This window comes from Cetorhinus maximus, chromosome 8, assembly GCF_964194155.1.
Source record: "Cetorhinus maximus chromosome 8, sCetMax3.hap1.1, whole genome shotgun sequence".
NCBI lineage: Eukaryota > Metazoa > Chordata > Chondrichthyes > Lamniformes > Cetorhinidae > Cetorhinus > Cetorhinus maximus.
In genome coordinates this window covers 74,818,297-74,932,227 of record NC_135886.1, presented here as the reverse complement: position 1 = coordinate 74,932,227, position 113,931 = coordinate 74,818,297, and the positions used below count along the sequence as shown (strand labels likewise).

The 113,931-nt window shown below is 43.2% G+C and overlaps 1 protein-coding gene across 2 annotated transcripts; it reads right to left on the bottom strand.

Annotated features, from left to right (window-relative positions):
- Positions 1-16,246: 16,246 nt before the first annotated feature.
- sash3 (SAM and SH3 domain containing 3) lies at positions 16,247-102,211 on the bottom strand. Of its 2 annotated transcripts, none has more exons than XM_078547062.1 (8): positions 102,053-102,211; positions 49,198-49,296; positions 45,517-45,663; positions 38,967-39,108; positions 32,391-32,548; positions 29,907-30,113; positions 21,242-21,392; positions 16,247-17,341 (listed from the first exon to the last, which is right to left on the bottom strand). In XM_078547062.1, the coding sequence occupies exons 1-8, from the start codon at positions 102,107-102,109 to the stop codon at positions 17,169-17,171; spliced, it is 1,134 nt and encodes a 377-aa protein (XP_078403188.1). In that variant the 5' UTR covers positions 102,110-102,211; the 3' UTR covers positions 16,247-17,168. The 2 variants fall into 2 exon arrangements, with proteins under 2 accessions (XP_078403188.1, XP_078403187.1); XM_078547061.1 differs by having other exon boundaries at positions 16,247-17,344; positions 102,053-102,210.
- Positions 102,212-113,931: the final 11,720 nt, after the last annotated feature.

Below are 113,931 nucleotides of genomic sequence, written 5' to 3'. Positions count from 1 at the left end.
GAATAATGAAATTCATTAACCCTGCATATCTAACCAATTCAGGATATTTCATAGCCTGTTTCAACATTTTTGTGACCTAAACAAGTCCTAATCAACTGAAAATTGTCATGATTTGAATTAATGTCTTAAATGTAGCTTCCAACAGAAAAAACTCCCAGTCTGCAGTGTAATTTTACGGTTATCTTTAGCCATTTCTGAGGGTGCTTTTCTCAGTCAAGATCCTAACCTGATTATGACTCTACTATTTTCTGTGATACACTCTTCTGGCCAAACAATGGGGGAGCACTCTAGAAATGAAATTCCTTCCGTCAATTTTATATGTTGCTATCTTTGAAGTTTCACTTGAAGTTAGCCAAATAAACAAATTTATCTTGATAAGCTAGTTTCAGTGCAACAAAAATGTGTTTGAGAGGTTACAGTTTTTTTGGGATTTGAAATGTCGTGAGTCATTTGAAAAACTTTCAATATTCAATCTTTTTCCATCCTTTGATCTTGGTATTTGTTTAATCAGTGCATTAAAAAACTTCTTTATTCCACCTAAATGTTGATATGAATTAAAGAGAGAATGCATTATTAGAGGGTCAGTGTTTTAACTAAAGGGCTAGTGAACAAATAGGTGATCTGGATTCATCTTTCGTTCCTCCTAAGTCTGTAACTTTGATTTATGTGAAACCTTGCGGGGAGTCCTAATCAGAGATCAGACATTTTTAAGTTGAAATTTGAAGATCAAAAATGGCACAGTTGCAGGTACTTGAATTGAAGGTCTTGGCCCCATGTGCCCTGTAACATGGAAAATCTCTCTTCCCCAAAAAACATTCCATCCAGCTTAAGCTGTGTTTATTGGTATTGCACCTCTAATAAGGCAGTATGTTTAAAAAACACAATCTGCTTAAGTAAAGGTAAGGTTCTAGAGCTTTAAATTCTGAACTGTTAAGCTGTTATGCTCTTTTAATATTTAAGAATGTACTGACTGCTTTGACATTTTAAAACTCAAGTTAAATCTCAAGGCAAGCTAATATATATTCCACTGGAAAATGTTAATATTTGGTGTCTTTCTCAGTACTTTAAAGACTACATTACAACTTTTTTAATCATACAAAGAAAGGACATCTCAATTTTGAGAACTACTTTCACTTTGCCACTTGGGAATTAGTTTTCTTTGTTTCCAGCAGCAGATATTGTGTAATAGTGCAAAAAGTTTAAATTTTAATAAAAAGCCTAATGAGGAATTCAGAGTCATTGTAATTGAGCATAAGGCAACTAACTAAAATTGTACACCCTCCTTCCAGATGCTGCATCTGTAGTGAAATCTGGTTAACTTCAAACATTTGTGTTTACTGCTTCAATTTTAAGAATAATTTGGCATTTGTGTTTTTAGCCCAATCAGATTATCGTCTCCCTAAAAGCTGCCTCCAATCACCACTTCCCTCCCCGATCCATGCATCCCAAGGTAATTCCCTTTTCTTTTTTCCCCTCTTTCCTACCCTACCCTACCCCACCCACCCTCCCTCCATCAACTGCCTTCACAGTTCAGAGGTATACGAGCTCCTCCAAACCTTTTCCAAGTCCCCTCCGCACCCACCCGTTTCAGAGGTGTTCCTTTTCTGAGTTCGTGATGGCACTCCGAATTCGTCATCACTTGTACCCACTGCCTCTCCTTTCCAGACCATGCAGACACACTCTCTCCAGGAGTGGTGTTGACGAGGGAGAAACCTGGAGAGGTGCTCTTATTCATCCGTTAGAGAACTGAAAACTCTGACTCTGCCCAGGGGGGACGAAAATGCATATGTGGAAGTTTGCAACCAACTCTCGCTCCATCTTTAATTGGTTTAATTACAGTAAGCATGAAAATTGGAGCGTTTGTTGTGAAGTGGCTGATTCCATTTCATAATGTATTTGGTGGCAACTTTTTGGAATTGTGAATTGCTGTTTTTGAGGTTCATCTGAGTAAAGGAAAAACAAAGCTCTTTTTGGTCGCAGGATGGAATTGGAAGAGACACAAGCCCATACTTCAACCAACTTTGAGGTTGAACAGTATGCCAAGGCTTTAACGTGGCGCTCTATTTTCCTATTTTGCTTCACTTTTAGGTAAGCACAAATGAAAATCTTTGTCTTGTGACAATGTCAGTACTTTTTCTCAATGTAGTGAAGCTTGGTAGAAATAAATAATTGGTTTTGTCTCATCTTTAATGTTTCTGTGGTACTAAACTGTCCTTGAGGTTCCTTTTTTATGGATTTACTGTTTCCCTGGGAGATCTGGCAAAATGATTCGAGGGGGACACAATGGCTTTTTGAGTTTTCTCATGTTATTAATATTCTGCTAAATGTATTCAGACACCTGTTGGATAGTGTGTCAATTTAAAATATTTTATCCAGCTCTGATTGGAGCTGCTTTAACATCGGACCTAAAGATGAGGCTTACTATACTGAAAAGGACTCAGTTATCCAATTATTTTTAGTCATGAAGATTCTGTCCTATCTTGGGTACATTGAACCATTTCATGAGGAGCATTGTTTTTGTGTTTCGGTTAATTTTAAAATCTCATGTACTATATGCTAAAGCAGTTGGTGCTTTTAATCTATGAAAGAATATTTTTGAAATATACCTTATTATGAACATTGGGTTAATCTGATTATACGAATGGGACACTTTACAAAAGTTGGCCTCAATTGTCAAGAAATAAAGATGAAATTAAAAACTGAATGCTGGAAACCTGAAATTAAAATAGAAGATGCATAGCCTGTTAGTCAGTCAGTGTTTGAAAGGCTAAGTCAGCTTCATGTTTCAGATGGGATCTCTCCCCAGAACTCAAGACAGAGGAGAGTTCCATGGTGGAGGGCCCTACAGAAGACATTGACATTTTTCCCTCTGATATTCATTAGTATATGTGCTTATAAAGGAACAAACTTCAGATTTCAGACAGCAAATTTAGAGCCTACTCTTACTACACTGTTTTCATTTGGGGCAAGAGAGAATGAGGAGCAGAATCCCAGTCACGTGGTGAGACTGGGCCTATTCCTCCCAGCGCCAATCAGATTGTGCAGGTACTGAACAATTATAGGATTTACAATCAGCACAATGCCCTGCAATAAAACTCAACACTTGCCTCCCTTTGCTTTGCAAGAGATTATACAAACCAATGCAGATTTATTCATTAGCTGTTTTTTAAATAGTTGTCGACCTTCAGTATAGGAGATCTGAGTAATTAAATTAAATATGCAAATTGTATTTTATCACCTTCCTGGATGGCAGTCTGTCTATTAATGTTAATTAGTTTTCACAGCTATACATGTCTGGAAGTAGGGATCTTCTGCAGCATTTAATACTTTCAGCCTCCTTTTCAGATTACTCCTTGCAATTCACTACTGACTCTCCCAAGCTAATACCTTCAAATGCCTCAGAAATTCTATTCTTTTGTGTGCTGGGAGACAAGGGGAGGTTGGGGAAGTTTTAACAAACTGGATAAATGAGCATCAGATCTGACTGCATTTTAATTCTATTCTGGCCTATCCTTGTAACCCAATATCCTGAAGTTTTAATGTAATTTAAATGGTATTATAAAACATTATTGGTAGTGTTCCAGATGTATCCTGTAAATAACGTAAATCTTAAAGGGAAAAGTAGAGTTTATTTGAAATATAGCCAAGAACAGTGTTCAATCTTCAACAAAGGTGATTTTTAGATATCTTTTTTATATTAAGTTTATAACATACACTAATACTTTTAGTTTTATGCAGGGTACAGTCAAATTTATGATAACTTTCAATTTCAGTTCAGGGAGCCGTGGGTTGTTATAGTTTTTGATTTTTTTTTTCAAATTCCTTTCAAAATTAGGACTGCACTATAACTGCAGTTAGAATTGAAAACATTTGTGGCACAATACGTATTGTTCTAAGTAATACACAAAGACTTCTTGAGTCTATTTAATGTTTCCCTTTTGAAGTTCCAGATGTGTATTAATGGAGGAAAGAAAGGACCTGATTTTTGTAGCATCTTTTGTGTCAGCCGATGAAGTACTTGGAAATGTAGTCAGTTGTAATCGTTGTTGTATTAGCTAACAAACTATTAGTTGTTCTGCTAAGGTTGTGCATAATTGTTTCCACTGTGCATTAAACTAACATATAGCATAGCCTTAACACTTAACTTCAATGTACAGTTATTATGTAAAAATTACCATAGTTTTCCAACAAAACTCAAGGTGGAATTTAATGTGGTATATGAGGTGGGGATGGGGGATGGTGTGATGGGGCCATGTCTGTTCTCAAATGTTGGGATAAAAGGCCTGAATTATCCCAGTGGCGGGGAGGAAGAGGTACTGTAATATGACAGCATGTGGTGGGAAAGTAATTTCAATGGCTGAGTTTTATTACCACTCGTTAAATGTTGCCTTTGGAATTAGTGTGAAACTCATAGCGATCATGGGCTTTAGTTTCCTGGCCAGTTAAAGCTGGCAGTCAGCAGGCGAGTTGGCCTGTGAAGGGAAGGTGAGCCACTTGGAGCTGCCTGCCACAACTCAGCCATATTCTTCAAAGAGGGGTGAGGAGTCTGTGATTCATTGTGGGGAGGTCAAGGGTCACAGCAGGAAGGTCAAGGGTGATCCCAGGACAAGAGCAGATCTAACTGACTGCACGATCTTTGTGACTGTAAGAGGTGATTTGCACACAGGTGCCAGGTGTTTCTTGAAGGCCAGGGACCCAGTGGAGGATGCACCCTTACCAGTCGCTTTTGGAGCCCACATTGCCCATCCAGTATTCTTGGATAAAAGCAAAATAATGCGGATGCTGGAAATCTGAAATAGAAACAGAAAATGCTGCAAGAACTCAGCAGGCCTGACAGCATCTTTGGAGAGAGAGAGAGTTAACATTACGAGTCCATATGACTCTTGTTCACTGTTTTTATTTGCGTTCCTGGAGTCCTGGGTGGAGGAGGAGTGGTAGAGGGAGGCTGGAACTGGATCCAGTTACACAAATGGTAGAAAGCCATCAAGGAGCATAGCTTACAGCTGATCCAAACACTCAGGACGGTTAAGAGGTGCCAACCAGTGCCAGTCAGAAAAAGATCATTGCTGCATTCCAGAGTATACAGGTCTCCTCTCAACTTTCTCCAAATGTTAGAGACAGTGCCAGCAATGATTGCAGATGTCTCAGGAGACCATCACTGACCTATGTGCTCTGCTGCAGGATGACCTGTGGCCCCTGGGACCCAGTGCCAGTGGCTTTGAAAGTCATAGAGTCATAGAACCATAGAAAAGTTAGAGCACAGAAGGAGGCCATTCAGCCCATCTTGTCCATGCCAGCCTGAGGACACCCAGGTGCCCTTTGTAATCCCATCTTCCTGCACCCGACCCATAGCCCTGCAGCTTACAGCACTTAAGGTGCAGATCCAGGTACTTTTTAAGAGTTTAGAGTTTCTGCCTCTACCACCAACTTGGACAGCGAATTCCAGACACCCACTACCCTCTGCGTAAACAAGTTCTTCCTCATGTCCCCCCTACATGATGGCCTTGAACTTCAATACTGGTTCCTTAGGGCTCAACTGGGGACATGTGGCATCTCCCAGGCGGCCGTTCATTGCTGCCTCAAAGTAGTAGCAAAAGCCCTGTTTAAAAGGGTCGAAGAGTCCATGTGATACAGAACGTACCCGGAGAGCCAGGCTAAAAGATCTGTGGGCTTGGGGCTATTGCAGGCTTCCCACAAGTGCAGGGGGTTATTGATCGCACACATGGCGATCAGGGCTTCCTGGGAGCATCTGCGTCATTAATGAACAGAAAAAGATTCCAATCCATTAATATGCGATTAGTTTGAGACCACATGAAACCTTCCCTCCAGGTGCGTGTTTGGTTCCCTGGGAGCTCTAATGATTTTTGTCACTACCAGGTGCCACAGCTCTTTGAGGCTACTGCACGGATTGATCCTGGGTGATGGGGGCTATCTGCTCAAGACCTGGGCAATGACGATGTGAGGCACCCTCGAAGTTATAAATAACACCATTGATGATCAAAGGATGACAATTGAGCTGACAATCAGCTTGTTGAAAATGAAGTTCTGCCTGGACTGCTCTGGCAGAGCTCTCTGATCTGCACGGGGGTTACCGCCTGCTGTGCATCGCACAACCTCGTGCAGCAGTCCTTGCTGACTTCTTCTGATGTGGAGGAGCCACACTCCCCCACCTAACAAGGAGAATGGATCCGAGCAGGCAGGTCAGCAGGTTGAGACTCCTGCACCAGGTGCTAGGGTGATGGGGATAGGTTTGTGAGACCCTCATTCACACCAGATTCGAGCAGGCATGATGACTTTCTAGAGCTCTATGCTTTAGACCTTACACCCATGGCACCTTTGCATCTCCTCCTGAGAGAAATTTACCATTGTGTGTCGACAAGCCACTCCATGCTTGCCATCCCAATTGTGGAGAGGTCAGTACTTCGCCTTCACCATACAGACTTGTTAGCCAGACTACCTGAGTTTTTCCAGCATTTTGTTTTTATTTCAGATTTCCAGCATCCGCAGTATTTTGTTTTTGAGTGCAATGCTCTGATACCGAATATGACCTTGGCAGCTGTCCTCTGCTTTCCCAAGGCTTAGAAGGACCCAACATGCTGAGGGGCTCCTGCATGGGTGCAGGTGCACCCTCTTTGGCTGCAGCTACTGGAGTCACTGATAGAGGAGCTGATCACCCTCAGTTACCCAAGAGGAGTCCCCATAAGAGGCAGATTGGCATTCCTCCCCCTCGGCAGTTTCTTAGCTACCAGAGAAGGAAAGACCCCTGGAGGGATGTCCAGGCATCTAATACCTCTCATCTGGGCACTGCTATATATAGCCCATAGCCAAAGTGATGGCATGGAGGTCTGAGTGTATATCTGGTAGTCACTGAACATCTGCTCAACCTGGCTCTTCATGACAGTTGCCACTCTCTCAGTAGAGGAAGCCATGTGCTTTCTCATTTGGCACATGGTAGAATGTATGACCTGGATGGGCTCCTTCATCCAAGCATGGCTGCGCATAGCCTCTGGCAGCTCTGCCAGATGTTCCCCTGCCTGTTGCTGCATCTCCAGAAGGTTTTTGTGTGGTTGTGACCAGAAGCCTGTCGTCTGCAGCCTGGACTCGGCATAGGCCTGCTGTCCAACTGTCAGGTCCCTCAATTGTTCCAGCCTCCATCAGCTACTCTGGCATGTCTTGTGATGCACTAGATTGTGACCCTAATTCTAACCACGATTGTATACTCAGAGGTGACTATATCTGTGCTAGTGGAGTGAGAGCGAAAGACAATATATGACGATGCTCCTGCTGAGGCTTCGCCCTTCTCAGAGGTCGACTGCAGGGTTATTGATGATGGAGCAGGCTGTCCCTATGGAATGTGAAGATCTGCATTAGAGAATGCAAATAATTAATTTAACGTTATTCACAATCCCTCTCGTGTCAAAATACTCAGTGATTGGCACCAAATTTGAGGCTCCTTCACTCTCTGCTCTGCATTCCTTCACCATTCCTCCTGCTTCACCATCTGTGAGTGCCCAGCTGCTCCACCACCTCTGCAGTTGTTAGCATCTTATGTGCCATTTTCTCCTGCAGACAGAAGGGAAGGATGAGTCTCCGCATTTTGGACAGCTTGACCCCCTTATCAGAATGCATTTCTCTGACAGGAGGCCTCCCGGTTGTCCCATTGGAACTTCCACTCTCATGGCACTTGTACAATAACAGAAGTATGAACCTGTAACCCCTCGTCCACATGCCTCTAAGCCTCGTAATGCACCTGTTGGGGCTTATATTTCCATCGTCTGCCTGCTCTCTTCCCCCACTTAGGCACATTGCCCTCATGAGAACCATATTGTTCTAACAACACCACCATACTCACCTTGGTGATGTAGCGAAGGTTGTTGACCCTCTTACTACATTGTACCCAAATGGTGAACCCCACAGCTTCTAACTTCTGTTATAATGCCCATGCTTCCTGGGACAGGCGTGAGGGCCTCCTGAGGCTATTGGTGGGGAAGAGCACTTCCCACTGTTCCCAGAAAACCTGGAGGAGAACGTGAAGGGAGGCATCTCTCAGCTGTGGGGCTACCCTTTGTCTGCTCTGAGCTATGTGTCAGTTGGATGCTCCCTTCTTTATGCTGATCGCAGATCAGGACATTGACCGAGTCTGGTGGTCTGTCTGATGATCTTGTGATTCATTGGCAGAGAAGGTGGTTTGAGTCTGTTCAGGAGCTGGATTTCTATCAGCCACTGCCCATGAGATAAAGCAGTTCCTGAAGGTTTACTTCAGATTATACAAGAGGCCAAAAGCTCATATCCCTCAAATTTAAACCTTATTAATTAAAGGTGTTTTATTACTGTCACCTGGTACTGATATCAGTATTAGCAATACTGAGGGAGAACTGCACACTCTGAAGTGGTGGTGTTGAGATGAGATGTTTTCAAAGCCCCGTCTACCCAGTTGGATGGATGCATAAGATCTTATGGCACTATTTGAAAAGGAGCAGGGGAGATCTCCCCAGTGTCCTGGTCCACGTTTATCTCTCAACCAACCCATTATTATAGGCTATCTTGCCATCACAACATTGCTGGTTCTGAAATCTTACCCTGTGCAAATTTGCTGCAGTGTGTCCTACATTTACAACAATGACTACACTTAAAGTACTGTAAAGCATTTTGGAATCTCGTGGCTATGGATGGCGCTATATAAATCCAAGTTTTTTTCTTCAGATATATTAAAAGTGTTCCAAAATGGACAATATACTAAATATCTAGTGGTGTTAGGGTATTTTTCATAGTCAAGTGTTGACTGTCGGCAAGCACCACCGCTTAATATTTGGTTTTGCTAATTTGTATAGAACAGTGTTGGACCTGATTTCTGGAGCGATTTGAAATATGTTTAATTAACCCAAGTAGGGAATTTGATTTTAAATCTAAAAGGAACAAAATATGGACCAATCTAAGACGTAGAAAATATTTTTTCAAGCGTTGTTTTCGTAAGTATATGAAGGTAAAATATTGTAGATGGTCTACAAAGCATGTATGAGAAGTGATTAAATGTTAAACAGTTTTAAATTTTCCATTTTATTCCATTGTATCTTCTAAGGATGTTGATTCCCATTGAAGTACAGTTTTGGAAGTGCTGGCAGTCCTCCAATATCTTAACTGAATGGTCATTTTTCTTGTTAGTCTCAGTAGCGAGCTTTGACGGTTTATTTGAGGGAGGGTATCTCGGCTTAGTCTGATCTTCATGTCCCATGCTCAACAGGTTAATGAATAGGAAATGGGAGCAGAATCTCTGGCTGAGATTTCTTTTTCAAGTACAGCATTTTCATGCTGCGCAGAAGGAGCAAAACTCTTTCTGCCAAAGCCAAAAAGAGGGAACGGAACAAATTTCTGAAAGGAAAGAAATGTTGACCTTTCCCAGTTATATCTTTTCAGTGTATGTATTATGGACAAACAATCTTAACTGTCATACACCAAGCTTCTGGTTCCATGCCATAGAACCACTGTTGGACATTTATTGTTCTGTTACCCATGAATGAGCACTATTACCATAATGTATTTTGAACATTTTCTTTTTTTTAAAAAAAACGTTAATTATCTAAATGCAGGGATGGACTGAGTAATGTGCATTAGTTGGAAAGTAAAGAATTTTGTTTTATAAGAAAGTGTTTTTTTGAGGGAAGGAGATTATGCTGACATGAATGGTTGGTATTCTTAAGATTGTATAATTATAAAAACAAAAATAATTAGAAGGAAACTAGATGCAGGCCAGGATTTGTTGATAGCAAATATTTTACCTCCTGATGGGAATGACTTGTATAATAATTGGCAAATATCTTTTAACTTGCTTAGTTTTAAGGGGCAGTGCACCTTGGAAAATAAGGGGCAATATTTATTTTTTTGGGAATTTTCCCATTTTGTTTCCAATTATTCAATAGCTGGATGATTTAATATCAAAGTATTTATGTTTAGGCCTATGCAAGGTTTAATGGAGCAATGTTGTGTTGGAGTGACTGAGATGAAGTACAGTACAATCAACAGCTGCAGTTTCTTATGTTTTGGGCCCGTTATGATTTTGAGTTGAGGGGGTTTTGGCTTTGAGCCAATGTCAGATATAAACTTGATTGAAATTGCTGATGCTTCAAGTTTTATCAAGTGCTATGAGACCAGCTCAAGGCCTTTAAATGGTACTTGTAGTATACCTAAATCCTAATAATCCAATTGTGCGATAAATTTAAGCACCAGCCTTGCACTGCTGCCACTTGAGCTTAATTCCAGACCAGATACGAAGATAAAGATGCATTTCTGATCAGAGGCAAGTGTTAAATAGCCTGACTTTAAACCCAAGCCAGACAGATAACTACCATGTTTGTAAAAAATAATTCCGTTAAATATATAAATCTTAAGCCATGCAGTGTAGAATCTATGTATAGTACTTGTTACTAATTGATTAGTACCTGTGTAGGGTCTAATGGAGGTTGAAAAAGGAGGTGGGGGAGAAGGAGAAAGGCCAAGGGTATATCACACTTCTGCTATGTCGGATTGGTGTTTAAAGGGCCCTCATTCTTGGTGAGTGATGCTCAATATACCATTCAATTTGTGCCATGACTGACCTATAGTCACCTCATGATATCATACTGAATAAAGCAGAATCTTGACCATTAGTTAATCATCCTCCTGTTATTACCATGTGTCAGTGGTCACTGTTTCAAAAATGATATACTTTAGCACAGTCACTAAACTATCGCTTACAAATGCCATTCACATTCCATTGCAGTCAGTGGGAGCATCTGTGAATCTGCTTAGAGGTAGTGTCAGGGAATCAAAACTCACCTAATGCAGAGCAATGAACAGATTTGCTCATCTAGATGTCAAAAGGCACCTATCCCAAAAGTTTAGTTCATGTATTTGTTGTGTGCTGCAAACACTAAAGGGAAGTTTACCCACTCCCCTTATCATTTCTTGTGACTTCAAAAGCCTTTTACCTCAGGTTTACCTTTTTGGTTCTGTTAATAAAATTATGTCCTCCTGTCTGAATAAATTGTGAAACTAAATGCAAAAAATTTTTGTATTCATTGTTTATAATGAAATTTACTGTTTTAGGAAATTGTTCTGCACCTTTTCAATATTCTGACTGTTAATTTATGATTCCTTTATTTCATTTGTCATGTATTCTTAACTGTAAATAACAATGTATATGAATACAGTTCTTGTACTTACCTGTAATTTATTTCACATGTGTTTCCATTGTCTTGCAGTAGTTCCTTCTTTTGTGTAAGATGGCTATTGTCCATGGGCTTCATAAACTTCACACTTGAGCACCCTCTGACACTGCCATTTGTAATAGATTATCATTTTACTATCTGTATACATGATTCATGATGGTTAAAAACTTCATTGCATTGAGTGTCTGATGAAATTGATTTTAAAGTACTATGAAATGTTTTCATCCTTATTCTATTGAGATGGTTTGTATCAATATTGAACTGCTCAATTCTTGTCGTAGGCTGAGGCCAGAGTGCATCTGTCCCAGTAACTCGTGTTTAAACCTTGAGTTTTAATTTACTTGGAAAAAAACATTTTGGATATTTACGCATAGCCACATTAAATAGAAAGAGGACAGAGTCTTTCTCATCCTGACTGACTTCCTAACCAATGGCTTTCCTTGATATTTGTAGCGAGTCAAAGCAGGGAGGAACAGCTATCTGTTTTAGGTACCTCTAACTAATCAAAAGAATTTATGCTGAAGTTGGCAACCTTTTAATTTTCTCTCCTAGTAACAGGCAAGGTCCCTTTTCATCTCTTAATGGACTGGCTGAGATTGGGGCCACAGCAGGCCCTTAAAATAATCCTAGTGACTGTCATTCCTGCCTCTAATGTTATTAGTTGCTGAGTGCCTTTGACATGGCTAGTTGGGCGCTAGGACAAACCAATTTCACATACTGATCCGACAGTAAGGGTAGGGTCATCTTAATGAGGCATATTAATATTTCCCACATGCACTTTGGATGCCAATGGAGGACTAAAATCCAACATGGCTGGTGACACTTCCTGTGCAAAATGGGCATGTGTACACTCCTGCAATGTTGAATCCTTATGTTTCTGTTCATGTGTGAATCATAACCATAGTGTGATTGTTAATCATGAGACTCTGTGTCCCAGAAATTCAGTGTGGCTGCTTAGGCAGCCAACAGGAGAGTTCACATTTTGCTGGCACAAAACTACCATCATTGCTCAATATGGGGGATTTTCAAGCTGTCACAAGTATTTACAACTCGTGGAGACCCCAGCTCTGCTGCGTTTAGACCTTCTAAGGAATTTCCCAATTATTCATTAAAGTGGGGGATTAAAGGAAGAATTCTAATAAAGTGCATTATAATGGCTCCTCCTCATGGCTTGTCTGCCTTGCTTCGACTAGTTGGGCTGAATGACCTATTCCTGTGTTGTAAATTCTCTTTTTTCCAAAATGTCACCATCCTAAGCAGTGTTTGACTTCAAAAGGTTGATAGTCATTTTAAATGAATAGCACGTTGCAATGAAAAACCACATTTTTACACGTGAAACACTTCATGGGGGCTGTCCTATGAAGAGAATTGCTAGATACTGTTGTAGACGGTTCATGTGAGATTTTGTCATCCAAGAATGCATTCAAGTGAAGGAGCAGGTCTTTGGAGGGAGGTGTAGAAAACTCTCAAGTGAAATGCAGTAACGGAAAAAAAAGATCTTCACCTGGGAGGAAAACTGAGAAAATGTCTTGTCCCAAGTTGATAGGGACAGCTGTAATGACAACTACCATCTCTCCCTCATCTCAACTACATATCAGTGGGGATAAATGGTTTACCAGGCGCTTCATTCTACATTATGATTCCAGCTGTCCCATATTTGCCATCTGCTAAAAGGCATTACTTGATTCAGAACCTTAAATCCCTCTCTCTGTTTAACATGCTATTTGCTGTCTTAAGCCATTTGAGAAGCACACTTTAAGAGCTAGCCTTAATTTACTCCATCTTTTCACAGGAGAAATTTGTGCACCTTTTCTATGGAAAGGCAGAAGGCCTAACTATATACCAGGCAGAGGATAGATGAATATTCCCCTGATCAGATTTTCTCCACTTAGCCACCTTATGCATTATACTAGATGCTTTCGTTAGAAAATGGATGGCATAAGTGAGAACCTGGCAGCAGATAATCCACAGGCCATGAGTAAGCCGGAGAAGAATGGATGAGGATGTGTAGCTTTTCAGTGGAGACTGGAGAAAATTTCCCTTGGCTATGTGTCATGGGACTTGGATTTAAAAAGAAAGCTGTATGAGGATAGCAGCTGTGTAGGTGTTATGAACTAGCAGTTCATGTACCCCAAGGATGGGTGACTACTATTTGTGACTTGAATCTCCAGCCTTCATTTGCATTAACATCAGAGAAGCCCATTGTTCTCCTTGCACACATCAGTGGAGCACCTGGCAACTTCATTGGAATCTGACATTCCTTCTCCACAAACGCAGACTGCAGACTAGGTGACTGTGCTGGACAAATCATTGCTACACAGTGGTTTTCAGATGACTTTGGTTTGGGAGACATTCTGGAAACTCAAGGTTTTCACATATGATAACTGACAAATCAAATAATCTGCTGATTACGAGACAGGGATCTAGGATCTGCACTTCTTAGCTAGTACTACTCGGCAGTTAGGGATGAATGTTGCTTTGCCAGCAACACCCATGTCCCATGAATGACTCTTTTTAAATGGTGGCTGCAAATCATCTGCACAAGTCTTGCTGCTTAAGTCAGCAGTATATGCCAGCCACCAATGCAAGTGGCACATGGAATACACACATGGGCAAAAACTCAAGAAATACAATCTGCATCGTGAGCCCCAGCTACTATGAGAAGACTGTTAACTCAGTCCCATGAGACTTGCACTGCAAGAGTTGTCAATTTAGTGATGCTGGCTGTTGGGCTGCACTTAGGGGCAGCCTTGGAATAGGTGAAAGAAAGCATTTAGACCCCCAGAGGAACTGACATCCATAAATTTAAGGTGATCCAAAAGTCTGCTGCCCGTGTCTTTACTTGCACAAAGTCCTGTTTTTTCCCCACCCCCTCCCCCCACCCCCTTATTGTCGCTGTGCTTGCTGACCTAATTTGGCTCCTGGTCAAGCAAAGTCTTGATTTTCAAGTTCTCTAGTTTTCAGATCCCTCCATGGCATAATCTCGCCCTGTACCTCTAAAACATCACCAGGTTTCAACCAAGCCAATTCAATTCACTCCACATATATTTTTTAAAAAAACAGCTGAAGATGCTGGATGCAGCAAATGCTATGGGCTCTGAAGACTTGTGCTGCAAAACTAGTCATGCCCCTAGCCAAGCTGTTCCAATACGGCTAAAACATTATCTACCTCACCAATTTGGAAAATGGCCCAAATATGTCCTATCCACAAAAATCAGGACCAATTCAATCCAGCTAATTACCATTTCATCAGTCTATTGCCTGTTGCTCTTGTCTTTCTAGGTGGTAGAGGTCGTAGGTTTGGAAGATGCTGTTGAAGGATACTTGGCAAGTTGTTGCAGTGCATCTTGCATTTGGTAAAAACTGCTGCCCCTGTGCACTGGCAATGGGTTAGGTTCCAATCAAACAGGCAGCTTTGTCTTGTGTCAAGCTTCTTGAGTGTTGTTGGAGATGCATTCATCCACGGAAGTTGGGAATATTCCATTACAGGCCTGGCATGTACCTTGTTGATAGTGGAAAGGCTCTGGGGAATCAGGAGGTGAATACCCAACCTCTGACCTGCTGTTATAGCCATGGCATTTATGGCTGGTCTAGTTTCTGGTCAAAGCGAAGCCCCAGGATGATGATGGGGGATTAAGCAATGGTCATGGTGTTGAATGTTAAGGTGAGATGATTAGATTCTCTCTTATTGGAGGTGGTCATTGCTTGGTGGTCATTGCCTGACACCTGTGTGACACCATTGTTACTTGGCACTTAACAACGTAAGCCTGAATGTTGTCCAGATCTTGCATGGATTGCTTTATTATCTGAGAAGTTGTGAATGGAACCGAACACTGCAATCATCAGTGAATATCCCCACCTCTGGCTGTATGGAGGGTAGGTGATTGAAGCAACTGAAGGTAGGATGGTATCTTAGATCCAACTAAGGAACTCCTGCAAGTGATGTCCTGGGGCTGAAGTCATTGGCTTCCAAAAACCACAATTAACTTCTTTGGTGCTAGGTATGATGCCAGCTATGGGAGAATTTTGCCCTTCTATTCCAATTGACTTCAATTTTACTAGGGTTACTTGATGCCTCACATGATCAAATTGGTATCAAGGGCAATCGCTGTCATCTCAGCTCCGGAATTCGGCTCTTTTGTCCATGTATAAACGAAAGTCGTAATGACGTCAGATGAGTGGACTGGTGGACCCCAAACTGACCATTGGTGGATAGGTGCTGCTTCATACCACTGTCAATAACCCATTCATAATTGAGAGTAGACTGTTGGAATGGTAATTGGCTGGATTTGATTTATCCTGCTTTTTGTGATTGTAGGGGGTGGTTGGAGGAGATTAAAGATGGGGAGTGATGTGGTCATGATGAAATTTAAATGCAAGGAGGAGAAATTTAAATTTTGTTAATTTGGGCACATGGAGGAATGTTGCTCAAAAAGGATAGGGGTGATGGGTAAATTGGACCTGACAGGGAAATGGCAGAATTTTGAAGGAGCTGAAGATCTTAGAGGTTGGAGAATGGAAGGCAGTTCAAAGAAAAATAAATCTGGAGGTGATAAGCATGTATACTAGAGTTAATGCAATGATTCCTCTCAGCTGAGTGGGTGCACGACGGACAGCGATTAGAAATGCGCTATGGAGGGAACAAACAGGCTGTACGCAAGCAACGTTTCTTTTAATGCGTGCATGCATGGCTGCCCAGTGAACAAGCTGGCTGCACACAGCAAACAGAGGTTAGTGAGAACATTGGTTGTATGGAACAGCTTGGGGTAAGAAAGAGACACGACGTTTCAAAGGTGGAAACACAAATTGGCAGTGACAGGCCGGGTTATCGAAGCATGACATTTCTATTTCCACACTTGTCATGTTTATAGGGGTAACGTTATTAAGTTAAGTCAATTACAGCTGGATTTTGCATTTTGTACAATAGATTCTTATTGCTAGCTGCCAGATTAAAAAATGCTGAAAAGGAATTAATTGTGTAGTGTAGCTAGGCCTGATAGAAGAAGGAAACGTAAATGTAAAATTATAAAGGAATTTGATGATTTATGCAAAGGAACTCTTTATTTAACCTGAAGTACACAGCTTATAAAATGAGAAAAAATATAAAGATAAAATGCAGATGAAATTTCTTTAAAATCCATTGATTTCAAAGTCAGGTGTTCACCAGTACAAAATCTTTGAGCAAAATATAATTGGATTTCAAAAAGACGTGAAACCCATTCCTGAAATATATATAAGCTCTAAAAAAAAATGCAGCACATCATCTTGGGCGTATAATTGCATCCACCACCAAGCAGACCTTTTCCATAATTAGATCCATATGTTCATCATGCAACTCCAGCCTTTGAGGGATGGAGATAGAAAAAACCAAAATAGCTGGCAGTATACAGTTACAGCCTTCATCCACTAGCCATTGGCATCAGAACATTGTGGGGAATTTGCCCATAATTTCCTGATTTATATGGGCAGTGAATAGGGCTCCCCACTTAGCATGTACATTTGTAAAATTGACCCTTATATCTGCTATTCTATGCTCACAATATGCATTGATGAAATATCACCAAAAGTTACAATAAATGGACAAATATTTGCACGCACAGCTTCTTCTGGCGAGGAAGGCACACAGCTGTCAGTTCTGTAATCCAATGCAATGGAGTTCTATTTGGATCCTTGAACTTGCACATGATTTCTATGGCACAAAGTTCCACAAAATGTTCCTTTCTGTAAATTGCTAAAACTGAATAGCGTATGGAAGAATTTAGGATAAACATCAAACACACACACACAGTTCTGAATTCACAGCATTCTTTGAATACTTTACAAATTCTCCTCATGTTATATGTTGCAGCTTGGTGCAAAAGAAGCTTTCGCAGTTTCCAAGCCACATTGTTTTGTATTCTTTAAGCCACTAGATGTCAGCATTAGAGACCATTAAACAGCGAATATAACGATCCACCTCAGTCTTCAGTAGGAGGGCTCTGTTTGCTCCTCAGTGGTGCTTAATTCAGAATGTTCCTGTACGTTCTCCAAATTCTCTGAACTTTCATAGCAGCCTGAATCCCGTGGAATATCACACAGAGGAGCTGAGCTTGACAGTTGTGCATCAGTATTATCTCCTTGCTCTTCTGTCTCGCTTCCTGCTGTAAAACAAACACACCCATATAATATGGACATGGACTGAGTGGTTGTGCTACAATATTAGTAAAGGGGATTCAGGACATGTAATTTCAAACCAGTGCAAATGTATTCTTAAAATAGTATCAGACGTGTTGGTGAAGAACATTTCCCAGAGGTTTTCTCCATTGCCTTTAGTAGTTTTCCTTTGAGAGCCCCATATAAAAGTAAATTGTTGTTTTTCCAATCTCTGCTATCTTTAGCTTATTATTCACATCCTTGATCAAACTGCTGGTGTTAGTTATAAAACATGATGTGAATCAATACAGTATTAAAGTGTCAATTACAAAAAGTGGATTAAATCAAAGCACACTGCATGGTGTTAGACACAAATGGAATGGATCAATACAGGGATTAATAGAAATTATTAATAAAACATCACACCATTACTTTTGAGAGTTTATACTTCGTGCCAACTTACTGTTATGTGGGTTAAGATTTCATTAAGGAAAATTTTTGGAAATAGCTCTAGGATGTTGAATGTTAGACTCCACTTTTTTTGTGATCTAAAGATATTTAAATATAAGTGTTTGTCCCTTTGGTTTATCCATACATTATCGAGGGTTATTTGGGGTAAGTGTAGTATAGTGGGACTAATTTTTTTAATGCATTCACAGGATGTGGGCTTCACTGGCTGGGCCAGCATTTATTGCCCATCCCTAGTTGCCCTGAGAAGGTGGTGGTGAGCTGCTTTCTTGAACCGTTACAGCCCATGTAGTGTAGGTACACCCTCAGTGCTGTTAGGGAGGGAGTTCCAGGATTTTAACCCAACGGCAGTGAAGGAACGGTGATATATTTCCAAGTCAAGATGGTGAGTGACTTGGAAGGGAACTTCCAGGTGGTGGTGTTTCCACCTATCTGCTGCCCTTGTCCTTCTAGATGGTCTTGGTCATGAGTTTGGAAGGTGCTGTTTAAGGAGTCTTGGTGAATTCCTGCAGTACATCTTGCAGATGGTACCCGCTGCTACTGTGCATCGGTGGTGTAAGGAGTAAATGTTTGTGGATGTGGTGCCAATCGTGCAGGCTGCTTTGTCCTGGATGGTGTCAAGTTTCTTGAGTGTTGTGGGAGCTGCACTCATCCAGGCAAGTGGGGAGTATTCCATTACACTCCTGACTTGTGCCTTGTAGATGGTGGACAGGCTTTGGGGAGTCAGGAGGTGAATTACTGTTTGCAGGGTTCCTAGCCTCTGACCTGCTCTTGTAGCCACATTATTTATATGGCTAGTCCTGTTCAGTTTCTGGTCAATGGTAACCCCCAGGATGTTGATGGTGGGGGATTCAGTGATGTTCAATGGCATTACCATTTAGGGGCGATGGTTAGATTCTCTCTTGTTGGAGATGGCTATTGCCCGACACTTGAGTGGCGCGAATGTTATTTGCCACTTGTCAGCCCAAGCCTGGATATTGTCTAGGTCTTGCTGCATTTGGGCATGGACTGCTTCCATGAGCAATTGGATTACTCTTTCCAAAAGCAAACATAATAGGCAAAATGTCTTCCTTCTGTCCTATATGATTCTGTTCTTGGACCTGGTCAATGCATGGGAAGCGTTGAGTATAATAGTTCAAATGTGATTGAACGGTTGAATCCAGAAGGAAATATGAATTGGTACTTGAATTGTTTGTGAATGGAATCTGTTCACTTCAAAATTCATCTTGCTTTTGTGCTGCATTCACTTCAGAAGCAAACTCGTTTCGATTTAACTCAGGAACAGAATGAGATACTGCACCAGGTTTACTTAAATTAAATGTACGTTTGTGCCAGATTGAGGTTGGATTGAAAATGAATTTGGGGAATAATATGTTATAATGTTAAGTTAGCATCAACTTGGTTAAATTATTGAGACACTTGCTCTGAGTCAGAAGATTATGGATTTAAACTTCACTTTAGGATCTAAATACAGAATCTACATAAACTCCAGTGTAGTACGAAAAGTGCAGAAAATAAAGTGTCGGAAATACTGTGGCAGCATCTGTGGAGAGAGAGACCGAGTTAATGTTTTGGGTCAAATATGACTCTTCGGAGTTGAAGTTAGATAGTAATGTGATGGGTTTTGTGCTGTCAATAGGGAGGAGGGGGAGGAAGAACAAAATGGAAGGTCTGGGATAGGAGACCAAGCTGTGAGCAGGGAGTACAGTACACTAAATTGAAAGTGTAATTAAATCGCTGCTTCACTTGGAAGGAGGGTGTGGAGCCTTGGATGTTGAGGAGAGAGAAGGTAAAAGGACCAGTGTTACCTCCTGCGATTGCATGGAAAGGGGCAACGTGTTGGCTGTGATTGAGAGTAGACCAGGGTTTTGCAGAAGGAAAGGCCCCTTCGAAATTCTGACAGGGGAGGGAAGGTGTGGTGTAATGGGTTAATAGAATAGATATACTAATGAGTGATGTAGACTATGATGTATCTGTGACATCAGTAGCCATGTGCTAGAGATTCTGCACAGCAGACAGGCAGCATCCCGATGTGCTTACTCAGTAACCCACCTTGTATATATTGTACATAGTTAGCGCAAATAAACTAATTTTAAGTAACTGAGTCGGGCTACAATCCCTCTTAAGATCCTCGTCCATCAAACAGGTGGAGATGGTATTTGGTGGTGGGACATCATGCTGGAAATGGCGAAGGATGATCCTTTGAATATGGGGGCAGGGAGTGGAATCCTCAGTTGAGGAAAAAGAAAGACCTGTCTTTCAAAGCCATAAACCCATCACATTTCTACCTTTTTTCAGTTCTGAAAAACTCATATTTGACTCGACCTTAGCTCAGTTTCTCACTCTTAAGATGGTGCCAGACTGCTGAGTATTTCCAGCATTTTGTTTTTATTTCAGATTTTCAGCATCTGCAGTATTTTGCTTTTATACTAAGGAAGTGCCTTTTTGGTGGTGGTGTTCTTCTATATTAAACGCTAAACTAGGGCCATGTTGGGTAATTTAACATTGGCAATATTTAGGAAAGATCAGGGAATGCTGTTCTGGCCAACATTCTTTTCTCAACCAAAAACCTCAAAACTAATGAATTTGTCTTTATTTCATTTGCTTTGTAAAACTCTACAGTGTATGTACTTGGCTATTGTGTTTGTCTGCATAACAATAACGAACGGTTTAATGAATGTGAGGCATTTTAGAAAATCTAAGTCCCAGATTTGAACTGCAGGTTGTGCTGAATTAGCCAATCTAGGCGAGGCAATAATGGAAGCACTACAATTAAACTAGGTGGGTAGAAGTTTCAACTTCAACAGGGGCATAAAACAAACAGTATTTCATCAGCTGCCCATCACACACCCCTATTTTTCCTCACCATTGACTTCATAGAAGTTATCTCTACTCCCATTACCCACAGTCTTGGTTATCTACTTGCTTATTATTCATAATCTGCTCAATTTTTGTGAGAGTCAAAGGCTTCATTTTACGTGTTTTGATTATTTATAGCTCTTGGGTTCTTTATTCAGACGAGCATATCATTGTTATGTGGACATCTGGTCAAATTTACTATCTGATATTTAACCTTGGGTAAAAGAACCAGCACGAGTCAGGTCTTTGGGTTTGCCATTCTAGCACTGATTGATCCACCAGTGTTATTTCCAGGAAAATCTCTTTTGTAAAATGAAAAATATTGACCTTATTAGCAGCTGCTGGTAACTTGACTTTTTTAATGTGCATATAGAGCAAGCAGAAGCTAAAACCTTGGTGTAAAATGAAATATAAATGGTTCAGGATTTTCTGCCCATTCCCATTGTGGAAAATAATTGAAGTTTCAAGGCACCATATATATGCTGCCTGGCATTGGTACCTCTGTTCTGTGGGTTCCAGTTTAATGGCTCATTTTCAGCCCTTTTCTTTTGGCTGCAGATACAATGTAATCCACTTACTGTCATAGTCCATGAGGAGTTCAGCAGCTGTGAGTAATTTGGCTCTCTGCTCAGGGTCTAGGATATTGAGTTCATTCAGATGTGTCTCTTTCAGCTCTTTGAAGTCATCCAGGGTCTGGTAACCATTAAGCAACAAAGTGGAGGTATGCTCCTGTTCCAGAGGCAAACCAACACCCAGCATTTTAACACCAGTTAATATGAACTGAACTGATTAAAAGTAAGTCACCATATAAAAGCATTTAAGCAACACCTTGTCTTTAAATAACATGCCTTAGAAAAATGAAGTAAAAATTTTTGTATGCAAACCAACAAAATAGTGATAAAGTAGAAATAGGATGTTATCAACAAATTTCTTTCAGTAATTTCATGTGCACATAACCTACTTGCCATTAAAAGGTACTTTCTCACAATGAAACACAGAAACCATCTTAGCATTAACACGAGTTACCTTTGCAGTGTAGTTATGTAAAAAAAGCAACATCTGCATCAGAAACATCTCAAAAACAGTAATGATACGTGTTCTTGTGTTGGTTTGGGAAGGAATGTTGGTTGACAGATCGGGCATTGTTTCTTTTAAATTTCTTACCTGAATAACTGCATTTATAACAGTGTAGCATTCCCTCATTTGTAATAGAGTGTCAGCACTCCTGTATGTTCAAAGGACATAGACTTTGGTTCCATGGACAAATGGCTTAATCAATCACTGCCAGAAATCAATCACTGCCAGATAAGGTTGCATCACAAAAGCCATTATCAGGTTCTGCTCTCCCCTGTCAACACTGCTCACTGTTCCAGGATCATCCTAGAAGGCAGAGGTAAACCTAGCTTCTCTTCATTATATCTTGTTAAACTACAGTCTCTTGCCACCTCCACCCTTGCCTCCAGCAAATGCAAAAAGCTTATGGGCTTCAGTGTCACAAAGTTTGAGACCATCTGTTCAGCTACCTCTGCTTCCTCCACCCCAAACCCATTGGATCAAACTTGCCCAAGGGTTTTCCCCCACCCTAGTCCGAAGCTAGCATCTTTCTTTCCTTTCTCCCCTCAGGCCTAGGGGCACAGCTAGTTCTGGAGCACAAATCTTTAGTAAATTGTCGAGATATTGTCAGGGCCCATAGCCTTTGCAGTATTGTGACTTCAGCTGTTTCTGTATTTCTCTTGTAGCCTCGGTATTTATATGACTACTCCATTCAGCTTCTGGTCAAAGGTAACTCCTAGGATGTTGGTAGTGGGGGAGTCAGCAATGATAATGTCATTGAATGACAAGGGGTGATGGTTAGATTCTCTTGTTTGAGAGGGCAGCAGATAGATGGGAACACCACCTAGAAGTTCTCCTCCAAGTCACTCACCATCCTGACTTGGAAATATATCACTGTTCCTTCACTGTCGCTGGGTCAAAATCCTGGAACTCTCTAACAGCACTGCGGGTGTACCCACACCACATGGACCGCAGCAGTTCAAGAAGGCAGCTCACCACCACCTTCTCAAGGTCAAATAGGAATGGGCAGTAAATGCTGGCCCAGCCAGCGAAGCACTTATCCCATGAATGAATTTTAAAGGGGCAGGCAGATTGTTGAGAATGAGGTCAAGTATGTTGTTCCCTCTTGTTTGTTACCTCACCACCTGCCGCAAACCAGTCTAGCTGCTATGTGCTTAGGTCTCAGTCAGCTTGGTCAGTAGTGGTGTTACAGAGCCACTCTTGGTGATAGACATTGAAGTCTCCCACCCAGGTTAGATATTGAACCTTCAGTGTTTCCTCCAAGTGGTGTTCAACATGGAGGAGCACTGATTCAATGGAGAGGGGGTGGCGCAGTGGTATTGTCACTGGACTGGTATTCTAGAGACCCAGGGTAATGCTTTGGGGACCAAGGTTTGAAGCCCACCACAGCAGATGGTGAAATTTGAATTCAATAAATAATCTAGAATTGAAAGTCTGAGGATGGCCACAAAACCATTGCTGATTGTCGTAAAAGCCCATTTGGTTCACTAATGTCCTTAGGGGAAGGAAATCTATCCTTGCCTGGCCTACATGTGACTTCAAACCCACAGCCATGTGGTTGGCTCTTAAAATGCCCTCTGAATAATTAGGAATGGGCATCCCATGAACGAAAGAAAAATTAATTCATCAGCTGAGGGAGGGCGGTACATGGTAATCAGCAGGAGGCTACCTTGCCTATGTTTGACCTGATGCCATGAGACTTCATGGGGCCGGAGTCAATGTTGAGGACTCCCAGGGCAACGGCCTCCTGACTGTATACCACTGTGCCACCACCTCTGCTGGGTCTATCCTGCTGAAGGAACAACACATACCCAGGGATGTATGGTAATGATGGTGTCTTGGACATTGTCTGCAAGATATGTTTCTGTGAGTATGACTATGTCAGGCTGTTTGACTAGTCACTAGGCCCCAGATGTTCATAAGGAGGACTCTGCAGGTTCGACAGACTGAGTTTGTTGTTGTCATTTCCGGTGCCTAGGTTGATGCCAGGTGATCTGTCCAGTTCCATTCCTTTTTGACTTTTTAGTGGTTGATACAACTGAGTAGCTTGCTAGGCCATTTCAGAGGGCAATTAAGAGTCAACCACATTGCTGTGCATCTGGAGTCACATGTAGGCCAGACCAGGTAAGGATGACAGATTTCCTTCCCTAAAGGACATTAGTGAACCTGATGGGTTTTCACAGCAATCAACAATGGTTTCATGGTCGTTGTTGGACTTTGAATTCAATAAAAATCTGGAATTAAATTTCACCATCTGTCATGGGTGGAATTTGAATCCACATCCCAGAGCATTGCCCTGGGTCTCTGGATTAACAGTCCAGCGGCAATACCGCATATCACGGATATCTTGATATCACATGGAGTGTATTGAATTGGTTGAAGATTGCCATCTGTGATGCTGGGACTTCAGTCGGAAGTTGAGATGGATTATCCACTTGGCACTTCTGGCTTAAGATGGTTGCAAATACTTCAGCCTTTATATTTTGCGCTGATGTGCTTGGCTCCCCTATCATTGAGAATGGGGTATTTGTGGAACTTCTCCTCCAGTGAGTTGTTCAATTGTCCACCACCATTCACAACTGGATATGGTAGGACTGCAGAGCTTTGATCTGATCCATTGATTGTGGGATCGCTTAGTTCTGTCTATCGCATGCTGCTTCCACTGTTTGACATGCAAGTAGTCCTGTGTTGAACTTCACCATGTTGACACCTCCTCTTTAGGCTTGCCTAGTGCTGCTCCTGAGCATTCTCCTGCACTCTTCATTGAACAGGACTTAGTCCTTATGAAGACAATGTGCTGGTCTGGCAGATGCATCCTTTCGGACTCGGCCAGCTCGGTCCGTAGCGGTGCCACCGAGCCACTCTTGGTGTTGGACAGTGAAGTTCCCCACCAAGAGTACATTCCGTGTCCTTGCCCCCTTCATTGCTGCTTCCAAGTGATGTTCAACATGGAGCATTGATTCGTCAGCTGAGGGAGTACCGTGGGTGATGATCAGTAGGAGATTTCCTTGCCCACATTTGACCTGATGCCATGAGACTTCATGCGGTCTGGAGTCAAGTTTGAGGACTCCCACTGAAACTCCATCCCGCCTGTATGCTGCTGCGCTGCCACCCCTGGGCCTGCCCTGCCATTGGACAGGACACAATTGGTGATGGAGGAAGTCTGGGACATTGTAAGATATGATTCCCTGAGTATGACTGTCAGGTTGTTGCTTGACTAGTTTGTGGGACAGCTCTTCCAATTTTGGCACAAGCCCCTAGATGTTAGTAAGGAGGACTTTGCAAGGGCAACAGGGCTGGATGTCCCATTATCTAAGTCGATGTTGAGCGGTGCGTCAATTTTATTTCTTTTTGACTTTTCTGTAGTGGTTTTGTGCAATGGTTTACTAGGCAGCTAAGAGTCATGCACATTGTTGGAGTCACATGTAAGCCAGACCAGGTAAGTGAACCAGATGGGTTTCATGACACCATTACTGACACTAGCTTTCAGTTCTTGATTTCATTTTAATTAAATGAATTAACTAATTAATTGAATTCAATTTTCAATAGCTGTGCCATATTAGCCTCTGGATTACTAGTCCAGTGGCATTACCACTACACCACCATCTCCTCTGCTGTCCAGCTGGGTAGGAGTGCTCTCACCTGGTTCCATTTTTTCCAGAGAATCATCTGCAATGGCTTCTCTTCTCATTCATGCACAGTTACTTTTGAATTGCCCTAAGGATCTATCTTTGGGCCCTCTTATTTCTCATCTGCACATTGCTCCTTGGTGATGTCTGAAAACAAAACATCTGTTTCCACATGTGCACTGACATGGGCTCCATCTCACCACCTCTCTCGACATCTCCATTCTCTCTATTTGCTCTGCTTGTACAATATCCAGTAGTGGATGAACAGAAATGTCTTCAAATTAGTTATTGATAAGACCGGAACCGTCATTAAATAATGAACATGCTACCATTAACCATATCAATGTGTTGTAATACTTGACTCAAATAAAACAATTCCCCTGCATCTTAATCCAATGCAGGCTTTGCTGGGGTCATTTCATTTCACAGCCTCTTATTTGCATTTGAGAAGACAATGTCAAAGCTAACTTATTAGCTTCTTAATGACCTGTTGTTTCAGCACCCTTTTTTTGACTTGTGGGAATACACTATGGTGGAATTGTCCTGGATTTGCTCTAAATACAGTAGCGGGCATGAAAAATGACATTTTATCCACTGGCTGCAATGGCGGGTTTTCACACTCTATCGTCCACTTCCCACCTCATTGATTATGCAGCCACAGGAAACACACCGTCTCGCTGGCGGGTGGCCTCTGAATCGTCCGCTATTCTGTTACATCACCGTTTCATCACTCCAGGTGCCATATTTAAACTGGAGCCACGTGCACAGTTCAATGCTTGCAGCCCAGGACTGTTCCAGTGAAGATGTGGCCCTGAAAGCCAAGAAGAGTTCAGTGACCCATCACTGGGATGCCTTTTGGAGGCCCACCGTGATATCCCCTACCCCTGCTCTGGCCATCAGAGATCCAGCAACCTCACCATTCTGGCTCAGGAGGTGGTGGCAGTGGCGGTCAGTGCTAACGTTGCACAGAAGAGGTTAGCTATCCAGTGATGAATGATCTCATCTGTGCTGCCAGGGTGAGGCAACCATCACATTACTCTAAACTCTCTCATTCATAAGCCCATCACACATTCACTGGCATCTTACTCTCTGCCAGCTCAAGGGACTCTCTCGCTCTCTCATCTCCATCCGGCCTGATCTCCTCTGGAGACTGTCTCCTCAGCCCTCGCCCTTTTGAAGCCACTTGCACAGATCAACATGTGCCTCCAGACACCCTCTGGGATACCTCCTTCCCCAGTACAGCCCTCCCCCTGCAGCTTCTTCCCTTGCCTGCAGCCACTTCTCTCCCTTCCCCAGGCAAACCATAGCTCTGCAGCCATTGAAAAGCCACCCTGCCTTACAACTGGTCCGGTAGGTGATGTATTGCTGCCTGAAAGGCCTGGCGCTGATGATAGTGTCCTGCCCGGAGCAAGGTAGGCAAACGAACCTCGAAGTCCTGGGTGAAGTGCAGCTCGCCAGGTGCATGTTGCTTATGTACAGCTGTGAAACGTGGGCATGCAATCACTCCAACGTGTCTGGATGATCTATTGTGAGGGGATGATTCTGGTGAGCAGGGCTTACAATGAGATGCTAAAGTATTGATATTAGGTTTCTGACATCAGCTGGAAACATGGCCTGCCATTGACTGGTGGAGTGGACAATTGCAAACTGGTTTCGTGACGGTGTAAAACTGATTTTTGACCTTCTCGCCATATTGTCTGCTCAATGCCTGCTGTGAAACTCGCCACCAATGGGCCCGGATAATTCCACCCTATGTTTTGAAACTGCCATTAAGGCAACTTTTTATTCTTCCAAATCCTTTCAGTGGGAAAAACACCCCTTTAAATATAACATAGGTGTCCTGTTTCACAGGAAACATTGCAGTTTGACATTAAAAGAAAACCAGTAGTAGTATCACAACCTGGAAGATAAGCTTCTTGCATCATAATAAACAGCTATGCAGTTCCAGGATAAGTTTGCACTCTATTTTCAGGCTCAATATCATAGAATGCATTTATGGGCAATCTTAAGAGGCAGTTTTATGATTCAACAACTCTGATTTATTCCAAATGTTTTTCCCTAAGTATCGCTTTGGTTGTTTTTTATGGATTCAAACCACACTCAGGTGTTCACATAATTTTGACCTGACACTTCAATGCCATACTGAGGGAGCACTGTGTTATTCAAGACTCTCCCTCAGATGACATGATGAACCTGTTAGTTCCAGTGTTTGAGGTAGATGTTGAAAATTCCATGGCAGTATTCAAAGAAGAGCAGTAATTTTTCCTGGTTTCCTGGCCTAAATTCCCTTCTCAATCAGTGTTTTTTTCCCCCATATATTGTTTGAATTATTGCCATAGTACAAGAGACTTATTACATGTGATGGTTCTAATTTTTCAACTCGTTATCTACTGTAGCCCCTTAACCCTGCCCTTGCTTCATATCCTTAGTTTTGCCTTCTCAAATACTTAGCCAATTATCTCTTAAATGAGTTAAGCTTTCTGCCCCAGCAGCCATTGTGGTAAAGCAATTCCTGTTCTAATAATTTAGTGTGAACAATTCTTATTTCCCCATAATAGTGATAATCCTGAGTCTATGTCCATTTTTTAATCATTGGACATGCAGAAATCAGTTAGCTTGTTGTGACCTTTGAAACCTATATCAGACATTCTTGCAGGAAGTATACAGTTTTTAGTTTGTGAAGATGGTAACGTCAGCCCTGAGAGGAGTCCTGCTGAGCTGAACTGATTTTTTTTGTTTAATTTAAGGAAAAGCAAATAACTTTCAGTCCACACACTTTTTCTTTTGTCATATTCCACTTGTATTTAGAGATATTATATGTGAAATTAGAATCCAAATTGGAATGGACTGCATCTCCAGCAATGGACAAATTGGTACAAGTACTACCTGGTAAATTGCACAAGGTCATACAAATCAGAAGGTTCCAGGTTCAATTTCTGATTTGTACTGAATTGGATGGAGCAATAGTTGGGGTAATACAATTAAACCGCAGTGTTATTCAGGAATGGAAGAAAAGTCAACCAAAACTCAGCTGCCTCCTCCCAATGGCAGAGTCTGCCCCTGTACTGGTGCAGGTGGAGCAGTCTTTGGTGGGGTCCCCCCTCAGTCTCCAACACCCAGACAACATCAGTCAAGAGGATCTGAGCAGTCAAAGCAAAGAAACGATATGCCTGCTACTAGCTTGGCTGAAGCCACAAAGGAGGTAGAAAATTGAAGAGAAAACCTTGGTAGTTTCAAAAGGCCATCTATGCACTTGGGTGTTTGAAAAAATGCAATGTTGTGAAATTTCCTTCCATAAGCACAATCTCTCAGTTTGTTACTTTGCTTCACTTTCCCATGTTGCCAATTCTTGGTTGCTGAGTGGCAACTCACCTTTTCAGTTACTTGTGCAGGAATGGAAAGATGTGAATTGACAGGGACCAATGAGGGGATGTGCAATGGGTGAATCGTTGGCTACAGGACTGTTCTGCATTAATTGTATTTGTGGCCATTGGATATAATGGTTACATTGGTCCAGTGGCAGTTTGCAAATATTCCTGTTTGATTTGTGGATGTGTGCAGTCAATGCCCTGCACCTATGGGAAACCAGCTAGAGATGCAGACCTAAATGCCCACTCATTCTATGTAGCATCATCATAGGCGATGCTGCTGGCCCTGGTAAATGATCCATTGACCTGCCTTATGCATTTATGTGCATCTGATTTGGGAGACCCTGAATATATCTCTGGTGGTGAGGCCGGTCATCTCTCTTACAGCCACTGGTAATGCATGGCTACCAGGTCTAGAAGGTAGTAGCAGAGGCAGATGACTACTATCACCTGGTGTGACATATTGAGCCTGTGGAAAACCGCCTAGAGATCAAACTGACTGTTTGCCTGTACACCTTGATATACAGGTAGTGTCCCCTGCAAGCTTGACCTGCCTGCTTCTTTCTCCTCCACCCCCCACCCCCCACTATTATTCCGTGTCTCCGAACGCTCTTTGCTCTGCTGACCATCTGCAGGCCTCTCCACGGTAAGTTTTTGTTGCTGCCAATGATCACCTTGCCCCAATTTTGAAGTCCAATCTAAGGTAGCTATGGCACCACCAATTCTAACCTTGAGACTCAAAAGTGCACAAATTGGCCTCTCAACAAACCCTTTCTCAGTTGGAGGTAAGGGGAGTACTGAGTATTTGTTTATGTCTTTTGCCTGTCTTTTTGAATCCCATGGATTGCCTTTGATTCTTTTTGCCTTGGTTTCAATGACACCATTTCAGGAGACCCAGGAAACTAGTGTGTGTGCTGTTAAATTTAAATGCCATTTAAAATATTGTTGGAATATGTTCACTTAAATGTTCAAATCACTAACCTGCCATTCTGGGCAGAGTTACACGGAAAAGTGAAGGTGTCTGAGGTAAACCCAGAAGGCAACATGTTAAAGCTGACTTCCGGATGTGTCGATATTTTTTAATCAATTTAACTCCACCTGCATACGCCCTTCATTGTTAAAATGTACCCTTTAGTGTTTACTCTTGCACGTGAATATGTAATGTGTCTCACCTGTAGATTAATCCGGTCCAATAACTCTTGCAGGGTCTTGGGTTTGGGCCGTTTGCTCTTGGTGAACAACCTTGATCTCCTTGGTTGTTCTACTTCATTTGGTAGAATATCGACATAGATAAATTTAAAGGATCCTACTTTGTTTTTTAGCATGCCAGTCCATGTACCTACTGGTGGCTTCTCAATGATGTCTATGATATCTCCTTTCTGTTAGTAAGGAGAAAATAGGTTAAAGTTTTGAAACAAGGTTAAAGATACATAACATTTCGGAATCTTGAACAAGAGCAATTGGCCCCTGTCATTTCCTTAGCATCTATACACGAATGCATGTTTAGACTGCAATATTTCCAACCATCTTTTTATATCTTCATGCAATACCGAACTATACTATCAAAATGGTTGAGTACAATTCTGAGGTTTTTATGTTGAAGTGTTCTATTCCTTATACTTCTGTGCTCTGTCATAAAGACACTACAGCAGTAAACGAACCTTGGAGGTAGTGCAGAGAAGGACTACATGATTGCTCCACAGTATCAATAGACTAAGTTTATCAAGAAAAGCAAAGAAATATAGTCAGATTCTGACAGGTGAAATGAAAGGCACATGGCTAATAAGGGAATTAATGGATGCATGCAGCAAAATACATATTCTATGTACTCATTCCAAATTCTGCCCCACCTCTCCTCTCTGTCCATTGGTATGGCAGAAAGTTCCAGAGATACTTGCCTGAATTCTCTTTTGAACTGTTAGATTAATATTGTGTATTCTTAATTTTAGAACAGTTATTTTTATTAATTTCTGCCAGTGCCAGCTGTAGGCACACTCTCCTTTACAGCTGTAATCCTTGTTCCCAATCCCTGCTCCTTACCCCCAATGCTTTTCTCACTGCTCGTCACTGTTTCAGTTTCAATTCATACTTGCACTGCTACTTCACTGCAGTGGACCCTGTGCTGGGGAAATGCTTGATGCAGTGTGGAATACCTTAATCAAGAATTCTAGCCCATGACACACAGCACGGGGTCTTTTCTCAGATAAAACACCAGCATCAAGTACGAGCTGAAGCTCAGACTGGCAGTGAGATAAACGTCAATGCGCAGAGGGGCATGAAACTAACCATTGTAATGTGAGCTCATGCTGTATTTACTGATTTGCTATTCACATTTGCTATGAACAGTTTTCATTGCACCCTACCCCACCTCGCCCCATCCTGCTCACCACCACCCAGGCCCCCAAGACAGGTGGGAGTCATTGTCCTGTCATCAGTGAGCCTTCTGTCGCTGGTGATCAGTTTTTGTTGTAAAGACTTCCAGTAGTTGCTTAAAGCCTCCTCCAAGGATCCTTTGTAATTTTTCCATTTCTATCTTAGTTTTTCCCTTTATAAAGCCTGTTATCCACCATACTGCTAATGCTGTTCTTGAGCCAGCAATTAATAGGTGGGTGAGACTGATATGGGATAATTCATCCTCTATTTAGCATTTCCCACTGATGGTACAGTATAAACCAGCATCCTCCTAGTTAGGAGAACATTAGGGTAGGAATCAGTGCATTGCACTAATATATTGTTCTGAAGATAATGGGCAGTTTTGCAAATTGCAATGTGAATGCCAGGATGTTCCCACCTGTAGCTGCCATTACTGACCCTGCCAAAGTTTGTGGGCACGGATGGCAAGGCAATGGATAACAGGCTTTTGTTGACAGGGTTGTACATCTGGGGAATGCCCAATCATAAGAGGCCAGAGTGCTGCATAAGTGTCTGGTTGGGGAAGGGTGGAGGGATATTGGGCTTGCCAAAGCTTTCTGTACAAAGAAAATGACAGCCCCTCCCAGTACCTTTTTGTATGGGGGGTCACTCACTTAAGAATAAAAAAAAGCCTCATCTTCATGGGTTCAGGCTCCAGTCCTGGACTGGATCTCCTTTCCAGGGCCATAGGTGCCTATAATCCTCTACTATCCTTGGCCTATTACAGCAGATGCACAGGAACTCCCAACAGTTGGTACCCAGGTAAGAGGCAGATGGAGGTTCTGCTCCTTACTGAACCCACAAACTCCTGTCCAAGACTGGAACTCAGTATATTCAGTATAAGCAGAATTTGCTGCTCTTCTGCTGTAGCAATAGCAGGAATCCATTGGAAAGGCTGCACCATTTTGGCACCCAAATTATGAGCTAAAAAGCACATGGATTATAATCAAGTGCATTAAAAAGAGAGTTTGGACACCAACCAGTTCCCTTTTCATAACATTGGTTGTGGAAAAATTGAACTTTCTGAAATTATTTTTGGTGTCATCTGTTATAATCAGTAATATTTCTGTTTAAATAAAATGAAGTAAAACATTGATTCCCTGCCAACATGACTGCTCAGCTGTGCATGGTTAAAATCTTTCCATCATCTACATTGTCCAGATACATTGATGTATTTTCCTGTATTATGATTTCAATAAGTATTATGCTCCTAAACACTGAACTATAGGGAGCAGCAGACTTACCTTGAGTTTTAAAGACTCTATATCATAAGGACTTGGGGTGAAATCTGTGTGGACCCTGGCACGGCCACAGAATGGTCCAAGGTAAGGAGGAGGAAGGTTGTCCATCTGCAAGCTGTCCCTATTGCTGAATTCTGAATCTGGGGTGCAAGGATCTCCACCTGTTTAAGAATGCTATACTTTAATCTCGTGTCAGCACAGTGCAAGTCGATGAGAAAACAAACATGTTACATTAGGCACTTCATGAAAGTCTCTGCAAATGCATGTATTGGGTTTTAATTCAAATGTTTTGAGGAAGCTCGCATTGGTTGATGCCTGCCTGTAGCACAAGCCTGTCCATAATTCAATCCTTCATTTGCAACTTAACTCCAAAACCAATAAGTTGGATGGGGTGAGAAATTAAATGTCAAACTATGATGCTATTGGTCTTTTGAGGGTAAGAAAATTATCACAAAACACACTGGCGAACTGTCAACGTGTGCCATCATTACCCCTCTAAAACTGACTGCAACTTAAGGATTTAGTGCAAGTACAGACTAACAGGGAAGTTCTGAAGTTGCAGTCTGTCACTCATTGTACTGGCATAGACTTGCTTGAGCCCAACCTCTTCCACCATAGAGCTAGTAATCATTGAAATCAGTTAATGTGATGAGAAGCTCCACTCTCCTACTCTCATCACTTTTAGAAACTCCATAAACAGTTAAATCTTGTTCAGTGAGGTGTACCTGGAATTTTAATGATGATCTGAGTGATAACTTTTCCTGAACAACAGATCAGATGACTCAAAAAATGATTTTATATTTGTAGTGTTTTTAAATTTTGCCATTAAAATTAATTACTAGATTTTTAAACATTTTAAGATTTTAAAAAATGTCTTTTAACAATATTTCAGCTACCTTCACCCTATGAGTATGTCCCAGTATTTCTTTTGCTGCATTTTAAATTTTTGAAAAGTGACTTGATTTTTGTGGTTTTCATTTCTTGGTTGGCACTCTCTGAGAATTCTTTAATAAAGTTGGCTGTTTTTGCAACTTGATGACATCACTGCAGCTCTACGCTGGGAATCCCCATTAAAGAATGCTACAATCTTCTGCATAGTAGCAATGGTAACTTTTTCAAGTGTGTCAAGTGGAAGAAGGTGCCTGCTGTCCCACTCTCTCAACTGCTTTCACATGATCACAGATGCAAGGAGGATTTAAGATGTCTGTGGAGCTTGGCAGCTGCAGTAGATGGCCAGTGAAGGATGTTTCTTTGCTGTCTACCAAAGGGTTGCTGATCATGGTTTATGCCATGATTTCATTTATGGGGCAAGGAGTGAGGTAGGCCCCAAGAACTACCTTGGCTAGTACGGAGATTGAACCCATGCTATTGACGATATTCAGCACCACGCACTTAGCCAGTTGAGCTAGCTGGTCCACATGTGGTGATCTGCATGACGAGAGAAAGTAAAGTTCTTGCCATAGAGATAGTTAAATCTCTGAGCAGCTTCCTTCAAGGCCCAGTGGGAAGCACCCTTTCTTTGCCACAGATCACAAGCCATTAGGGTAATGTGGGTGCATTAGGAGAAATATATAGCATCAGACTTGTAAGCTAAGTCAAATATGACAAACCAATGATCATAGAATGGTTATAGCACAATGGGAGGCCATTTGGCCTGACATGTTTGTGCTGTTTCTCTGAGGGAATTTACCTAGTGTCACTCCCCTGCCTTTTCCATGTCGCCCTGCAAATCTTCTCCCTTCAGATAAATATCTAATTCTCTTTTGAAAGCCACGATTGGATCTGCTTCCACCACACTTTCAAGCAGTGCATTCCAGATCCTAACTTGTCGCTATGTTAAAAAAGAAAATTTTTCCTCATGTTGCTTCTTTAGCCAATCACCTAAAGTTGATGTCCTCTGGTTCTGAACCCTTCCACTAGCGGGAACAGTCACAGAATCACAGTGCAGAAGAGGCCCTTCGGCCCATCGAGTGAAAGTGTTTCTCTATCGACTCTGTCCAGGCCCCTCAATTTTGAAAACCTCCATCCAATCTCTTCTCAACCTCCTTTTCTCCAAAACAGACCCAGCATTCTTTAATTGGAAAATAAAAATGGTTCATGGGATATGGCATCACTGACTAGGCCTGCATCTGTTGCCCATTCCAAATTGTCCTTGAGAAGGTGCTGGTGTGCCATCTTGGACTGCTGCAGTCTATGTGGTGTAGGTGCACCCACAGTGCTATTGGGGAGGGAGTTCCAGGATTTTTACTCACAGTGAAGGAACAGTGATATATTTCCAAGTCACGATGGTGTGTGGTTTGGAGGGGAACTTCAAGGTGGTGCTGTTCCCATGTGTCTGCTGCTCGTGTCCTTCTAGATGGTAGCAGTCGTGGGTTTGGAAGGTACTGCTTAAGGAACCTTGGTAAGTTCCTGCAGTGCATCTTGCAGATGGTACACACTGAAACTGTGCACCTGTGGTGGAGGGAGTGAATGTTTATGGGTGGGGTGCCAATCAAGTGGGCTACTTTATCCTGGAAAGTGTCGAGCTTTGAGTATTGTTGGAGCAGCACTCATCTAGGCAATTGGAGAGTATTCCATCACACTCCTGACTTGTGCCTTGTAGATGGCGGACAGGCTTCGGGGAGTCAGAAGGTGGGTTACTCATTGCGGGATTCCTAGCCTCTGACCTGCCCTTGTAGCCATAATATTTACATGGTTAGTTCAGTTTAGTTTTTGGCCAATGGTAACCATCAGGATGTTAGCGAAGGATTCAGCAATGGTAATGTCATTGAATGTCAAGGGATGATGGTTAAATTCTCTCTTGTTGAAGATGGTCATTGCCTGGCACTTGTGTGCTTCTGCATCTGAGTCGCAAATGGTGCTGAATATTGTACAATCATCAGCAAACATCGCATTTCTGACCTTATGATGGAAGGAAGGTCATCGATAAAGCAGCTGAAGATGATTGGGCCTAGGATACTACCTTGAGGAATTCCTGCAATTAAGTCCTGATGCAATGATGACTGACCTCCAACAATTGCAACCATCTTCCTTTGTGCTAGGTATCACTCCAAGGTAGTGGCATAGTGGTCTTGTCACTAGACTAGCATTCCAGAGACCCAGGGTAATGCTCTGGGGACCAGGGTTCGAATCCCACCACAGCAGATGGCGAAATTTGAATTCAATAAAATTCTGGAATCATTGCCGATTGTCATTTTAAAGAAAATAAAACAACCCATCTGGTTCACTAATGTCCTTTTTAGGGAAGGAAATCTGCTGTTCTTACCCGGTCTGGCCTACATGTGACTCCAGATCCACAGCAATGCGGTTGACTCTTAAATGCCCTGTGAACAAGGGCAATTGGGGATGGGCAATAAATGCTGGCCTAGCCAGCGATGCCCACATCCCATGAATGAATATTTTTTAAAAAGCAGAGTTTTCCCCTTAATTCTCATTGACTCCAGTTTTGCTAGGGCTCCTTGATGTCACATTCGGTCAAGTCATCATCGCAAATGATTCAGCCTTATCTTTTGTGCTGATGTGCTGGGCTCCTCCATCATTGAGTATGGGGTGATTTGTGGAGCTGCCTCCTCCAGTGAGCTGTTTAATTATCCACCACCATTCGTTATTGGATGTGGCAGGACTGGAGAGCTTAGATCTGATCTGTTGGTTGTGGGATTGTTTAGTTCTGTCTATCACTTGTGCTTATGCTGCTAGACCTGTGTTATAGCTTCACCAGGTTGAGACCTCATTTTTAGGTATGCTTGGTGTTGCTCCTGGCATGCCCTCCTGCACTCTTCAATGAACCAGAGTTGATCCCATGGCTTGGGGGTGGGGGTGGGGGTTATGCCAAACCATGAGATTACAGATTGTTGTTGAATACAATTCTGCTGCTGTTGATGGTCCACATTGCCTTATGAATGCCCAGTCTTGAGTTGTTAGATCTGTTCTAAATCTATCCCATTTAGCACGGTGGTCATGCCACACAACACGATGGAGGGTATCCTCAATGTGAAGACCAGACTTCGTCTCCGCAGCAATGCTGTCATGGACAGATGCATCTGCAGCAGGCAGATTGGTGGGAATGAGGTCAAGTATGTTTTTCCCTCTTGTTCGTTCCTTCACCACCTGTCGCAGACCTAGTCCAGCAACTATGCCCTTTAGGACTTGGCCAGCTCGGTGAGTAGTGGTGCTACAGAGCCACTCTTGGTGATGGATGTTGAAGTCTCCCACCCAGAGTACATTTTGCACCCTTGCACCTCAGTGTTTCCCCCAAGTAGTGTTCAACATGGAGTACTGATTCATCAGCTGAGGAGGGTGGGGGGGGTGATACTCGAGATGTTTCCTTGCCCATGTTTGACCTGATGCCATGAGACTTTATGGGGTCTGGAGTTAATGCTGAGGACTCCCAGGGCAACTCCCTCCCGACCTGTATACAACTATGCCAGCACCTCTGCTGTGTCTGTCCTGCTGGAGGGACTGGACATACCCAGGAATGGTGGTGGTGGTGGTTGGGAGATTATCTGTAAGGTATGATTCGGTGAGTATGATTTATGTCAGCCTGTTGCTTGACTAGTCTGTGAGACAGGTCTCCCAATTTTGGCACTAGCCCCCAGATGTTTGGAAGGAGGACTTTGGAGGGTTGACAGGGCTGAGTTTGCCGTTGTCATTTCCAGTGCCTTAGTCAATGCTGAGTGGTCCATCTGGTTTCATTCCTTATTGACTTCATTGCAGTTTGATACAGCTAAGTGGCTTGCTAGGCCATTTCAGAAGGCATTTAAATGTCAACCACGTTGCTTTAGGTCTGGAGTCACATGTAGGCCAGACCAGGTAAGGATGACAGATTTCCTTCCCTAATGGGCATTAGTGAACCAGACAATTGACAGTGGTTTCATGGTCATCATGAGACTTTTAATTCCAGACTTTTATTGAATTCAAGTTCCACCCTCTGCCGTGGTGGAATTCAAATCTGGGTCCCCAGAGCATTACCCTGGGTCTCTGGATTACTAGTCCAGTGACAATACCCTTACACCGCTGCCTTACCCTATGCCGCTGCCGCCTCCATGCTACAGGCCCAATCCTCAACAGCACCAACAGGAGAGGTGGTCGCTGCTGAGGAATGCAGGAAACCTGGGGTCTACATCAGGTAAGTGGGGAAAAAAACTGTTTTCGGGCCAAAGGTCAGAAGGGAAAGGAAGTAATTGAGGCAATGGGTGATGCCTTTCCTGCCCCTGGCCCCTTCTTTGACCCACGAGGCTTCCCCACCAGTCCCATTCCCTCCTCCCCCCACCCCCCCAGCCCCCGGGTTGCTGCTGGGAGACTCCTTCATTTCGATGGCGTCTTCCCCATATCGTGGGAAGTCACTCCACCTTCAGAAAAATGGCAATATAAAATGACCCTCAATAGGGCCTTTCATATGTAAATTGGTTGACTGCTCCCTTGGATTGGGGAACCTGTCTGCTTCCAGTCCCATTGCTGGTAAAATGCCCCAATGGTGGGACTACATCAGGGAGCTCATCCGACTTGGTTCCTTGCCATTTTACTGGCCCCTGAGCATCCCAGTCCATCAAATGGAGCCCAGTAAAATTCAGTACAATGTCTCCAGCAGTAGACATACAGAGAAAAAAAACACATTCTTTTTTTTCAATCCTTGAATAAAACATAACTCTCATCAATTCTTTCAACCGCAACTGTCTCTACAAATTGCTAGGGGAATCTAAAGACCTTTATCGGACCCATCTCTTGCCCACTATCCTTTAATGCTATTGTGAACCCAACAATGAGGCAGTTCCTCCAAAACACCATGTGCCAGCTTGTTCACCATTCTGGCCTATTGTCCCACTTCTTATCTATGTGCAACAAATATAGGAGACATGAATATCAAGTTCAGATCACCAATCTCCAGCATATTCATACCCTATGCTTTTGAATCTTTAGGTATTGAGCACTACTGGCACATGTTGAAATTAAGATGTCCAGGCTACTTACAGGAGTGTTATTTTGTAACTGCTGCAGCACAACTGGTTATCAATTCAAAACTTCAATGCCATCAATTTACAATTTCCTAAATTGCTCTTTGTAAATGTTTGTAGTGGATTCATACAGTAGGCAAGGATGCCTCTTTTATGTATGTTTTGGGTAATATGATGAACACATCTTGTTGAGACAATTTGCCTGACATAAATGCAATTGAATCTCAAAGGAATTTATCATGTGTTGCAAGATATATTGAATAGAAATGAGAGCATAGACCTCTCTCAATCTCAAAATTATTTTAAATCTGTAATGCAAATGCAAAGGATGAATTAAGATGGGGATTGCAATCATAATTTGATTCTGAACCTTAATCATAAATGTATAAACATTTGCTTGCCTCAATTTTAAATTTTTACATTGCAAAATAAAGATGAAAATTTCCAAAGACTTAATTACAATAATTGTATTATTTTTGCTGAGATTTACTAAAGTTAGTTCGGAGAGTTTTCAGTGTGACACCCATTTCTAAACAACAATCCAAAATGATTTGGAAGGAACATTCAAAGGTTCCTTTTGGACATTTTTGTCTGTTTGTGGTCAGTACTGTTTACTGTTATTACTTACAGCTTGAAGCCTGTCTACTGAGTGGACTGTTGAGATTCTCTTCTGATTCACTGGGTGAGTATGAGGCACTGTCCCCTAGTCGCAAGTACATAAGGTCATCAGGTGTCATTGGAGACATGGGGCTCTCTTCCCCACTTTCGCTCTGAGGAAGAAAATATGGAAACAAGTCAACATATGAAGCATATCTTTGATTTGACTTTAAAGGAGATGCTGATCTGTATTCTCTCATGATCAGACTTGCAGTCCCTTCCCCCATTGTTGCTCAGCTGTAATTCTTTCTTAATTTACCTGACTACCACTCCTGACCTGACTGGACTACCCCTGACCTACCTCACTCACTCACTCACTCACTCACTCACTCACTCACTCACTCACACTCTCACTCTCACTCTCACTCACACTCTCACTCACTCACACTCACTCACTCACTCACTCACCTAACCTATTCACCTCACCCACCCTGCATATACCTACCCATTCACTCATCCATTCACTAATTTTTGAAGACTAGACATTTAAACTTGCTATACAGCAGCTAGGTGCCGTAAAAAGGAGGCTTGTCATGTCTATTCTTAACCTGAATCCACTCTGACGGAGTTCCCTGAGGGATGCTGTGCTGTGCATTTCTATGAAAGCTGGGCTCGGAAAATCCCGGAAGAAACACGCAGCAGCATCGAGTTGGAGGAATTTACGAGCTCAACAGCAATCGGACCATTGCTACTGCTCAGAAGATCTGGGACAATGAATTTGGTTTTAAAATGTTTTAATTGTGGTTAAAGGTATCTTTGCAGAATTAATTAATTCAATAAAATGTGTCACATTGATTTAAATTGAATTACAGGTTTTATGTTTTTTCTCTCATTTCAAAATGGTGACCACCTACAAAACCGGCGGTTCACATTTTATACTCGGCGTATAAGTCGACCTCATTTTTGGAAGGCGTTGAGTGGTGGCCGAGTTGGTATTATTGATAGAGTTGATCAGCAGACACTTCTTAGGTGGAAACTTTTAGTCTATTTACAAAGGTACTCAGCAACTAAACATGTGCTTTCACTTCAAACTTTTATCTCTACTCTACTGACTACAAATACAGAGGTAGCCCATGCTCCTCTCCTATTGGGTATTAAAGGTCATGTGATCTTCCTTAAATATTCACCTTAAAGCTATATTACACATTAGGTAAAACCATAATGACCATATCCTGCTCCTTTACTCAAATATACATTTTACATTTTCGTGCAATTTTCTCAAGACAGCAAAAGATTTACACTGGTAAGTAATTTACAAACTCAGTCTTTCTGGGGGTTTACTTTGGCGAGTAGAGCATCTCAGCTGCACAACTTCAGATTCTTTGTCAGGAACCTCCTTTTCCGGAGTTGACTGAACGTCAGGTGCTTCGGTGGGCACTTGCAGTTCTGTATCCTCAACTCTTACAGGAACATCAGACATATCTGTACTAGGTTGAATACCCTCAACAGGAAATGCTGACCCAGTCATGAACACCGGTGGAATCAGTTCTTCGTGATTTGTTTCTCTCTTCCTTTGATGATCCACATGTCTCCATGTGACTCAGCCTTCCACTTCCACGTGGTAAGATAGAGGCCCAGACACTGCACATTTCACCTGGTAACAACTTGGTCCTTCCCTAAATTTCCTCTCGTGACTATGCCAGTCGTGGCTAGTTTTCTGGCTTCCCTGACTCCTTTCCACCTTGCCCCCTAAATTCAGCATTATTAAGCTCAATCTTATCCTGAGACGGAGTTTCATCAATAACTCCGCAGGTGTGACACCTGTTGTGTGAGAGGGGCCCTATAATGGAAAAGAAAGTGTGCTAGCTTAGTTGCTAAGGAATTTCCAGTTAGTTTTTTTATGCCTGCCTTGAATGTTTGAACCACCCTTTTGGCAAGTCCATTTGAGGAAGAGTGGTATGGTGAAGTATTTACATGTGACACCATTGAGGCTGATAAACCGTTTAAACTCAGCACTTGTAAATGCTGTGCCGTTATCAGAAATGACTACTTCTAGTAGTCCATTAATGGCAAAACTTTGACGTTGTTTCTCAATTGTAGCAGAAGACGGTGACTTCACCTCATATATGTCCATCCATTTTGAGTAGGCATCGACAATGAACAGAAGCATTATTCCCATCAAAGCTCCCATATAGTCAATGTGTAACCGCACCCATAGTCTTCCTGGTCACTCCCAAGGATGTAATGGAGCTGTTGAAGGCAACTTTTGCAGTTTGCTGACATTGCACACAATTCTTCACTAAACTCTCTCTTTCACCATCAATCCCAGGCCACCATAGGTAACTGCGAGCTATGGTCTTCATTTGTAATATTTCTGGATGTGCGCAGTTAAATTAGAAGTGGCTCCCTTCCCTTTGGAGGAATTATCACTCATGCGCCTCTCAATAAGATGCCATCTGGCTGGTTATTTCATGTCTTCTGTTGAAGTACGGTTTCATTTCGTCAGATATGGGCTCTTATGACCAAACATGAAGCACTTGTTCTCGCACTTGACATAGGACTGGGTCTTGACTTGTCCAGTCTCTGATCTGTCGAGGAATCGAAGAAACTTAACAGTAAAACAAGTTCCTGTGGAACTGGGATGTCGTCCTCATTTTCTTGTAAAGGCAAACGACTAAGTGCACCTGTATTCGTGATTTGATTGCCAGACCTATGAGCGAAAGTATACTGTATGCTGCCAGGATTAAAGTCCACCATTGTGTTCTTGCTAAGGCTATGGGTGGTATAGACTTGTCCTTGCCAAACAATCCTAGCAATGCCTTGTGGTCTGAAACGATTGTAAAATGGTGGCCGTGTACATACTGGTGTAATTTCTTGACACCAAAGATGATTGACTGGCCTCCTTTTCTATCTGTAAGTATCCCTTTTCCACTGTGGTGAGCGTCCTTGATACGTAACCTATAGGTCATTCCGTGCCATTGTCCATCTGAAGGGAGAGCACTGCTCCCACTCCATAGGGGGATGCATCACATGTCAACAATTCTTTCCTCTGGTCATAATGTACTAATAGGTTGGACAAGTGCCACAATTGTTTCACCTTTATGAAAGCTTCTTTCTGGGGCACCTCCCAAGGCCAACGTTGGTTCTTTTTGAGTAGAGAATCTGGGGGGCCAGCACTGTAGACAAATTGGGTAAGAACCGCCCATAATAGTTGATTACTCCTAGGAATGATTTGAGCTCTGAGGCGTTCTTTGGCACAGGTGCCTCTCTTATGGCTCTCATTTTCTCCTCAACTGGGTGACCCAAGTAGATTACCTCCCGCACTTGGAACGTGCACTTTTCCTTTTTTAAACGCCCTCCAGCCTGGAAGAAATGTTTTAAGGCTTCTTCTAAGTTTGTCATATGCTCTTTTTCAGTGAATCCTGTCACCAAAACATAGTCTAAATAGGCTACAACCTGGGGCAGTCCCTGCAGTAAACTTTCCATTGTTCTCTGGAAGATGGCACAAGCTAAGGAGATGCTGAAAGGCAATTAAGAGTATATTGGTACAAACCTTTGTGGGTATTAATTGTGACACATTCCCGGGAGGCCTTCTCTAACTCTTGATAAGTATGACTCATATCAAGCTTCGTGTAGGTGGTTCCACCTGCAAGCTTGGCATATAAGTCTTTGAATTTTGGTATGGGGTGTTTGTCTAGCTTAGCTACCTTGTTAACTATCAATTTGTAGTCTCCACAAATTTGGATGCTTTGGTTGGGTTTAAGGACAGGGACTATGGGCGCTGTCCATTCTGAGAACTGCACAGGTCTAGTTTTTCTAGTCTGTCCAGTTCGGTGTCGACTTTTTCTCGCAGTGCGTAAGGTACTGGCCTTGCCTTCAAGAATTGGGGGGGTTGCCTCTGGAACCACATGAATTTTTGCCTGCAGCCTCTGGATCTTCCCAAGTTTGTCCTTGAAGACTGTGGCGTACATTCAAAGTAGCTCTGATAACCCACTTGCTCGCAACTGGAAAATTTCAGCCCATTCTAACGTAATCTCCTTTAGTCAGTTTCATCCCAGGATGCTTGGCCCCTCACCTTGCTACCACCATTAAGGGTGGCTTTGCCGATTGGCTTCCATAATGGACAGTTGCTCTGCTAATACCTTTGACTTGGATGTCTTCACCTGTGTATATTTTTAATTGGGCAGTTGTTTCTTAATTCATGTTCCCCATTATTCAGATATCTGAAGGTATGTTCCCCCAATTACTGTAGCGGAAGTTCTGGTGTCCACTTCCATTCTAACAGGTCTACTATTCACTTTCGCTGTTACATATATTGGTTCTATCTTTCCAACCTTCAAATTAAACAATGAGTAAATATCTTGTTGTTTCAGGCTCTTCTACATTGTCGATCTCACTAGGTTTTTTCTTTTGTTTAAAAGCCTGCTTGAATCTTTTCTTGCACTGTCTCATTATATGTCCATTTTTGTGACAATAATAACATTCAATTTTTTTAAACTGCCAATTGTTAAAAGACCGCTTGTTTCCATCTCTATTGAAATTATTCTTTGTTTTTGCTGCTAAGTCATTGTTTCTCATTTTCCAGCTAGCGGAGGCTGTTTCCTATTTCTCGGCAGAGCCTGGCACTTTGCACCCTTTTTTTGCTGCGGTTTCCTGCCCGATGTGGAGGACGGCACCATTTTGCACACCCTGTATGGCTTTTGAATCTCTTGCTGCGCTTTCCATGGCCATATCTCTACCACCTTCTTGAAATCCAAATTCACTTTGGACAATAATCTCTTCTGAATCATGTCCTCATTCACACCACACACTAAACGATCTCTGAGCATGTCATTTAGAAATGGACCAAATTCTCAATGTTCTGTTAACTGCATCAAACTTGCCACATCACATGCAACTGTCTCCCTTGGGGCTCTATTCCTCGAGTTAAGCTTGAACCTCTGCATCGAGACTGAGGGCTTTGCTTGAAAATGACCCTTCACGAGGTCTACCAATTCATCAAAATTTTTCAAATCTGGGGCACTGAGTGCCGTCAACCTTTGAATCGAGCCATAGGTTTTAATCCCACAAGTACTTAAGAGGATCGCCCGCCTCTCTCTTCCCCTGTAATCCTGTTCGTTTGGAAAATGAACATGAGACGTTCAATGTAATGAGACCAATTGCCCGTTGCTGGATCGAGAGGATCAATTCTTCCAAATTGTGGCATTCTGAGAGAGAATTACTTCATCGATTCGAATGAGCTTTTACTTCCAATTACTGTGCAAGGTACAGTGCTGATTTTGTTTCACTTGACTTCTTCTGTGAGACTTGTTTTATCCTCGTCACCAGTTTGTGGTGAGTGGCGGCCGAGTTGGTACTATTGATAGAGTTGATCAGCAGACTCTTCTTAGGTGGAAATTTTTAGTTTATTTACAGAGGTACTCAGCAGCAACTAAACATCTGCTTTCACTTCAAAATCTATCTCTACACTGCTAGCTACTGACTGCTAACTACAGAAATAGCCTGCGCTACACTCCTATTGGGTATTAACGGCAGTGTGATCTTCCTTAACAAACATTCTTAAAGGTATATTACACAATAGATAAAATTATAATTATCACAGAAGGATTTTTGAGGCTTCAAAAGTCGATTTATATGCCGCGATCTACGGTACCTCCACTGCATGTCATAAGACTCTGATTTGTTTATTGAAGGGCCAATCAGCTAAACCATGTGGCTGCTTTGATCGCACAGAGATAGGCAATTGATGTTGACATAATACTGGCCACACTGTCAGCAGGAACGAGATGGGAAGTCATGCCCACCCTTTTGAAGCACCACCTCCTCACTTGCACTTTTTGGTGACTTAAAAATCATCCCCGTTATCTTTCTGTTAATCAATTATCGGGAAGACTCAGTTATCAGATATGGCTATGAGTAATCCAATTTAAAACTTCTTTGAGAGTCAGTCAAATTGGCTGCTATGGTATACCTGATTCTGTACAAATCCTTGCAACATTCTCTAAAATTACAATGTTTGTTCAAGGCAAATATGGTGTCGTGCACCGCCAATGATATCAGTGCACATTCATCTATACCTTTGTCTTAAAATTTGTCTCTGAAAATTAGTGCGCACAAATATTATCACTTGTTTGAAATTGTGTTGTCGACTACCTTAAGTAACTTACTCATTTGTTTAAAATAAATTTGTTGATACTTCTGTTAAAGTAGCGGCATGAGAACTTTATATAAAAAAACTTAATTTCAAGGCAATAAGATCTTGTTGGACACAAACTATTTCAGAAATGGACAATGTTTTCTTTTTAAAGAAAAGAAACCAAGTCATGAATTCTTTCCTACCCAGAATGTTTAGCAATTTCCTTCATTTTAATGGAAATCTTTACAGTGTTGGTCTAGGAGTATGATGTTTCTTTAGAGAGTTTCACTGACTGAGATACGAGATGAGCTTGGTTGCCTTTTTGACATGTGTGGACGTGATGGGCTGAATGGCCTCCTTCTATATCATAAATTTTCTATGAAAATAATCACAACCCAGAAGCTGGAGTGGTGCTGACAATGTGGAACCCTGAAATGGTTCTTACCCTGTCTTCTGCCAAAGCTTTCACCATCATTCGACCTGTCTTCCTATTCATAGTACGTGAAATAACAGCTCGCCATTTCTTTCCGAGTCTGTTTCCAGATTTGGTGGGCTCTTCTATGCTAGCCTCCTTAGCATCAGTCATCCCCTCCTGAAAGTAAAATCAATGTCTGGTCACAGGTACTCTTACATTATGAGTAAATATATCACTGCTTTTTTTTCTTTGTTTCTTTCCCATGCCTAGTGGCACATGGGGCAGACGAAGCACCTACTTATGTCTCTTTCCATGGCTTATTTTTCCTGGAACAGGCCACCAGCCTGTCACCAGAGATTATAGCTTGAGGGGTACCACTCCACATCAAGCATGGCTGACCAGGAGGTGCTCCCACTCTCACAACTCGCCTTAGGAGTGTTGGAAGGAGTTACAAGCTGATAATCGACCTGTTTCACCATGTTATGAAGGTGTCCTCCACAGCCATCAAGTCTTGGAGTGGGACTCAACCCCAAAGCTTCTGGCTCAGAGGCAGAGACACTACCCACTGTGCCACAAGACCTCCATATGTTACTGCGGTTGTATGAATTTATTTTGTCTACATTTCTAACGAGGCATTAACCTCATCATTATTAAATTGGTAATCATTTTTTAAGAGTGGATATAAATGTTTTAACTTGTTCATGACTAATATCACACTACAATTTGCATCCACAATATGTTCAATAGTAACCATATTTAGTATTATATGGTGGTTCACATCTGTAACATCACAGAAACTCACTTTAATATTTTCCCAGTTACAAAATGTTATCAAAACAATGCATTCAACCAGTATATTGCTACTCAACTAACATTAGGTTCTGAGCGGACTTGACAGGGTAGATGCTGAGATAATGTTTCCTCTCGCGGGAGAATCTAGAATAGTTTTAAATGTAAGGAGTCTCCCATTTAAGATGGAGAGGAGGAGGAATTTCTTCTCTCAAAGGGTTGTCAGTCTTTGGAATTCTCTTCCATGGTGAGCAATGGTTCATTGAATTGTTGCGAATATCCAGTTCAGAGTACATGTTAATATTTTAATCAGTTCTGGGAAGATTGTTGTTGTGAAGGTAAGGTAACTAAAATGCTGGGCTTTGGAGGTTGTCATTTTCTTTTAGGTGTTTTGGCAATGTGGAAGGTGACCCATATTTAATTGAGTCAGAATAGATGGAACCACAAAACAGCAGGCGGGCTTACTTAGCTGGAGAACTGGAGATGTGATATCTGTACTGCTTGCAAAGGAGTATAGTCCAGAGAGATGTTTTGTTTTTGGGAGTTGGAGCTGAATTAGTTCAAAAGCATCGAATGAGCCCTGAAAGGCTGCATCGTCATGGAGATGCGTGAAGCTTAAGAAGATTCTCTGGTTTCAATGGATCTGTGTTGTGCAGAAGGGGAAGAGGCTATGCTGAAAGGGTGCTGCTGTTAGCAGCCTCCCAACAGGCTTCAAGTTGGGACTTGAAGAAGCACTGGGGTTGTTTGGTGCAGCTGTTGGGTGGCAGTTTGGACCTCACGTGTTTTGCAATTCACAGAAAAACCCTGGGAGCCTTTCAGTGCAGCTAGGGCTCGAAGCTCTAAGGATCTGAGAAGGTGGGGGAAGGTTGCTTGTTCCATGCTGTTGACCGTTAGGGCTCAGAGAAGCCCTGGGAGGCATTTATAGCTTGGTGCAGCTAGGAGACTGGAGTTCAGAGAAACTCTGCGGCAATGCCAGCCTAGTGAAGCTAATGGCCTGTGGAAGAATTGAAAGTGTGCTGGTAACTAGAGGTGGGAATTCAACTTTGTGAATCTTGTGGAACACATCCTCAGGATGAGAGATTGAACCATCAGGAGGTGAGCAATTGTTGAGACAGTCTGAGTCAAAAAGGCTTTTGAGAGAATTAATAGACTAGATCTTCAAAAGTGAAGAAGTTGCCTCCCTCATGAGGGGTTTTGAGTTTTAACAAGATGGTGGATTGCTAAGAAATCAACGGGATCTGTCTTGGTTGCATCTGCCATTTAATATGCACTGTGGTGTGTTTGACTATGGTTTGCCTGGTAATTCATATTTACCTCATTAATTCCAAATGTTAGGGTATAGGATAGATATTGTAATTTGGTTTTTTTTTTGACTTTGTATAGTAAAGTTTATTTTGCTTGTTTAAAACCCCGGAATCTTGTGGCTTTATTCTCCAAATGGGTAACTGGGATTTCAAATTTTGTCTAATTTAAACTGGCCTCTAACCATAACAGAATATATTCAAGGCTGAGTTAGACAGATTTTTGATTGACAAGGCAGTCAAGGATTATGGGGGACAGCCAAGAAAGTGCTGTTATGGCCACAATCAGATCCACCATGATCCTATTGAATGGTGGAGCAGATCCATGGACTGAATGGTCTACTCCTGCTCCTATTTCTTATGGACTTACAATATATGTATGCACAATAAGATCATATCTAGATTTCACCTTCCATCCTCTTAGCTTCTGTAGCTAAGCTGTCCAGAGTAGGAATTCTAACTCACTATGTCATTAGGACCGCAATTTAAATTGTACACTGAGTTCTGTTCTGTGAGACTTGGCAGACACCTAGCAGAGACCTATGGCTGGTATTTTTAATTGGAAAATTTGGTCAGATTTGGGTTAAATGGAGACATTGCTCCCTGCCTAACTGAAGGCTCAGCTGTCAATCAAGCTGGGTCTCTAAGCAGGAACAAATCACTGATGTCACTAACATGTTGCGGAATCAGAATAATGGCTTTTCCCAGACTTTCTGATTGACCTGTTCCCTGCAGTTCAGGTCATTGAAAATTCTGTCCTCCTGTCAGACTAAGAAAAGTAGAGACATCCCTCTGGCTATCATGAAGAAAGTTAGGGCTGCAGCCACCCCAAGCTCACTCTGACCCTGCCGCCCTTTCTAATTAATGAAACCCACATTACCCTGCTGCCAGACTGGCATCCTGTGGGCTATCTGATCTTTGCAGGCCTAAAGTCAGTGAGCTGTTTCAAGTGAGCACCTGACTGGCAGAATATTATTGAAGAACAAATATTAAAATAAACAATGGCTTCCACTTCAACTTTCAAGCATGTGGCCCACATGGCTCCCTGGTTTCCTGCCTGGGAGTTAACTTCCCCTAAAATCTCTGATGTTCAGTAATCTCCCTTAAACTTGAGACTTGTCTTACCTGTTTGTTATCCCATTTATTTATATTTCAATCTCACAAGCTCAACTAATTGAGCACCAAGCCAATTGCTCCTTAACTGATATCTTTACCCCACCACCTCTGCCCCCAACAGTTTTTGGGTGGGATTAGTGATTTGTTCAGATCCTTCAAAAGGCTTTCTGGTAGAATATGTGACATCCTAGATCACATGCTGTGAGCGCTTGTTGTTAACTGGTCTAGAGGCCAAGCAGGTGATCTCGTGCCAGCATTTCTACCAGTATCACGAAAGCTAGCTGCTAGGAGATTGCAAGAATGACACACTGGTCTTATGACCTAAAGTGTAACTTATCTTCCCTTTGGAGGGTTTCTACGTGAGAGAAAATATATGAAGACGAACAAGATTAAAAAATGAGGTAAAAGAAAGACAGGTCCTCAAGAAGAACCTTCCTTCCGTTTTGTCAAAATCAGATTACTTATTCAGTGAAAATCTTGTAACAGAATTATGCATCAGACTTACATTTTCATTAAAATTGAGTTCTTGGTCAGTAACCAACGGCGATGATGGAGGCTTTGAGCGTTCAAAGTGCTTGAAGCTGCTTGATCTTTGCAAAGAGAGCTGGTAAGAAAAATTATAAACTTTTAGAGAAAGTGACATTTTTGCCTTAATTTGTTGATTATATGTTTGCTTAATTTTCCACAGCCAAAGTCATTGTAAGTACGGATGCACATTTAAATGTTTTGATGGAATTAAGGCTTAGATTTTCCTCCCCTTTGAGTTTAATGCTAAAATTGCTCCAGCACTACACTTCTGACAGCCAGTTTATCCTCATTCCCTCACCTTACTTGAACCCCAACCCCCACACCTGCCCATTTTCCTGTCCTTAGCCCATAGGAGAGGTGATCTAATTCCTTACCATTGATATCCCTCCCTCACCCCACCCATTGATGAGCATAGAAAAGCAAATATTTTGAAACCATCAACCCAAAAGAGTAAACCATGGGTAATAGCCATGAGAAGAGTTCATTGGAGTTCCCTGTCTGCTATTTCAGCGGAGAGGCAACCAATTTATTTAAATAAACTAACATCCCTGCTAAAGTAGAAGAAAGAGATTTCAGATGAACACATTAAACTGTCATATACCAGTATTCTACTGTGAAGCTTCAGGGGGCCATGGTCTTTGATTATTTGGGCAGAAATAATTAATCACTGAATAATCATTGAAATAGATCAGTAACGATGTTATTCTTAATTGTTCAATGTTGATAACTGTAGGGTATCATGTGATTGATTTTAGATGGAAGTCTAAAAATTGCCCAGTGATTTTTGATCACATCATCATTCCATAAGTACGCTTTGGTGTCAGCCTTGATTTGATGATAATACTCTTCGTCAAAAGGTTGTGGGTTAAAGCCTCACTCCAGAGATGGCAACCTTGTTTATATAGAACCTTTAACATAAGAAAGTACTCCAAGTGCTTTACAGGGGCATTATCAAACAAAGTTTGATACTGAACCACATAAGGGCCTGTAACTTCCAAGCTCCCCGGCGTTGGATTCGGGGGTACCCCAATGATGCACTGGGGAATCCCTCTGGGAAGTTCCCAGATAAGGGTTTGCCTGGCAATTGCCCAGAAGTGCACACTTCCTCTGAACAAATGTGGTTTAAATCACAAACTTCGGATGGTTCCACCAAGGTTATACCAAAGTTATTCAGAAAAAGTTAGAAGAATTAAAACCTCATCTAACTTCTGAGTAACTATTGTTAGACTGACCCAGCGGGACTCTCTGCCCCCGGCCTCTGACACCCCCCACCATTGCTCCCCATGGACTTCAAACCTTCCCCACCCCCTGCACTCCGCCCCCTCCCCCCCACCCAATCCCCTGTCACCCCCATCCCCCTGGACCTACGATTGGACTCTGCCCTGACCTCGGACCCCCACCCCACGGACTTCCAGCCCCCTCCAGATCTCTGAACCCCAACCACTCTCTCTCCCACCCCCCCACCCCACCCCTAGACCTCTGACCTCCGACTGCCCCGGACCTCCCACCTCCAACCCCCCATGTAACTTCTGACCCGCCCCACCTCCACAGGACTTCCAACTGACAACTCTGACCCTCCCCCACTCCCATTGTTCCCACCCCCCGTGGACCTCCGACCAACTGATCCCTCCCACTCCCATGCCCCCGCACTCCTGATCCACCTCCCTGGATTGCCGTGAGATAGAATTAAAGAGTGCAGATATCTCGGAGGTTGCAGGGCTGGAGGAGATTAGGGATCAAGACGGGTGAGGCCATGGAGGGATTTGAAAAGAAGGTGGAGAATTTTAAAATTGAGGTGTTACCTAACCTAAGCCAATGTAAGTCGGTGAGCACAGGAATAATGGATGAATGTGACTTGGTGGTGAGTTAGGTCATGGGCAGCAGAGTTTGAATAACCTCAAGTTTGCTGAGGGTAAAGCATGGAGGGCTGGCCAGGAGTACATTCGAATAGTCAAGACTGGAAGTAACAAAGTCATGGATGAGAGTTTCAGCAACAGATAAGCTGAGGCAGGGGCAGAGTCGGGCAATGTTACAAGGTGGAAATAGTGGCCTTAGTGATGAGGCAGATACATGGTCATCTCGTGGTCAAATATGCAGGCAGTCTGGATCAGGCTCAGACATTTTCCAGGAAGAAGAATGGAGCTGATGGCAAGGACTGAAGCCACTGGTTTCAATCTTCTGTTTATTTAGGTGGAGGAATTTCTACTCATCAGTACTGGATGTCAGACAAGTTGTGTGACAGTTTAGAGACTGTGGAGGGGTCAAGAGAGGTGATGGTGAGGTGGAGCTGGCTGCCAGAGCATACATGTGAAACTGACTATATTTTCCAATGAAGTCGCTGAGGGGCAGCATGTAGATGAGAAATAGAAGTGGGACTATGGGATCAATCTTTGTACACCAGAGGTAATGGCCCGCAAGTGGGAATCTATTGTAAGTCATACTCTGGCGATGATTAGATTCATAAGAATGGAACCAGGCAAGTGCAGTCCCACCCAGCGGTACAACACTGGAGAGGTGTTGGAAGAGGCTGGTGTGGCCAACCATGTCAAAGGCTGCAGATAGATCAAGAAGGATGAGGAGGGATAGTTTTCCTCCGTCACAGTCCATAAGATGTCATTAGTGATTTTGATAAGAGCCATTTTAGTGCGTTAGCAGGGACAGAAACCTGATTGGAAGGATTCAAAATTGGAGTTCCAGGAAAGATGGGCAGCAATTTGGAAGATGACAGCATGTTTAATCACCTTGAAAGGGAAGCTGGAGAATGATTGGCAGTTTGCAAGGACTGAAAGAACAGGAGGGAGTTGCGAGAGAAGCGAGAAGAACATGCATGTCTGAGCTAGGACAGGAAGGAAACCTCAAGTTTGGCCTGGTGAGCTAAGTGAATGGAGGGAAGTATCAGAGGCGGTTTGGGTGTTCTTGGTCTTGGTGATAAATAGGCCCAAGGCCAGGATTTTATGGCCCCTACTGCCCAGCGGGACATTACGGTCCCGCTGAACTGAATGAAGATTTAAATGCTTGTCACATCCACTGTGGGGGGAGACGGGCTGCAGCGGGCCTGTAAAACCCTGGCACATGAGTTCCTTTCTCCCATCGTTGGAGGTGAGGGTTGAGGAGACAGAATAGAGCAGTTTAAGGAGTTGGTTTACAGGAAAAAAGCCTAGGCTTATCTTTTCATTTCAGGATGATTTTTAAAAATTCATTCACGGGATGTTGGCTTCTCTTATTGTCCATGCCTAGTTGCCCTTGAGAAAGTGGACGTGAGCTGCCTTGAACCATTGCAGTCCATGTGGTGTAGGTACACCCACAGTGCTGGTAGGAAGGGGGTTCCAGGATTCTGATCCGGCAACAGTGAAGGAACGGCAATATATTTCTAAATCAGGATGATGAGTGACGAGGAGGGGTCTTCCAGTGGTGGTGTTCCCATCTATCTGCAGCCCTCGTCCTTTAGATGGTAGTGGTCATAGGTTTGGAAGGTGCTGTTGAAGTGAGTTGCTGCAGTGCATCTTGTAGATGGTATACACTGCTGCCATTATGATGGAGAAAATGAATATTTATGGGTGGGGTGCCAATCAAGTGGGCTGCTTTGTCCTGAATGGCGTCAACCTTCTTGAATGTTGTGGGAGCTGCACTTATCCAGGCACGTGGGGAGTATTTGATCACATTCCTGACTTGTGCCTTGTAGATGGTGGACAGGCTTTGGGGAGTCAGGAGGTGAGTTACCCATCACAGGATTCCTAGCCCCTGACCTGCTCTAGTAGCCACAAGTCCTGAACTAGTCCAGTTCAGGTTCTAGTCAATGGTAACCCCCAGGATGTTGATAGTGGGGGATTCAGTGATGGCAATGGCACTTGTGTGGCGCGAATGTTAATTGTCACTTGTCAGCCCGAGCCTGGATATTGTCCAGGTCCTGCTGCATTTGGACATGGACTGCTTCAGTACCTAAGGAGCCGTGAATGGTGCTGAACATTGTGCAATCATCAGCAAACATCCCCACTTCTGACCATATGATGGAGGGAAGGTCATTGATGAAGCAGCTGAAGAAACTTGGGCCTAGGACACTACCCTGAGGAACTCCTGCAGTAATGTCCTGGAGCTGAGAATATTGACCTCCAACAACCACAACCATTTTCCTTTGTGCTAGGTATGACTCCAACCAGCAGAGAGTTTTCCCCCTGATTCCCATTGATTCCAATTTTGCCAGGGCTCCTTGATGCCACACTCAGTCAAATGCAACCTTGATGTCAAGGGCAGCCACTCTCACCTCACTCTCACCTCACCTCATGAGCAGTTTTAGCAGATGAGAGCAGGACCCAGTAGTGCTTTGAGGTAGGAAAGATCTGACAAGTGGATGGCTAAACCAGTTTTTTCCATATTGGTAGCAAAGTGTTATAGAGTTGATTTTCCAGGCAACTTTTCTTGGTGGAAACATTGAACTTTATTTACAAGGCAGCAGCAGCAGATACTTTTGTACATCAAGCTCTATAACTAAGGAAGAACTCCCTCCTTGAAGTCCCTGCACTACAAGCTGTTTTACACAGATCATGTGATCTTACAATAGAATTATTCTTGAAGCTACAGTCCTACATTTATCAAAAGAATAATTACTACGTTCCTCCCCCTTTAACTTTTTTGCACTAATGTGCTGGGCTCCCCCATCATTGAGGATGGGGATATTTGTGGAGCCTCCTCCAGTGAGATATTTAATTGTCCACCACCATTCACGACTGGATGTGACAGGACTGCAGAACTTAGATTTGATCCGTTGGTTGTGGAATCGCTTAGCTCTGTCTATTGCTTATGCTGTTTGGCATGCAAGTAGTCCTGTGTTGTAGCTTCACCAATAAGGTTGATACCTTATTTTTAGGTATGCCTGGTGCTCCTCCTGGCATGCCCTCTTGCACTCTTCACTGAACGAGGGTTGGTCCCCTGGCTTGATGGTAGAGTGGGGGATATGCCAGGCCATGAGCTTACAGCGCCTCATGGTTGCCCAGACTTGAGTTCTGTTGGAAATCTATACCATTTAGCACGGTGCTAGTGCCAAACAACAGGATGGAGAGTATCCTCAATGTGAAGACAGGACTGTACGATGGTCACTCCTACCAATATTGCCATGGACAGATGAATCTGCAGCAGGCAGGTTGGTGAGGATGAGGTCAAGTATGGCTTTCCCTTTTGTTTCACCACCTGTTGCGGACCTAGTCTGGCACTTATGTCATTTAGGACTCAGCCAGCTCAGTTAGTACTGGTGTTACCAAGCCACGCTTAGTGGTGGACATTGAAGTCCCCCACCAGAGTATGTTCTATACCCTTGCCACCCTCAGTGCTTCCTCCAAGTGGTGTTCAACATGGAGGAGTACAGATTCATCAACTAAGTGGGGGGGCAGTGTGTGATAATCAGGAGGTTTTCTTGCCCATGTTTGACCTGATGCCATGAGATATCATGGAGTTGATGTTGAAGACTCCCAGGGTAAATCCCTCCTGACTGTACACCACTGTGCAGCCATCTCTGCTGGGTGTGTCCTCAGGTGGTGGGACTTGAACCCGGGTCCCTGGATTACTAGCCCAGTGACAATACCACTATGCCACTGCCTCCCCTACAGCTTTTGCTTTGTCTTCTCTATTTAATTTATTACATCTTTCCAATCTTGATCCCTTGACCCCACTATTTAGTTTAAAGCCCTCCCTACCAGCCTAGCTATGCGCCTCACCAGAAAACTGGCCCCAGCATGGTTCAGGTGAAGACCATCCCAATGGTACAGCTCCTATTTTCTCCAGTATTGGTGCCAGTGCCCAATGAATTGAAACCCATTTCTCCCACACCAGTCTTCCAGCCACACATTTAATTCCCTAATCTGATTTACCCTGCCCCAATTTGCTTGTGGCTGAGATAATAATCCTTTGAAGTTCTGCTTTTGAATTTAGCCCTTAGCTGTTTATGCTCCCTGAGCAGAACTTTCCTGAAAAGAAACCTTCCTAGCTCTACCTATGTCATTGGTACCTATGTGAACCACAACCATTGGATCGTCACCCTTCTGCAAGTTCTTCTCCAGCCCAGAGCAGATGTCCTGAACCCTGGCACCGGGCAGGCAGTATAGCCATCTGGCTCTTGCTCTCGGCTGCAGAGAACTGTGTCTATTCCCCTGATTATACTGTCCTCAGTTACCACTACATTCCTATTAACTTCCCCACTTGAATGGCTTCCTGTACCATGGTGCCATAGTCAGTTTGCTCATCTACCCTGCAGCCACTACTTTCATCCAGACAGGTTGCAAGAATCTTGAACCTGTCGGACAATTGCACAGGTTGCGGCTTCTCCACTTCTACCTTCTGGGTCCCCATACCTGCCTCACTCACAGTCACACCCTCCTGTCCCTGACTACTGACCAAATCAGAAGACCCTATCCTAAGGGGTGTGACTGCCTCTTGGCACAAAGCATTCAGGTAACTTTCCCTCTCCCTGATGCAGTTCAGTGTCTGCAGCTCGGCTCCAGCTCAATGACTCTGAGCTGAAGTTCCTCAAACCGCAGACATTTACTACAGATGTGTTTGCTCTGGATCACCCCAGTGTCCAGGAATGTATGTGTATTGATGTCAGCACAAATAAAGTATTCTCCTTCTGTTCTGTTGCCTGGTTGCTCATCCTTGATTTTCCATAAACTTCAGTTCACCAAAATCTTTGCTGTTCCTTTCCTAAGCAACAACAAGACCCACTCACATATATCCTGCCTGTGCTTGCTGATCTACATTGGTTCCTCATCCCCCAATGCCTCAAATTTTAAATTCTCATTCTTGTGTTCAAATTCCCACATGGCCTTAGCCCTCCCTAACTCTAATCTTCCCCAAACCCAATACCACTTGAGAACCCTGCACTTTTTCAACTCTGCCCTCTTGCCGTCACCTACTCTTTCTGATGCACGATTGGAAGCTTTGCCTTCAGCTATCAAGGCTCTAAGATCTGGAATTTACTTTCTAAATCTCCTTGCTTATCCATCCCCACCTCTCTCCTTCCTTAAGACCCTGCCTAAAATCCACTTCTTAGACCAAGCTGTTAGCTACCTATCCTAATATCGCCACCTTTCACTCAGTGTAGATTTTTGTCTGATTACACCTCTGAGTATCTTGGGGCATTTTTTTCAACATTAAAGGTGCATTGCAAATGCAAGTTACAATCATGTACATGGACATGTTTATAAAATGAAATTGCTTAAAATTATTTGTGTATTAATTAATGTTGAGTTTTTCTCTACAGGTGTGATACTTCTGTGGAGGTGTAGTGATATTCAACACAGTACAATGATCTGGTCTGATGCACAATGTTTCAATGAGGCATTGCTTCGTGGCTTCTCCAAACACAATATTGTTTTGTAAGAAAAACTCAAACATAAATTTCTGAGTCTTGCTTTAAGCATCTATATATGACCAGTATTTGTGCAGTGTGATGTTTGTTATTATTAAAGATTTGGAAACACAGGAATTTCCCCTGAGTACCATCTTGCATCTTATCATATATTCAGATTCTTTTTTTAATAATTTACAAATGATTTCAGCTTGTTTCCTTTTTCTTTACTAATAATCTACCCTGTTGAAATCATTGACACTTGCAGAGGTACAGTTCCACAAGTATCAGCATCCTGTGGTCCCTAGATCAAGTGGACATTCTTCATATGTGGGCTTCAACAATCAGTGTTGGTTGCTATTCAATTACAGGAATCATCACATTCGAGTTTGATCCTGTTGACAACCAATATCTACACTTGGTACTTTCCAGCAGAAGTGACTGGGTAAAGATCATGACCTGGAGCCTTGGACGATATCCCTAGCCTAAGGCACTGGAGATCCCCAATTGTTCCCCAGTTGAGAGCAGCCAACTCGGTTCAGATTGCCAATTAACTCTGGATTTTCTGGGTTTGTGCAGTTAAATTCATATTATGCAATGCAATTACCCAACAATGTAATATCAAATTAATAAAGAATGGTCTGCTCAAGCAGTGTTCCAACAGAACAACTGTTAGTAAATGAAGAAAATGTTGCAACATCTGTATTTCTAAATGTGTCCCAACGTCCTCTGAGCCAGCAGGTTTGTACATTATATTTAAAGTATATATGAAAAACAAAATGAACCAATTCAATTTTGCGCAGTTTAACAATAGGCACCTGTATTCGGAGATGCATATTGTTAGATAGTGTTGAAAGTGGAATTTGTTAAGGGAGTGGGAGTGGGGTTGGGTTACTGGGTCTCTCTCCACCTTTCAGAACCTTCGACCCTAGTCATTGTCAGATGTTTTCATGGAAGTAAAGATTCTTGCCCTGTAGCAGCCAATACTAGTGTGAAGGAATTTTAAAATATAAGAATGCCTATAGGGGGTGAAATTGGATATTGCTGGCCTGCAGCAAAGGTCAGGGTTTGGAGAGAGGGAATGCAGTGAGGGTTGTGGGATGGGTGGGAGAGAGCAGCGGGAGCCGGGGCCCAAAAGAGAGAGAGAGAGAGAGAGAAATAGGAGCAAAGACTTGGGCAGCAGAAAGTGTGTGTAATGGCAAGTGGTACAAGGGTAAAAGAGAGAGAGAGCAAGAGAAACTGAGACTCCACTTAGGACAAGAGAGAGTGAAAGAGAAATATAGGACCTGGGTATCAAGCTTGGAATGGAGTAGCAGGAGTTGTTACAGAAGCATGGAGAATAGACCTTGCTTCTTCTCAAGAGCCAGATGCTATACCATTGTGTCCTGGCTCACTTTAACTACTTGATAAATAATATGCATATTGAACTATTTTAATTTTAGACATGTGGCTGCCAGTAGATTGACAAAATAGTAACCAAAGTCGTCATGAATTCCCAGTATAAAAACAGAAAATGCTGGAAAAACTCAGCAGGTCTGGCAGCATCTGTGGAGTGAGAAACAGAGTTAACCGAGCTCTGAAGAAGAGTCATATAGACTCAATATTAACTCTGTTTCTTTCTCCACAGATGCTGTCAGACATGCTGAGTTTTTTCAACATTTCCTGTTTTTATTTCAGATTTCCAGCATCCGCCGTATTTTGCTTTTATTATTGAATTTCCAGTTGCAATTTTACAAGATGTGTGATGTTAGGACTATCCATATGCTATGGAGAGGTTTCAAGTGTACCCAGGCCAGGAAACAATGATATTGACAAGCCAGGCGGTAACATCAAATTAGTGCTATGGTGATCATATGTTAATCAATTTCAAAATATAAAATATTTTGAATAAAAAGGAAGTGGAGTCTGTGGTCATAAAGTGAGGAATTATGTATTGAGCAAAACAACGAAGGATTCTATTTGCTACATCCCTGTTCTCTAGTTCAAAGCAATTTCAAAAATGAAAGCTGACTGAAAATAATTCACTATTTTTACAGAAAAATGCACTGGTCTTGAAGTTCTATTTGAGTCAGACTTCCACTTAAATCTTAATTTGTAACAAAGTCCAGCTGAGAGCAGCCAAATGAAAAGATCAACAAGGACATTTCTTAACAGCATTGCGGCAGGGCATTTGTGGCATGAGGTGGATGGAGTTGGCACTTTTTCTCAAGTGTTAAACTAGGCAGAGTAGTGCAAGTGCAGAGGTCACACAGTAAAATGTGTTCCTCATTGCAGCCACTACTGCGATGCCAAGACTTGAAATGTGGCTGACCCCATATTGGGTCAGGTGATTTTTTTTTCAGGTGTTCGGCCTTTTCCAGAGATTCCTCCCAGCTCCAGAGCACCCCAAACAGTTGCTGACAGCCTGTGATTGTCCCTTTTTCATTATTGTTATTCCAACCAATAGCTCTAAGGGACTTAATGGAGGGCGACAGCAGCAAACTAGGCAGCATGAAGTTGATGCTTTGAGTGAGACAGTCACCTCTGGAGCCATGATAGGTGCAGCACCTCATCAAAGTATTCAAATCAAACCTGTGGCCTACTTTAGGATGAGCCTCAGGTGTCTTAGATTTGATGTGTGATGTCTGCCTGCTGTTGATTGCATAACAAAGGACAGGACTGTGAGTGGGTACTCTCCATCATTGGAATTAGATTATACTTTAATTTGTGTTTTTGCTGGTACACCATAAGGTTTGTGGTTACATTCACCTCCAAGAACCTCCCATGACACAAAAACACCATTCTATCAATTGTACATACCAACACCTCTGCCCTTCTCACCATCCCTTTCATTTAGGTGAAGCCCCTCTGGTGAGTAAAGACTTCTACTATTCCAAAAAATGTCCCATTATTTGAGGATATGAAACATTGCATACATCAAAGCCTTAACCACATGATGATGTGCCTAATTATCCTGTGCCCCTCTTCACCAGGTGGCACAGATAATATCTCGGAAAATGCTCCCCTGAGTTCCTTCTGTTTGGATTCCTTCCTAATGCCTAAAATTTAGCATGTAGGACTCTTGTCTCTTTCTATCCATGTTATTATTGTCACTGGGGCTGCTGCTATAGTGGTAATGTTACTGACCTGTAATCCAGGAGCCTAGGCTAATATTCTGGGGGCACAGGTTCAAATCCTATGTGGTAGCTGGTGGAATTTAAATTTAATTAATAAGTCTAAAATTAAAAGGAGCCCTCAATAATGTCAACGAAACTACCTGATTGCTGTAAAACCCCATTGGGAAGGAAATCTCAACTGGCTTACATGTCACTCCAGGCCCACACAGTGTAGTTGACTTTTAACTGCTAGAAATGACCTCGCAAACCATTCAGTTGTATCAAACCAAAAAGGAAAAAAATGGACCAACCACCTAATGTTAATCAAGGCACTAGAAATGGCATCAGCAAATCAGCCCAGTTGACTCTGCAAAGTCCTCCTTACTAACTGACAATTCAGATGCCATTCTTCAGTCAATTTGATTCACTCCACATGATATCAAGAAACGGCTGAAGGAACTGGATACAGCAAAGACTGCAGGCCCTGACAACAATCTGGCAGTAGTATTGAAAACCAGTTCTCCAGAACTAGCCACACCCCTAGCCAAGCTGTTCTAGCTATGATGCGGGCATCAACCTGACGATGTGGAATTGCCCAGGTGTATTGTGTCCACTCATCAGGAGGAGGCCAAGATGGATCATCCACTCGGCACTTCCGGCTGAAGGAATGCTTCAGCCTTGTCTTTTGCATTGATATGCTGGGCTCCCCCATTATTGAGGATTGGGATGTTTGTGGGGTTTCATCCTCCATTAGTTGCTTAATTGTCCATGACCATGTGCAACTGGATATGGCAGGACTGCAGAACTTTGATCCGATCCATCGGGATCACTTAGCTCTGTCTATTGCATGCTGCTTTCACTGTTTGGCATGTATGTAGTCCTGTGTTGTAATTTCACCAGGTTAGCACCTCGTATTTAGGTTTGCCTGGTACTGTTGGTTAGAAGGAATATGTTAGAAGAAACTAGAGTGAAGAATGAAGTGGATGGTGTTACACTGGGACAAGTAGATAAGTTTGTACAGTTAAGACAAATGATAACAGAAGATGGAAGATGTGGTGCAGAAGTTGGAAGGATGGAGGTAGCCAGAAGTAATTTAGTGAAGATGAAGGATGTGTTAATGACAAGAAAACTCAAGCATGTAACAAGGCAAAAAACTACATTTTATCCACTTTCCTGTCTGCTTCAGAAACCTGGACAATAAGTAAAGATCTGTGGAAGATAATTGAGGCCTTTGAAATGTGGAAGCTAAGACATAGCCTGTACGTGGAATTTTAAGCATATGAGACAAGCGTTAGAGGTGCTTGAAATAGCAAGAGCGAAAAGAACTCTAAAAAGTGACATTTAGAAAAGAAAATGTCAGTATTTCAACCATTTGATCAGAGCTAAAAAAGCTACAGTGATCTCTTTGAAAGAGAAAAGTGGAGGGCAACAGAAAGAGGGCCCACCTTGGCATTGTTGGATGACGGATGTAACAGAGTGGTTCCAGATGAGCTACAGTGGATGTGTGAGGAATGGTGCAAGATGGGCACGCATGGCATACAGACCTCCTGGCAGGAGTAGATACAAGCAGCAGCTTTGCTGCTCCTGGCATGCCTTCATACACACCACAGTCAACCAGGATTGATCCCCTGGCTTGTTCTTAATGATAGAGTTGAAGGATATGCTGGTCATGAAGTTACAGATTGTGGTGGAGTACAATTTGGCTGCTGCTAATGGCCCACAGCTCCTCGTGGATGCTGAGTTTTGAACAGCTTTGTTCTGAATTTATTGTATTTAGCACGGTGATTGTGCCGCACAGCACAATGGATGGTAGACTCAGTGTTAAGACAAGACTTTGGCCTGAATTTTTCTTTCATCGGGCACGTGCAAGCAGCAGGCCTGGGATTGGCCAGGGAATGGGCACCTGACCGTGTTCGGCCCCTGACCACCATTTCACGCTGGCTGGCCAATTAACGGTCAGCCAGCGTGAAACGAGTACTGAAAAGTTCAGCGCTGCTGGGGTAGGGATGGTGGCGGGTGACAACATCACCATGGGCACGGGTGAGCGCTGCGAGAGAGAGCTCCCTGAAGGCAGACAGCTGTCTCAGGGAGCTGCAGACTTGCAAATGAAATAAAGTGGCAAAAAAATGTCCATGCATCACAATCGAGCACCTGAAAGCATACCTCATAAAAATGCTGTCCCCAGATATTTATTTTAATTTCATTTCCTAACGCAAATTTAATCCCGCCCTTGGATGAGGCTTGATGAAAAAATGGAAAGGTTGCCTGGCCGATTCGCCCGTCCGCCAACTGTAAGGTTGGACGGGCCATGAAAAGTTGCAGGCAATTGCGCAGTTAATGGGCTTAATTGGCCACTTAATTGTTGGCAGGCGCGCTTTCAACTTTTTGCACACGTCAAAGCGAAATATTGCGTGAGTACGCGATGACGTCAGGACGCTCGCCCGACGTCATCTCGTGCAATTTTACGCCTGATAGGGTCGGGCACGGCCCACCTATGGGATGTAAAATTCTGCCCTTTGTCTCCATTAGGGCTGTGTGGTGGTCATTCCTACAAATACAATCATGGACAGATATACCTACAACAGGTAGATTGGTAAGGACGATGTCAAATAGGTTTTTCCCTTTTGTTAGTTCTCTCACCAGCTGCTGCAAGCCCAGCCTGGCAAATATGTTCTCAGGAGTCAGCCAGCTCTGTCAGGAGGATGTTACCAAGCCACTCTTGGTGGTGGACATTGATGACCCCAACCCAGAGCACATGTACATGTGTGCCCTTGCTACCCTCAGTGCTTCTTCAAGGCAGTGTTCAACATGTAGGAGTACTGATTCAGCAGCTGTGGGAGGGTGATATGTGGTAATTAGCAGGGGCTTCCTTGCCCAGGTTTGACTTGATGCCATGAGACTTCATGGGGTCAGAAGTCAATATTGAGGACTCCCTTAGCCAATCCCTCCTGACTATATATCACTTTGTCTCCACCTCTGGTGGGTCTGTCCTGCTGGTGGGGCAGGACATACACTGGGATGGTGATGAAAGAGTCTGGGACATTATCTGAAAGATATGATTCGCTGAGTATAACTTGTCAGGTTGTTGGGAGAGCTGTCCCACAGACTTCAAGCAAGTCCTCAGCTGCTGCTGAGGAGGACATTGCAGTGCGACTGGGCAAGTTGCGCCTTTGTTGTTGTTTGTGCCTAGATTGATGCTGGGTGGTTCATCTGGTCTTATTCAACTTTTCCGTCACAGTTTGATATAACTGCATGTCTTGCTAGGCTATTTCAGCGGGCAGTTAGAGTCAACCACATTTCTGTGGGTCTGTATGGGCCAGACTAGGAAAGGAAGGCAGATTTCCTCCTTCAAAGGATATTAGCAAACCAGATTTTCTAGAATATCTCCAAGATTGTCTCCCTGCTGCTTCATTTCCAGGTTAAAAAAGGCATCTTATACCTCAATCGCTTTATACTTAGTCTTGTGGTTTTTCCCTGTAATGTCTCTCGTGTTGTGGTACCAGAACTAGGCATTGTACTTAGTGTGAATTGGTCAGAGCACTGTACAGAGTAATCATGACAGCCTTCAAATTCTACTCTGTTGTTAAACAGGCTTTAGCAATAGAAAGGAAGTTGACAAATTCCAGCGTTTTTTTTTCTTAATTTTGTTGAGGTGAATGTCTGAAAACACCTAAGATTGGGAACTCTCTCATTGGTGAGCATGAAACCTGGCACTGCTGCAGGATTTAAAGATCTTCTTTGTGATAACTTAAATGGGCTAGTATTACAATTTCTTGGTTTTGAAAGTACCACCCTTCTTTGCTTAAAGAACGCCTGGAAGTCATTGAAATTCTACTGGAGAAAAAGGAAAAGAGCTCCTCTTCAGCAGTATCACAGGACCTCCAAATGAACAGAAGAGGGAAACACTATGCAAACAACTTGGAGGCATGGCCCAAAGAAGCTTAATGACCTTACTGGATCTGCTAAGGCAGCAGAACCCATCATAATGATCCATAGATCCTTTGATGTAGTGTACTCAGTATGTATGATAATTGGCTAACACTCACCATCTTAAAAAAATACTTCAGTTGTATTATCAATGCCCATTATAACACTTTGCACTCCCAACCTTCTCCAGAAACCTTTCTTCAACATATTTTGACATGTATTTAGCTCAAAATAATATTTCTATCTAATATAGCCACACAATCATGTATGTGTCATTACTTTTACTGTGGACAGTATGCTGAAACATAGTATCATTGTTTGTCATAGTGAAAGGCTCCAATTTTCATAATTATACTCCAGTTGCGGAACATATAAGGAAGGTAACTCATGCAGAAGGAAGGGGACCAAACATTCATACTCTAACCTAATATGGAGAAGCCCTACAAATACATAAGAATATAAGAAATAGAAGCAGGGATAGACCATAAAGCCAACTGAGATTGATCCACCATTCACTACAATCATGGCTGACCTTTTGCTTCAACTACACGTCCCCACCTGCTCCCCATATCCTTTGATTCCCTGAAAGACCAAAAACCTGTCCATCTCAGCCTTAAATATATTCAACAATAGAGCATCCACAACCCTCTGGGGTAGAGAATTTCAAAGACTCTCAATTCCTCGAGTGAAAAAAATTTCTTCTCATCTCAGTCCTAATTGATCAGCCCCTTGTCCTGAGACTGTCCCCTGGTGTTCGACATGGTGTTCAATCACTCTCACTGTCTACTCTGTCAAACCCCTTCAGAATCTTTTATGTTTCAGAGAGATCACTTTTGATTCTTCTAAACTCCAGGAAATACGGACCCAATTTACTCAGCCTCTCTTCATAGATCAACCCTGTCATCCAAGGGACCAATCTAGTGAGGTTTTGCTATATCGCCTCCAACACAAGTATCTCCTTCCTTAGATGTAGAGACCAAAACGGTGCACAGTACTCAAGGTGTGGTCTCATCTGTACAATTTTATCTAGACTTTCTTATTCTTGTACTCCAATCCCCTTAAAATAAAGGCCAACATGCCATTTGCCTTCCTAATTTCTTGCTGTACCTGCATGTTAACTTTGTGTTCCTTGTACAAGTACACCTAAATCCCTCTGAACATTAACGTTTTCAAGTTTCACAGCTTTTTAAAAATATCCTGCTTTTCTATCCTTACAACTAAGGTGAAAAGCATCACACTTACCCAAATTATATTCCATCTGCCACCTTGTTGCCCACTTGCTTCACCTGTCTATATCTCTTTGCAGCCTCTTTGTGTAAATACTGAGAAAAGATAATGTAGATCTATCCCCAGCTCAAAGTTCATTCAAGCCTTCACCTTCTAACCAACCTTTTTCCACTCACTAGTAACAAAGGGCATGTTGAAGCTCTTTACCACATTATTATTTCAACTAAAGCAATGTCTGATGGTTTTTTTTAGCTAGGACATAATTGTAAACTCTTGAGCTCTTCTCTTTCTTTAGATCTGAAAGAGGAAGTTGAGCCCTATGGCCGTGCATTACCAAATTTCACAATACTTGTTTTCACTTGCTTTATGAGCTTGATTTACTAAAGCCATCCTGCCCAAAATTGGACAGTAAGGCTTACTGCTGGGGCCACTGAATATAAATGTCAGCGGGGAGGTGGAGCCTGGGTTCTCAGCAAATTATCTTATCATTGTCCTATTCCTGCTGCTTCCTAGGACTGGTAGGAGCAGTCTTGCTGTAATCCTGGAGTAAGGACTAGAAGGCCAGAAACTTGATGATGGAAGGAAAGGGACTAGAAATGGACATACTCCTTCCAATTTTTCCCCTTACCTTTGTTGGTCAAGGCTTATAAACACTGCAGCGATTTTTGGGATTCTCACATCCCCTTATAAGTATTGAATTGGATATCTTCTGATGTTGTTGTGACACCCACAATCACAACAGTACCAACTCATTTCCCTTTGTAGCGGTGAGCTCTCTCTTGGTGGCAGTAATTCTGCTTGGAGCCAAGCCTACAAGCTTAATTAACCTCAATTCAAAAAAAAGCTTGGGGCTATGGAAGAGTTGAAAGAGTATGCAAAATATCTGGAACCTCCTGCAGTGCCTTCTCATGCCTGCACATGCACCAGAAAGACTTGGGGTCAGATTTTCCTCTTAATTTGTGAGATGGATCATGTAGGTGGTGCATCTCAGAACTTATACTCAAAAGGGTCTTATGGACACGCTTCTATATCACTTGCTCATTCCACTGAGGCAGGACCTAGATGAAGCATGAGAGCAAGTATAAATGGATGCTGTCACTGTCTCTAAGGGGAAGCCACCATAGAAGTAAACAGCAGACAATCACATGTTGGGGTATTAAAAAGTTTATTGCACTAATGTAGTAAGTCCAGAAAGTGTTCTTGTTAAGGTTTTGTAGAAGGTTTTGGAAATACCTGGAATTTGGGATTTAAGTGAAATTTTAGGTGGAGACATTATTTGTGAAATCTAGTTACAAATGTGCATTTGTATAAGATTGTTGTGTTTGGGATTGTGTCTTTAATTTAGGGTAAATTGGAGGAATGAAGGGGTTATGTGACCTGCTCTGAATTCTGCGGACAGCAAGCCTGACTGCCTTGGTTGTTAAGGGTTAAAGAGGGGCCCCAGGTTATTTTACTGAGAAGAAGGTGCAAGATATTCAATGCCTGTAAACAATGAACAGGGCAGCTGTGTAAATGGTGGATAGACTGTTACTTTCCAAGTCCCAGGGAAACATTAGGAATGTCAGGTTTTATAAATGGTTATACCTTAAACTGTTTATTTAATTTTAAGATAGAATGGAGTTACGGGTCTAAAGGATGGCTAATTAGCATTTCTACCTGGATACAAGACACATATGATTCACATTGCTATGGAGATGGGCTTTGAGAGGGGAAGAGTCCATAGGAAGCAGAGAGTGCGATAGGAGGACTCTGGGTCAGGCAGCCAGCAGCACCTAGAGGATCTAGTCTATCTAGAGGATCCAGCATCTAGTCTATCCTCAAGTAGGAGTAAGGGTAAAATAAAAGTAAGGGTCCATATTCTATTTAGTTAAGATATGTCTGGGGAGCTCAGTCTTGTAATTTGCACATCCTGCGCTATGTGGGAAATCCTTGACGCTCCTGGCAGTCTGGATGACTGTGTGTGCTGGAGGTGCCTCTGACTGGAACAACTGGAGCTCCAGGTTTTGAGGAGCAGCTGGGGGCACTACAGTGCAGTCACGAGGCTGAGAGGTTCGTGGATAGCATGTTTCAGAACGTGGTCACCTGCAGCTTAATCAAGTACAAGCAGAGAGGGAATGGGTGACCGCCAAACAGAAGAAGGGGACCAGGCAAGTAGTAAGGGAATCCCTCGAGTGCATCTTGCTTGCAAACTGTTTTTTGGCCTTGGAAAATAGTGAGAGTGATGGTTCCTCTGTGGAGGCCAACCAGAGTCAAGGCCATGCGGAGGAAGAAGTGTGGAAGGGTAATAGTGGTAGGGGATTTGTTAGTGAGGAGAGTAGACAGGTGCTTCTGCAGCCATAGACGTGACTCCAGGATGGTATATTGCCTCCCAGGTGCCAGGGTCAAGGATGTTATGAAATGGCTATAAGGCATTCTGAAGGGAGAGAGTGGACAGCCAGAGGTCATGGTCCATGTTGGGACCGATGGCATAGGAAGAAAGAGAAATGACGTCCTGCAAGCAGACTTCAGGGAGTTAAGTAGGAAATTGAAAAGCAGGACTTCAAAATTGTAATCTCCGGATTATTCCCAGTGGCACGCAGTAGTGAGTATAGGAACAGAAGGATATAACAGCTGAATGCGTGGCTGGAGAGATGGTGCAGGAGGGAGAGCTTTGGATTCCTGGGGCATTGGGGGATGTGGGACCTGTACAAGTTGGAAGGGTTACATCTGAACAGGAACGGGACCAACATCCTCGCGGGAAGGTTTGCTAATGCTGTTGGCGTGGATTTAAACTAAATTGGCAGGGGATGGGATCCTGAAAAGTTGTTCAGAAGGAGAGAAGCTGAGATGGAATTAGAAGCTAAAAGGCTAGTAAGTGAGTCTAGGAGGCAGAGTAAATATAGGCTAGATAAGAAAGAAGTGAGTTTAGCAAGGCTAAATGGAATATATTTTAATGCAAGGAGCCTGAGGAATAAGACAAATGAGCTGAGGGCACAGATAGGCATGTGGGAGCATGATATCATAGCTATGACTGAGACTTGCCTAAAAGAAGGGTAGGATTAGCAGCTCAACATTCCTGGTTATAGGGTATTCAGATGAGATAGAGAGGGGGAGAGAAGAGGTGGGGGTGGTCGCAATATTGATCAAAGAATCATTTATAGCAGTGAGGAGGGATGATATCTTGGAAGGATCATCAAATGAGGCCATATGAGTAGAAGTCAAAAACACAAAAGGGGCAAGCACATTGTTGGGTGTACTATAGGCCCCAAACAGTCAGGGAGAGATAGAGGATCAAATATGTAATCAAATTTCAGAAAAGTATAAGAATAATAAGACAGTAATAGTAGGGGATTTTAACTACCCAAATGTTAACTGGGATAGTTTTAGTATGCAAGGTAGGGACATCCAGGAGAATTTTTTTAGCCAGTACTTAGAAAGCCCAACAAGGGAGGGGCAGTTCTGGACCAAATATTCGGAAATGAGCCCAGGCGGGTGGAAGGCGTATCAGTAGGGGAGCATTTTGGAGATAGTGGCTATAACTCAGTTAGATTTAGGATAGTTATGGAAAAGGATAAGGTTGGGTCGGGAATAAAAGTTCTAAACTGGGGAAAGGCTAATTTTACTAAGATGAGATACGATTTGGCCCAAGTTGACTGGGAGCAGCTACTTGCAGATAAAACTGTGTCAGAGAAATGGGAGGCATTCAAGGAGGAAATAGCCAGAGTACAGGGCAAATATGTTCCCATAAAGACAAAGTGGGGGACCAAGTCCGGAGAACCCTGGATGTCAAGGGACTGAAAGGTTAGGATTAAGAAAAAAAGAGAAGCTTATGGCAAATACTGAGGGCTCAATATGGCAGAGTCTCTAGAAGAGTATAAAAAGTGCACGGGGGATCTTAAAGAGGAAAATAAGAAAGCTAAGAGAGTGCATGAGAAAGCATTGGTGGGTAGAATAAATGAAAACCCAAAGGGTTTTAAAAAAAATATATTTAAAGAGCAAGAGAATAACTAGGGAAAGAGTTGGGCCAATTAGGGACCATAGAGTTAATCTGTGTGTGGACCCGAAAGACATGGGTACAGTCCTCAATGAATACTTTGCGTCGGTCTTCACAATGGAAAAAGATGATGCAGGTATGGGCATCAGGGTGGAGTACTGTGAAATATTAGAGGAAATTAACACAGAGATAAAGGAGGAAGTAGTGGATTTAGCGGTCTTAAAATAGATAAATCCGCAGGCCCAGATGAGATGTATCCCAGGCTACTGAGAGAGACAAGGGAAGAGACATCAGGGGATGTCTGGCAATAATTTTCAAATCCTCTCTGGCCAAAGGTGAGGTGCCAGAAGACTGGAGGACTGCTAAAGTTGTCCCATTATTAAAAAAGGGAGGAAGGGATAGACCAGGAAATTACAGGTCAGTCAGTCTAACCTCAGTGGTGGGGAAGTTACTTGAAAGAATTCTGAGGGACAGAATATATCTGCACGGATTAATCAGGGTTAGTCAGCATGGATTTGTTAAGGGAAGGTCGTGTTTGACAAATTTGATTGAATTTTTTGAGGTGGTAACCAGGAGTGTTGATGAGGGTAATGCATTTGATGTGGTCTACATGGACTTTAGTAAGGCTTTTGATCAGGTCCCTCATGGCAGACTGGTCAAGAAAGTAAGAGCCCATGGGATCCAAGGCAAAGTGCTACATTGGATCCAAAATTGGCTGAGAGGCAGGAAGCAGAGGGTGGTGGTAGAGGGCTGTTTCCGTGACTGAAAGTGTTTCCAATGAGGTTCCGCAGGGCTCGGTGCTGGGGCCCTTTGTTTGTGGTGTACATAAATGATTATATAGATGACTATGTGGGGGGTAGGATTAGTAAGTTTGCGAATGACACAAAGATTGGCCGGGTAGTTAATAGTGAGGTTGAGTGTCTTGGGCTACAGGAAGATATAGACAGGATGGTCAAATGGGCAGATAAGTGGCAGATGGAATTTAACCCTGAAAAGTGAGAGGTGATACACTTTGGAAGGAGTAATTTGACAAGGAAGTATTTAATGAACAGCATGACACTAGGAAGTTCTAAGAAACATAGGGACCTTGGTGTGTGTGTCCATAGATCTCTGAAGGCAGGGGGGCATATTTGTGGGGTGGTGAAAAAGGCATATGGGACACTTGCCTTTATCAATCGAGGCATAGATTACAAAAGTAAGGAGGTCATGTTTGAGTTGTACAGGTGAGGCCACAGCTGGAGTACTGTGTGCAGTTCTGATCGCCACATTATAGGAAGGATGTGATTGCATTGGAGGGGGTGCAGCGGAGATTCACCAGGATGTTGCCTGGGATGAAACATTTAAGTTATGAAGAGAGGTTGGATAGACTTGGGTTGTTTTCGTTGGAGCAGAGGAGATTGAGGGGAGGCCTGATCGAGGTGTACAAGATTATGAGGGGCATGGACAGGATGGATAGGGAGCAGCTGTTCCCTTTAGTTGAAGGGTCAGTCACAAGGGGGCATAAGTTCAAGGTGAGGGGCAGGAGGTTTAGGCGGATGTGAGGAAAAACATTTTTACCTAGAGGGTGGTGACGGTTTGGAATGCACTGCCTGGGAGGGTGGTGGAGGCGGGTTGCCTCACATCCTTTAAAAAGTACCTGGATGAGCACTTGGCCCGTCATAACATTCAAGGCTATAGGCCAAGTGCTGGTAAATGGGATTAGGTAGGTAGCTAGGTCAGGTATTTCTCACGTATCGGTACAGTCTCAATGGGCCGAATGGCCTCTTCTGCACTGTGTGATTTTGTGATTCTGTGATTTGCACTTAAATGTAGGGGGCATGATCAAGATGTTCGTGGATGACACAAAAATTGGTAGGATGGTAAACAGTGAGGAGGATAGTCGTAAACTGCAGGAGGACTGGTCAGGTGGGCAGAACAGTGGCACATGGAATTCAACCCAGAAAAGTGTGAGGTAATGCACTTGGGGAGGGCTAACAAGGCAAGGGATTACACTATGAATGGTAGGACCCTGGAAAGTACTGAAGATCAGAGAGACTTTGGTGTGAATATCCACAGGTCCCTGAAGGTAGCAGGGCAGGTAGATAAGGTGGCTAAGAAGGCATTTGGGATACTTGCCTTTATTAGCCAAGGCGTAGAATATAAGAGCCGGGAGGTTATGCTGGAACTGTATAAAATGCTGGTTAGGCCACAACTGGAGTACTGCGTGCAGTTCTGGTCACCACATTATAGGAAGGATGTGATTGCACTGGAGAGGGTGCAGAGGAGATTTACCTGGATGCAGCCTGGGCTGGAGGGTCTGAGCTGTGATGAAAGATTGGATAGGCTGGGGTTGTTTTCCTTGGAGCAAAAAAGCTTGAGAGGTGATCTGATAGAGTTGTATAAGATTATGAGGGGCATAGATATGGTGGATAGGAAGGCACTTTTTCCATTAGTAGAGGGGTCAATAACCAGGGGGCATGGATTTAAGGTAAGAGGTAGAAGGCTAAGAGGGGAGTTGATAGTTTTTTTTTCACCCAGAGAGTGGTGGGCGTCTGGCACTCACTGCCTGAAAGGGTGGTTAAGTCAGAAACTCTCGTGACATTTAAGATGTATTTAGATATTCACTTGCATTGCCATAGCCTCCAGGGCTATGGGCCAAGCGCTGGGAAATTGGATTAGTGTAGTTAGATCTTTGTTGACCAGATCTGACACGATGGGCTGAATGGCCTCCTTCTGTGGTGTAAACGCCTGAGTTTATAAGCCATTGTAGGATCAGGTTACAGGTTTTCCTAAATATATCACTAAACCTCACAGCCAGGGTAAGTCTGTAAGAATCTGACAGAAAGAGAGAGAGAAAAAGAGCAAGTCATCATGTAAAATGTGGATGGGAGCTTGTTCTTGGATTGACAAGACCAAAGCTGTGAAGGTTTAAATGATGTTGGAAGCTTTGGCTAGAGGAAGGGATTTCCAGGGTAACCCACAATGTGGAAATCAGTTTGGAGATTAGAAGTCATCCACTGGAAAAGGAAAAAAGAAGCTAAGAATCACTTTGGACTGGCAACGAGAGAATAGAGAATAAAGTATAACCGTGAAGGGAGATTTTGTCATTTTAAATGTTAAAGCGGGGATATTTTCTGTAGTTTACAATACAAGTTGCCTACTGAAATAATGTTTAGTCAATGTTACTTTTAGTTTATTTGCTACAGTAAAAGTTTAAAGGCCAGAAATCTTGTTGAGTGATCCTTTTAGCCATTCACTGAAAGTTTGAATTTCTTTTAAAAAGTTATCGTTTGCTATGGGGATTGTAACAATCTATGGAGGGAGATGTAGACAAGCTGTTAATGCATTAGACACATTATCAAGTTAGGAGAAGCACTTCTTTGAGAACTCAGTGAATATTTTTCTGAGGTCAGCAATGGGCTCTCTTGTTCCGCCCCATTTAATCTATGCTATGCCATTTTTGGTAGATCAATTGCTAAGGCTTTGGGTCTTTCTCTTTTGGACCCTTTGTAGGGTAAGGTTGCTCAGCAGACTACTGTGATGCTCAATATGTTAGCTGGGCTGTGTCGCAGGAAGATCCAAGGCCTGCCGAGGTATCGGAAGCACTGATTCAAAATGTTAATGGTTTCCCCTAGGATTACTCAGATGGAAGCATGCACCTAATTCTACTCATTTTCAGCTAGTGTTCTTCAAGGCTGTAGGATTTTGGGAACACATCATTCAGCCCCTTGAGCCCCTGCTTTGGGAGACAATTGGCTGAGGGCCATCTTGGCACAGTTCTTGAAAATCAATGACTCCATAAGTACTGCTCCAAGGAAATTTTAGATAAGAGGGATACACTAGTCGTTAAGTTTGTTTTCTTTTGTGTGATTGGGCATGGGAGAGAAACTTGGCCCTGTGCAATTAGCAACTGATGCCTTTTGTATGTCCCATTCCATCCATCTATCTGTAATTAGCCATATCTGTGAGGGACCATAGGCATCTCTCTCTCTATCAAACATAGCTGACCAGGAATCTCTCCCACTCTTACCACCTACCATGGGCATGTTGGAAGGATTTGCAGGTTGATTATCAACCTGTTTGTCAGCATCATGAATGGTCTTTCTGTGGCTAACAATTTCTGGAGTGGAATTTGAACCTTGAGCTTTCCACTCTAACCCAAACAAGTTCCTTGAAAATGTCAGTGATTTGAAACATTAACAGATTGTGGTGTTGATTTTCCTGACACTCCATTTCCCAGAGGCAATAATAAGTGACTAGGGAAAAGTTTGGAGACCTATTGCTCTGAATCTCTGCCCCTTTGGTATTGATGTGTAATATGAAGAGCTTCCCTGGTGGTGTGGAGCTGAACCTGCACCTGCAGTAGGTACAGGCCTTTTGCAGAGATGGGCATAGGGTGGGAGGCTGTGTTCAAAGTCTTACTTTCTTTCACATTGGCCTGTTGGGTGCTCAGGCAGAGTGCTGTCCAAGAAGGCAAGTGTTAGGGTTGGGCTGGTGCTGAGACCATTGTGGACTTCAGAGGCTGCTGTGGTCCTTCTTGAATCACCATCCCATGATTATCTTTGAAACCAGCAGCAGTCGTAAGGAATTTAAGGCCAGTGACTTACAGGCAACGTGAAGAAAAGTGAAGTTGAATGCTATTCCTGTTTTAGTTTCATCCCTATGGTAGTGAGCAGCACTCACATTATCTCCTCCTTTTGCCAGTGCTATGCCCTGCCAGGGGTGGATCTGTGCAGGGGTGGGGGCCACTCCAAGCCACTTTAATGGTCTGGGACAGAAAAGAAGAGCCTTGGTTGGAGATTGTTCAAAATGTCAGTATCTACAGGATTGCAAAGAATAGGACTGTAAACTCAATGCGATTTATGCTGTGATGCTTCTCCAGCTAAATCCTGGTGCATAACAAGCCCAGGCAAACTTCTTGACCCCATAAAGGCATAGTTACTGGCCGAAGCCTTTCTGACCTAGGAATCTTGTATTGTGTAATTTTGCCAGAAGGGACTCGGTGTAATTGGAATTCCAAGTGTGTTGCAATTTTGACTGTTCTGTTGGTTAAATTAGCAACATTCAGCATCTCCAAACATGTTGGGCTCTTAGAGTCCTGGTACCTGCACTTCATCTTCTTCCTGCCTGCCTGGTTTGCCCACATTACAATTATTCCCTGCTGTTCCTGAATTAGAGCTGTCAATCTTGCATCAGGGCTAGGCCACAGGTCTGTGGTTAAGATCATGTGATTTCGCTATTTTAACCAATTCCAAGCTTTGTATAGAGAAGGAAACACCTTGCACTTTGCTGTCACGTATCCTCATTGCTTATTTTTTGAGGGGTTATGCAAATTTACCCCATCTCACAAATAATAATGCATTGAAAGATATTTATGAATATCATTGCTACAAAAGAAATTTTAGTAATACTGTATTACACGTCATACAGAAACAAGCTTTTCTGTTTTTTAAAACACATTTATTTCACATTGTATTTAAAATTATATAGGTCACATGTTGGGAGTTTATCCAAATTTCAACCAGGTCTCTCGACATTCATCTTAGGATTGTACTTCACAATATTTATTGAACAAAACTTGTACGAAGTAAAGTGTAATGTTTTATTTTAAGAAGACAAGAAATTTTTCTGCCAAATATTAACTGATATTTATTTAATTAGAACATTTGTTGCACTTTCTAATCTGTATGATGAGTTGCTGTACTCTTATATGTAAACTGTCCGAAAGATGATCAAAAAGGATATCGAAATTCCGAGATCCAGTTACACAAAAGGTTTGATTATTGTCTTCCTACAATTGTTTTGAAATTTGCCATTTGTACTAATTTTTCAATTGTAACAGAGTTCCATTTGGATCAAACTTTGTGAACAGAATCCATGTGCCGTTTTAGCAAAATCTCCCAACCATATTAAAATGTATGATAGGTAAAGTGCCTCACTGCAGTGTGTTATTTTAATTATGAAATGAGTTTCAGGAACAGAGGAATGATTAGCTACTGATGCAACATTTTGCATGTATCAATGGATTGTCAGTGACAATCCTTACTAATCTGCAGTTTGGAGAACAGTTGCTAAGGTGGAGTTGTGTTTATTTTGGGCTGTCCTTCTTGAGCCATTGCTGAAATCTGTGTTGTGGAAAGTTTCTAAATCGTTGAGTCTTTGTAATATAGCTGCATGCAAATTCCCAATGGCATTTGGAGAGTAATTGTATCTGATAGTAAATTTGTTGCTCTAGGTCAAAAGAAGCCAGCATTAAACAACTGACTGTGTCTGTTTCATTTTACCTTGACTTGATTTGTAAAATAGTGAGGCAACTGGAAATGCCATGTCAGGAGTGCCCTGAGCCTCTCCATCATGGTGAAAATGGTGGAAGTGCCCTAAAATTAGAGGTTCCATGGGCGAGAATAGGGGCAGTTCACATTTCTCGCATGCGCAGTTCATGGAGGCAGCTGGCCATTTAAATGATCAGCTGCCTCCACTGAAGTGGGATTTTGGTAGACCAGGAGTGTGAAACCCGAAGTGTGTAGGTTAGACCAGGTAAGAGCAGGTCTGAACTTTGTGCATTTCTTTGGATATCCAGGGTATCCTTTTGGAGAGGTAGGGTACCCCTTAGGGTATGGTCCCAGGACAGCTTTGGGGGAGATAAGGTGCCCTTTGGAATTGTTAAAATTAGGCATGAATGTGCATAAAAAGTGCCTAAACTCATTAACTGTCAAGCTCATTAACCGTCAACAGCCCTATCAATGTCAACACCAACTGTCCAAAGTGTCAAGAGGATCTGTCAAATGTATCCAGAGGTCCTGGCAAGAGGAACTTCAAAATTGTCAAGAGGTCCTGTGAAAAGCAACTGTCAAATGGAATCCAACCATCGCCCCTATGACATTCAATGGCATTACCATCACTGAATCCCCCACTATCAACATCATGGGGGTTACCATTGACTAGAAACTGAACTAGACGAACCATATAAATACTGTGGCTACAAGAGCAGGTCAGCGGCTAGGAATCGTATGACGAGTAGCTCACCACCTGACTCCCCAAAGCCTGTCCTCCATCTACAAGGCACAAGTCAGGAGTGTGATGGAATACTCCCCACTTCCCTGGATAAGTGCAGCTCCCACAACACTCAAGAAGCTTGACGCTGTCCAGGACAAAGCAGCCCGCTTGATTGGCACCACATCCACAAACATTCACTCCCTCCACTACCGACGCACAGTAGCAGCAGTGTGTACCATCGACAAGATGCACTGCAGGCTCCTCCGCGAGCAGCTTCCAAAACGACAACCCTTACCATCCAGAAGGACAGAGGCAGCTGATGGATGGGAACATCACCACTTGGAAGTTCCCCTCTAAATCACTCATCATCCTGACTTGGAAATATATCGCCGTTCCTTCACTGTCGCTGGGTCAAAATCCTGGAACTCCCTTCCTAACAACACATGGACTGCAGCGGTTCAAGAAGGCAGCTCACCACCACCTTCTCACGGGCAACCAGGGATGGGCAATAAATGCTGGCCCAGCTAGTGAAGCCCACATCCCGTGAATGAATTTAAAAAATGGATCTCTTGAGCTGCCAAGGCATTTAAAAGAGCTGCCCTTTAAATGTTTGAAAAAAATGCCTGGAGTGTTTTAAAAAAAAAATGCTTGCTATTTTAATCTGTCTAATGACATAAGCCTGAAGGCTTTCAATACTAAATTGGTGCTACAGGACTGATTTCACAACCATCTATTAGTACAGTAGGGTGTCTGTCATTTCACAGTTTGACTGAAAGCTCTAAGGGGTTACGGACTCTTTGAAGTGGGACTATGAATTCCAATTCTTCTTGTATAGATCATTATGTAGTTGAAGGAATGTAAATGTTGTAAATGGGTTTTTATGAATGAGAGCGTATTTTCAGCATGGTGGTCTGCAATAGACACTTAGGACTTTATTTTGTAGAGCTTTATTTTATCTCATCTCTGTGTGTGTCTTGAAGGCTGAGCATGGTGGGTTTTGGATGAATTGGTGTTGAAGGTGTAAGGACAAAAGAGTTGTGGGTAGTGGCATGGGTTGACATGAGTTGGCACTGAGTTGACATAGGGACAATAGCGGGCCATGGGGAGTGACTACAGGGGCATAGGTTGGCATTGAGGAAATAAGGGAACATGGGGTTGGGTACTGGGGCATGGATGGTATGGGGGTTATGGGGCAAGCACAAGCCATGAAGTGGCATGAATGGGGTATGGGATGTGGGTGGGGGTGGTGAGGGGCGAGGGCTATAGAGATGTTTCATGTTTTGTTATTTTTTAAAACTTTGGATACAGTGCCAAAGCCCCAAGGGCAGGTCTTCCACCCAACCCACCTCTGCCCTTGGCATTCTCCTCACTACTTCCGGGGCAGAATTTCCCGGTTGGCATGCGGGTTTGGGACCCGACGTCACCCCGCATCATTTAGATTTTCAGTTCGGTGGGCGCATAGTCGATCCAGCTGTGCACCTGCTGAACTGTCAAAGCCCTATTAAGGCCTGTTAATTACCTAATTGAGGTCATTGTTAGGGCTGCCCGTCCAACCTTACAGTTGGCGGGCAGGCCGGGAGCCCAGGTGGGCTTCTGAGAAAACATGAAACCTCATCCACTGGCGGATGAGGTTTCATGAGGGTTTTTAAAATGTTTATTAAATTTTAACATTCAAGTAATTGACATGTCCCAGCTCATGTGACAGTGTCACAAGAGGGGACATGCCAATAATTCTTTTTTTTCTCCGTTCAGCACAGTTTTTAAAGTTGAAGCGATCTCCCTGAGGCAGCACTTTGCCTCAGTGAGATCTGTGGGCTCTTTCGCGCATGTGTGAAAGAGCGCAGACCTGTTCAGGGAATCTCCCCACCGCCCGCCCGCACAGGGAGCGCACAGCACTTCAGGGCGGACGTCATGCTGGGCGGGCCTTAATTGGCCTGCCCACGTAAAATGGCAGCATGCCCCCAAATGGGGGCACCGATCAGGAACCCGCCTGTCCAAACGCGCCCGCACAATCACCCCGACAGGCAGAAAATTCTGCCCCCGGAATTGTCGTCTCGACTTCTAATCCAGCCCACCCCCACACTGAAATTCTGACATCGGGCAGCCATTTTTAAAAGTTGGGTTCAGGGAGCCGAGAATTCTTCTGACTCTGCTGCCTACTCACTGATGAAAATCAGGGCTTATAAGTCAGAAATAATCTGGAGTTTCAAGCGTATTTCTTTCAGCTCTCCATATGGCTGATAGACTGATAAATTGTTACTTAGCAGTGCAACAGTGAATGTGGCACCCTGGAATATATATTCACATAATTCCTAGGTTTTACGAATAATGTAACAATATAACAGGTATCCACTCAAAACTACATAAGTTGCCTTTTCTCTTTACAAAGGGAACAGAACTAACAGCACTTCCAACATTTTTAATTTTTATTTTAGCATTTAATTTTTTTTGAAGAATTTTATCTCAAAAAGCTTTTAAAATTTATCTCCAGTTTCCACTGTTTGGAAAAATAAATGCATAGATACTGTTACAATTTGAGGAGAAAGAAATTTCAAGTTTTACATTGCAAAATAATATAAATCTTTTTATGTACAAAAATTTCTCAGTATGAACAAAGTAAGTTCCAGGTGCCTTAATAATCATCTTTGTCTCTGTCCACCTATTTCAGCAGGCTCTACCTCACTAGGTTCTACAAATAATGATCCAGTTTGTTTTGGAATAATAAAACACATGAATATTGTTTTAATCTAAGGAATATAAAACTTTTAATTGCTATGAGAGAGCGATACAGATGCATTCTGGAAGATTGTCCACCATGCACATGCTCAGACTGCTGCTTCCTGAGAAGTAAAGGCACAGATTTACTTGTTAACTCTCTTACAGCTGACAGAATGCTAACTTTGGAAAGGTGATCAACTACGACCACAGCATTTTGAGTGAGGCCTCTGAGTAAATGTAACAATGAATACACTCAAAGGTGCAAACTATAATATTACATTAGGTTTATTTTTACTGTGAAATAAGATTTTTGTGCTTTTATTGTGTGAGAAACCATTTTGAACCCTGGATTGGAAACAGAAATGGCCGGTTTTTGAAAAATAAACATTTTGAACAACTTAAGGTTTAGTTTTTACTGTTTCAAATTTCTCTACAAAATTAAACCTTTAAGAAATATCAAATTTGACAGTAATTAATGAATCCAGGAAGTCTGATTTCATGAAAATTATGGTCATGTTTTGTGGGACTGTTTTGGACTTGTGTAAATTGTTGTTCTGCAAACACTTTGGGAGGTTAATTTAAAGTGCAGCTGCAAAGAAATATACAGATAAGTGGGGGTGCCAACAGCAAGCAGCCCAGCCATGTACATCCTGCCCCTGAATTTGCTACTTCCTCTTTTGTCTCATGTGTGCAAAATAGCTCCTGGTTGAATGTGTAGATAACAACAACTTGTATTTGTATGGTACCTTTAACATAGAAAAATGTCACTAAGTGCTTCATAGGTGTAATGTTCAAATTACACGGAGTTGAAGGACGGGATTTCAGGAGGGATGGATGAATGTCTGGACAAAGAGGGTGGAGGTGGGGGCTCCATGTTATCAATGAGATTCTTAAAGAAGAGAGAGGTGAAGGTGCAGATATATTTAAGGAGGGAGTTCCAGAGCATAGGGCCTAGGCGACTGAAAATATAGATCTAATTGTAGGGTAAAAGGAGGAGAAGATAAACAAGCAGCAAATGAGAGAAAAGACAATTTCAGGAGTGGGGGAGCAGTGCAGTTGAAGGGATGGAAGAGGTTATTGAGATAAAAAGGACAACTCGAAAAAGGGATTTAATTATGAGGATGTTAGTATTAAATTTGAGAATTTGGTACACTGGGAGCAATTCATGGTCAGCAAGGACAAGGGTAGTCAGTGAATGGGATTTGTTTTGGGATATGGGCAGCAGAGTTTTGAAATTTATAGAAGGTACAGATGAGAAAACAGCCAGGAGAGCATCAGAATAGTTTTGTCTGATGAAGAAGTCATAGATAACTGTTTCAGCAGCAGATTGGTTGTGGAGGTGGGCAGTATTATGACGGTGAAAATATAACAAATATATTTTAATGCAAACTATTTTACAAGCTGGCATCGGTAAATACATGAACACTAAAATGCTTTAAGAGTTGAGAACATGCCTGCCTACTTGTGCCTGTTTGCTGTCTTCCTAATCCTGAGTGATCATTATACTTTCTAGAGATGAAATCCTTGTCAGCAAATAAAAGAACTCATGAAATAATACATTGTTCAAAAACCATGATTTTGCTTTGTTAATGTCTTAATGGTTTCCGTTCCATTGCCATTCTATTTTCAGATTTCCCCCACAGACCAGAGAGTATCTGTAACAAAGCAGGCAGTAGAAACCAGAACTGGATGTTGATCTGGTGCCCGGAGCTGAGGAACATCAGTAATGGTTTATCACTGCTACGTGCTCATCTCTGGGCATTTCTGGATCAGCACTAAACCAGTTCTAAATGCAGATATTCAACACAGAGATAAAAAACAAAAAACTACTGCGGATGCTGGAAATCCAAAACAAAAACAGAATTACCTGGAAAAACTCAGCAGGTCTGGCAGCATTGGTGGAGAAGAAAAGAGTCGACGTTTCGAGTCCACATGACCCTTCAACAGAACTGAGTATAGTTAGGAGAGAGGTGAAATATAAGCTGGTTTAAGGTGGGGGGGGTGGGGGGAGAGAAGTTGAGGGTGGGGTGGTTGTAGGGACAAGCAAGCAGTGATAGGAGCAGATAATCAAAAGATGTCACAGACAAAAGGATCAAAGAGGTGTTGAAGGTGGTGATATTATCTAAGAAAAGTGCTAATTAAGAATGGATGGCAGGACACTCAAGGTACAGCTCTAGTGGGGGTGGGGTGGAAAGACTGACAAGGTATTAGTTGTAGATTTAAAAATAATGGAAATAGGTGGGAAAAGAAAAATCTATATAAATTATTGAAAAAAACAAAAGGGAGGGGAAAGAAACGGGGTGGGGATGGGGGGAGGGAGTTTAAGATCTAAAGTTGTTGAATTCAATATTCAGCCCAGAAGGCTGTAAAGTGCCTAGTCGGAAGATGAGGTGCTGTTCCTCCAGTTTGCGTTGGGCTTCACTGGAACAATGCAGCAAGCCAAGGACAGACATGTGGGCAAGAGAGCAGAGTGTTAAAATGGCAAGCGACAGGGACGTTTGGGTCTTTCTTGCGGACAGACCGCAGGTGTTCTGCAAAGTGGTCGCCCAGTTTGCGTTTGGTCTCTCCAATGTAGAGGAGACCGCATTGGGAGCAACGAATGCAGTAGACTAAGTTAGGGGAAATGCAAGTGAAATGCTGCTTCACTTGAAAGGAGTGTTTGGGCCCTTGGACGGTGAGGAGAGAGGAAGTGAAGGGGCAGGTGTTGCATCTTCTGCGTGGGCATGGGGAGGTGCCATAGGTGGGGGTTGAGGAGTAGGGGGTGATGGAGGAGTGGACCAGGGTGTCCCGGAGGGAACGATCCCTACGGAATGCTGCCGCGGGGGTGAAGGGAAGATGTGTTTGGTGGTGGCATCATGCTGGAGTTGGCGGAAATGGCGGAGGATGATCCTTTGAATGCGGAGGCTGGTGGGGTGATAAGTGAGGACAAGGGGGACCCTATCATGTTTCTGGGAGGGAGGAGAAGGCGTGAGGGCGGATGCGCGGGAGATGGGCCGGACATGGTTGAGGGCCCTGTCAACGACCGTGGGTGGAAAACCTCGGTTAAGGTCACATGTCAGAGGAGTATTTTTGAAGGTAGCGTCATCAGAACAGATGCGATGGAGGCGAAGGAACTGAGAGAATGGGATGGAGTCCTTACAGGAAGCGGGGTGTGAGGAGCTGTAGTCGAGGTAGCTGTGGGAGTCGGTAGGCTTGTAATGGATATTGGTGGACAGTCTATCATGTGGCTATGGGTACCGGCATGGGCCCCAGCTATGCCTGTCTCTTTACGGGGTATGTGGAACATTCCTTGTTCCAGTCCTACTCCGGCCCCCTCCCACAACTCTATCTCCGGTACATCGATAATTACTTCGGTGCTGCTTCATGCTCTTGTTGGGACCTGGTAAAATTTATTAATTTTGCTTCCAATCTCCACCCCTCCATCATTTTCACATGGTCCATCTCTGACACTTCCCTTCCCTTCCTTGACCTCTCTGTCTCAATTTCTGATGATAGACTGTCCACCAATATCCATTACAAGCCTACCTGGGGTGGTAGGGGGATGGGGATGGTGAGGGGGGTGGTGGGGGATGGGGATGGAGGGGATGGGGATGGTGAGGGTGGTGGGGGCATGGGGATGGTGATGGGGGGATGGAAGGATTGGAGGGAGGGCGGGGGTGAGGTGGGTGGGTGTCTCTGCAAGAAAGAACATTTTTTATTAATATTTTTCACAAATAAGAATATTTTCCCTTCATTTCTTGAAATGATATACATGTCAGCTGTGGCTCAGTCAGAAGTACTGCTGCTTCTGCATCAGAAGGTTGTGGGTTCAAATCCCACTTCAGATCTTGAGTACAAAATCAAGGCTCACAGTAAAATACTGAGGGAGTGCTGCACTGTCAGAGGTGTCATCTATTGGATGAGACATTAAACCAAGCTCCGGCCTGCCCTTTCCAGTGGACAAAGATCCCCTGACACTATTTCAAAGAAGAGCAGGGGAATTATCCCTGACCAATATTTATCCCTCAATCAACGTTACAAAACACAGATAACTGGTCATCACCACATTGCTGTTTGTGGGGATTTGCTCTGCACAAATATTCCATTGTATTTCCTGCTGTGCAACAGTTACTATGCTTCAAAAGTACCTTATTAGCTATAAACACTTTGGGATGTGGCTGGTGGCTGTGAAAGGTGCGGTTTAAATGCAAGTCTTCCTTATGTGACGAATACTTTGCAGTGGAAATAAATATATTATAGATGCAGAACTATAGTTATAATGAATGACAACTTTTGGAATACTTTATTCATTTTTAAAAATCCTTAGACCAGGAAAAGCAAGAGTTAATTGTTATTTGCTTCTACATAGAAAATTGTCGTATGTGGCTTCATGTGTTTTTAGTTGTTGATCCAAGTGTTAAGTTCCCTATTAAGGTGCAATGTAGGGTGGAATCGTCCCAGCTTTGCACTAAGTGCGGTAGTGGGCAGGTAAAACGACGTTTACCTGCCAGCTGCACTGGCGGGTTTTCACACCGTATCGTCTCAAACCTGCTTAGTTATGGATTCGTGGAAAACACGCCATTTCCATGGCGGGCAGGCTCTCATTCACCTGCCAAGCCATCACCTCACCGCTTCATCACGCCGGGCGCCATATTTAAAGTCCAGACATGCGCACACATCTCAGTGCTTCCAGCCCAGGGCTACTGCAGGGAAGATGTCCACAAAAGTCAAAAAGACTGCAGCTCCCAGGTTTAGTGATGCATCACTAGAACACCTTTTAGACACTGTGGAGGCCTGCTGCGATGTCCTCTACCCCCGCTCTGGCCACAGGATGGGCAGCGATGTGATCAACCAGGCTTGGGAGGCGGTGGCAGTGGTGATCAGTGCCAATGCTGCACAGAAGAGGTTGGCCATCCAATGCAGATAGAGGATGAATGATCTCATCTGTGCAGCCAGGTTATGGAACCATTTCATCACTCTAAACTCTCACATTCAAGCCCATCACACATTCACTGGCATCTCACTCTCTGCCAGCTCTCTCACACACCCTCACATGTTCATCTGGCCTCATCTCCTCTGGAGACTGCTTCATCATCCCTCACCACCTTGAGGCCACTTGTACAGATCAACATGTGCTCCCACGCACACCATGGGTTACCCTCTTTCCCCAGTACAGCCCTCGCCCTGCAGCCTCTTCCCTTGCCTGAGGCCACTTCTCCCGCTTCCCCAAGCAAGCCCTAGCCCTGCAGACATTGACAACCATCCACATATGGCTCATCTGGTAGGTAGAGACCAGATGTTTGCCCACTGACGTAGGCGGATGAGCCAGTGGGCGGGGTGAGGTGGGGAGGATGATTCCGGCGGGCTGGCCTAACAAGGAAATGCAGATTTATTACAAAGAGGTTCCCGACGCCCGATGACAGGAAACCTAGCCCACCATCTGTAGGCTCAGTGGACGATCGCAAACTGGTTTCACAATGGTGTGAAACCAATCGCGCTGTGTTGTCCACTTACGCCACCAAACATGCCTGGCACTGGCGGGCACGGAAAATCTCAGTGATAATGTCCAAGTGCACAGGTAAACGGTTGAAAGAACAGGAAAAAAAATTATATATATTTTATTATTTTCTTCTCAGACCTTCCTCTGTGCAATACACCATTTTACAACTAAGAGAGTGGACAGGACACCTGTTTCATGTTTCTGCCCAAAGCTAGTCTTATTCCACTTGTAAGGGCGGTTTGACTTGCCATTTAGTATACCCTTATTGTGGACTTGATCTCCAGTTTTACTTCCACCTCTTCCCATCTATCAGCACACCTGAGATTGTACAATTGCAGATATTATAATTGTTAATTATATTAGTTTAGTCAGGACATGTTAATATTAAAAAAGCTGCTGAATCTACTGATTTACTGTTTTCATAGAAAATCCTGCTCTTGCACTACCCGAGTTCCCAACTTTGAACATGATGCAGTTTGAGAAGTGTTTGTTCTGTTCTGTTATATTTGTTCTGTTTTTTTTCTGCTTTTTTATGTTCTTTATTTCCACTCAAATAATTATCAGCACAAAACCTAGCTCTCTCAAATTACAATTTAGAGCACTTTACCAAAGATTAATTTCTAGATTCAACTAATGTAAAAATGCATTTCAGTATGGACATTTAGAGACATTTTATTTAAATCTTTCTGCAGGTTTTTCTGATGCAAGACTAGCTCACAATACTTCAGTCCATACTTTGCAGCAGTAAGGGAAGCTTATAGGCAGAAGCACAATCGACTGATGATGAGGTTAACCACTTCCTGTCAAATGCCCTATTTTCAATTTTCACAGAAACTGCTTCACAAATTCTTTAAATTGCAATAATATAAATTTGACTAAAATGCAATGAATATAGAAGCTTGTTTTATTGAAAGGCGGCTACACTCTAACAGCTTCTTGATTTGTTTTTCTTCCTTTATTTGCGTACTGATGTCTTGAAAGTGCTTGTTAGACCAGAAGACTGTTGAACACTGGCAGTTGGAACAGTGGTATATTTGCCTATGAATCATGAGCAAATATGAGTAGGGGCTTCTTACTCATAATAATACTGTACATTGTTTTGTGTAAAAAGCTCAAAGCAAACATTTCATTTTTAGTAAATAGCTACTAAGTCTAGCTCACTTTGGATAAAGCGCACTAATTTTAAGGCTTTTTTTTAAAGAGAAAACTCTGATGGCTTGAACAGGTTAATGTGAGCTTCCAACCTGAGCTACAGTGCTGTAGCAAAGCACAAGGAAAGAGTTCTACTCTCAAGTGTAAAACAACACAATTTATTAGGTGAAGCCAGGATTGGACTTGAACATGATTTTGAGAGAAAGCTTACTGTTAATATAAGGTGTTAAAGAACTTAGTGCTGAAAATCTCTTTTCTTCAATCCTTTTCCCCTATCTCTCCTGAAACTGCGGACCTCTCACTGTGACACGGTTCTACCACCAATTCTGCTTTCTTTCATCAAGTGTGCCAAGACCAACTCTGAGATGGGGAAACAATATGCAAAGTAAGCAACAAACAAGAGTGCCATTTGGTGGTCGGTCTAGACGGTTAGTATATTATACAGGTGGGTCTTTAAGCCGAGATTAGTGGATGTTTATTTCTGTGTACATTAACAGGAAGAACAAACCTCAGAATGACAGTTCTTACTAGCCAGATTTCAGTGGCAACTTAGACATAAAGCCTACAAACACACATTTCTACGCCATGATGCACAACCTGGTGATCAGGTCAAAATTTAACCTTCAACTGACACAAACAAGACATATTGGGATGTAATTTATCTTTGATACTAAAACAAAATGTATCACAAGGAATTAACAGCCCAGCTATACAGCCATTGATTTTCTACTCCATTGCCTTCCCAAAAAGGACAGAAAGCAGTAGTTGGTCAATAGGAACATAAGAGCAGGATTGGCCATTCAGCCCATTAAGCCTGCTCCACTATTCAATACTGATCATCCACTTCAATGCCTTTTCCCCCATACTTATCCCCATTTAAAAAAAAATCATTCATGGGACGTGGGCATCGCTGGCTAGGCCAGCATTTATTACCCATCCCTAATTGCCCTTGTTCAGAGGGTCTGGAGTCACATATGGGCCAGACTAGGTAAGGACAGCAGATTTCCTTCCCTAAAGGACATTAGTGAACCAGAAGAGTTTTTACAACAATTGGCAATGGTTTCATGGTCATCATTAGGCTTTTATTTCCTAATTTTTTTTTATATTGAATTCAAAATCCACCATCTGCCATGGTGGAATTTGAACCCGGGTCCCCAGAGCATTACTCTGGGTCTCTGGATTTTTAGTCTAGCGGTAGTACCACTACGCCATCACCTCCCCATTATTCCTTTATGTCACTGGTATTTAGAAATCTATCAAACTCTGTTGTAAACATACTCAATGACTGAATTTCCACAGCCCTCTGGAGTAGAGAATTCCAAAGATTCATAACCCTTTGAGTAATTTTAAAATTGTGTTCCCTGGTTTGAGACTCCCCAACCAAGGGAAACATCTACCCTGTTTACCCCTTTAAGTATTTTGTAGGTTTCAATGAGATCATCTCTCATTCTTTGAAACTCTGGAGAATACAGGCCCAGTTTCCCTAATTTCTCTTCAGAGGACAGTCCCTCCATCCGAGAACAAGTCTGGTGAACTTTCGTTGCACAACATCTATGGCAATAATATCCTTCCTAAGGTAAGAGGACCAAAACTGCACGCAATACTCCAGGTGCAGTCTACCAAGGTTCTACACAATTGAAGCAAGACTTTGCTACTCCTGTACTCAAATTCTGATTTTTTCTCTTTTACAAAATGGAAGGACTTGGCATTAACTGTACAATTGGATGCTAACTTGGGATTTCTTTTAGAAAGATCATAAGTTCACCTTGGGGGTGTGTTGGGGGGAAGGGACCTTTTAGCCCATTTTGATCCCTTCCCTCCACCTCACCTGCACTAGGGCCATCTGCCACTAGCTTGTCCTGCTTGCTTCCCTTAATGTCCCCATTAGCACATCCTTTAGATAATATCACCACCGTCAACACCCCTTTGTCCTTCTGTCTATGACATCTTTGGCAGTCTCTTCTTGGCCTCCACCTATCACTGGCCCTCTATCGAGCTCTCCTGTCCACCCCCTTTTACCAGCTTATATTTCATCTCATTTCTATGTCTTAGTTCTGATGAAGGGTCATACGGACTCGAAACGTCAACTGTATCCCTCTCCGCAGATGCTGTCTGACCTGCTGAGTTTTTCCAGGTATTTTTGCTTTTATACTAAATCAGGAGTTGTGCTTATGGGAGCAAGGAGTTACAAAGTGATAAAGACAATTTGGGTGAGTGGGCAAATGAAGTTCAATGTGGGGAAGTGTGAGATTACTTTTGGATCCAAGAAAGATAATCAGGATTTGTTTTTTAACAGGGAGAAACTAAGAACCGTGAGGGGCAGAGAGATTTGGATGTCCATATAAACACATTAAGAGCCATGGGCACGTACTAAAAGTAATCAAACAAGCTAATGGAATGTTGGCCTTTACTCAATGGGGGGCTGGAATAGAAAAGGAAAGAAGTTATCCTTTAGGTGAATTGAGCCACAGTCAGACTCCATCTGGAGTATTGTCTACAATTCTGGGTGGACTCTTCAGGGAGGATATATTGGCCTTAAAGGGGTGCAGCACAGATTCTCTGGAATCATACTAGGGTCTAAAGGGCTAAATTAAGAGAACAGGATCCACAAGCTTGGCTTTTATTCCACTGAGTTTATAAAGTTGAGGGGTGATGTAATAAGGTATTTAAAATGGAAAAAGGAAACTATTTCATTTATCATTCATTGCAAGGGGAATTGAATACAAAAGTATGGAGGTTATTCTTCAGTTGTACAGGGCACTCGTGAGACCACATTTGGAGTACTGTGTACTGTATTGGTCATCTTACTTAAGGAAGGATGTAAATACGTTGGAAGCAGTTCAAAGAAGGTTTACCAGACTAATACCTGGAATGGGTGGGTTGTCTTATGAGGAAAGGTTGCGCAGATTAGACTTGTATCCGCTGGAGTTTAGAAGAGTAAGAGGCGACTTGATTGAAACATATAAGATCCTGAGGGGTCTTGACAGGGTGGATATGGAGAGAATGTTTCCTCTTGTGGGAGAATATAGAACTCGGGGGTCACTGTTTAAAAATAAGGGGCCGCCCATTGAAAACAGAGATGAGGCAAAATTTTTTCACTCAGGGTCATGAGTCTTTGGAACTCTCTTCCTAAAAAGGTGGTGGAAGCAGAGTCTTTGAATATTTTTAAGGCGGAGGTGGATAGATTCTTGGTAAGCAAGGGGGTGATAGGTTATCAGTGGTATGTATGATACAGGTTTCAGGTTACTATCAGATCAGCCATGACCTTATTAAATGGCGGAGCAGGCTCAAGGAGCTGAATGGGCTACTCCTCCTAATTCGTATGTTTGTATATTTTGGTGGGGGAATCCAGAACCAGGAGTGAAATTAGGAGGCATATCCACATAAAAGTACTGGAAATCTGGAATTCTGTCCCCAAAATAATGATAGGTCAGTTGAAATTTTCAAGACAATGATAAGTATTTGTTAGGTAAGGATACCAAGGGGCATGAATTAAAGGCGGGGGTAAATGGAGCTGAGGTGTAGATCAGCCAAGGTCTGAAAGGCTGAATCCTGTTTCTATGTACTAATGGTACATGAGTCATGCATTGTTAACATGTTGCTTTTCTTGTCTAGATTTATCAAAAATGATTATCAGTGTGTTCATCACCAATGTAACTCACTGTTCTTAAGTATCAACTCCTTTGGCACAATGAGTTTTACCTAGTTCACCATTTACGTGAGCTAGAAGATGAATGCCTCACAGCATTATCTGTTACTGAGCTCCTATTGTAATTCAGCTGGTATCTTCCTCACATTAAAAGCACTGAGATTCTATGATCTAATATTTTTTCCTGTTGCTACAGAGAGATCTAACACATGACACTGGGGTACCTGTGAAATGTTAGTCATTACCTCTTGAATCAGGTTTAAAAAAATGAACAAGGATAAGGCAAAGTAATGGAGACAAGCCAATGTCTTCCTTAATTCCACAATGATAATTATGCACTCCATTACTTCATCTTTTTATTTGCCTATGTAACAACATTCGGTGAACACCTAGAGTAATTCACTGTATGTGATATGCTTTCAGATGCTTTGACATAACATGTTGATAGCTGCATGCAATTTCACCTCTATTTACAGCTAAATTGAGACACACTTTTTAAAGGCTTGATTTTTCTTTCCATCCTACTGTGTTACTAAGCCCATGCTATTGCCCTATTTAACAGCTTGATTGAGAACAAATGAAACTATTCTGTTGCAATTTGAGATCGGAGTGAAATACATGTCTCCAGAATAGGAACCCAGTAGTGTACAGCTAGACAGGAAACTCCTGTTATCTCTAAAATACACAATAAGCTTAATTTGTACAGTCGTCAAATTAAATGACCTAAGTGTTGAGGTGGACATTTTTTATTGAGGATTATCAGCTTTTGTGCAATATAAACTAGATGCACCGTAAAGCTCCTTCTGTCTTATCTACTAATACAGGAAGAATTTCTCTGTCGGCATAATTGCAACTGATTATAAAGAGCACAATTACAATTTTGATACAAATAGCCAATAATGTTCTTCGATCCTCAATCTCAAATGAGCTCCTGTGTAATTGTTTCCATAAGACCATAAGACATAGGAGCAGAAATTAGGCCATTCAGCCCATCAAGTCTGCTCCGCCATTCAATCATGGCTGATAAGTTTCTCGACCCCATTCTCCTGCTTTCTCCCCGTAACCTTTGATCCCCAATCAAGAACCTATCTATCTCGGCCTTAAATATACTCAATGACCTGGCCTCCACAGCCTTCTGTGGCAATGAATTCCATAGATTCACCACTCTCTGACCAAAGAAGTTTCTCCTCACCTCTGTTCTAAAAGGTCTTCCCTTTACTCTGAGGCTGTGCCCTCGGGTCCTAGTCTCTCCTACTAATGGAAACATCTTCCCCACGTCCACTCTATCCAGGCCTTTCGGTATTCTGTAAGTTTCAATCAGATCCCCCCTCATCCTTCTAAAGTCCATTGAGTATAGACCCAGAGTCCTCAAACGTTCCTCATATGTTAAGTCTTTCATTCCTGGGATCGTTCTCGTGAACCTCCTCTGGACCCTCTCCAGGGCCAGAACATCCTTCCTGAGATACGGGGCCCAAAATTGCTCACAATATTCTAAATGTGGTTTGACCAGAGCCTTATAAAGCCTCAGCAGCACATCCCTGCTTTTATATTCTGGTCCTCTTGAAATAAATGCCAACATTGCATTTGCCTTCCTAACTACCGACTCAACCTGCAAGTTAACCTTAAGAGAATCCTGGACTAGGACTCCCAAGTCCCTTTGCATTCCAGATTTCTGAATTCTCTCCCCATTTAGAAAATAGTCTATGCCTCTATTCTTCCCACCAAAGTGCATGACCTCACACTTCCCCACGTTGTATTCCATCTGCCCAATCTCCTAACCTGTCCAAATCCCATTTCCCATCTTTTGCCTCACTCCCTTCTTAAACAGGGGGGTTACATTAGCGATTTTCCAGTCCTCTGGGACCCTCCCTGACTCCAGTGATTCCTGAAAGATCACCACTAACGCCTCCACTATCTCTTCAGCTATCTCCTTCAGAACTCTGGGGTGTAATCCATCTGGTCCAAGTGATTTATCCACCTTCAAACCTTTCAGTTTTCCTAGCACCTTCTCCTTGGTAATGGCCACCATAATCACCTCTGCCCCCCAACTCTCTTGAACTTTGGGGATGTTACTCGTGTCTTCCACCGTGAAGACTGACACAAAGTACCTATTCAGTTCATCCGCCATTTCTTTATTCCCCACTACTACTTCTCCAGCGTCATTTTCCAGCAGCCCAATGTCCACTTTTGCCTCTCTCTTACCCTTTATATATCTAAAAAAACTCTTGCAATCTTCTTTTATATTACTGGCTAGTTTACCCTCATATTTAATCTTTTCCCTTCTTATTTCTTTTTTAGTTGTCCTCTGTTGGTCTTTGTAGGCTTTGAAGACCTTCCACTGCACCAGCTTTGGTTAGATTCTAAACACTGTGGAATTGGTTTTCTAACTGGGGATATTTGATGGCATGCTAGGATTTATACCAGTTCCCAAGTTGTCCGATTGACTCCAGTTGCATTTCCAATGCTGAGTTAATTTAAATGGGAAACAGGCTTTTTGGCCTCCACTAGGGATGTCATACAAGTTGAGGGTGGGGCTCGGACAGAAGCTTATTCTGCAGACTTCTGAGGTAGAAAGAAAGGGCAGATGCCTGAAAAAATATTGCTCTGAAAATGTGTAATTTTGCTTTTAGGGCACATCTGTGCAGCTGTGTTCTCAGACCCACAGAACTGTTACAATGCAGAAAGAGGCCATTCAGCCTATCATGTCTGCACTGGCTCTCTGAATGAGCATTTTGATTCAGTGCCATTCTCCTGCCTTTTCCCAGTAACCCTGCACATTTTTTCTACTTAAATAATCATCTAATATCCTCTAGAATGCCTTGATTGAACCTGCCTCCACCACACTTCCAGGCAATGCATTCCAGACCCAAACCACTCACTATATGAATAAGTTTTTTCTCACATCACATTTGCTTCTTTTGCAAATCACTTTAAATCTGTGTCCCCTCGTTCTCGATCCTTTTACGAATGGGAACAGTTTCTCCCTATCCACTCTATCCAGCCCCCTCATGATTTTGAACACCTTTATCAAACCTCCTCTTAGCCTTCTTTTCTCTAAGGAGAACAGCCCCAACTTCTCCAATCTATCTTCATAATTGAGGCTTCTATCCCTGGAACCATTTTTATAAACCTCTTCTGCACTTTCTCCAATGCGTTCACATCCTTCCTAAAGCGTGGTGCCCAGAACTGTGCACAATACTCCAGCTGAGGTCTAACTAGTGTCCTATACAAGTTCCGCATAACCTCCTTACTCTTGTACTCTATGCCCTTATTAATAAAGCCCAGGATACTGTATGCTTTATTAACTGCTCTCTCCACCTGACCTGCCACCTTTAATGAATTATGTACATATACACCCAGGTCCCTCTGCTCCTGCACCCTCTTTATAGTTGTACCCCTTATTTTATATTGTCTCTCCATGTTCTTCCTACCAAAATGAATCACCTCATATTTCTGTGCATTGAACTTCATCTATCGCCCATCTGCCCACTCCACCTTGTCTATGCCCTTTTGAAGTCCTACACTGTCCTCACAGTTTACAATGCTTCTAAGTTTTGTATCATCCACAAACTTTGAAATTTCTCCCTGCACACCAAAATCTAGATCATTAATATATATCAGGAACTCCACTACAACCCTCCTCCAGCCCGAAAAATATCCATGAACTGTTACTCGCTGTTTCCTAATACTCAACCAATTTTGTATCCAATTGCTACTGTCCCTTTTATTCCATGAATATAAAGTGTTCTGAGAACACTTGTGCAAATGCCATCTTCTCCTGAAGCCCTGAGACCACCTGCTACTCCTGCATCCCATGTTCAAATTGGGAAAACGTGGGAAACATAGTGAGATTGTGTTTCTCTCACATGCATCAAATTAGCAAAGGTCGGCCCATAATGAGAATACTCAGTCTCATAGTCCCCATCTCTGGAAATGGAGGTGATTTGGTGGAATTTGTTTCTAGTCAGGTATACCACCAATGAGATATAGTGTAGAATTCACCATTAATTTAGATTTTTTTTATCAATTTTAAAAAATCCCCAATGCAAGGAATGAGACTATACACTTGTAAAATTAAATTTTCAGAGTTTGAGAGATTGTTTGGAAGTAATTGTCAATATTACACCATTAAAAATCCACCAACTCTTAACTGCACCAGCCCTAACTTTCTAGATGTCAGTAGAAGGGAATGAGTCAGTAAGCACCCCAAGTTTATGCCATTGCATTTTGTCCAATGCCCAGCCAGTTGGGGAGGACTGTTACAGCTCACTCTGGAGGAATGGATTATTTCTGACAGCAACTTCTAAAGATTTGAATTTAAATATGCATGTGTGGCCAAATGTTGTCGTCTGATTTACTCTATAATAACAGGGAGTGTTGATGGCCTCACTGTTATTTTTAATGCATAGTCTTGGACGTTATATTGAAGATCCTTAATTATCAATAAAATTAAACTTTAATGGCTTTCGTCTGGATTGGTTTGAAGCAAGATCCAAGAGTTGCAAAGATCATTTTATACATGCTTTCACAACCCTATCCCAAATATAAAAGTAACAATTGTGAAGCAACCATTAACAAAGCAAATAAAATGCTAAATCAACTGTTTAAAAGTAGGAGATTGTCATATTGAAACACAACAATGTTCTTATGATGCAATGAATGCAGTGTTCACTTTTAGTCATCAAGCTACAGGAGAGAGACTCAAGCCCCAGAGGTGATACAGGGGACAGCCATGAGATCTTGGAAGATTGAATTAGAAAAAAGGGGAAACTTGGGATAGGACTTTTCCAGGCTGCTGCAGGGAGTTTTGAGGGTCATCAGGATGGGAAAGTCCAGGAAATTAATGTCAGGTTGGGATCCCAATGTGATCCTGGTCTCTGCCAGCTTTCCCTGGGGCAGGATTGAAAAAGAATGGTGACCCCCATGGATCTGTTGGGTGAATAATTAAAAAGTGGTTGAGGTTGTTAAGAAGCCAATTATTAGCTGCTTTAACATTGAATATTGGATGTTCCAGGCATGGCATCTGTTCCCGATCACCCCAGGTCTTCTCTCCACTGCTGTTGTTGTCACAGCCCGAAAAATCCAAGTACAGGTGAGCTTTTCTGACACATGCCTTGGTCCCTTTAATTAGAAATCCTTCCTTTGATAGAATGGATGCATCATACTGCTCAATCTCCCTAACTGGCCTGGAGTCTGGAGGCAGGATGACAATTGGCTTGCTCCAGTAAAGAGCAACTGCCGGGCACACTATTGAATGAATTGGATTCCAGACCCAAAAATGGTCTTGCCATTTCAGCAGGGACTATGGTGGTAAGATTCCACCCTTGGTCTCTTTGGCATAGAAGGAAAGCAACTGAGAGGGAAACGTAGAATTACATAACAATAACAGCTAGCATCTTTAACATAATAATACTTCTCAAACTCTTTTACAAAGTGTTATCACAGAATCATAGAATAGTTACAGCATAAAAGAAGGCCATTCAACCTGTCATGTCTCTGCTGGCTTTCTGAAGGAGGAATGCCACTGCTCCGCCTTCTCCCCATAGCCCTGAAAATTTTCCCCTTTCAGATAATCCAATTTCCTCATGAAAGCCTCAATTGAATCTACCTCCATCACACTCTCAGGCAGTGCATTCCAGTTACTAACCACTCGCTGTGTAATCTGTGGTAACAGTTTCTGTCTGTCTACTCTGTCAAGATACCTCATGATTTTGAATACCTGTATCAAGCCTCCTCTCAACCTTCTCCTCAAGGGGAACATTCAACATATCTCCAATCTATCTATGAAACTGTAGTTCCTTACACCTTGAGTCATTCTTGTGAATCTCTTCTGCACAATCTCTAATGCCTTCACATCCTTCCTAAAGTGTGGTGTCCAGAACTGGACCCAATACTCCATTTGAGGCCGAACCAATGGTTTATAGAGATTTAATATAACTTCCTTGCTTTTCTACTCTATGCCCCTATTGATAAAGTCAAGAATGCCATATACTTTATTAACTCTTTTCTCAACCTGCCCTGCCGCCTTCAATGATTTGCGAAGATGTGGTCCCTCTGCTTCTGCACCTCCTTTAGAATTGTAGCCTTTATTTTGTATTGTCTCTCTGCGTCCTTCCTACAAAAGTCACTTCACACTTCTCTGCATTAAATTTCATCTGCTATTTGTCCATTCCACCATCCTGTCTATGTCCTTTTGAAGTTCTACACTATCTGCCTCACATTTCACAACACGCCTACAGTCTGTATCACCTGCAAATTTTGAAACTGTGCCATGTACACAAGGTCTCAGTCATACATATATATCAGGAAGAGCAGGGGTCCTAACATTGACCCCTGGGGAACTCCACTAAAACCTTGCTCCAGTTTGAAAAACAACTATTAAACACTATTCTCTATTTCCTGTAACTCAGCCAGTTTGTATCCATGTTGCTACTGTCCATTTTATTCCATGAGCTCTAACTTTGCTCACAAGTTTGTTGTGCAGCACTTTATCAAATAGCTTTTTGAAGTCTATGTACACCACATCAACAGCATTACCTTCATCAACCCTTTCTGTTATCTCATTAAAAAACTCAAGCAAGTTAGTCAAACATGATTTTCCCTTAACAAATCCATGCTGGTTTTCCTTAATTAACCCACATTTGTCAAAGTGACTATTCATTTTTTGTTGAATTACCATTTCTAGGAGCTTCCCTACCACCAATGTTAAACTGATTGACCTGTAGTTGCTGAGATTATCTTTACACCCTTATTCAAAAAAGGGAGTAACGTTTGCAATTCTTCCAGTCATACTGTGTAGAACATTCCCTTCAACACACTCTAGGAACTCTTGCTCTTCTCAGCCTTTCACAATACCACTATCCCAGCCTATTTTTGGATAATTTTAAGACCCCATTATAACCACTCTATAACCCTTGCACCTCTCTAATTTCCCTGAAAATTTGTTCCTCTACATCTTTCCTATTAGTTGGTGGCCTATAGACTACACCATTTTTATTCCTTAATTCTAACCAAATAGATTCTGTCCTTGACCCTTCTGGGACATCCTCTCTCTCCAGAACCACAATATTTTCCTTAATTAATACTGCCATCCATCACCCTTTTCTTCCTTTCCTATTTTGCCTGAACACCTTGTATCCGGGACTATTTAACACCCAGTCCTGTCCTCCTTTGAACCAGGTCTCATATTTCCACATGCCAATCTGTGCTTGTAACTCACCAATCTTATTTACCATGCTCCACACATTCGCACACATGCACAGTAACCCTAATTTAGACTTGATTACTTTTTCGCTTACTCTGAACCCACCTAAAAACATACTATTTCCTACTTTAGTGCTATCTGTCTCTATTTCCTACTCTAGTGCTACCTCTCTCTCCCAATATTCTTTGCACTTTGGGTATTCCTCTCTGACATACTTCCTTGTTCCCACACCCCTGCCAAGTTAGTTTAAAACCTCTCCAATTATCAAACAAAATTTGACATTGAACAACATAAGGGGATATTAGAACCAAAAACTTGGTCAAAGCAATAGGTTTAACGAGTGTCTTAAAGAAGAAAAGAGAGGTAAAGAAACAGGAAGAATAAGAAAGGGAATTCCAGAGTTTAGGGCCTTGGCAGATCAAAACATGGTCACCAATAATGGAGCAAATAAATTTGGGAATGCTCAAAATGCCAGAATTAGCAGAGTACAGTGATGTGGGTGGGGGGTGGGGATGGGAAAGGATATGGTGGTGCTGTAAGGCTGGAGGAGTCACAGAGATAGGGAGGGGAGAGGCTATGGATGGATTTGAGAATGAGAATTTTAAAATTGAGGTGTTGCTTGACCAGGAGTCAATGTAGGTCAATGAACACAGCTAGGGTAGATGGGTGAGTGGGTCTTGGTGCAAGTTAGGAAATGGGCAGCAGAGATTTGAATGACCTCAAGTTTGCCAAGGGTTGGTCAATGGAGGTCAGCCAGGAGTCAAGTTCAGAGATAATAAAGGCATGGATGAGGATTTTAGTACCAGTTAAGCTGAGGCAAGGGCAGGGTTGGGTGATGTGAAGGAGGTCTTAGTATGGTGCAGATATGTGGTAGGAAGCTTCTCTTGAGGTCAAATGTGAGACCTAAATTTCAGGCAGTCTGGTTTAACTTCAGTTAGCAGGGAGAGGGTTGGAGTTAGTGGCAAGGAAACAAAGTCTGGGAGCTGAAGACAACCCTGTCTTCCTAATATTTAATTGGAGAAAATTTCAGCAAGCCCAGTACTAGATTTCAGACAAGCAGCCTGACAGTTTATGGAGAGTGGGGGGATCAAGAGACATGGAGATTAGATAGAACTGGATAGCATGAGGGTACATGTGGAACGTAATGCTGCATTTTTGGATGATGACACCAGCATGTTATGTGTGCAGCATGTAGGTGAGAAATAGGATGTAGCTTATATGAAGTAGCAAATGGCAATGTTCTCTCAAATTCTGTTTGCTGTGTGTGCTAGCTCATTGCACTATATGGTCTCTTTAGGATTGATGCATGCCCATGCAAGGGCACAGCTTAAAGAAAATGTTGGGTGGAATTTTTGGGGCTGGAAAATGAGGCGAGACGTTCAAAAATCCATTGACCTCAGTGGGACTGGAAAATCCCACCGGCGGGAGGTGCCGTAAAATTCCGCTCATTGTTTGTGTGCTGCCTGTTTATTCCTTGTGCAGCACATTCCTGATTGTTGTGCAGCCTTGCACCCATGCATCCTGGAGGGGACATTGGTAAATGATATAGGAAAGGCAAATCCGGAAAGCTACTTCAAGCTAACCTTGACTGTAGGACAATGAAGCACAGATTCAAACTGGAAAAGGCAAATTTAGGATTAATGTCTTGAGATTTTTCTTAATACAATGGGTGTTTAATACAAAGAAGAAACTTCCAGGTAGTCTAATGGAGAGAAAATCCTTGAGGCTGAATTTTACCCTTGGAGTGGAGTGCCCACACCCCGACATAAAAATCAATGGTGTTTCCGCCTCCAGTTGGCCTGCTCATTCTGTGGATACTTGATGGCTGTTTTGCCTTTAATTGACTTGAGGCAGGCCGTTAGCCTCCTTCAAAGAGGAAGTCCCACTTCTGAGAGCTGCTGGCCAATCAAAGGGCTGCCAGCTCTCTTGTCCAACCATGCCACTGGGAGCAGTGACCAGCACTGGGACTGCAGGAGTCCAAAATAGAAGGGGCCATTGAAGCCTGAACTTAAAGGTAAGTCCAGCGTCATTCTGGCAGGCTCTGGTGAGGAGCCGGGGGCCAGGATTGCTAGGGCGGGTTGTTGAATTACGTTGTAGGGGTGGTCTCCGAAGGGCTGAATGTGTCCGAAACTGGGGTAACCCTCTTGCCTGTCCACCAGTCTACCAGGTTTCAGAGGAAGGCTAGGCCCTTAAGTGACAATTAATTGGGGAAAAAAATGTAAGGATTTGAATGTTGCGCTCATTACAATCCAGGTTACTCAAAGGGAATGCAAGTGTCCTAAAGTGCAAAACGAGATAAATCTGAATGAGATTCCTAGGCTCAGATTTTTGCTCCCAGGTTGGGTGCGCAGAGACAAAAGAATTCCTGGCTCTGCGAACCCAAACTTTAAAAATGGCTGCCCAAATGTCAGATGTTTGGTCTGGAGCTCGGTTGGATTAGAAGTCCCGGAAGATGTGACAAGGCTGCCGGGTGCAGAAGTGGCCTGAGCGGATTGCCTGCCTCTGGACTCCAGCACTGTTTCCAAAAATGAAAAAAAAAGAATAAAACCTCCCTCCAACCTTCACTCCTCAACCCCCCCACTCCCACCTCTCACACGCTCCCCATGCCCCATCCATGCCAATCAATGCCACAGTATTGTCTGAGGTCCAAAGTACCAAGTGTCTGTATGCTCTCCCAATATTGGGAAATATTGTCCACATATCCCAGTTTCTAAGATTCTTCAGTTGATTGCATTTGAAAAACTAGCTCATGTTGTCACTTTACAAAAATAACTTGTGGCTTTTATGAAGAAAGGAACACAGTCTCCAAATGTTGAAAAGGCTTTGGAGAAGTTAATTTGGTACAGATTCATTAAATGAATGTGATTATGGTCCCATGTCAAGGCTGAGAGTGAATAAGAAACAGGTGAATTAGAAGATGGCTCATATCAAACCAACCTCCTGCCTGTAAATTGACATATTGCGTACAGGGCTCTTTGGTACCAAATGGCACTGAGAAGCAGATTCATGGGCACTTACTATGTTTTGCTCTTGTTTTAATACACATAACACAACTATATCAAATCTCACAATCCTGGACAAAACAACTTGGAGGAGAATTTAACACTCCTCAGTCAGCAATAAAGTAGTGGGAGCCCAGTTAAAATGGAGCAGCTCCATTTCCCACTCCGTTCCCACTGATTTTTCATTTTAATGTCATTAGTTTTAGCATCAGCGCTTGTACTAAACTCTGGTGGGAGACATATTAATAAATTCAAACTGGGACTAATGATATACATGGGAGGATGGCAAAGGTGAAGCTATTGGGAAGCCAGCATGGCCGTCTGAGCAAAGTTTAAAAAAACTTTCCTAATTTGGCCCAGGGGCAGCAGAAAGCTCTCTCCATGCCCCACAAGGAAAGTCCAATCCTTTCAGTAGCCCCCCACCCTCTGAAGGAGAAACTTTCACACCAAACCCCTCTCTGGAAGTACACTGCTGTTGGTGTTAGTGAATGGCTTCTGGGCCACCTGAACTTATTTCCTGTCGCCATGGCCAGCTGTTGCTTTCTATCTCTCTCTCACATTTAGGGCAGGATTTTCTCTTCATCAGGTGGGCGGGCCCACGAACGGCCGTGAAACGGAGCACTGCCCACGATCGGGCTCCAACCGTGATTTCACGCCGACTGGCTGTTAATTGGCCAGCCAGCATGAAACATGCGCTGAGAGCCTCAGCTTTGCTGCGGTGGGGGGGCGAGAGGAGCATGAGTGCTGAAGTATGCGCATGCGTGGGGGAGCGCACATTGAAAGCTCCCTGAAGGTACAGAGCTGCCTTAGGGAGCTGAAGAATTTTAAAAGGAAAATAAATATTTTACAAATAAAATAAACATGTCCCCACATATGACTCAGTCACATGAAGAGGGACATGTAAAAAATGATAACATTTTTTTATTGATTTTCTATTTACTGTTGGAAACCCCAGCTGTACAAAATGCAAAGGCCACCTTGCCTATTCACCCGCCTACCCACCATAAGGTTGAACAGGCAGCAAAAAAAACCTTTCAATTACTTGCTTAAGGGCCTTAATAGGCCTGTTAATTGTCGGCAATGCCGCCTCTTGCGCACACCCGCTGACCGAAATATCATGCGAGTGCGCGATGATGTCGGGACGCTCACCCAACATCATCACGCATTATTTTACTCCCGATTGGGTCGAGTGCGCACCTGCCTGCAGGGTGAAAAATTCTGCCCTTAGACTTCAATTTTTTTCTCTGTCATAGGGTTTTTAAATCTCTTATTTAATTTTTATCAATGCCGTTATGGTCAGATCTCCTCTAATTTTTCCTCTTTTAATTGCTCTCTCTCCTTCCTGTACCCTCAAAGTGTGAAAATGAAGACTTAGGGTATGAATTTCTTAAGGGATTCTCTTGATTGTCTGCCACAATTTTCATGGAGGTCTGCAGAAAGCCTGGGGAAATAGCCTAATTGGTGCATACACATTTTTGCCAGGGTTTCTGTGGATCTTCCACTGACGTTGCAGTGGCTGGCGTGGAGACTCCCTGCTGAAATTAACCCTTTTATTGCAAAGTCTTCCACTGAAAGACATTTTACACAGTTTCTGTGAAAGTCCATGGTAAGGGAGGCTAAGGTTTCCTTATGGAGACTGGAGAAGCATCTCTTCTCTTCCTGGTCCACAAGAAAATCCAATAAAAAAAACCCTACTTGAGCCTCTTCTGGACCACAATATCTCTCCGGGAAGCCATCAGCTCTCCCACTCAGACCTCTGACTAAAATAACGTCATCTGGCCCTATGTTGCGTATTTATAGAGTCTCACTGCCTTTCCCTGGGTACATTGCTTACATGCGCAAAAGAGGAGGCAGAGAGATAAGACTCTAAACCGAGGTCCCGTAAGCTCTCTCAGATGGGCTTAAATATCCCAGGGCATTATTTTGAAGAAGAGCAGGGGAGTTTTCCCTAGTGTTTTGGCCAATATTTATCTCTCAATCAACATCATAAAAAATATTATTTGGTGATTATCATGTTGCTGTTTGTGGGAGCTTACTGTCAGCAAATTGGCTGCTGCCTTTCCTATTACAACAGTGACTGCAATTCATAGGTACCTCATTGGCTATAGCACGCTTTGAGACGTCCGGTGGTGGGGAAAGATGCTGTATAAATGCATGTCTTTCTTTAATATTCATGTGTATTTCATAAATCAGTGAATTACTTTAAATGGAATAATACATTTTAAATAATATATAAAGGTTGAGGGAGGGAAGTTAAAGGATGATTTGACTGCTTATTTTTAAAAGCCTGGAGCTGTGGTAACTCAGTAACAAGTGCTTTCCTGTATTTTAAAAAAGGCTTGAATTCAGAATTGGGTGACTTGCACTTTGAAAATTAAACAATTTTGAAAGATTTGAATTTTTGAAAGATTTTTCTCTTTTTTTCCCTCAAGTATTGGTTTGGCTCAGTGATAGCAACTTCATCTCTGACTCAGAAGGTTATGGTTTCAACCCCCGCACCACAACTTCAGCACATAATCTATGCTGGCACTTCATTAATGAACTTGGAGTGTTTTAGTTTTAGAAAATGACCCTGTTGCATGATTTAAGTTTAATAGGGCATTGTATTGACTTCATTCTGACACTGAGCGCCTTAAACAGAACATATTTCATTCAGCAGCTTTAACATATACACCACTTTGATCTGTGTATAAAATATACTTTTTAAAAGAAAATGACATAATAACATTGATACAGGTTTAACGTAAGTCAGAAAATGTCCCATACAGAGGAATATTCACTCACCATTTGTCTAATGGCTAAATGACCAAATTGTATCAATGCATACTTCAGATACTACACGATTAAAATTGATGTAACAGAGCAATGTATACACACTACATTGAATTCAGAATGAGTAATCTCAACTAATCAGATTTTGTTACAACAATAATGTTGAAACACTGTTAAGATCTTTGTACTGAGTTTGCAGTGTGACTAAAAGATTGCCCAAAGTGTAGTCTCGCAGCACCACATAGCACATCCTCAAACTGTAAAATGCCTTCAGTTGATTGTTATTACTACTATCTTAATTACTGGTAAATTAAATTCCTTACCTTTGGTTTTCGATTTTGCTCCTTTTCTGATGCATTGGAAGGTTTTCTTCGTAACATTTTTTACGGAAAGATAACAATAAAAAAAAAGTGAGATATTCTGCTTAACTGAAGGAATCTGAGTCACAGGAAGGGGAGTCACATGACAAATCGTTACCGCAACAAAATGGTGTTGGTTAGAACTCGAACATCAGCCTCCAACATCTAACCAGGAAGGAAGTAACAAGTCTTACTGATTGCTATGCTTGCTTGCACAGCAACAGAACCAAGGTGTTAAAAATGACAAAAGCAGTTGTTAATATTTAATATAAGATTTCAGCTGTCAATTTTGCAATTTTATGCAGAAGTTTCAGTACTTGTAATTGAATATGACATATAGTGCAATAAGGTGTGTGTGTGTAAAGATCCACATATCAAAAATGGTACATCATTCGTGATTATGTCATAGCAACATTGGGAAATATTTATAATTTTGTCATAATTGGAATTTGTCAGCCATTTTAGACATGTGGCTTTGGCTCTGTCAGTGGCACAAAAATGATGTACTTAGTGGTACAGTAATTAATTTACTGAAATGATGTGATCTCACCCACTGGATATAGCTAATTCTTAAAAAAAACTTACTTAATACCAAAGTGCAGTTATATATTTTCTTAGTTACTACATGTTGCAGAGCTACTAATGGCAATGAGGTGTAAATGTGCAGGCTCCATACTCGAGCTTTACATACCTCTTTTGTTCAGTAGTCTAGCACAAAATTTGCTCACTTGTACACTCTAGACACCTTAATGGTCACTTTTATGTGAATAAATTTGTATATAACTATGCTGTCACACTTTTTTCCCATAATTTTCTCCTACTGGTATTTCTCCCATCCTCTGCTGAAGGTGCAGGCTGATATAGATCCACTGCTCCCAACAGGCCCACCTCACTTGCTGTGTTAACACAGATTGGAAATCATCTGGCGCTTTTTGATTTGTATGGCAAGCTGACTCAACAGGAATTCACACCAACATATATGCCTGTGTTCCAGAAAATAATGACATATTTTTGACTCCAACAGGGTAACAGACATAAATATGTACATTGAGCCACACCAATTAGAAATAATGTTAACCAGCTTTATCGTTCCTCAGACCAAATTGAACTAGAAGATCAAAGTAACATTGAGGCATGGAGAATTATATTAAAAGATGCCTGTAGATAAAATTTATTAAGAAAAGGAGTCATTAAAATTCTTCAAGATAATTAAAACATGTACTAGAAGGGTAAAAGGGTCACAGCAAACAGTTTGCAGATAACATGTATTGAGAGATCAAAAGAAAACTCTGTGATGTAAAAGGAACATAAGATCAGAAACAAATGGCTTAATGGGAAATGAAGAAGTAAAAAGAGTATTTAAATTAAGTTATGATCAGGCAGTGATCACAGAATGAAAGTATCTGATTATAGAATTAAGAAGTATGATAATAAGCATTTTTGCTTTTGAGTTATCACCGGATTCTTACTGGTCATAAGACTCAAGGGGCTGAATTTTATCTGAATAGACCCACACACAGTGGGGAGATTGGTAACAGTTCATGAACCCATTTATAATTGAAGTGGGCTTTGCCGTGGCTCTTTAAATCAGCCACAACATTGGCAACCTGCTTTCAAGTTTCCACAACAATCAAGGTGGAATTGTCCCAGATTTGCACTAAATGTGATAGTGGGTGGAATGTTTTACCCGCCTGTCGCAATGGCGGCTTTTCATGCCCTATCGTCCCAAACCCGCTGCATTAATTTTGCATTCTCGGGAAATGCGCCGTTTCCATGCTGGGTGGGCTGTCATTTGCCCGCCATGCCAGCATCGCGCCACTTCATCACGCAGGGCGCCATATTTAAAGTCCAGCCACGTACATATCCCTCATTTCCAGTTCACAGCTGCTGCAAAGAAGACATGGCCCTGAAAGGTAAAAAGACTGCAGGCCCAGGTTCAATGATGTGTTCCTCGAGCACCTTTTGGATGCAGTGGAGGCTCACAGTGATGTCCTCTATCCCCTGCCCTGGTCGCAGGATGGGCAGCAACCGCACTAATCCGGCTTGGGAGGCAGTGGCAGCAGTGGTCAGCGCCAATGCCCTGGAAAAGAGGACAACCACCTAGAGCTGCAAGAGGATGAATGATCTCCTCCGTTCCGCCAGGGTACGTTACTCTTCTCATCACTCCCAACTCGCACACTCACAAACCCATCACACATCCACAGGGATCTCATCCACTGCCAGTTCCAGGAACATCACCAGTCACTCTCTCACACACATCTTCATTGTTCATGGGACCACTCACCACCCACATATGCCAGGCAATACTGATCTTCTGAACTGGCAGGTATCCTACTTACACTCTCTCCATCTCTATTCATGCAGGACAAGCTGGCACCACAAGAGGGAGAGGTCACAGACCGGAGGAGGAATGCCTGAAATCAAGGTCCTCACGGAGCTTGAAAACAGAGCCATCCAGCTGGCCGGCGTGGATCTGGACTGTTCCTGTGCTGAAGGTGAGGTCAGCGCTGCTCAGCCAAGTGAGGATCCAGCAGTGCAATATCCATCAGACAGCTATGCCATGAGTGATGTGTCCTGTTTCACAGGCCACTACCATGCACTAATTATCTCTCCTTGCTTCTACAGGCACATCTGCCAAACAGCCAACAGAGTTCACGACCCAGGGCCTCCAATCAAGCCCCAAAGAAACCTCTGAAGAGTAATCTGATGAAACCCTCCCTGAAGACCCATCACAGCGCTCACACACACCCTCCACTAGTGCAGAGACACACACCTTGGTGGGACCTAGCTTTAGAGTAGCCTCAGGATCACAATCTGCTGAGCATATCGCACTTTCTGATCCGCAGCAGGGACTTCCTAGGTCCCTGGCACTGGAGGACTGCTGGAGGCCAGAACGTTGCTGAGTCCGAGTCAGATGACGAGTCTTTGGACTCGGTCATGTCACAGTTGCTAGATTTGCAAAGACAAGCTCAGGAACATCAGGAAGAGAGGCCTGCGGCACTCCTCAGATTGCAGGCACGATGGAGGAGTCTGTCCATCTTCAAGTTGAGGTGGTAGCACCGGCATGCCAATGCACTGAGGTCAACACTGGTAGGATGGCAGCTGGCGTGGAGATCTTGGTCCAAGACGTCGCTCCTCCATTGCTGTGTGGGCTGAATGCCATTGCTGACGCCATAGTTGGCCTCCAACAGTGTGCATGTGAGAAAGGTCCAGGGCAGCTCGATCTCACTCCAGCTACCCTTCTCCTCAAGAAGTCAACCAGGGGCCCTCGGGCACTCATAGGGAGAAGGATCAACAGGTATACACCCCAGGGCCATCCACCCAGGTGACTCAGGGAGTGTCCGGCCCATCCAAATCCCCTCTTCCTGTGACCCCAGCAGCTCCAGTTTCACAGTTGAAGAGGGTGCCACTGCCACATAGCAGGACCCTGAATGCAGGCCGGGGCCCTCCAGGTCTTGGCCGATCTGAGATGACTGTCAAGGTCAGCACAGACAGGGCGTAGCAGTCAGCAGGCTGCCTCCACCTCTGCTGTGGATGTCTGGTAAGCACCAAGACATAGATGCAGGGTTAGGAAGGTTAAGAAGATGTAACTCTTTTATTACAAAACAAATACACCCGGCCGTGAACGTAACCGCAGAAGAAGGGCACACATTTGGGTTGGACAACCCCCTCGATCACCCGCTGCCTGGACCTGTTAATGGCCAACTTGGCCAGGCCCAGGAGTAGGCTCACAAGGAGGTCCTCCTCCCTCCCGGCTCCCTCTGCACCGGGTGCCTGTAGATCAGGAGCGTGGGACTGAAGTGCAAACAAAACAGTAAAAGATTTTTAAAATAACTGCAAATGGAGTGCAGCCTACAACACCCTATATAGACATGGTCCATGGACTCCACAAGGCCGCAAAAGATGCAGGTATCTTGGGAGTCTGTGAACCAACACATCCTAGAAACAGCATCTCATCTTCCAACTAGGCACTCTACAGCCTGCCGGACTTAACATTGAGTTCAACAACTTCAGATCATGAACTTTCTCCTCCATCCCCACCCTCTTTCCGATCCCCCTTTTTCTAATTATTTATGTTTTTTTAATATATTTTTCTTTTCCCACCTATTTCCATTATTTTTAAATGTATTCCCATCCATTGTTTCATCTCCACCTTTTAGCCTATTTTGATCCCTTCCCCCCACTAGGGCTATCTGTCCCTTGCTCGTCCTGCTTTCTACCCTTAATGTCACCTATTAGTACATTTCTTAGTTAATATCACCACCGTCAACACCCCTTTCTTTTGTCTATGACATCTTTGGCAATCTCTTCTTTGCCTCCACCTATCACTGGCCCTCTATCCAGCTCTACCTGTCCCTTCCCCCCCTCAAGCAGCTTATATTCCACCTCATTTCTATATTTCCTTAGTTCTGATGAAGAGTCATACGGACTCGAAAAGTTAACTGTATTCCTCTCCGCAGATGCTGTCAGACCTGCTGAGCTATTCCAGCTATTTTTATTTTTGTTTCAGAGTTCCAGCATCCACAGTATTTTGCTTTTAGCATACATCCTACGGTTTTATGGGACTGCTGCGTGCTACATCCTCCAGCCCAGGTCCCCGATGGAAAAGGGGAGGACACCTCCGTAGTGGGCCTCCCACTGGGGACCTTTGCCGCTGTACGCAATAAAGCATGCCAGGGCATGTCCGAGTGGTGGGCGAGGGAAAGGAAGTGAAGGGTATGCAGCAGCAGCCCATACAGTAAACCCCTCCGTGCCGTGCTGAAGGGCAGTTAAGAAGATGTAACTCTTTTAGAGTCAACCAATTAAACTAAATTAACAAAATAAGGGATAAATCAAGCACAGCCCCTAAGTCAGGTCAGCTGTAAAACCAAGGACAAAGTTTAAAGGAAACTTGGTTAAGAAGATGTAACTCTTGTAGAGTTAAAACAATTAACTAAATTAATAATAACAAGGGAGAAATCAAGCACAGCCCCTAAGTCAGGTGTTAAGAAGATGTAACTCTTTCGAGTTATCAACAGTCACAGATTGTAACTCTTTCGAGTACATTCGCAGTTCTTGGTTTCCGGGAGTGGGACATGAACCCACAACCTTCTGATTCAAAGGCGAGGGTGCTATGAACTGAGCCACAGCTGACACAGTTGCACAGCCCAGGCACAGGTGTTAATCACTTGTACATAATATTTACTTATCAATAAACTCCCAATAAACTCCCTACCTATGGCTCCTTGTTCTGTTGAGCAATGTTCATGTCACTCAGATGTGAAACCTTTCTGCACAAGATAAAGGCAGGTGTCTCAGTCCAGGGCCTCTTCCCTGTGCTTTGTGCAGCCTTCAGACCAAAGTGATCGTTTGGCCTCACACTCCCTGGGCACATTACTGATACCTGTACCTCAGCGGTGCTGGTCATTGCCACCTGGATGTCATAGAATGTCGTGGGCAGGCATCACAGAGTTCCGCCATTCTCTCTGTGTGCTCTCAGCACACCTTTAAGGTGGGGCTGTCCCCTATCTCTTCAGCAGCTGTGACCAGTGACACTGTGCTCCTGAAGGGCTCAAATGCTGAAGGTGGACAAAGGATCAGATGCTTTTAAAAATTTCATGGTTGAGTCTCTATGATATGATCCTGATCACAGAGCGCAGGCGAGCTGCCCTCAGCCAGACAGGAGTCTGACATTCTCAGAGGCTATGTAAAAATCTGTGGAGTGTCCTCACTGCATGTTGTCATCATCCTCCTGCAATCAAGTGACTATTAGGGCCATGCTGCATCTCCATGACAGGAGCATTGTCACAGAGGGAATGTGCGTTGCCATAAGCCAGACTGGAGTCAACCATTCACAGATGCAATGTGAGGATCTGTGGTGTCTCCTCACTGCATGTTGTCATCATCCTCCACAAATCTAGCAGCGATGAGGGCCTCCTGAGCGCCTGCCTCATCTGGCCAGTGTGAGAGCCTCATCCCCATCATCGTCGCCTTCGAGGACCTCCTCACCCTTATCCCTGTCAATGTCCTCCTCACCGGAGGAGACCTTCAGCCCCTCCATCTCCTCCTCAGCCAGCTCTTCACCCCATTGCAGTGCCAGGTTGTAAAGGGCGCAGCAGGCAACGATGATGCGTGACCCCCCTCTGTAGACTATATTACAGGGCTCCACCAGACCCGTCCAGGCAACCAGAACCTCATTTTCAGCATCCCGATGGTCTGCTCTGCCAAATTGCAAGCTGCAGCATGAACTTCATTATAGCATCGCTCTGCTGCAGTCTGAGTCCGCTGCACGGGTGTCATCAGCAACGTCCTCCGCGGGTAGCCCTTGTTCCCAAGGAGCCAATCCTGCAGCTTCTGTGGACCCTGGAAGACGTCAGGGATCTGTGACCGACTGTGAATGTAGGCAACTGTGCGCAGACCTGCAGGATGCGTTTGTGGTGGTCGCACACCAGCTGCACATTCAGCGAATGGAACCCCTTGCGGTTGACATAGTTGACCACGTGTTGCGATGGAGATCTGAGGGAAACCTGAGATCTGGGCAAATCCAATCACTCTTGCATCTTGGCTCTCCTGGTCCTGGGCAAAATGGACAAAGTTATGTGCCCTTGCGAAGGTGGCATCCCACAGGTGCAGGGTGCCGTTGACTGCACTCATGGATGCATTTGTGGGTGAAGGCTTGTGATATCCCACAGAGGCCACATGTGGAGCCCTGACAGGAGCCACTGGCGTGGAAATTGAGTGCCGCTGTCACTTTCACGGCCACTGGCAGTGGATGCCCTCCATGTCCATGTGGTGCCAAATCCTGCAGTAGTTGGCAGATGTGACCAACCAGTTCTCTGGACATGCACAGTCTTCAGCAACACAGGTTCTTGGTCATCTGCAGGAATGAAAGGTGGCATCTATAGGCCCTGGGTCTAGCTAGGTGCTGACCAGCAGCCGCTCACTGTGGTTCTTTGGTGGCATGTGCAGGAGCCCCAGCTGCCCCATCTTCCAGAGAATGCTTCTCCTCTCTCTGTGCAGCCAGTTGCCTCAGTCGCTCTCTTCTCTGCTGTTTTCACTCACCTGTATGAAAATCTTGCCTTGGTCAAGCCTTTACCTCTCAGTTAGAGCCAGTGAAATCCCTCCTTTTCATTGCCACAGGTTAAAGCAGGCACAGACAGTGACAGCAAACCAACCTCATACAATGAAAATACACAGAACAGAACAAACATTCTATGGAACACTGTGCCTAGCCGGTGATGAATGAGAAGCTGAATAACAAGCAATGACTGAGTAGGGCTGCGCCAGCCACTCAGCACCTGGGGTGAAGATTAGATCCCTGCTTACTGCCTCTCAGTCACTCAGCTCCAGCTCATCTCAGTCAGTACTTGCCCACTCCCTAGTGCTGTAAACTCCTGGAGGAGCCCAAAGCCTGCAAAGATAGATCAATTTGAACCCAGCCATAGTCAAATGTGATGCAAAGTACAAGGCAACCTCCAGCTTTTCAATTCTAGTTTTATCACAGCGCACCTCTTTGACTTTCTCTGGCCCAACATTTCCTCTGATTGGACGATACCTCCATCACATGACTTTTGTTACGGGTCCACTAATGGTCAATTTCAGGAGTGGGGCTCGCGATTCATAAAAAGCTGGCAACCTGTCCTATTGCATTAGGCGGCACACAAACTCGGTGCTGCCTCATTATTTGAATAATTGCAATATTGAGCCAAGTGCAATTATGCTGCCAGCTGGCTGCAAGTTCAGTAGGGAAGCCCAACTGCATGTGCGGCTCACATGTTTTCCAGCCAGCCTGCACCTCTTAAAGGCAGACTGGCCCTCTTAGAAGGGAGCCGCACTTATTCAAAGGAAGCTGCTGCTGATTGTACGTGCAAGTGGCTGCAAGGAAAGGTAATCAAATGGAACAACAGCCAAAATAAAGGACTCCTAGGTTCACGGATGTGATACTGGGGGCATTAATCCACGAGATCGACAGGCAGAGAAAGACCATGGGCAAGATTTTATGTTTAGCGGTGGGTTGGGGAAGCGGAACGGAAACTGGGCGGTCTGCCTACTCCTGCTTTCTCAGCTCATTGAGTCAAGCGTCGGATGGCCACTTAGGGGCCGTCCAGTGGGAAGGCAGCCAATTAGGAGTTTGAAGAGAGCTCTGTGCCCAATCAGGAGTATAGGCTGGGACGTCATGCGCCATTAACAGGAAGTTGGTCATGGCTACAAATTTTAAAGGCCGCCCTGCTTTCTCAATCTTTATTTTTTATGGCAGGCTCCATAGAGCTAAAAAACATACAGACACTACCACCTTCACTAGCAGAATCTGCTGCTATGTCCAGCCAGGGCCCTTCAAAGCCAAGGTAGCAGGCCTTTCCTCCTACCCTTGTGCTGCCTTGTCATGGCTGCCATAAAACAGTCCCAAACTTTTTCATGTCCGACCCCTGAAAAATGCAGCGAAAAATGAAAAATTGCAGATAATTGGGTCATTAACCAGCTCAGTGGTTTGTTGATTAGCAATCTCAAAATGATGGACGGGTTTCCAATTTTCAGAGATTGGCGTAACATATTGCCAACCTGACGTCATCACGACCTGTTTTATGTTTGTATGTGTGGGGGGGTGCGGAGGGGGAGGCGTGGTCTGCCAGATTTACGGCCGTAAAATCCAGCCCCACGTCTCTGGAGGGCCTCAAGTAAGATCCTCTGAAGGGAATGGGAGCAGCTGGCCAAGGAGATCAATTCCTGAGGATCTTGCAGCAGTGCCACCAGAAATTCAATGACCTCATGCGGGTGGTCAACATGTTAGTGAATACTTCTTCACATCTCCTACCCACCATCCCACCAGCTTCTAACGCTGCTCAAAGCATCACAGCCCCATCACTCACCCATTAGCAGTCAGGACTCAGGCACATTCAGATACTCCTCCTTAACCTCACACATTGCCAGTCTCACACCTCTCACTGCCTCAACATACCTCCAGCTATTCAGCTGTGACAGGCACATCACTCAAGCACAGTGCACCATACTCACTGACATCCTTCTTTCCCTCCCTTCTAGGACAAAGTGGCCCATAACCACAGACAATGGAGCAGAATTGGAGGGAAACCTAAGCTCATTGGAAGAAGCTGTGCTAGCTCAGTATCATGGGGCTGGTTGTGATAGTGGTAATTGCATCAGACACAGCTAAGAACATTCAGAATATGTTCCTGCCTTATGTCCCTACTCAAATCCCACCTTACCCACAACCTGCTATCTAACATGGAGTTCAAACTGCAGGAGGTCCAGAAGACCATCACAGATGCCAGTCTTCATCCAATTTGATTCATTCCACATGATATTAAGAAATGACCGAAGGCATAGGATATCCCAAAGGCCATGGGCCCTGACAATATCTGGCAATAATACTGAGAACTTGTGCTCCAGAATTGCTGTGCCCCCAACCAAGCTGTTCCAGTACAGCTACAACACTGGCATCTACTCAGCAATGGGAGTCAGAGGGAAAACTCTCCGCTGGTTGGAGTCATACCTAACACAAAGGAAGATGGTTGTGGTTGGAGGTCAATCATCTCAGTTCCAGGACATCACTGCAGGAGTTCCTCAGGGTAGTGTCCTCAGCTCAACAACCTTCAGCCGCTTCATCAATGACCTTCCTTCCATCATAAGGTCAGAAGTGGGGATGTTCGCTGATCATTGCACAATGTACAGCATCATTCGTGACTCCTCAGATAATGAAGCAGTCCCTGTCCGAATGTAGCAAGACCTGGACAATATCCAGTCTTGGGCTGACAAGTGGCAAGTAACATTTGTGCCACACAAGTGCCAGGCAATGACCATCTCCAACAAAAGAGAATCTAACCATTGCTCCTTGACATTCAATGGCATTACCATCATGGATCCTCCATTATCAACATCCTGGGGGTTACCATTGACCAGAAACTGAACTAGACTAACCATATAAACACTGTGGTTACAAGGGCAGGTCAGAAGCTAGGAATCCTGCGGCGAGTAACTCACCTCCTGTCTCCCTAAAGCCTGACTACCATCTACAAGGCACAAGTCAGGAATGTGATGGAACACTCTCTACTTGCCTGGATGAGTGCAGCTCCACCAACACCCAAAAAGCTTGACACTAGGACAAAGCAGCCCACTTGATTGGAACCCCACCCACAAATATTCACTCCCTCCACCACTGACGCACAGTAGCAGCAGTGTGTGCCATCTACAAGATGCCCTGCAGGAACTCACCAAGGATCCTTCAACAGCACCTTCCAAACTGCTACCATCTAGAAGGACAAGGGAAGCAGATACATGCGAACACCACCACCCGAAAGTTCCCCTCCAAGCCACTCACCTTCGTGACTTGGAAATATATCACCTGTTCCTTCATTGTTGCTGGGCCAAAATCCTGGAACTCCCTCCCTAACAGCACTGTGGATGTACCTACACCACATGGACTGCAGCGGTTCAAGAAGGCAGCTCACCACCACCTTCTCAAGGGCAATTAAGGATGTGAAGTAAATACTGGCTGAGCCTGCGATGCCCACATCCCATGAATAAATAAAAGAAAAGATTTTGTGAGCATGCACCTCTTGCTTTTCATCCCTTTCCCTAATTCACCCCAACCCTCCCTTTCTGATTTTTTGCCTGTTGCTGCAGACTCATGGGGAAGGACACGAGTTACTACAGACATCTGAGGAAGAAGCTCCACTTGAACTGACCTTGACCAGGCACCAGCTCAGACAATGGTACAGAATGCAGTATACAGTTGGGACCTGCATGTGACATGTCATCTGGCATGAGTGGGCTGCAGCTGAGCCAGCCAGAACTCTGCCAGTTCCACAGAGGTGGAGGGCACAGATGAGTTTTGCTTTAGGCAACTTGGATGAGCACTTCAATGGGGTGACACGCAGGAGAATGCTGATGAACATGCACACCAAGATGGTAGGTGCATTGGCAGGCCTGTCAGTCAGCTTTGTCACGGTCAAGGAGCAAGGAGGAATTCAATTCCAACATGACATAGGGCATCACGCAGATTGTGGAGTCCATCCTTTCCAGTGAGGAGGAGATGGTCAATTCCATGACAGCACTGACAGGCCCAGCCAAAGTGCAGCATTGGGTGGCTTATGTCTCATGTTCAGCTGCAGCATAGGCAGAAGTGCTGCTGCAGGACCTCAGACTGAGGTCATGATATTTCACTGTTGTAATGTAGACTCTGATTGCTGCCATCATGGTTGTGAATACCAGTGCACAAAGGGGCATGCAGGCAGTCACGGTGCACTTGCTGTTGCCTTCCAGCCAGCCAGCCCAGACAATTGCCACCCAAGGTGAGCTGGTACAGTCAGAAGATAGGATCTCACGGGCCAGATATGCATGAGGTCCTGCTAGACTATCTGCGGCCTCCTCAGTGAAAGAAAGCAACCTTTCACCAGCCATGCTGCAGCCACTGTGGTAGCAGTGCAGAGGCAAAGGCATGCATTACAGATACTAATGGGATGCACATGGGTGAATAGTTCATTTTTTTTGTATTAGATGTGTTGTTGGATAAAGCTGCTATGAAAACATTTTTGCTGGTGGCTTTTACTGCAGAATTTTGACACTGTGATGGGAAGTCAGAGATGCATGGGAAGCAGGGGAATTGTGGAGAGATGGTGGTGAAGGGAAGTCGTCCTAAGGGGACAGGAGCCTCAATAGGTACTGATGGATACTCACTGCCTCCTCCCTGCAGCCTTCTCCTCCTCCTTATCTTCCTCCTGAGGAAGCCTTCGTAGGCCTGATGATAATGGCTGCACCCGCATAATAATAAGATTGTAGAGGACGGAACAGACCACCGAGAACATGAAGATGTGCTCCGGCGAATATTGTGGGGCTCCTCACTGGAGTAG

Excerpts from the sequence above, each read along its gene's own strand:
- sash3 (XM_078547061.1), bottom strand. The coding sequence starts at position 102,109 with ATGTTACGAAGAAAACCTTCCAATGCATCAGAAAAGGAGCAAAATCGA. Across the intron at positions 49,297-102,052 it reads AGCAAAATCGAAAACCAAAG|CTCTCTTTGCAAAGATCAAG; the intron begins GTAAGGAATTTA and ends TTTTCTTACCAG. Across the intron at positions 39,109-45,516 it reads AAGCTTTGGCAGAAGACAGG|AGCGAAAGTGGGGAAGAGAG; the intron begins GTAAGAACCATT and ends TTTCTTCCTCAG.